The sequence below is a fragment of the Carassius auratus genome, unplaced genomic scaffold (assembly GCF_003368295.1).
Source record: "Carassius auratus strain Wakin unplaced genomic scaffold, ASM336829v1 scaf_tig00000272, whole genome shotgun sequence".
In the NCBI taxonomy this organism is placed as follows: Eukaryota; Metazoa; Chordata; class Actinopteri; order Cypriniformes; family Cyprinidae; genus Carassius; species Carassius auratus.
The window spans coordinates 334,805-465,705 of NW_020523288.1; the positions used below are offsets into that span (position 1 = coordinate 334,805).

At 36.3% G+C, this 130,901-nt stretch overlaps 1 protein-coding gene and 1 pseudogene across 2 annotated transcripts; one reads left to right on the forward strand and one right to left on the reverse strand.

Annotated features, from left to right (window-relative positions):
• Positions 1 to 28,577: 28,577 nt before the first annotated feature.
• On the reverse strand, positions 28,578 to 35,486 carry LOC113068972 (carbonic anhydrase-like). 2 transcript variants are annotated; one of them, XM_026241935.1, is made up of 8 exons: positions 35,438 to 35,486; positions 34,546 to 35,179; positions 32,944 to 33,141; positions 31,058 to 31,176; positions 30,701 to 30,793; positions 30,565 to 30,627; positions 30,284 to 30,439; positions 28,578 to 29,403 (listed from the first exon to the last, which is right to left on the reverse strand). In XM_026241935.1, the coding sequence occupies exons 2-8, from the start codon at positions 34,577 to 34,579 to the stop codon at positions 29,284 to 29,286; spliced, it is 783 nt and encodes a 260-aa protein (XP_026097720.1). In that variant the 5' UTR covers positions 34,580 to 35,179; positions 35,438 to 35,486; the 3' UTR covers positions 28,578 to 29,283. The 2 variants fall into 2 exon arrangements, with proteins under 2 accessions (XP_026097720.1, XP_026097719.1); XM_026241934.1 differs by lacking the exon at positions 35,438 to 35,486 and having other exon boundaries at positions 34,546 to 35,296.
• A 5,949-nt stretch (positions 35,487 to 41,435) lies between these two features.
• LOC113068968 (disks large-associated protein 1-like) lies at positions 41,436 to 118,079 on the forward strand (annotated as a pseudogene).
• Positions 118,080 to 130,901: the final 12,822 nt, after the last annotated feature.

Sequence of the window (130,901 nt, forward strand, 5' to 3'; positions counted from 1 at the left end):
AGACGCATTGCAGGCTACTGGTTCAGGAAATGTCCTCATCTTCCATAAAATGCGCAGCAAGCATCTGAATATTGTTGTAAATACAACTTAACCACTGATTTCTAGTTGTGTCCTCTTTTGGAAGGCAAAACAAAGTAGTTTCACTTTCACAATGAAACTCAGTTTTGAGACAGGAGCCTGAGAACAGCTCGGCCTGCAGATTCAATGAAGGAGTGGCCGGCAGGCTTTCAGCAACCACATGTGACAACCCCGGGCTGGACTCCGCTTGATCCACGGTGAAAGCCAATCTTGCCTTCTTCAGCTTGAAGTTAATGTATTTCCTCAGCGACCAGCACGAATCAGCACTAGGTATGACTAGGTGGATATCGTCCCCTTTTGGAAGGCCAAACGAAGTAGTTTTGCTTTAACAATGAAACACACAGCGTCTCCACGACATGGCGGCAGCAACAGCAAGAATAAAAGTTACACCTTCTTTCTTTGCGGGAACATTTGGGAGGTGTTATGCAAATCTTCCCACAAAGTGATGTAGACATGTGGGGACATGGACACCAGGCATTTTAGGAGGACATGGACAAGTCGTGGGAAGTCATGGCGTAATGGTTAGAGGGTTGGACTCCCAATCGAAGGGTTGTGAGTTCTAGTCTCGGGCAGGGCGTAATTGTGGGTGGGGGTAGTGCATGAACAGCTCTCTCTCTCCACCTTCAATACCACGACTTAGGTGCCCTTGAGCGGCAGCATAAATGGCTGCACACTGCTCCAGGTGTGTGCTCACAGTGTGTGTGTTCACTGCTCTGTGTGTGTGTGCATTTCGGATGGGTTAAATGCAGAGCACAAATTCTGAGTATGGGTCATCATACTTGGCTGAATGTCACTTTCACTTAATTTTTTAGAAAGAATATATCTTTGGATTTGAGACTTCAGTCTTTGCAACTTTACAGATCTTCTTTATGCACCAAGAGCTTGTAACACTCCAAAGAGAAAGGAAAAATTTGTCACATCATATGACCCCTTTAAAACATTCAGATTTTCTCTCCAACATGGTATGGTGCCTGAAGTTCAAGTCTACATTATAATTGCTAAATGTAGCGATAAATATATGGTTTTCTAATGCTGAGTGGACCACCTGTTGGAGCATTTGGAAGCTGACTGGAGTTTTAATGATGTCTGTTCCATACATGCTCTATGTTTGTGTGGCAGAAGGGAGGAGGAATTAAGTGAGGTATCATTCAGAGAGTTCAAGCTGTTGGCAGCTACTCAGGGGGTCAAAATAATGAAACATTAATTTCTTCAACATTAACTTTCAAAAGAGCTCGCAGTGTTTCAAATAAAAAAGGCAAAAAGAAGTTCATAACAGGTTCTTAATTATAGGAAGGCAATGAAGAGGGTGGCAATGACATTTCAGTGAGTGGACCACTTTTGTAGATGATTAACATTTCCGTTGGATCAAAACGTTTCCATTAACAGGAAGAATTTCAGCCATGACTGTATCAAATGCACATCGGGTGGGCTTTCAAGTGCCAGTTGTTCCAACCTAGTGTGCAGAAACCACCTAGAAATACTCTGCATGAAATCTGAAATGTAAAAAAAAAATGACTCCTTCTCTGTACCATCACTGTGCAAAATCATTTGGATTCGCATTTAATTCCCTTTGGCTTGATTCAATAGTCCTCTTTCAAGGACAACAGACTGATGGAAAGTATCATAGGACATTACAGATGATAAGATGCATACTGGAATAAAAGTTCCTAAGCCGTTGTTGGCTTACTTTCAGACAGATTTGGACACAAACTCGAAAAATTAGTTGTAACAAACTTGATGCAATGCATTGCAAACTTTACATTGTCAGTTTAGTTTTTGTGTCTAAAATTCTTGAGAATTTTTCTGACGTTAATAGAGGAGCATGTATCCAAAAAATGGGAGAACTGCTCGCTTACTGGGAATCTGGACTAAGCTAACCCTGCTGATTATCATTTAGGACATACTGTTATAGTCCTCACTCTAGCTTTAATCTTAGATGTATCCTGGAGGAAAATCAATCTGTAGCAGGCTTAGATGTGAATACAGGAATTTCTTTCAGGAATATTTTTTTGTAATGTTCAGATGAAATTCTGAGGCTGTCTGTGAGACAAGGCAGATGCACAAGAGCACAATCCACTTGTTATTTACGGCTGTTTGTGTGCCTGTTTCCCACAAAATAGCAGGGGAGTTTCACAGCTATTTCCAAGATTTGGCGAAAAGCTTTATGCCACTTTAGAATGGGTAAAATGGTATTACTGATAAGAGTATAGAGAAAATACAGATTAAGTTATTGCATAGGCATGTAGTTGTAGTTCATTCGAATGAGTCAGTCAGGTAGAAAATCACTTTTTTGAGTCTTTAAAAAAAAAAATTAAGTTATCTAGATTGATGTTATAGTGTAGTCCTAATGAGACTCTAACCTCTAAATGGTTAACCTCCCAGCTTTTTTAAAACATGTGAAAATGCACTAAACTTAAATAGTTATAATTCATGAATGCTTTGGAATTCAGACCTAAGGATAATCAGCAGGTTAGCGTTTAAAAAAAAAAAAAAGCTACAGAAGTTTGCATTTAATGTACAGGAAATGTGCTTTTGCTATATATATATATATATATATATATATATATATATATATATATATATATATATATATATATATATATATATATATATATATTAGGAAAATAAATATTTTACCAAATATTTTGGAATCTAAATTTATTTAAAAAATTCAAAGCCAAATGTCTAGTAAAATTGCAATTGATCACATCCAAACACCATTGATTCATCCATCCATTCTTAAGGTATTTGTCCTCTGTTTTAAAAACTTAAGGTGAATCACTGCTGTATTATTGTGCATACTGAATTGTGATTGGTGGGAAGAACGAAGAGGCATTAAATTCAAGGCCATTGGCTTTGTGCTGTTGTGTGTACATTATTTGATTGACTCCAGCAGCGCATGGACAGTGGGGGATTCAAAACACTTGGAGATGAGATGTAAGTGTTTTCTGTATGAAACAGTGGTAAATGCAAAATCACTCGAGATAACAGTTGATATCCATAACAGAATATATATAGATTATTTAAGTAAACCAAAGAAAATAATAAAAAAGGGAAAATTATAATGTACATAAACACAAACTATAATTTTATCCTCCTGTTTCAGTCAAATGTTAAACCTCTTTTAAAAGTTTGTAGTTCTTGTTAGTGAAGATATAATGGGCTTTAGATGATCTTTTCACCTTTTTTTTTTTTTTTTTTTTTTGGCTTTATTGATTAGAGCCCAATAGTCCTGGGGTGCTTCCCAAAATCAATTGGTCTCAAGTTCCTTTGTTACCAAAAGTGCAATGAAGCTTGCGAAGTGTTAAAATGTAAATTTGTTTATATTGGTAAAAACTTTTCAATGTCAATCTGAATATATGCTATATGTCCCAGAGCAGTCCTGGTATTTGGTGACAGCTGTGCTCCCGCTGCTGTTCTGACTGTTGTTTTCATTATTTAAATCTTTGATTAGCAAACTTTCTATATTTTCTTAATTTATCTTACATTAATATTTTTGTCCCATTATGTATATGGCAAAGTGTTCATGTGTCTAGTTCATGTGTATAGAAATGAGCTGTTTCACTTGACCATCATCCATCTGGTGGTTACAGATAGTCCTAAACTTGCACCCTTGGTTGAGACAGTTTTTCTGTTTTGAACTGGCTGGATTTCTTAGATAAACAGAGCAATATTTTGTCAGCGCCATAGTGTTTACACTTTTTTGGGGGGATCTGCCTACTAAAAATTTTTTTCTAATTGACTCTGCTGGGAGACAGTTTTAAATGCATAAATGGGCATTATGGGCATTATTATTTCTGTTGGAATTAGAACTATTTTGCTCTGTTTGCTCTCCATGTAATCTCACTTTGTTCTATGATTAACAATTGAGATATTAAAGGCTTCCTGTGATTTCTCATTTTGAGTGTATTCAAAGCCTCCCGAGTTGCCTGTTCAGCAGGTCTCCTTGAGCCACGTCATGTACACCATAGAGTTATTTAAACAAGCGTAAACAAGCGTAGACCATCTTCAAATATTCTTCAATTTGTAGCAATTTGAGGGAAGATCCATGGAGAGCTCCACTGTAATAAAGTCAGAAGGCTTCAGCCACTGTTCTTGTGGGAGAAAAACCTTCAATAACACTCACACCTGGCCAAACACTTCCCTTTTTAACACTCGTTTATTTTCATGTAGAGGGAGAGAGAGGATCATTTATTTCATTTGTAATGAAATGTGAGCACTGAGTCTGGGGGTCACTTCAGGCCCTTCCTTTGAATGGGAGATGTGCATGCTGGTGGAATCCCTAAGCAGATCTCCACAGCTGCCGTGTTAAATGGATAGAACTGACAGGCGGACGTGACTGACACATCTCTTAGGAAGGTGAAAACCTCACATTGTGAACCATCTCCTGCTAATGCAGGGCTTATTTTTAGTTATTTTGTAGACCATACTCATTAGAATGGGAAATGTGGCTTGTGTGTAATGGTCTAGGCAAGGGTTGAATTGCGAATGCAGTAGGATGCCATACACCTTGTTTTTCCAAAATGGAAATAGGGCCTGTCTCTCGTTAAATCAGAATATTTCATGTTTCCTGAAAAAGCTTCTGCAAAGCAGTTCATATCACAAACAGATTTGATAACAAGAATGCTGACATTTTATTCCTTTTCTTTAAAGCAAACATGAATTGGGGTTATGGTACGACAGTGGAATTAAATGGAGCCAACTTTTGTTTGATTTAAAAGTTTTAAATTATTTGAAATACACTTACAGTATATTATGTATTCCAAATGAATGTGTGTATTATGTGAGAGCCTGTAAAGTTGTTCTTGTTATCCTCATTGTTTTAGGGTTTATGCTGTCTGGCAGCAATGTTGTACAATTGGAAATAACTTTTTGAAGAAAAATAATTGTATTTGTTTCACTTTAAAAGCATGCAATATGGAAGTCGTGGCCTAATGGTTAGAGAGTCTGACTCCCAATCGAAAGGTTGTGAGTTTGAGTCCCGGGCCGGCAGGAATTGTGGGTGGGGGGAGTACATGTACAGTTCTCTCTCCACCTTCAATACCACGACTTAGGTGCCCTTGAGCAAGGCATCGAACCCCCAACTGCTCCCCGGGCGCCGCAGCATAAATGGCTGCCCACTGCTCTGGGTGTGTGTTCACAGTGGGTGTGTGTGCACTTTGGATGGGTTAAATGCAGAGCACAAATTCTGAGTATGGGTCACCATACTTGTCTGAATGTCACGTCACTTTATACTGTTTAAATCTTGTGACTATACTATTGAAACGGTGGGTATTTTAACACTCACTGGTTGGACCCTTCAGTGCCTCACTGTAAGCCATATTTTTGAAAAGGATTAAAATAATTTACATTAATTAAATTTACAAGAATTAACATAATACCACAAATGGTGTTGGTTGAGCTTAACTTGTACAGAACATGGAATATTTTCTGAAAGTATGTGAATTTACAAACTTCTAAAATGTTTTTCTACTTGCCCCATTTAGACTAAGTCAAAATAGTCATGTTAAAAAAGTGGGTGCATGAAGTATTAACATGATGTGTATTTATACCTACTTTACCCATGATAACATTTCTTTTTTTTTTCGGCCAGTGACATAATTGTGTGCTGATATTTTCTGAGCAGCATTGCATTGTGTAGATAAAAGCATTAAATGTCAGACCCTGCTTACAGAGAGACTGGTTGTGCACTGGGTCATCGCTGAATCCCAAATCTAAAAGGCGGATGCTTGAAAGTCACAGCTACAGCTCAGTGTCCTTAAGAAAACATGCTTCCATATCTGCTTCATTTCAAAGACGATGGTCAACAAACAGCCATTTTATCTGGTGGCCATCCTTCATGAGAGCACTAAACTCCCACACAGTTTAGCCAGTGCAGCTATGTAATCTTATGCTATATTTACTTTTAAAATCACGTTGTTGTTTTTTTTTTTGTTTTTTTTTTTTATTTTACTGTGACGCACACAATTCAGTCTTTTAAATCTCATTTCACACTTTCACTTGTCTTTGAATAAAGCAATGTAACAATTTTCGCTCTAGGGCAATGTTGCCAGCTTTCACATAAATGTGTCCTCTATAAGAATGAACAGTAGAAACCTCTAATAACATTGTCGCACTGCTGAACCTTTCATGACAGCAAACTTAACCAGAGGTGATGTGTGTTGTTGACACTGCATAAACAACAATGCCCATCACTGTGTCTTTTGAGATTTGAGGGGTGAACTGAGCTCTAAAGATGATGCTTCTATTGCCTCATAATATCCCTTTCAGGTATTTATGAATTATGTTCTATTTAACTGCTGTCACTCACATCACAAAACGAGATCCTGTAATAGAGAAGGAGAATAAGTGTCAAGCATTTGTCTTATAAGAGGATACGTGTGACACGCTTTTAACACCATTTTTAATTAAGCCCCTTCAGTCAATTATGGTGAGTGATTAAAGATTGTAACAATGAATTAGCAGAAGAGTAAACTCTAATGAGCTAATTTTAAAAATGTTACATGAGGGCAATTAAATGGCCCATATGCTCTCTTTGTTTTAAATGTTATGGAATGGGGCTGTTTTCTCAGACATGCCAGTCAAATGATTGGACACTACATATTATTTTACTACATTTTCTGTAAAGTAGTAACATAACTGATATTATAAAACAACACACATGGAAGTAGGGGAATGGGAAATAACATAAGGACAGAAATAAGAATGGTTTCTGCTTTCTTGTTTGGGCCAGTAGTTTGGATTTTACGGGGCATGGAAATGTTGTCATCAGCCAAGCCAACACGCACACATTTTCAAATGCATAATTTATGACTGTAATTTCAGGTTAATATTATATTTATGACTATAATTTGGGATTATAGATTTATTTCATAGTTATTATATGTAGTATTTAATATTTATCTACATTTCATTTGTAATTTATTATGCATTTTTTGATCATGGTAAGTTACTGAGTCCTGAATTTGGTAGGACAAAATAAATTAATGAATAAAAAATAATAATAAATAACCTTGGCTGCTTTTCCCCTTATGCAGTATTTATTTATTTATTAAAATTTCAGTTTTGCAAATAAATTCAAATTTAGGCACAATTTATTTGTTTACAAAAACTAATTCACTGAATTAAAGACCTTTTTTTATTTGTTATTATTTTATTTTTATTTTTTGCCTGAATGAAGACTGGAGTAATAGCTGCTGAAAATTCAGCAAATCATTTAAAACTATATAAAAAATAAATAAATAAAATGTTTTAAATTGTAATAATGTTTCAATCAAAATTCAGTCATGAGAATAAGAGACTTTAAAAGTATTAAACGACCTTACCGACCGTTACTAAACTTTTGAACAGTATTGTAAACTGAGTCAAGTGTGTCTAAACCTTCGACTGGTAATGTATTTGCACTCCTCTCCCTGTGATTCATTGGATCTATTTCAGATTCTTCTGCAATTCCACTCGCAATCCCTTCACTCTCTGTTTCATGTGAGAAATATCCACCGGAGCTTTGATCAGACGAGCAGATTGCTTCTCTCTCTGTCTCCCTCTGATTTCGCCAAAGGTCAGAGCTCCGCAGGAGAGCCGAACCGAACAGATCTGCGGATTGTGTCTCTGAGAATTTCAGAGAATGACTGAAACAGAGACAGCACCCCTTTAAGGAGATCCAGCCAGCTCTGATTCCCTCCGATCTGTTGGGAAATGCTTTTGTCAAATGTGGTAAACGTGAACAAAGGTGACCTTTCTGTGTATTTGAAGGGAGGTCTTCATTCTCCATCCATTTGTGCAGGCCTGGAAACCTGCTCACTGAATCTGAGGCTGAAGGAAGCTGTTCGCACTGTAGCCCTCATGATTCAAACCAGACCACCTTTTGCAGAATGCAGTTCCTGTGAATGGCAGCAGTGTGCTTGCTACTGAATTATAGTTTTTCTCTAAGATCAATATCTATTGCTCACAGATCCGAGGGCTGGTCTGATCCACAGTAACACATTATTACAAAGGCATTGAAATGCTACCATTAGGGCTGGATATTACAATAAAATATTACAATTCTGGCCAATAAGATAATTTATAAGATCATTTATGTGTTGATATTCAATATTAAAATATAATATATTTTTTTTTCTAAATTAATGAAAACCAATTCACTAAAACTGGTTAGTTACTTTGAGGTACCTCATTTATTACTTTGTAAAGTTGATTTTTTTGCATTTTTATTGTTATGAAATACCAGTTTATTTTGTAACACAATGACAGTGATGCCTTTTCTGCAGTGTTTGTATTTTCTGAATCCCTCACAGCACCAAACCATATTGTAACAGATAATTATGACTGTTTACAAACAAGTTTATCTCTCTTCTGTCTACCATGGTACAACAATTTCCTGCATCAAACTGACACAATTTTTTGAGCCAGTGTTAAGTCCGGCCCAGTCAGTTTAGATCTGCTGGTGTTGCAGATATGACACACTTTACCTTTTCATATCTGCCATATAATAGAGAATATTTTAGACAACCCCCACAAAGGATTCATAATGTTGTGAAAGTGAAATGTTTGCCTGAGAGACATGAAGAATGACTGAATACATCATACGGTTTGCTGACGACTGTCCTGTTTCTTTCTCAAATTTAACATTCTCTGCAATCAGCCGCCCTGCTTTTTTCATAAAATATTTTAAATTGGACCCGATATTCCGATTAAAATTTAAAGCATATCTCTGTCACATTTTAATTACTCTGAGCATGTGCTCAGACAGAAGCTCAATTAAAGCTCATGTATTAATAATTAAATTCCAGGGTAGACTTACAGATGGAGAAATGAGACCATCATTGCACTCACTTATCTATCTCATTCATAATTGCTAATTATGTGCCATGCTAGTCTTAATGATGACTGGGAGCTGGGCACAGCTTAAGGCACTTTCCGGAAGCAAATCCATATCGTGGGATAACATGGATTGTGTCAGCCACTTTGAAACAGATGATACCGTACAATGTCAAGCAGTCAAAAAGGGGTTTCAAAGAGCCACAACAAGTGTATTTAACTTTCAATCTACTCATGGAGCATTTCTTTCCACTGTTTTCTGTAAAGCTGCTTCTGTAAAGACTTCTTGGCATTTTCAGTATTAGAAGATCTTTAGAAGTGTCTACCTAAAAGTAACACTGATCCAGTTGAACTGATTCAATGTTTGTAGTCACACTTTATCAGGATCACTGATTTCAGTGCTTGGTGGTGGGCTCATAAGTTCTCAGTTACGGTTAACTCATGTTGGGTGTTGAAACACAGCTGACTGTTTTCCTTCATTCCAAAAGTAAGATGCTTGTATAAATGTGTGATGAAACAGTACAAAATGTGCACGAATGTGTGATGAATAGTAATTAATGACATCAACATGCCGTTCAAGGTTGGGGTCGATAATTGTTTATATATATATATATATATATATATATATATATATATATATATATATATATATATATATATATATATATATATATATATATATATAATTATTATTCATTTATTTATTTTTGAAAGAAGTCTCATGCTCACCAAGTCTGCATTTGATCACTAATACGGTAAAACAAATAAAAAATAAAAAAATATTATGTAATATTTGTGCAATTTGAAATAACTGTTTTCTATTTTAATTTATTTAAAATTTTATTTTATTGCTGATTTTACATTAGCAATGAATAGTCTTCAGTGTCACATGATCCTTCTATTAATAGCCTCTTATTATTAGCAATGTTTAAATTATTTGTGCCTAATATTTTGTGGAAACTGTTTCATTTTTCCAAGATTCTTTAATGAATAAAAGTAGAGAAAAGCAGCATTTTTTGGTTTGTTTTTCAGGTCTTTACTGTCACATTTTATCAATTTGAAGCAGAAATAAATCTTGCTAATCCCAAATCAGACAAAACCTGAACTATCCTGTTAAGTTCTTGTTTGTACATAACTGATGCATAAACTGATATATTTTTTGATATGAAATCAAATTTTAAAGGACATTTCTACAATCCTGAGTTATATTGTACTTTACAAACTGTGAAGTTACTTTCACAGTGGTGTGCACAGACTGACCTGGAGCTTTTTTCAATCTCCTCCTCGCTGCTTTTGTTCCAACGTGGGAAGTGTTCAACCTTCGCATATGTTACAGAAGAATCGATTTGTCAAGCATAAAGTTTTGTTTCATAAACTTTAACCTATATGATATTTTCTCTATGGTCACACTTTAGGCATAAAACCTCAAAGAATTTTACATGAAAATACCTCAAGGGTGTGTTACTCTTACAAATCAATAGGAAACTCTTAACGGTCACTCCGTTCCGCTTAATAATGCTGACTTGCTTTGAGAATTGTGATATGTGAATATATTCTTTAATGTGTTTATTGTGAGGACTGCAACAAGTCAGAAAACTAAAAGAAATGAACAAAGAGAAGTGTTGATCATTAAGAAAACTGATCAACAACAGCCCCAGCAGCTCGATCATTAGTTGGGTGTTTTCATAACATGTTGATATTGATTTAATTTTTCTTCTGTGCGACAATGGCTTTGAAGCATTCTCACTATTCATCTGAATATGATTAATGCGTCCTTAAACTAGCTCAGAATACTAGTGTTCAAGGTTGAAACACTTTCAAACAACATGTAATTGATGATGTTTTAGTGGAACAGTAGTTACCACAGTCAACAAGAAAGATGTATCTCTGTGTGGGCCTGTGTGACCTCCCCGCGGGACAGCCTACTTTTAGATGCTCCTCTAACTCTACATGATAATGATACCAGCCTCATTTTAGCCTGCCATAGTTACATATAAAAGAATCACAAATAGGATTAATAAGGGTTAATAGAGCTGAATGCTCTTATGGGTTTCCCTGTTCTAGAGAAAACTTTATAAATAACACTAAAGTGGCATAAGTAGTACATCCTTTTTTCCATCTGCATTGTTCCAGGACCAACAAGGATTTGCATTAAGCTACTGGAATGAAATAGTTATATAATGAACCACTATGCACTCTTAAAAATAAGTGTTCCAAAAGGGGATGTTCACAGCAATGCCAGAAGAAACTATTTTTGATTCTCCTAAGAACCTTTGAAAAAAATAAAAAATAAAAAATAAAAAATATTCTAACTATGAAGAACATTTTAACATGTTTCCATAGAGACCTTCCAAGGTTCTTCATGGAGCCTTCAATACTTCAAAGACATTAATGAATTTAAACCATTTAAATTCAATTGAAATTGTTTTAATGGAAAAACAAAAAGTGCAACAAAAAAATTATTGAATTGAAAATATGCTTCAAATTCCAGAGACCGATAGAGGGGCTACTAGTCTATAATATAAGAAAAAGAAAAAAGATTTTTACTTTTTATTTTTAGGGCTCTCTAATCAATCATGTTCACTTATGAATGAATTATGATTCAAATACATTTGCTTTTCCTCAATGGCAAGCAAAGCCGATTATGTAATTTAGTTGACTTTATAATATCTTACTAAATATTTGTCTCACAGTGGATTTTTTTTTATTAGTTTGAATGCATGGAAAATACATAGCTATTTATATTTTAGATAGTGAGTCCTCAAAAGTGAATCCCCTTTTTTGGGAGTATCAAATTGAGAAGTTTCAGCCTCTGCTTTAAGACAAAGATCAGTTACATAGTTATAAAAGTTAAAATAAAGATCAGTTTTAGTCTTTTGAAAACTGTTATTATAGAGACAACACAAAATGACCAATAAAGTGCCACTAAGTAATTGCAACAAACAGCAGGCAGATATATAGTAGAAAATGGTTTGAAATAACAGTACATTTCACTTGTAATGGTGTGATGACTCCAGTGATGTGTTTTCAACCATGAAACTGCCACCTTGAGCTAAAGTGGTAATGTTACAGCAATTGCGGTAACAGGATGTCAGAAATGGTCAGTTATTCCATCCAGACATAATTTATCTGTAAATTAGTGACTTGTGAAATACCTTGAACCATATACCTCACTTTTTATCCACCATAATCTCCACCAAAAGTTTAACAACGCTGCCCATAAAGGCTTTGGATGCTTTTCATACGAAAATAAGATATTAATAAATAAAAAAAATAATCAAATAAATTAATAAAAGATATTCTGTTGCAGACAAAGATAGCCATTTTATCTGAATTCCTTCAGATGAATCGCTTTCTGCTATTATTGGCCTCTGCTGCAATGTAAATAAGCTTAAGACTCATTAAACGCTACATTTTTCTTTGTGACGTGGAGGAGGCGATGTCCCCTTTGAGAGTATGGCTGTTCACAGTCTTTGCCTGTCCTTCTACCTGATTCAATCACTGAGATGGATAAGCATAGCTCTATTCAATCTGTCCCCCAAGTCCCTGCAAAATAAAGCTTATCTGCCTCCAGCAGTCCACTTTTTTATGCTTTATATGGAGAAATGAGATACTGTACCTGGCTGCCCTACACTAGGTGATCATTGCAATCTAGATTGCAAGTGGGCTCAGCAATATTCATAATCTTTTATTTCCCTTTCTTTTTAAGGGAATCTACACAATGTAAATGTGACATTATCGGTTTTTGACTCCCTTACAATGACAGCATGGAATCCTTAAAATCCTTAATATCCTTTTCTGCATATTGACAGAAAATGTGCCGTTTAGTAAGTGTCACAGATATATATGTGTGTATGTGTGTATTAATATATACTGTATATATAGCATCATACAACAACTCAAAACCAATTTAGTTATTACTTAAAATATAATGAAAACAATTATCATGTACATCCCAAGAATCTTTTTTGCTTGTTCAGTCTGCCCTCTGGTGGCATAAAATTCATTTTTGGACATTCCACAAGCTTGCTAAAATTCCTAAACAGATAAAGTTTTAATGCGGGCAGCAGAGAGCATTTAATCTACAGAAGAGAATATTCCAGTTGTCTTTGAAGTAAGTCTTGTATTCTGCTCACATGTGGTACCAAGTAGGAGTTGTATTAACCTCTCTTCCACTTTATGTCTCCTCTTTCATAAATATCAATGAATAATTTATGTTTTTTTAGCCAGAATAAAACTGTCCCGGTCAGAACATATGAAACCAGTTAAATCTATGCCAATGGCCCTATGGGTTTTGTTGGCCTTGCTGTACGTTGATTTCTTTAGCAAGAGATGATGAGTAGTTTTTATGTGCACTGGGCACTGCTCTCTATCTACAGAGGTCTTTTCACCAAAATTGCCCGGTTCTTCCGTCACAGCTGGAGGTCAGTAGCTGCTTTACAGAATAGATGGCTTCAGGGCACTGTAACTGCATCCCAGTTCCCCACAGGGTTTCCAGATAAACACACAAACACACACACACACACACACACACATATCTCAGCAGTGCAGCTGCTATCCACCTTCATAATGAACCCTGCCACCTGGAGCAGCTATAAATACAGCGGGATCCAAAAGTCTGAGACTGTGTTAAAGAAATAAAGGCTTTCTTTGACTCAAACTTGAAATGAACAAAGTAAAAAAAAAAAAAAAAAAAATTAAATTAAGAGGAAATGTTTAAGATTCTGCACTATTTCTATGTATGTTTCTCTATGGATTCTCTTTGGAATTCTGAAATTAATGTGTTGCATTTTTTTTATTCAATTTATACATTTAATTTTACTTTGAATTCAGATCAGTGTTCATGAAAAATGTTTAAGAAAATGTGCTTTTGTGCTATAATACTATACAAAGATGGTTATATATTTCATGTTGTTGTCATATCACCACACTTAATACTAAGAAAGTAATAAATGATGACATTTATGCATTGTATTTGTGGAAATCAATCTATTAATTAAATTTAAATGATCTTATTGCATCAATAGAAACAGACCATATTTATTAAATTATCCTATTACATCAGTAGAAGCAGACCATGGAATGAAATGAAAAACCTGAAAAATAGCAGTGATGTAGGAAATGAGGTGGCCAGGGTGCAGGAGTGCCAACGTTTCATTGGCCATTATACAATTTGAGCACAGAATGCTGAAACCTTTTATAAGCTTTTATTTTTATTTTATATGTATAAGATAAAAGCCATCATGTTACTGCAAATCTAAATTAAATACTGATATAAATTATGATGCTAACTGCCAAGAGAGATTCTGAAAGTTGGAAGCTATAACAATATAAGGCTTCCACCAGATGGTGGTGTTGAACGTTTATGGTGAAAATAACCATAGGAGAGATATGGGGTCAGATAAGTGAGCAACAAAGTTTATTCATTCAGGCTTAAAACTGAAATGCAAATTAAATTAAACAAAAGAGTCAGTTTAACTTATGTATATTTGCATCCTTTATTTCTCTCCTAAAGATGTTGCCTTTGGTTTAACTCTTAAATTGTCTTGAATTGTAACTGACCATTTCTGTTATTATGTTAGAAAGATTTAAAGCCTGATCGGATGTCAGTTTATAGTGGCATTATAATAATATTAGTTTAATTATTGTACCTTTACCTTACCTTTTGATTGTTTCATACATAATAGAGGGGAAAGATGCCGTAAAGTTTAGGTGGGCTTTTTTTTTTTTTAAGTCTGCAATTAATATGTATGCTGCTTTCAAGATTGCAAAATCATATCGATGTTAGTATTAAGTCACTGATTGCCAGTCATATACAATAATGTTTTTTTTTTTTCAAGGCTTTAGTATGATAGTTTAACCACTGGATCCGTTATAGCATTCCCTGTATCAATATCATCATTTATTTAGTCATAATTTGATGTCTGTGAATTTCAGTCATGTGAACTTGTTTCACATGCTAATCTTTTATTATGTCCGGCACCTGACAAGTCCCATATTACACAAATATTTTACCTGCAAACAGGATTTATTTCTTAAGTTCTGGCTGTGTCTATGACGTTATTCTTCATGACCTTTTTTGAATATGCTGCCATGTAAACTACTCCAAGCTCTCTGTCTTCGTTTGCACTATTCAAGCTGATTTTTATTCAGTCAGTGCTTTAAGGTGCACAAGCTCAAGGCCTCTTTACACAAGATCAAGGCTAACTTTATTCTTTCTGATTTATGCTGTAGTGCCTTTCAGATTTTTTTCAAAGAAGTTTATTCCACCTAACAAAGTATCTCTAACTGATTCCAGCTAATTTAAAAGCAATTCCAAAGGTTCCTGACAGGCTGTTATTCTTCTAACAAATAGACTACAGTTTGAGCTGTGTTCAGAACAAAACTTGTGCTCTGATCTGAATTTGTGTTAATGTATTTTATGGAACTACTGCATGGGAGCTGGGCTAGTGTAACTTAAAAAGGTTACATTTTATGAATCTTTTATATTCATATACCGTTGTTCAATATCATTATCTCATGATAATAAGATGAAATGTCTCCTGAGCACCAAATCAGCATATTAGAATAATTTCCTGAAGGATCTTGTGACACTGAAGACTTTGCCATCAAATAAATAAATAAAATGATAACGTATTAAAATACAAGATGTTTAATTTAAAATGCAATATATTACAATATGAATGTTCGTAATGTATTGTTGACCAAATAAATGCAGCCTTGTTGATCATGAGGCATCTTTCAAGAACATTAAAATAATAATAATAATAATAATAATAATAAGTATAATACTTTTTACTGACCCCATACTTTTGAATGGAATTCTAACATTTCTCCTTCCCAGGAAAACATTAAAAAAAAAAATACAAATGTTGAGTGTTTGTCTGCTATTGTGGACCTTCAACAAATTCACTTGGATAATATTTCTAATTTTCCTGTTTTGCATTATTATACCCAATAGTTTTTGTTTTGTTTATTGCACTTGTCTTGAAGTGTTGATTTTGCATCACAGCAGTGGCATCAATGGAAAGTGAAAGAGTTAAAGGGATTCAGGCCAACTTCATTCAACAACGGTGTGGGTGTCTGACGAATGATAGTTGCACAACAGTCTTGCCTCAGCAGACTGCAAGAAAGGCTAGTGTCAAACAAAGAGGGGGCAGAGAGAGACGGGAGACAAGGACTGGGGGATGGGTAATGCATACTGTAAGTCACAGATGCCACAGAAAGTGACCTTGTGGTCTTCAGGTGGATTACATCCTCAAATCCTGCCTAAACTGAAGTTTTTGCTTCCTACTTTAATGGATTTATTTTTTTTTTTTTTTATATTCAGTAGCATTATGTTGTCTGTCCTGAATTCCAGAATGGAACTGAATTTAATTCCTACTATAGAAGTTTTAATGATGCTGTTGAAGTAATGGAATTTCTCTTTCGCTCTCTCTCAACGTTTCTACTTCCTGGTTCCATTTCCTTAATCAGTTAACTGCCAAGTTTATCACTCCATGTCCTTTTTTCTGTAGATAGTTGATGTGCTTTTATGGAAAATATCTCTTTCATATCTCTCAAACACATCTTGCTAAATTGGGGCAGCTCCTCTATAAAAATTGAAATCTTTAATGCTCAAGTTTGGACTTGGATCACTATGGCCTGAATATGCTGAAAAACCATGATGTAGATTGTACACACTATACTGTCAAAAAAGTGCATTCACTTCTGTTCTTGTTTACATATCATTGTGGAACAAAGATAAATTCTGTAAAGCCCTCAGTGGAAAAGCTACGGTCACTGACAGGTTGTTTGCACAATATTACAGTCAGGGCATCTATCGGATTATCTTTTTCCAACAAATCATTCCCTAAAGAAAAGCTGGCGATCATAAGCATCATGAGGCAGCATAATTATATTTACTGACTGTTATGGGACTGCAACTTAATATGATTTGTTCTTTTCTTTTGTTCTTTTCTCTTTTTTGGCCTTAGTGCTGTGTATAATCATGGCCATTTTTTTTTTTTTTTTTTATTTAGCTATATATCTATTTGTACATAACATGATATCTGACATCATGAAACTTTCCATTCTTATTGTATGCAGTCACACCTACTGTACAAGCATCTTGCAATTATTTTGTAATTTTGACATTTTTGTATGCAATCTTTTTGTTTTTCAGAGTGAAATAACAAATAAATAATATAATACTTATTGTTTGCAGCAAACATGAAAAGAGATTTTTTTTTTTCATCAGTCAATTTCAGGTGACTGAAAAATTGCTGAAATATTGTTTAGCAATGCCTAATGTTGTTAATCTATGTTCTATGGGAATACTTCCTCTTTCAGGTGTAAAATGTCCTTTCAGGCCTCAGAGAAAGTTGTATATATTACATTTGTGCAGTAAGATGTTCTAGGTTGGCAGGTTTTCTGTTGCACTGTATTCATTGGTGGTCCAAACCAGTTAACAATGTCTTTTTACAAATGGAGAGTGAAAATTATCTTCAGTGTTGAAAAGAATCACTGTTCAGAATGAACACTGCTGATGAAATAAAACCTTGAGAACAGGTGTTTCCAAAAGGTGCAACCAGGCAGAAAGTCACATGACAATGACTCATCAAGCTACTCAATGTAAAGAAACCAATCTTGTGATTTTTGTCCGAAAGTTCATTGTTATATAAGCAAAGAAAATTCACATCTCTTGACCATAATTAATCACATCTTTTTATCATGTAAGAAATATATACTAGAAAGGCAAGAGTTTAAGAATCAGCTATGGGAAATAGGTATATTAGAATATAATTTAAAAAATATATATTTTTAAAAAAGTTGGTATTATCTCTTCTCAGGTGTTCTGGATCTAGACTGAAGCGTGTGTAGATCCTAGATGTCAATCCCGTGGCAGAAACGGAGAAGCAAACAGAGACATAATTAGCATAGCTGCTGTTCTAACCAAGCAAAATGTATTTGTCTAACCCAAGCTATAGAATAGTAATGTGCATTTGATCAAATATCAAATGCAGTACAAGATTATGAGATGCATTATTTGAATGCTTTGCCAAAGAGATGCGTTTTTAATCTAGATTTAAACAGAGAGAGTGTGTCTGAACCCCCAAACGTTATCAGGAAGGCTATTCCAGAGTTTGGGAGCCAAATGCAAAAAAAAAAAGCTTTCTACTGTACCTCTGTAAAAAAAAAAAAAAAAAAAAAAAAAATCATTTTTAGCTTCATTTGACCATAGAAGCCAGTCCCATTTGAAGTTCCAGTCATGTCTGATTACTGAATTCACTTTAGTGTATTTTTGGATGAGCTAGGAGAATTTCTCTTGTAACCCTCCCAAACAACATGTGATGTTGTCAGGGATCTGGAAGGAGGACCCAATTGCAATGCAAGGTAACAAGGTTTTATTGAGAAGACAGACTGATACAAGAGGGTAGTGGAGTGCACAAGAGATACCACAACTGGAACACAGTAAACAGACACAGCTAGGGAAGGCCACTAGGACAGCTTTAGAAAACAACTGGCAGAATGCTTTGGCAACAGAGGGGAGGCTGATGGAGAAGACCACACAAGAAACCATAGAGCAGAGCTCAGACACTTAGACCACCAACTCTGAAGCAGACCAAGTGCCAGGCAGGTAGAACCAGGGCAGGACACTCGGGAACGGGTCAGGAACTCAAAAATATAAGCCAAATAAAATAATAAAAAGTAAAGCAAAAATGTTTTTTACCAATTTAACCAACTTAATATCAAACAAAACCAAGAATCAGGACTAGAAAACAAAAAAATGAAAACTAAGTGAACTACAGTATTACAAATAAGAGATCAGGCAGGGACATATATTCAGCCACAGACAGTGACCAAGGGAGTGAAAATGACCACAAACCAGCAAATGAGTAAGGGACACTATAAATAGGGAGGAACACACATGAGGTACAGGTGAGCACAATTATACAAACAAGGCTAACAAGAGGGCGTGGTAAAGAGAAAACAAAGAGGAGGGGCTAAGGAACATTGCTGAAAAACAATTACCAAGGCCATGTGCTGACACAAGAAACAAAACAAACAGAGTGACAGTGCAAAACCCTGACAGATGTAGGTTCTGTTTGACAAATTTTTAAAAGGTTTTCTGAACCCGAGATTCAACTATTTATGCAATTCTCCAGCTGTGACCCTTGGAGAGTCTTTAGCCACTCAAACTCTCCTTCTCATCGCACATTAGGACGATATAGGCACACATCATCTTCCAGGCAGATTCGTAACATTTAATATTGATTGAAAATTCTTCATTATTGCCCTGATGGTGGAAATGGGAATTTTCACTGCTCTAGCTCTTTTCTTAAAGCCACTTCACCAATTCGTGAAGCTCAATTATCTGCTGCACATCAGAAATATATTCTTTGTTTTTCCTCATTGTGATGGATGATTAAGGGAATTTGGGCTTTGTTTTCCCTCCTCTTTATATTTTTGCGAAACAGGTAGCCATGGCTGGATAATTTCATGTTATAATCACGCTGGAGTGCTCAAAATTGTGTATATGAATGGGAATATATTTCAGAGATATTTTACTCATAAGAATTTCTAGGGGGGACCAATAATTGTGTCCTACAAGTATTTGAGAAAAACCTTTATTTTATAATGGTATCCCCCACCCCAACAAATAAATTCTTATTATCCAGTGAAAGGATACATAGTCTAGATTTTAACATTAGTAGCTACATCCCTATCTCTCTCTTTATCCACCAAGGGATCCTTGGCCTGGAAAAAGTATATGATCCCAGCTGGGATTTTAATAAGTTCCTCCTCATTTGCCTTAAAATTTTTGACAAAAAGGATTGCAGCTCTCTCTCTCTCTCTTGTTTTATTTTTATTTTTATTATTATTATTATATTAGTATAAAACAAAACTTGAGCACCACGTAAAATTTTCTTACAGTGTATGGGTGCCTGGAAAAGTTTGCATGGTAAAATATTCTGTTCAGGCATGATAAGTTATGTCTAAGCAGAGCTGTCTCTCAAAGTAATGTCATCCTTGACTTAATTCATAGTTATTGCTTACAGCAACGTAGTGTCCTCATTTCAGAGTGTGCATGCTGTGCAAAGCCTGTGCATTTGTGTATGTGTGTGTGTTTTGTCAACGTCACCCGTGTCCTCTGCTGTTGAAAACCCTTGTGGCAGATTTCCACTTGGGTGTACATTTGTTGCTAGGATACAGCAAACGCCTGTAGTTCACCCCAACCCTTCATGTGAATATGTAAAGGTTTTTGAATTAGCCTAAGATTTAGAGTTACCGAAACATTGAGTCAGTGTGAGGCACTTCAATTGCCAAATTACATTAGAGAAGATATGTATTACAGAGTGAGCCACTTTAGTCAATGTCAGTATGAAGAAAATTGATTGTGAATTGAATTGATTACTGAGCAATTCTACCTTAGCAGCTTTATGTGCCAATCATTTTCTAAGACAAGCTTTTGCTCTTTAAAATTAATTTAGTCTGTGGAGAATCTGTAATTTTTAAGTACAGAATAAAATAAAATAAAATGTATGTTTATGTGCGTTATATATATATATATATATATATATATATATATATATATATATATATATATATATATATATATATATATATATATATATATATATATATATATATATATATGCGTGTGTGTGATGTATATATATAAAATTATTTTCATATATTAATCAAACCACAGTAATTTTGCAAATTGATAAAGTATAACATGTTTGATTGCCAGGTGAATATGGCAATCTGCAAATTGCCCTCTTTCATTTTCATTTTGACTTCCATCTAATTGCATTTTTAATTAGTCTGATTGGAGCTCTTTAAAGTCTAAAACATGACGTGACAGGCTTGCTTCAGTCTCCACTGTGTCTCACTGTACCATATACTGTAGTACTTTCATCACTGTATGTGGGGGCTGGGACAGAGAGACAACACTGGCAAGCTGGTGGTGATATCCAGGTCACGTTCAGACCATTGGGAACGCTTGTCTTCTTCACGGGTCACCTCTAATCTAAAGAGCTACTGTTTCTCAGTAAAGATAACTTTTTAAATGCAGCATGTGAAAAATTTATAAAGCCCTGAATCATTCATGATGGCTTGATAAGTACTGCCAGCGTGGGAGGTGTATTAAAATGCAACATCTAAACTGCACCAAGGGATGCTATGGGGAAGAATGATGTTTAACCCCAAACCAAAATAAACGTAATCTACTTTGTCAGACAGGAAAGATAAGCACATGGCTTAAAGATGTTGTGTCAATCAAAAATGCTATGTTGACAAATTAAACAATGACCCCGTTATGCCAGACCCTTGCATTAAATCCCACTGTTTCTAGCTCATGATAAATGATGAACAGGCAGTTGCCATGACAACCATCTTCAGTCAAGCATCGGAAGAGCAAGAGGAAGAGATCCAGAAATGAAAGGGGGGTGGGGTGGATTGAGAGTCTTGGCTTGTGTCTGGAAGGCTTCTCTTGAGCGTGTGGGTGCTGAAGCTGCATCTGACCCGGAGCAGCCTGGGGAACAGGGCTAATGAAACACAATCAATCTGTCTTTATTCTGCTGATGAAGACACTAGTACAGGGTGCATGCATATACATGCTTTTTAATTAGAGATCCTTCTGCTGTTGGGTCTATGTAGAGGTGCAGTTGTGGAGGAGAGAATGTCCTGTGCAAACATGTTGGCCAAAAAAAGAAACAGCTTTCACTATGACCTACACAATGAGGTCAATTGGTTTCACTTGACAGGCATGCTATTATTGTTAGATGACCGTATTCTATTCTATTCTATTCTATTCTATTCTATTCTATTCTATTCTATTCTATACAATACTAAGAAATAAAATACAATAAAAGAAATTATTATATTTTCGATTAAGGGTACTTTTGTTTTTGTAAAAAAAAAAAAAAAAAACACCTTGACATGTCGCACCTACATGTTTACATTTTGTCATGTTTTTAATGTTTTTCAAGGTAAAGTGTTTTATTATTATTATTATTATGATTATTATTATTATTATTATTATTATTATTATTATTATTATTATTATATATAATATAATATATTTTTTTAATCCTCTGAACACATGACATTTTACAACCTGAACTAACCTTGCCTTGTCATAAAAGGTCAAATTATCTTATTTTAAAAAAGTCATTACATGTATGATTTACATTTTAAAGTGTTTGTAAAGTATATCTGCAGTCAGTAATTTTATCCCTTAAAATTCGTTGTTAATCAAACTGGCATATTTAACCCATTTTTCTAGTGAGAATATTGTCATAAAAATGGTTTTAATAAATAATGCCACACCATGAATATGCAAATTGGTTCCCGCCTCCACTCGGTCAAACCAGCTTGGACCGGCTCCACTTTCAGTTGTTTAACTGAATTATATTAGTAAATGCTACACATAGGCAAGTGGCAATATTGATTAAGTCATTGAATATCTGATTCCGAAAAAGAACAGAAGAACAGGTTTTATTCAATTATATGTACAGTATAGGATGTATACGTATAATTATTTGTAGAAAATGCTCAGCATTGTTGACTAAAGAATTCTGCACAAGTTTTCTTACTATATAATTGAAAATGCTTGAATAAACACTTGAGCATATTAGATTTCTCCAACAAAGGGGGAAAACAGATTAGCAGCAGTGTGTAAGGTTCAAAGTATTTTTCAAAGAAAAACAATTAGGGGTGTGTTCTGACCACAAGATGATCATTACACCGTTTGAGTGGCTGTAAAGTGGAACAATGAAACCTGACATCAAATTAATCTGAACAATTACACACACTATATGACATTACATGTGCTTTCATGAACACACAGACACACACACACAAAATGAGCGTTTTAAGTGAACTGTGTTGCACAAAGAAAGAGATAATTAACCATTTAGATGAGCATGTGCATGTGTGTTTTGAGCTGGTGTGTGAATGTGAGTGTATTAGTTTCGGTTTACCTTCACCCAGACATCGGCCTGTGCCTTTTGTCCTGTGGGAAGTCTTTGCCACAGCTGGGTTCATTGTACCTGCAAAATTATTATTATGATTAAAGACATGAATGCAACATGAGCAGAAGCTTTGCACTGAAAACACTCTTCACACAAACACAAACTCTATCAGTCCAGCTCTACAGATAAGCCACACATTTTCACAATTTATTCATCTCTGTTTTCTCACATTCTGTTTTAAAGACTAATTTAATTGCACAATAAAATACATAAGCATTTGTCGGGGGTAAAGCAGTTCCAAGTTAAGTTCACTTCTGTGTGCATGTGCTCTGCATGTCTCCTGTCACACTGTTTTCTGTGTGTTTAAATCCAGACATATCTCCTGTTAATTAGTTATACTCATTATATACATTATATGCTTTTATTATATTAGATTTTTTTCAGTGTTTATTTCTATTAAAGCCACTTTCAGTTTTGCTCTGCTAATAATCCTCCGGGATGAGGCCACATACTGTAACTAACATGTAGAATTCAACACACGTCTGTCTGACTAACTTTAAGTGAACAGGTGGTAATTTGCATAGTAATGCCATATAATTCCAGCTGTAAAGAGTTAAAAGCTGATCTTTAGTGGGAGGGGACAGTGTTTGGTGTGATGGTTTAAAATCATTTGTTTGGTATACTTTTAACTGCAATTTAATATTAAATATTATAACTGTACTTTTAACTGCTTGTTTTATTTTTTATTTGGTTAAAACGTAATTAGGTGCTTAAAATAGGAAATAGTGTATTATATTGTAAAAAAAAAATATTTATTTCTGGAGATAGGAGAGCTGATAACATTTTTTAGTTTGGAGTTGGTAAGTTTCTATTTTATTGTATCAGACATCTTAAGAATTCTCACTAAGGCGTGTCTTTACTGTTGCTTTTCATCAATTTAATATTCCTTGCTGAATAAAAGTATTAATTTCTTTTTTTTATAAAAACAAGAATGTATAAGTTTTGCAGTTACACACATGCAATAATACCAGAAGAATATTGTGACACCTCCCATATGAGCCTGCCCTGGACTGACCAGCCACGTTGCTAAATGATGCTGAGGGCTGCTTTTTCCATCTTCATAGTGACACACCATGTTCTTGCATAAGCTGCAGTGTTTGATGCCTTGGGAGAGATTATGTTTTGAATAATATCTAAGTTTATACTTGTTCAAAGCAATCACTTCCGCAAAGTCTGTGCTAATTTCTGTTTATTTTAATAAAATAAAATAAAATAAACCAATAAATATACCGTCATTGAATTGTGTTCATTTTAAAATGCAGAAACAATAATATTCTGAAAGCTTTTAAAGAGATTCCATAATAATTTAATACAGCTTTACAAAAGTAACAATTATTATCTGATATGATTCATATCATATTTTTTATTATGTTTCATTATAAATATTTTGATTATTATTATTTTTTTTTTTTTACTCTTTGTTTATTTGTACTGTATATGAATCACTATTAAACGTATTAAAATCCATGAAAGAGGCTTACACCATAAGAGTAAGTGCCCTGTACTATGAAATACGTTTTCAGGTGCTGGAGTCTGATTAAAGCAACAGTAAACCACACCCTTTTCCACCAACTTGAGGCAGCACACAGTCCAGACCTCCTCATACACCGTCAACACACTTCGTGGACAGAGCACGGGACACCTTTTAACAAAATTCTAAATGCCTCATCCACTCATTTCTTAGAATCAAAAAAAGGTAGTGAGAGCAACAGCAAAGTAATGAGTCATGCTTTGAGCGGGTCAGTAGGTCAGTGTTTTTACTAAAACTGGTGGATAAATATCTGGAGAAGGGGAGGGATCATCAATATGCATTAAGTAGTCCCTAATTTCAAAGCTTTCCAGGGAATAGTATTTCATTGCAGTACAAATACATCATGTAATACAAAGAAAGCTAGGCTCAAGGAGAGCAGAATGCAGAAAAAGATGTATTGTTCTCGGTCTAATTGCTGCAGCACATCAGTTTTCCCTCGTTCGTCTACAGTATACAACTGATGATTACTGATACCACTTAGCAGATGTCTTTGCAGTGCTTTGAGTTTTGTATTATTAATTGGCCAAGAATGAAATATTTAAATTATCTTGAGCCCTGCTATATCATGGTGACCACTGGAGCTTTAGAATATCACAAATATATAATGTCTTTTTTTTTAAAAGGACCTGCTTATAGGGGGCTTATGTACTGTTATGCCTTCAAATCCATGAAAGATGTTCTGTCAATGTACAGTATCTGATTAGATCATCCATATATAGACCAAATCCATTACTGCACTGTAATCACGCACTACAGCATGAACTTCTACTTTAATCTGCAAGTTACAACAGATGATTAGGCAATGCTGTTGAATCGTTATGCTTGTTTTGAATATATAAAACAAGCAGTTTTAATCTTAGAGCATATAAACCACCTTTTTTAAAATTGGAAGGGGACTGTATAGAAAGAGTAAATTGGCATAAATACTTGGACATATGGCTTGATGAAAGGCTGGGTTTTAATATGAAAATCTAAAGAAAATAAAAAAATAAAAAAATAAAACGTTCAGACCTTAATTGGGTTTTCTCTTTCATATAAAAATGCTTTTCTTTAGAAGCAAAAGGAGAAGTTACTTCCTCTCAGTGTTGGACTGTGGTGATGTGGTTTATATGAATGCAAACTTATCCATCGTGGACTTCTTTTGTGAGTGAGTAAATGAACATGCTTTCTCCATGTTGCATTTGTGCTCTCATTCCAGTCCTTCATTTATGAGTGGAAATATTCATATTTATTCCAGTTTTGCTGATTTTAAATGCCAATTTCTATAAAAATGTTTTTTATTGCTGTCCTTTTCAGTTCAGTTAGCTGCCGGTTATTAGTTGTGTATGCTGCTTGTGTTTTGAGTCATCTTGGGTTACTATTAAATGTTATTTGGATTACCTTCATCTTTGTTTGCTTCCCTTCATAAGCAGTAGCCCCTCACTGTGAAACACTAGATCCAGGGGGCATGTGGGTTTGTGGATACCATAAATTATGGATTACTCACAGGTTTCATACTGGCCAAACCAAGGCCAGTGCTTCTGAACAAACAGTCCCCAAACCTTTTAATTTGATGTCTTATTTACTGCAGAATATAAGCTGCATGTGAAAAGAAAAAGTGACTGTTCTGCTAGTCTTTTCTGATGGGCTATGGTGGAGTTCTAAGATAATGCTATATATAATGCTATATGCTATATATAAATATAGATAATGCTATATATAAATATATAAATTATAGTTTTCATTTAAATTTTTCAACTGATTTCATTTCTCATTTCATTGCAGCATCCCATGCTTTGGGGTTTTCATTCCTGTAAGTGAAAAAGTAGCACAGTAGCAGATCTTCTTAAGGGAGCACTATGTATTACACCACTGTGGCATGGCATTCTTTGTGGAGTGAAGCAAAACTACTTGTAAGAATTGTAAACCTGTTGCTGTGATATGTGCAACAACCCTGTATCTACAAAGCATTTCACGTTTTGTTTTGCTATATATCTAATTATGTGCTAGATGCTAATGCGTTCATGTATGGATTCATGTCCTCTTGTGGAGAATGTTGTATTCAGTTTGTGATCCAGTCATTCATCTGTCAGCAGTTTAACTTACATGGCAAAAAGCAGCTTTATATTATTTTGGCATGTGGTTCTTGCACATATCTGCAAATCTGTTGCTTTTCTGACTCTTTTTCCCTTCCTGTATCTGCTCTCTCTGTTCTCCTCTGTCTTTATCTCAGTAATTTTGTTGACTGTTTTGTTGTGCACTCATCTGTGCACTCATGCTTAATCTATTCATCTACTTTCCTACTCTCTTATGTCACTGCATGCCTCCTATGTTTCTTTTTTTACCGCAAGCCCAGACTTTTAGTAAGAACAGCCATTGGAATAACTGTACAAAGATGTAGATGAAACGTCATTAATAACAGGAAGTAATTTGGCACTCAAGCTCACATGAAGCTCTTATGTTTAGGGGTTTTCTGCAAGGCAGCAGCAGTGGGTTGTACTGCTAAATGTTGTCTGCTTTGTACTACCTTAGGTGATAACAACTCAGATTAAAGTCCGCCATAAGAATGTGTTCCTAGCAAAGCAAGGGTTGCGTAATTAAGGCTGGAAACTCACAAAGAGCATTAGCCATTTGTACTGTCCAGCATCCAAAACTGTGCTCATCTGTGGTGATGTGCCAGCTTCCAAGATAAAGGCCTCTCTCAGCTTGTATGACAGGATCTCTGGGTAATGATCTCATTATTTCTCCATGATAACAGAGCACAGAGTTGACATGGCCTGGAGAGTATTTGATAGATGTCACTTTTACTGCTGAAATTTCACAACAGAAGTTTTTGAAATATGACGTCAGAAAATGGTTGAAATGGTTCTTTAAAATTACAAACTTCATTTAGCAGAAACTAGCATGAGGAAGAGGTTCATTCTATATCTGTTTTTGTCAGACAGCCATGTGAAAAGGAGAAGCTGTTTTATTTGTGGGAAACCCTAAATATCTTTTAATTGTGGTCAGGAACACAGAAGTCTGAATTGTCTTGAATGTGTGATTTTAAGTGACAGTCTATCCTTCAGTAACAGTAAAGTTCAATATAGTAGCATTTGTAATTACAGAGCTAACAATAAATAATAGACAATATTTGTACAGTATTTATTAATGTAGTGTAATGTCAGTTTATAACAATGCCATTGTTCATTGTTAATTTATGTATGTTCATACGCTAATGTTAATTTATACGCATTTTAATTTATGTTAATTTAATAATTTCCACATATACACTATACCATTTATATTTTTCAATTCGATTACAGTATATGAACAGAAGTATTTATTTCTTTTAAAAAATCATTTTGAATGGTGTAGTGTACACATTTAATGTTTAGTTAAATTAATACATTTGCATAATTTAAGTATAAATTGACATTAATATATTATGATCAAGTAGTAATACAATTAAATGATATATTTATAAAGCAGGATTAAATTATGTAAATGTTGTACAAAATTTTTTCTGTTGTTAATTTACTACACCTAATATATTAAATACCAAGTTCTGTCATGAAACTCTGGATGGCTCAGACTAATGGGTCCTTAATGTAAACTGATGATTATACAACTTGTCACGAGCTGATTGATTAATGCTGCATACGCAGTCAATGAGCTTGCTGCTTTACATTTAAATGGCTGATTAGCAATTGCTTGAGCAGTGCAGCATTCTTTCAGAGTTCGTCTGAAACCCTCCACCTTCCCCAGCTCCACCTGTATCTGTTACAGGTTATTTTATATGCTATTTGTGCAGCAGCAGTATGTCTTAAATACTCGCAGCACCATATCGCCTTTTGTATTGGCAATAGGAAGTTCTTGTACTTGCCTGCAGCGGCAGAAATAATCTACAAATAATAATCAACAGCAGCAGCATGGCAAATCTATTCTGCTAGGACCAAATCCATTAACATTGTCATATACATTACTATGCTGAAATCCTCAGAGAGCTCTCATGATAGAACTAATGTTAATTAAGTTTGATCTTTTTGTAAAGTGTGAAAAACTAAGTTATGTATTACAGCTGATGTTAACATCAGTTTATGTGTATCACTAATGCGATTCATTGTGAAGTGGACAGAAAACAATCACAAGAAGTATAGTTAAAATATATTTTTAATTATTGCTGATAGAATACCTAATATATCACTGCTTTACAGTACTGCTCAATTTTATTCTGAAACAAATCTAAATCATACTACTGTATTAATGGCAGAGCATCTCTGAAACAATTTAAAAAAAAAATTCCCCTTGATGAATAATAAAACACTCTAACAATTAAATATTGCTGTTACTGTATAAACAGTAAGTGCTTTCCTGTAGGTATTTCAGCTTTAATACATAGACATTTGACTGACATTCACCCATTGCCATAAACACAAAAAAGAACCATGATGTATTTCCCATTAAATAACATGGAGTATAGTACAATTCTGTAAAGCTAGAAATAAAGCGCGAAATAGAGCAATCAAAGACAGACTGGGATGAAGAGGGAATTAAATATTCTCCCATTTGTCAAGTTTAGTTAACAAACCACTGTGCAGCTGGGACTGCCATTGTTATTAAGCACCATATATAAGCATCTTAAAAACTATTTCTCATGTTAAGTAATAATATTAGCATTTATGACAAAAACAGACAGTTTTAGAAGATCAGAATCAGGTTTCTTGTTATCAACACTGCAATGTAAGCAATCGCCAAGATTGAGAACAAACACTGTGTGATATTTCAGTAGCAGTTTCACTGGGAATGTTTTTCTGAACCAGTCAAAAGCACCATGATCAGAAGGCAGTGGGAGGGTTGTGGCATGCATACAGCTGTTTACTTGAAGGATGCACGGACTTTGCGTCCCTTGAGAGGTTGAGGAGGTCTGAAGTTGTCAACCATGCAGGAAGGTGCCTCTCCTTCAGATGTGAACAACAGGCTACGGAACTTAGCCATCTGAAGAACAGACAGACAGAGAGATTATTTTCTCTTGGATTGTGATGCTTAGTGTGTTATTGGCAGTCTTGCAGAGCTTATTTACACCCTTAATTTCCTATATTTAGGTTCATGCTCATTCATAGAGCACATGCCAGAATTCCCGTGCAGCCTTTAGACTGTTCTGACTAACCACTGGAGACTAAAATAAACTCTGCAGGCTAACAGCACTGTCTACATCAGGGGAAGTTAATGTTTTTTTTTTTTTTTAAAGCATAATATCACTCTCATGATTCTGCTAAAGCAGCATATTCAAAACAAGCTTCATAGCTTCTTAATAATTGTGTTACATTTCTCCAGTCTTCAGTGTCTTGAGATCCTTCACATATAAACAAGTCTAGACGGAAATGAGGCTAATTGATCAACAGTAATGAATATTATGGGTGTTGGTTTCCATCTTAAAGGCACAAGCCTGACTTAAATATAATATTAACTGTCAGGCAAGCACTTTATTTAAGATAAAGTAATCTTATAGAAGCAGAAAAATATAGGGCACTGACCCTCCCAGTTTAAAATTAGGAGTGATGTTAAATGCTGAGACACCATATGTGTTATCGTGCTAGCAAACCTACAAAGCAAAGCAAAACTCCAACTACAACTACAAAGCAAACCGTATTTGTTTTGGGTATTTATTAACTTATCAACTCAATAAGTAGCAAAAAATAAATAAATAAATAACATATTACCATAACAAATTAACAAAACATATGTGGACATAATCGAGTTATAATGACTCAAGATAACATAAGATTCTAAAAATATGGACTATAGGTGTCTGTATATAATTGTAACTGCACAAATGAAAATGTTAAATCATGCATAAAGTACGATGATGACGTACCTGAGCAGGACTAACACTGATTGGATCTTTCAGAACAATCCAGGTGACACTCTCCAGTAGAGGAGGTGTGGTCAGAGACCCCTCATAAGTCCAGAAATCCAGAGAGGCGGGCAGCAAGGTTTTAGGATCAAAGTTGGTAAATGTAGTCTGTCTGCCCTGGAGAAGAAACAGACACATTGTAAAACTGTATAAAAAATAAAATGAAATAAAACATCTGAGGGCAAGTGGTAGGAGTAAATATCCTACATGAAGATTATAATTAGCAGCTAGTATGTTAATACCTTTGATTTGATGTCATCAAGAGCATCTAACACTTTCTGAAGTCTTGGATTGGCGGGACCAATCTGGTAAACAAAAACCCCTTTTAGATCATTTAATCACTGCAAATCCTGAAATGCTTTTGGCTGAAATCCTGACCTTGAGAAAAACTCCAACCACAGCAAGGCCATCAGGCTTACTGGCAGCTTCTCCAAAGTTTGGGTACTTAGTGTTCCAGTGAACGAGATGAAGCTTTAGAAAGGAAGAGACGTGTTATGAAACATTCATTATATGCAAAAAAAACATACTGAATTAGCTAAATATCCCAAACATGTTTAAAAGAGAGGATTAACAAATTCATGAGAGAACGTCACCAGAGCATTCATAAGCAGTGGGTGAGCTATAATTAGTTTTAGGGGAGAGGCATTCAAAAAATTTGAATGACCTGAAGTACAACACAGTAGAATGAACGTTTCTTCAGTTGTAATGTGGTACTGGGAGTGATAGTCTCTTTACCTCACAGGGGAACTTGGTTCCAGCAACGGTGTGCTCTGAGCCCTTGTCATCACTGCTTCCCCAGTGGAAATGGAACTGTCTCAACCTGTATATTCCAGTGACGGGACCTCCAGCCAGAGCTACACACACAAACAATCATTTCAGTTGTTTCTTTAACAGCGCTAGTCATTATTTCAGATTCTATCTCATAAGTATTACTTAGCGATGTGAATAAAATATAAAGATAATGTAAGATATATACACTAATGCATTTTAAAACATATTCAAAATATATTTTAATTAAATATATAGGATATATTGCAAAAGTTTGGAATAATTATGATTATTTTAATGGATTTAAAAGAAGTCTCATATGCCTACCAATAAGGGCTGATTTTACTTGATCAAAAATATCGTAAAATAGTCATATTGTGAAGCATTATAACTACATTCTATTTTAATTACAATTTTAAATATACTAAAATACACAAGAGTTATTTTAAATGTTTTTTACTGTCGTTTTAACCAAATAAATGCAGACTTGGTGAGTATATGAGACTTCTTTAAAAAAATATTTTCCCTAACTTCTGTGTATTAATACTGGCCAATATTACAATTCTGTATTACCTTTTTGTATGTGCATAAACATCCAATGTCAACTGTAATGAATTAATACATTTAAATCTCAAATATCAGATCATTTGGTACAAATATAGATATTAGGCATCCTTAATGACATGGAACCTCTTCTTCTTTTTTGGTAGACTGACAGATTGCCTGTTAAAAAATGTTAATGTGAATGGACTACTTGAGATATTATTTGAGCAGTTCAGTATTCACTACCTAACATATTCAATAGCTACTTCTTTCTTTTTTCAGCAAGCATTCTGTGTGCAGAAACTGTTTAAGACTCATTTTCTATTTTCTCTATACAGTGGTGTTTCTGTATCACTGTTAAAATGTTTATTTTCAAAGCATATGTGTAAGTCTTGAAATTGCCATTAAAATTTAGCACATGTTGCTCTCATTGACCAACCATGGCATACAGCACTGATATGTGGCTCTATTTTTTTTCTTATAATAGAATACATTAGCACTTGAGTACACAGTGCTTTAAGTGTCTTATTTCCACTTTCAGAGGAAAAAACACATCCACATACACATCCACTGCCCACATAACAGTTTTACAGCATTTGTTGATTCGGTATAGATGAATTAAAGAGTAAACTGAAACAAATTTCAGTCAGAGATAAAGTTCTAGTGTAGGCTACAAGGACACAATAAGAGGAACACACAATGTTTTTATTGTTATCTTTGCTGCCTGAGATACAGATCTCAATCTTGAGTTTCGACAACTTGAGCAATAAAAACTACCCAGAAATACTGAATAAATTAAGTTAGTAATAAATGGATAGAAATATGGCAGGAGATGTGGTGATGGAAGAATTCAGTAGCTAAATATTTAGCTGTTTATATACCATCCATAATGATTGAAAGATTTAGATGCACCAGTTCTTTTTCATTTTACCACTCAATATGCAATTAACTTTATTTATTTATTTATTATTATTTTTTTGCAGTTTTCTTTTAAATACTTTAATTAGGTTCAAAGTCAAAAGAGGAATATGCTAAAAAGGTACATACATTTGCCCTGTGTAGCCAAAAAATGTCACTACCAAAATCTGCTGAATTTTGATGAAAACTGTATGAAAACAGGACTATGTAAAATACCAAATAAGTGGATCCTTTAACACAACAACAAGATCCACTTATTATTTTGTACATTTTGTTCATTTTCTGGAGCACCCATAGTTACGACTGTGAGTACCTGATGCCCCCTTGGTCAAGATTCTTTAAGAGGTTTAAAATAAGAAACAACAGCTATTGAAATGCAGTAATATACTAACTTGAGCTGTTGTTGTCATCAGTGAAATCCACTTGGAATGAATGGCCATTGTTGAGGATGCCCTTAGCGGTGGCAGGGTCATACTTCAGTTTGAGTTGCTTCAGAGAAGGGTCATTTTGTGCTTGGGTGGGTACGATATCAATCGGAGACTGCCTGGCTCCGTTTGCAATGGGAAAGCTTGCTGCCCACTTTTCTGGCCCTGATATGATAAAAAGATGAAACGCGGAACACAGTTAGATAAAAAGCTTGTACCTAGATAAACAACAAAAGTGTGTTTACATTCCTTGCAAGATTCAAGATCAACAAATATACACCTGAACCAGTGGATACATGCAGTTGCTACTTCAATAAGCTTTTTCAAGCTTTGACTTTTGTTGGTGCATTTGACCAGATTATTTTATTCATGTTACTGTCTCTTTCTTTCTTTTTTACTATATTTTACATTTAACAGACCAACAAAAAATTTTGTTTACAGTCTAGTCTGCAACAATTTATCTCACATTTATCTCACACACACACAAACACAAAAAGGACAAAAGCTGTTACGGGGACAGGACCCTTTAAGGTGAGACACTGCAGGCAAAAACATTGTTTTTTCAAGCACCTGTCAATTTTGAGATTTTGGGCTTTTTGGTTTTCCATAAAGTGCTTTTTCAAACTAGTGGAAGGAAAACATCCAAAAGACACTGTTAAGTGTTTCTTTTATAGCACTTTATCTGTTTGTGTCAATAGATTTCAATTACAATACATATTATTAAAGGCCGTTTTCTCAAAATGAGTTTTTTCTTCAACACTGAGCCATAAATCTCCACTTCAGTAGCACTTACACACACCAAACTTGACATTTTTATTCCTGTCTATATTCTGAAGGTTTTTACAGCGGGATTTGTTCATATATATTTTCCTTGATTATATACAACATTTTATTCCCCCAAAAATTGTGAAAATATATTGTTTTCTGGCTGTTCAAAGTATTTTCTGAATTATGGCGTGACAAAAAAAGATAACCAGAATTCCCTCTGTAAAAACATTTGACTTAAATATGTCAAAAAAAAAATTTAACAAAAATGTTGAACTGACTTCATCTAGTGTTCAGATTTTTGTACTAGACATTTATGCAAATTAGCACATATTTCATTAAATAATGCCTCATTTGCATATTTAAAACTTAACATTTTTGAAAACTTGTAATACAAAAAATCAACTGGGTAAGTAAGGTGATAACTTTAAGTTATTTTTTTTTTTTTTTTGCCCTATTCACCTGCAGTGTCTCGCCTTAAAATCGTATTTCCCCCTAAAGGGAACAAATTAGTACCTTAAATGTACATATTAGTATTTAAACTGTACATATTTATATGTAAATGGTGCACATGAGTATCTTTTGAATTGGTACTGCTCAAGTAAATTAATAAGAGTGCACTTTGCTTATATTTTATTTCTGTTTTAATAATCATTTCTCCCACAGAGTAACCTAATAAATCATAATGCATCAAGATATCTGTTCTTTGATAACTTTTTAGCAATGATCACATTAATTTAATTCTAATGAATTAGGCTACTAAAGACTAAACTATTCATTTAGTACCCTTAAAACTGCTCTTACCGTCATTTGATCCATAACCCCAAGCGTGAGACATGATTATTTGTGTCGTTCAGTGTGTTGCACTCCTCTATTTGTAAGACCTGGATGCTAAATACAACTGCTGGTTCTTCTAAACTATGTTAGCCACAGAGGTCCCCTGCTGGTTTTGGTACCTATTTCAACCCAGTGGGCTTGGCTACATCTCAGAGTACCACAGGAGGAGTCAGTCAGAGAGTACTTGGACAAATCAAAAAATCGCACCCCCCGTCGCTTTAATTCGCACGCTGAGCATCGCTTTGCTCCGTTTGCTGCTGCTGCACAGAGATGCTCGAGCGCCGGTGAACAGACGGGATGCGGACATTCCACGCGGCTGATCCTCTCTGTTTTGCATGCGTTTAAGTTGCTTTTGAAACCATCGAAGCCATCGAAGAGCAAACCTTTCCATTCGTGGTTTTCTCTGATGATTCAGAAACACACCCGTTATCTGGGCAGCGATACATGTTCTCTTGACCTTCTTCGTCCTTCTCCGATGCTGTGTGTAGATACGCTGGCTGTAGCGGGACGAACGTGCCCCGATGAACTCTGGATTTTAGTAGCTTAATGACTGATTTTGTAGCCAGTGGTGCTGTTTAGAACGTTGTTTCGATCCACATTTCTAAAGAAAACAAAAACAGCTGCAGTTTATTGTCTACATCTTTTGGTACCCATTCAGTAAAGTGCTCGGCGCTTATTTAAAGGGGCCACTACTGCGCCAACAACGTTTTGTGAGAGCTAAAGTAACTCTTGCTTAGCCTTTATGTGCTCGTTGCTTGTGTATTGTCTAATCAAGGTGTAATGTACATGATTTTTCTTAACAGATTCTAGTTACTTGTTGATTATAAAAACGTATGGACTTTATACATTGTTACTGCACCTGTGCCAATATAGGTTATCATGTTTGTTTGTTTTTGGTCTGTCAGGGATTTTTTTCCAGTAGCTATGGTAACGGGTTTAATAGCAATTTGTAACCGTCAAACCCAAGACATTTGCCAACACTCGCGAGATAAATAAGCAACATAGCTTCAAAACAAGCCCAATATATATATATATATACAATTTAAAATAATTGTTTTTAAATTTATTATACTTTAAATTATCATTTATTTCTGTGATGCAAAGCTGAATTTTTAGGATCATAATCACATGATCCTTTAGAAATCATTCTAATATGATGATTCATTATCAAAGTTGGAAACAGTTCTGCTGCTTAATATTTTTTCAGAACATGTGATACTTTTTTAGGATACTTTGATGAATAAAAAGTAAAAAAAAAAAAAAAAAGCTATGTTTTTAAAATATAAATATTTTGTAATAACAATATACACTAGGCTACCGGTCAGTAATTTGGGGTCAGTCATTTTTTTTTTTTTTTTTTTTATTCAATACTTTTATTCAGCAAGGATGTGTTAAATTGATAAAAATTGATAGTAAAGAAAATATATTATTATAATTATTATTATTTTTTTTAATAATGAGAAACTTTCTCACAGTAATGGCTTAATCCACACAACAACAACAAAGACTTGCACACACGGCAAAGCCAAGTAAGAACACCGCAAACATTGCTTGTTCTGTTATCTTAAGTAGTATATGATGCTATAATCTGTAATTAAATAACGATTTCAGATAAATTATCTGCATGTAGTTGTTCATTTGTAACACTGTTACTCTGCCAGATAGTTATGGCTTCAAACATTCCAGACTAATATTTCAGTTAAGAAATCCAGGCATTTTATGAAGAAATGAAAGCCATTACAAATATAAACTTAACTTATAGATGTTCATTTCGATGATTTATTAGTTTTATTAGCTGTCCCTTTCATACATCACATGCATACAATGTTTATACAGTAAGGAATCTCATTTCAAAAGCACAAAGCATCGTTGTTCGTTACCACAACAACCTGGTCTTTAGCATCCCATTTCTTGCAGGACAACTCTTTAACGTGAAAAATGCTTAACGTGGCTTGAAGTATAAAGATTGAACCAAATTCAGTTAATGAACATCCATATACAAGCATTCAGGTGGACCCAAAATATGAATGCAACACAAAACTGCAACGCTTGTGCATTTTCTATTATGGTTTTCTATAGGAAAACACTTAACGTGCAACTTTGGGTGTTGTGTTAAAATTCTGGGCTATTATTCTTGTCTGTACGCATGATCAATAATATTGTATCCTGAATTTGTCATTGTGCTTTAATCCACATTAATCATTTTTTTCACGTTCACATATCCTGCAAGAAGCGGTGTGGGACACTGAAGCAGATAGCCTGTATTCTTAAAATGTGTGTGATTTTTGTTGGAATGTATTGTTATATATCTGAAGCCATGGACTATCATGCCAGTAGAGTAACTTGTTGGTAAGTGCTACAAATTAACAAAAGACTACATACAGATAATCTAACTTAAATCGTTATTTAATGACAGATTATAGCGCCACAAAACTGCTTGTCCCCACAGCCATGTACAGAGTGTTTTTTTTTTTTTTTTTTTTTTTTTTTTGCAGTCAAAATCAGGGTTTTCTACCATTTAAATTACAAAAATGTATTCATAACTATCAAATATATTATATAAATGGCATAATAAAATAAAATGCTCAATAAATATTATAATGAAACAGTAGTCCCCAGGATTTATGTCACTGGTGTTACCATTTGACACAAATCTGTTATTTTGTAATAAAAATCACACTGATTACATCACTTGACCCATGTTAAGTCCACTGTTTCTTTTCAATTATCAGAATTTTCTCATTTAACTCACAATTTCATATGAAGATTTTAGATGATGTCACTGGTATGACCTATTTATTGTTAGGGAATTGTAAAAAAAAAAAAAAAAAATATATATATATATATATATATATATATATATATATATATATATATATATATATATATATATATATATATATATATATATATATAATAAAAAATGGATTAAACTAAGTTAGTGAGTATGCAATGATTGACAACATATGGTTCGATACCTTACAGCAGACATTTTGTAAAATGCTTTTTTCATGAAAATTGTCACTAGTGTTACTGTCACTGGTGTTACCTTCCTTATGGCTAACACCAGTGAAGATCAGTATATCAGGTCTTATATCACTGGTGACACATTAATTATAATGGTAACTGGTGGTACCATACTGTTTTTTTTTTTTTTTTTTTTTTTTTTTATAAATAAAACATAATCTCCTTATTTCTTGCATTTTCATATTTTTTCTGCAACTCTGACTACATGTGCTGAAAAAAAATATCAAGAAAACATATTTATTTATTGTATATATATATATATATATATATATATATATATATATATATATATATATATATATACATATATATATATATATATATATATATATACATATATATATATATATATATATATATATATATATATATATATATATATATATATATATATATATTGACAGAGAAGGTAACACCAGTGATTAATTTGGTCTTGAAATAATTGCACAAAAACGCTAAAGATAAAAAATAATTAAGCTGTCATTTATATGAATTCATAAAGTCAAATTAAATACATTTTAAGACATTTTGCCATACCAAAAGTGGACGTTTCTGTAGAATGACCCATTACGAGAAAAATTCTCATCGAGTTTCTCAATATAATGAGACACTAAGTCATTATTACGAGAAAGTTTCTCAATATAACGAGATATTAAGTAATAATTATGAGAAAGTTTCTCATTATTATGACTTACCGAATAATATTTTTCTCAACAGTGGCGGAAACGGGCTTCCATAAAAAAACGCAACTTTACAAAAAAATAAATAAAAAAAGAAGACGCCCAAAGTCGCGTATAATACCCGTACTTGGCAACTTTTACATCGTTTGACTTCTCTTCATTATTCAGTTGCTGTCATCTGGTGGCTGAAGTAGGAAAAGTAATTTGAAAGCTCTTTCTCAATTAATTGTATTGACCTAATTAACTTCATTTGCTCTGTTATATTTTGTTTGCTTTATTTTTATTTTGTACATTAAAACAAAATGAAAACATAAATAAGCAACCATTGGCGTTGGACTATATATATATTCTAATTCTAAAAAATATATATATTTTTGTGATAATTGCTTTTGATAATTTGTCACTAAGACTGTCTCTTAAGACGTTTCTCAACAGCAGTCCTGGAGACCTGCTGCTCTCCACATTTTGTATCTCTTATCATACCAATTGTGCAGAGCAGTGGGTTTCCAGGACTGCAGTTGAGAACCACCATCTTTAGAGCTAGTTTGACTAGTTAGCAGTTAACCAAGTGGTAATCCAGGGGTTCGCAACTCTAGCCCAGGTGAGATTAGCACTAACTCTAATCAAACACACTTGAACAAGCTAAAGTTCTTTAGGATTGCTAGAAAGATACAGACCGGCGAGTTTGATCAAGGTTTGGAGCTATACTCTGCAGGAAAGTGGATCTACACTTGAAATACTCTGTGGTAATGATCTTACTTTTCGGATTTAAATTAGACCTACATTTTTAAGTAAATGAAAAATGATGTTTAATAAAATGCACCCGGCCACTGATGCTTTAAATGTGTATTTGATTATTCAGACCACTAGGTGTCAGAGAAGAATCATATAACATATAACAGCACGTGGAGTTTATGGTGTGTGTGTGTGTGTGTGTGTGTGCGCGCGTGTGTGTATAGATATTTATAATCTCTCTCTAAATATAAATATAAGTGTATAAATAAACTCTGATACATCTGTTCATAATTAGTCGAATGATTAGTAAAGTTAGAGTTAGGTTAGTCAATCGTAATGGTAAATTAGTAATGGTGTATCTCAGTTATTTTCATTTGAGTTTTCTATCAATTTGATGCAGTACAACAATTCATGTGTTTTAAAGAAAGGGTTATACTATATAGATTTATGTAAATTATAAAATGATTAAAATTAAGTTAAATATTTTTTAACAGACAACAATAACTGATTAAAAAAAGATCAATAATAATAATAAGATTATGATTATTATAATAAGATATGTGATGCATTAATAAATATTCTGATTTCAAAAGATCACATGATTAAATAAAAGATATGTGATGCATTAATAAATATTCTCAGTTTAAAAGATCAAATGATTAAATAATATGATGGTTAATTCTTATACAGATGGATGATGGACTTGTCATTTGTGACATATTATACTATTACGTCAGTAGAAATTATATATTAATTTTTTTTAAAGCATTTTAAAGAGTGCTTTTGTGGCATGGGGCAGGGTTTTACCTTCAATGCGAGAAAGGAGAATGCTCATCAAGCTGCTATGTGAATGCTATGAATCAGCAATGAAAAGAAGGAAAATGAGCTCCTTTCATGCCAAGGATGTAAATTTGCATCCGCAGGATCAAATGCATGCTGAGTCTAACTACGAACAAGAATGGAAGCAGCAAAAAGAGTTTATGAAACCTATTATTTGGTGCTGGTAACTTCTATGGTTGGATGCAAGTGACTCTGTGAAAAGGCCAGATCATTTTCACCTTCTACAGACAAACTGTGCAGGGTTCCCCCCTTTCACAAGCAGCATCATGACCCCTGATATACGCTCCGTTCAGCCATTACTCTTTAAGAGGGAACATGTGACCTAATTGGATGGCTCCTTATAATTAATGTTATTTTGATGCCAAGTCTTGCATGTTTTACAGAGATTTTCTTTAGCAAAATATGTTGGTGTATTTTTCTTTATTTACTATTATTGTTGTTATTGTTTCAATTTCAAAGGGCAAGTTTAATGCATTTTTATTTTCATTTACAATGTTTTTGAATTTTTTGTATCTTAAAGGTTATTAACTATCTGCACTGTAAACTAAATATTACAGGCACAAAATCTGAAAACGGGCAAAACTCTACTATAATGTTATGGTAATCACCATTATTTAATTTATTAATATATTTAATTTATATCTCTATTAAATCAAAGACTATAATAATCCATATTATAGAATAGTAGTAGTAGTATTAGTAGTGCTAGTATTTTGCCTTGACTTTAATATATGCTAGGCTAACTGAATAATGGTGGTGATCAACCTCATGTCATCCTTTAGTTAGGCTATATATGATTTCACATTTTGCCAAATAAAATGCTAATTCAGGATTTAAAACATCTGGTCTGCATGTAACGTAATTGATGACAATAACTCTATTCTGAAACACAAGAAAAAAAAAAGAAAAAAAGATGAATGCTAAAATTATCAACTTGATTCTTGTAATTAAAGTTGGGCGCTGTGACTACGTAATACAACCATGGTTTGTGAAGGAGCGTATCCGGTTGGCAAAATCTAAAGCCTGGATTGGATTACCAATTGACTAGAGTACCAGAACAACGCCAGAGTATTATGATAATGGGTTTATGAACCAATATGTCAGGGGTTTAACAGCACTGTGCTCATATTATAATCCAAATGTCATTGCCAGGCCAGTGTATTTAGAATTTAATTAGCACTCTACCTATAACTAATGCAGACACTGATCAGAACGGGTATAATGAGGATATTGTCTCTTTTCAATCGAATGAGAAATGTACATATACATGCTAAAATTATTAGGCATTAGCGTATGCAATAATAATTGTGCATACACTGATGGCAGGTTTTTAGAACTGATCAGTCTTTCAAATGTTACTTCAAACCTTACATTAAATTTCAAATCTTGAGAAAAAATGACACTATTCTTTTATGATTTAACTGATGGGCTTCAGGGGTATGTGTTTTTTTATTATTATTATATTTTCCCCAGGCAGCCCAGAATCAGCCCACTGAAGTCCACTGGCCATACTCCAGGACGCGTTTTGCCGGTGCTCCGGTATCATCGACCAGCACACGTCCCTCCGCTGCAGAGGCTCCACGGCTCGCTGTCAGGTGCGGGTCAGACAGACTCCACTATCATATTCGGCGTCCACCCGTCCATACACTGACTGTATTTCAGTGTATGCCAAAGGATTTTTACCACTCTGTCTTTATGAATTGCGACTGATAAATCCTCTAAGGTAAGGTTTTGTTATTCTGATATGCTGTTTGTGGTTTGTTCATAATAATAATCATAATATTAATAATAGTGTGTTTGCAAATTGCACTGACTGAAACACGTCGCGTGTTTTCAGCTGGTATCCGTTTATTCACCACGCCACTGTGGTGCCGCTTCACAGACGCCGACAATTCTGTCTCGTTTGTCGTAACGTTGGCGTTTCAAATAGCTGTGCACTTCATTTCTGTCGCCTCTGATGCTCTACACACAGTATCTATGAATGTACTGTGAACAAAGACCGGGGACACGTGTATCAAGAAGAATCAAATTCGACTACATTAGATGTTTTAGATGAATTGTCTGTTTCGAATAAGCTAATTTATTGGCAATCACCTGCATCTAACATCTGTTGCAGGAGGGAGTGTTGCTGCTGTGAGATCATGCACAGCTGCTGAAATGACAGCTGATATGAGTCTTACTGGTTTCTCTCCTTAACTCGCCAAGTTATTGACCTGGTTATTGAGTAAGAAATTGCACCAGTTCCTAATTTTGTCATTTTATTATATACATACATACATACATATTTACTTTACTGTTTTGAATTAATTAGCCCACATATTTGCCTGAATTTGGTACAGTTTTTATTATAACCATGATTTGAATGCACTTAATTCTGTTCGAAGATTATAAGTAAATAATATTACACATAACAAATAAATAACATTTCATACATGATAACTGAAAGATCATCTAAAAATTCAAATTCAAATTTTGTTCCAAACCTATGACTCACTTGCTTCTGTGGAATGCAAAAAATATAGTATATTTAGAAAAATGTCTCAACGTGTTTGATTACCAACATTCTAATGCTTTTTTTGCAGAAGAAAGAGTCATACAGGATTGGAATCACATGCAGGGGATTAAACGCTGACAGAATTCCATTTTTGATTGTATTATCTATCTTCCTAATCTTGGTTTGGCTGTCTCATAATATATTTGAACCATCATGGAATTTTGCTATTGATCATGAGTTTTTATTGTTAAACTGAAGATCATGCAAAGAAGTTGGGTGTTCTAAATGAAAAGATAAAAATAACAACCAGTCCTTTAACCATAAAAATTTACTCTCAAATATACTTAAATGCACTCCCAAATCTGGCTGCATTAAAACTTCTTCAACTTGTAAACTTTGATCAATTGGTTGTTTATTGAACTACAAAGTCTATGCCTGTTTCCGTCTTACTGTCTGACATAAATGTAATTTAGTTTTGATGCCATGCTTAGGGGAGGACAGAAAGCTATATCCTGAAAGACAGTGAGGGAGGGAGAGAGAGACAAACTGCGGAGGTGGGTGCATATGAGATTTATTAGATCTGAGTCAGTCCACTGTGTCAAGTGCCCTAGCTGGAACAGTGTGATTTTATTTTTCAACAGCTTTTCTGGAAAGCTTGAAGTAGAGTCTGCTTCACTTTCGTTTAAAATATACCTGGATATATTCAGACCTATGTAAAGTAATACATTCAAAAAGCAATGAAACCATGAAGTTTGCAGTACTGTACATGGTTATCCATATTAGATTCCCATTTGGCTGTCTCTTCTCAGTTCTCCATCCCAGCAGGAAGAGTTGCAGTTGCTGAGCTGTATCACTGTCCAGACTAGCATCAGTGGTCATGCTTTAATGATGGCTTAGTTTGGTAATAGGAATTAAATAATCTAATTAGGAAGTGTTCCGTAAAGCTCAATTAAAAGCAGTGATCAGTGTAAAATAATACGCTCAAAAAGGTCACCTTGAATTTCAGACCACGATTTGCCTCATCGCTAAGGCCATGTTCATTTTATTAGCCATTAAACGGTTCCACCAAAATCCGTTCTGTGAAGTTTAGTCAGACACAACGGCACAGAATGATGTGCAAGTAGGCCAGTGTGTGAGAGGTGATCATTGTGACAGAATTTGTCTCTTGATTTGATCGTCTCATTTTACACAACCCAACTGAGCGGACACACACTTGTGCAGTTATTTTACATGGTTTAGAAACCCCACTCGCAGAACTCGATATGCACTGCTGTTCTAAATGCCCTGTGGTCTCTGATTGTTATAAATTGTTAATGTTTTAATCTTGTAATGCAGTTCACTTAGACATGAAACATTGACTTTTTTATTTTTATTTGAGTGGCTCTCTAATATGCACATTTAAAAGAAACAATATTTTAAATTACCCCCTGCTAATACACTTTAATCAAGAGCTACTGTTTTTTTTTTTTTGTTTTTTTTTTTGGATGGGGATAAAACTTATATCCTTCCAGCCGGAGGAGAGTTATGATCGGATTAATGTCAAATCATTGGAAACTATAAGCTTGTATTTCTTCAAAGAACTGTCCCTCATGATTTAGCAGAGGACAGTCTGAGTTCTCTTCTCTTGCATTTAGCAGTGCCTTAAATAATGCTAATAACACTGGATGTTGTGGAGGAAGGGTGTAAGTATATAGTGCAGAATTAGCTGCAAGACTGTGGGAGTTTGCATCTTAATGAGGATCGCTGTGTGATTTTCAGAGGTTTGCGGCCCTCTGCACTCTGAAACAGGTGGTATTTATGCTGTGGAGGTGGAAGGATGATTCACTGAAAAATGTTGTGCCTTGTATAGCACAGCTGTTACGTCACTCAAAGAAAGGATGTGAATCATTAAAACTCAATGATCCACGTGATTAGCATGTATGGATATTCTTATATATGTATGTCACATTCTGTAATATGTGAATATGTAGAATAGGCATGCACTGTTATAAAAATGTTCTTTTTGATTAAAATAATACAAATCATGTTAAATGCACATTGAGATTTGCTTTTAACAGTAGTCTAACAGTAGTCTAATAATATATATTAACAACTTCAGATTAATTTAATGCATCCTTGCTGAATAAAAGTATTAATTTATTAAAACAAAATTACTCAGCTGACCCAAATTTTGATCTTTTGTGTACGTATATTCAATATTGATACTGATAAATGAAAAAAGAAGAAAAAAGAAAAGAAACCTGTAATATTAGCCAGTAATTGATATGGCACAGATATATTATGCACTTGTTACCTAACCATTGATTATTTACTTTTCGGACTGATAAATTTATATATATATATATATATATATATATATATATATATATATATATATATATATATATACATATACACTTCATTTGCGCATTAGTTCAAACCAGTTCTTAAAAGCTGAAAGAAATCATGTGAACTCCGTTATTTTGACAGGAAAATACAACAGAGTATATAGTTTACATGTAATGCGTAAATTCTACATGTATGTAAGACTCTCTCACTTTCTGTGCTCTCACCAAAGTGACGGCGATTGCTGTGCCTTTACAGTAGAGATAGGTACGTCAAACACAGGTATGCTGTGCATCCATTGAGATGAACTGAAAAATATCAGAGGTCGCTTGAAGTAGAGAGAAACTCTGAAGTGTTCAGTCACAGAGTGTTCGGCGAGTGAACACATATCTGATATATATGTATTTATTAGCCATTGGCTAATATTAGACATCATTTAGTCGCCCAGAGTGAAGATTCAGTCGCATATGCGAGTGATTTACTCGCAGTGTAGAGGGTTGCTTTGCTGAAATTGATGCTGCTGATGAAATAAAGCACTTGGCTCAAATCCCCAACAGCGAGTTTCCCTATTCGAGTTTTACTAACACCTCTGCACGTTCTCACAGTCTAGCACATCAACCCTCTCTCCTTCTCTCATTGCTGTATTGTTGAAACGCACACATATACACATGCCACAGTCCTGCCCTACTGTGTACTCTTCTTGCAGGCCTCACAAGTCACTAATAGGTCACATGTTGGGCACTAGTCCCATTGCAGAAGAAGAAACAATATGCTGGTAACACTCAGTGTCCAGGACTATGTTTAAGTCTTTTGAAGCAGTAGGATGGGAAATGGATGGAGAGGTGCTAGCTTGTTTTACTTTGATTGCTTAGCAGCTGTCTTTCACACTCCCTCAGGCTGAATTGACTTGCCCAGAGAGATGCCTTTAAAGGGTCGATTAAAGAAGGCTATGTTCATAGAACACCGGTCTCTATAATTTACATCTCATTTTGAGATTTGCTATACATTTAACAATGTTATATTCAATTATTAGTATGTATATATATATATATATATATATATATATATATATATAGAAGAATAAGAAAGAAAAGAAGTCTGCGTTTGGATTTAAATAAGGAAATACTTAAGAGTTTAGGGTTAGATCATTATTGCAATTTATGAAATAGTGGTTCAGTGAGCATGACGCATGAATGCCAATAATTAAATGTAAAAAATTTAAATTATGGTGATAACTGATGTGGTACTAATAATATGTAATCAAATAAGGATATATATCATGGTGAAGCACTAGTCATTTTGTTAAAACTTGTGTATTATTTGAGCTGTTTAACTTTGAGATGTTTTACAGTAGATTTATAAAGTTGCGTTGCCATGCCATTGAAGCATTGTCCGCCCCCATTCTTTCTTCACAATATAATCATGTTGACACACATATTGTCACTAGTATTTTTGCTATAGCATTTAACGTTCCTTAATGTGTTTTTTTTTTTTTTTTTTTTTGGGGTGGGGGGGGGGTTAAATGGAAATGTGTTGTTGATTGAACTTACTGTAATTAATATTAAAGTGGTCATATGATGCGATTTTAAAATTTTTCCTTTCTCTTCAGAGTGTTACAAGCTCTTGGTGCATAAAGAAGATCTGTAAAGTTGCAAAGACTAAAGTCTCAACTCCAAAGAGATATTCTTTATAAAAGTTAAGACTTGTCCTAACCTCCCTAAAACGGGCTTGTTCTTACACGCCCCATATCTCTACATCACTATGTGGGAAGATTTGCATAACGCTGCACAGATGTTCACGCAAAGAAAGAAGATGTACCTTTTATTCTCTCTTTTGCTGCCATGTCGTGGAGATGCTGTGTGTTTCGTTGTGAAAGCGAAATTACTTGTTTGGTCTTCCAAAAGAGGACATGACTAGAAATCAGTGGTTCAGTTGTATTTCAACACTGTTCCAGAACAGTCCAACCCAAATATTCATATGTGTGCTGCGCATTTTATGGAGGATGAGGATGGTTTCCTGAACCAGTAGCCTGCTATGCGTCTGTGGCACAATGGCTGTTTCTATAAAGTGGGGAACTTCAAACATTGCAAGGACAGTTTGGCGCTTCTGACTCACAGCCTGTAAGTACATTATGCAGACATGGTTTCTTGTTTATGCAGTGCGATACCCAACGCAATGCATAAAAAGACAGTATGACTTTACAATTACAATCAGTGATTATGTCCCAAATGTATGCAACAAATGCCTACTTTGTAATGGGTTGTATTGGTTTTGTCTCGTCAAGTGATGTCCAAATAGCGAACAAATCTTTCTACTGGCCTTACACTCCCTCTGACGTGAAATAAACCAATATCCCGAGTTATTCTGTTACTCCTAACAGTACATTGACTGAACTGCTAAAAGAGAACCAATGATGGAATGTGCACAAGCAGAGCACCTGGCCTGGGAGACAGTATATGTTAAGGGGCGTAACATTTCCGTCACACGCTTGAGTCTTTCGACCAATCACAACGCACTGGATAGCTGGCCAGTCAGAGCACACCTCACTTTCAGACCGAAGAGCCTGGGAAAAATTGACAGGTCAGCCACAATTGAGCAGTGTTTTCTGCAGCTGGTACCCTGTCTGTTCCAGGTAACTGTTACTGCATACTAGACTGACATTTGGCCTGTAAGCATCGTGACAAGGAAAGACACAAGCGCAAGGACAGATTGGCATCGAGCATATAGTCTAAGCCCTTTACTGTGGTGTTTTGGTAGACATTCCAGAGAATTGTCTACTCTGAGGACTGGAGTGAACTCCTCCTGTTTAATGGATTTGTTACTTTGCAGATCAAGCTGCACTGCTAGAAATTAGCATCACCCCCTGTGGAGATATCCCTGTCAGCGGTGCACATCAAATGACATGGTTCATGTGGAAACATTGTGTTTTACTTTTAATGTAGGAGAGAATAATGCTCTCAAACACCCTTGTTGTTTGCAAAATGGTGGTTCATATAAGACGCTAGGTATATATTATAGACCTCTATGTGCTTTGAATGAGACCATATGTAAATGTATTCAGATGAAACAGCCATATCCTTTTCTTAGTTTTATCCCATCTGTTCACAGCAATATAAACATACACACCTGCCAGCCTGTAAGAATGTAGTGTTATGCCCAATTTATACTTCTGCTTCGAAAAAAAAGTAGCTACGCCGTAGACTATGTGTAGTATGGCATAGACTGACGTGAACCTCTTCTAAAATGTAACCACACATTAATTCAATGTGGACTGCAAGCGCTGTGATTGGTCTGCTAAAACCCTTCCCTCCGTATGTACTTGAGTTTTGTGTGCCTTTATTTGCACTTTAATATATTTTAATGTTACTAGGGGTGTAACGGTTCACAAAATTCACGGTTCGGTTCGATACGATACACTGATGTCACGGTTCGGTTCGGTTCGGTTCGGTACGTTTTAGATACAGCAAAATGTAAAAACATCTCAACTTTTCAGAATGCTGCAAGCGCACCGCGGGTCATGTGACAAGAACTAACCAATCAGCTTCATCCTTTCCCGTAACAACGTTGAAAACTCAGCCAAGATGAAGGAACAGCTGTTCACAGTTGTATATGGATTGCAATTTTGAAATAAATTTAGTAGCAGAGCTACTGCAAGCGATTTTTAGAGCTGCAAATCCATTTATCATTCGCTGAAATTTCCGTGTCTCATGGAGAGAGCACGTCATTGTTGCTTAGCAAAGACAGACGCCTCATGAGCGCTTCTGCCCGAGCGCTTTGGAAAGGAGGAGAAAGACGCGCTTAGCGTTTTCCACGCGTTTTTAGGCGCGATATGTGAACGGCCCCTAAGGCGCTCGCTCACTCAGCACGCGCTGAAGGCTCGTTGCAAAATGTCTAATGCATTTAACAGACCAGAAATATAAGATCCCAAAATAACCAACAGGTCTGGTGTGGGTGCACTTTGGATTCCCTGTAAGCTATAATACCGGTGTCTAAATGCTGCAGGGATAGTTTGTTGCGTGCTTGTTTCTCATTTTTTTAGTCTTTTCCCAGATACTGACACAATAAGGTGATGTCAGCGTAAATGAGTTGACATGTTTCAAGTATTCCCGCTGGTGTTTTTTTTTGTTTTTTTTTTTTTTTTTGTATTCCTGCTGGTGTACCCTGTCATGTTGCAGATGCGACATACCGTTGTTTTTTTATCCACCACTCTCTTGCCATCACCATTATAGCTTAAAGGGAATCCAAAGTGCACCCAAACACCAGACCTGTTGGTTACTGGAGGATCTTCTTTTTTCTGGTATGTTAAACACATTGGCCATTTTGCAACGAGCCTTCAGCGCGTACTGAGTGAGCGAGCGCCTGACTGAGTAGTACCCTAACATAAACATATAAGTTGGTGTTTTTTTCTTCTTCGGGAGTGTCAGGGGCGTTGCCTGTTACGTCGTTTGGGTTATTGGGCTACCTTGTTGAACGCATATCATTATATTTCTCTTTTTTTTTTTTTTTTTTTTTTTTTTTTAATATAATGAATTAGTCCAACGAACCGTTCGGTATACATAATGCGTACCGCGTACCGAACCGAAAGCGTCGTACCGAACGGTTCAATACGAATACGCGTATCGTTACACCCCTAAATGTTACATCTTCTTATATAAAATAAAAAAGCAAAGGACAAGTGTCTTATAATTTATTATACTACACAGCATTAAATATCACTAGTTGTCCGCGACCAACAATGTTGATCTGCCTTGGTACAAGTCCTTGTGGAGATTGAAAGAATGCCATCTTCTCTTTTTCCATTGTTGTCTCCTTTTTGTAGTTTTAAATAATGATTTAATGATTTGATATTTATTTGCCGCCGTCAAGGCTATAATGCTTCTCCGACGAGCTGCTTCTTCTTCTGCTTTTGTCGTGGTACTACGGGTTACACCAACAACATGCCCGTGGACACTGCAGACTAGCGGTCTGCATGTGTGCTGCACATTGACTTGGACAATGACGCAAAAGTATAAATCAAAACTGACGCATAGCCTACAGCGTCAAGGCTATGGCCTAGGTCCGATGCAGAAGTATAAATCAACCTTTATTGTTTCCAATGTTCATAGCTCTTTGAAGCACATAGTAAGTGATATCCTGCAGGTTTGCCTCAGAGAAAGATTATGCAAAAGATGCATGCTTTTTGTACCCAACATGCAGTTGCTACATTGCTAATGGTAGCATGTAGCAATAGAGCAATCGTATAGCTATGGGACATTCGAACCTTTGTTGCCTTTGAAATATGGTCAAATCATTAGATGTTGGCTTGCCTGGTTTCAGTGGAGACCTAGAGGTTGAATGAAACGATCAAAGATAAATGTGTTACAACCACAGAACTTACTGTTGAGCGGCACAGCAGTGTGTTGCCTGGAAACAGCCTATTATACAATGTTTCACTGACACGTTTCCTGAATAGGCTATATGTATACATTGCTAATCAGTTCTTTGGCTTTTTAATTATTTCTTTATAGACACAGACTCATTATTTTGTTCTTAATTGCTAATGAAGGTGCTAGCATAGAACTAGACTAGCTGCTTTAATGAGCTCTCCCAAGGAGTACTGTGACACAAGATGGAAATACTCTGTGGTCTTAAAATCAATGAGCTATTTTAGGATAACATGGTATGCCATGAATAATGTATGTAAGAAGTCATGAAGAAAGGTATGAAGTGCAGAATTGGGCCAAATGTCGTCAATTTTTGCGTTACCAAATGAATGGAATTGCTTGAGTAATGACTGTTTAAAGCAGGTTTCCTTTTCCTCGGTTGGACAACAAAGAGTCCTGCCCTATTGTCACACTATTGGTTGACCCGATCATTTTTGTTATTTCTGGTAACCCATAAATTAAGTATTCAAATCAAAGGGGTCCTATTTTGTTTTAGAATTTTTAAAATTTTAGTAAATGTGTAGTGTGTTGGGGCAATGTTTGGGCATAAAAACATCGGCTCAACATCATGATGTCTTTCAGCCATCGGCGATGGACTATGTCATCTTCTATCGGCCCAACTCTAGTTACCACTCTAATGACGGTTGTCTGAAGTTTAAAATCATTGGTTCCCCGTAAGCCAATCACATAACGTTCGGTTATGACGTGTGTTATTTGCCGGGTCAGCCGCCTCAAACTTCCACTGTAAACACAGGTATGCTGTGAGAAAAAAAAAACCATCAAGCGAGTTTCGCTGCCTTCTTAACCTGATCCTGCATGAGAGCAACCAAGGAGGATACAATCACAATTATCGCCCTGTCGGACTTTGGCCTCCCCAGTTTCTCGCTGACAATCGGTAACAGTTGATAAATTAAACTTTTCCCAAAACCTGTCGCGATTAGGGCCACAACATCACCTCCAATCAAAATGTAAAAGAAAATCTGCGAATAGCATCAAGTTTCTCCAGACCCCTTTCAGTAAAATAAAACAGAAATTGCAGGAAAAAAAAATACAATTATAAATATTTCAACATTATTAGTTTGATTTTCTTTTTGAGATTTTCTTAAGATTATATTTAACTTTTTTTTTTTTTGCAATGAACTGTTTTTTAAGTAAGTGAGTGTTAGATGACAACAAAGGTAATTTCTGTAAAAAATTTGAATGTACAATTAAAAATCCAATATTGATTGACTGATATAATTATTGTCTTTTCAGATTAAAGTCACAACATATCTTTTCTTCCATGTTTTCATGTACATTCAAGTGTAAAGGATTATCAAAAAAGATTTTTTTAAAATGTAGGTGTAGGGGTGGGTTCTGTCCATCAACTGGTTGGATTTTGAGATCTAAGTATTGCACTATACATTGAATACAAGCTTGCAGTCAATTTTAAGTGTAGCAACTCAGCTCAAAGGGGAAATATGAATAATTAATTATAACTAGTTAATTATACATATTTAGATCTGCTGTAAGTATTCACTTGACATCTCAGTGTCAATTGTCTGTAAATTCTAAGAACATTAATTTCTTAATTCTTCCTGTACAATACTACTCCGAGCATGTAGCAAAAATCTGCATGATAAGGGACTCCAGTTATAAGCAAACAATGAACAACCTTAAGTGTGATACAAGACTTTATTAACTACATAAACACTTGAAATAGTCGAACATACATGCACACATACATACAGTTGGCATAGGAATAGGGGTTTAAGGGGTTAGCAAAATTTTATGTAAATTAACAAATAGGAAATGGAAATTGGAGCTTATTGATGCCAAACACAGCATGTGTGTGATCTTGGTTAAATAAGTCATATTTAGAACATTCATTCAAGGTTTAATATACTGTATAGGCAGGATTGTATGTTTGATGTAAGAAATTGTCTGAATTTTGGAACCTGGGAGTAATTTGAAAATCTATGTAACTCCCAACATAGTTTTAAAAGCTCTTTTATTTAACTTCCCAATTCCTGCTCTGTTCCTGTCCCTCTCATTGCTCAGCACAGTTTAGGGTAATGGTTGCTCAAGTTATTTTATTAAAGCCAATCATTCTTTTATGTGTTGATGATTAATCTAATTCGGATGCCTCATGCAGCCATTGCTTTTGGTCATACATTTCTCCTGTTGAAGCAATTTTTTCTTAGCATTCCATTGTCCTGGACTGAGAAGCTAAAAACAGAGTTTTAAAAAGTAGGCACTGAATGCAATAATGTTAACAAGTCATTCCTATTTTGCTTTAGCGGTGAGCTGTATAAATAAGAACTGTAGAAAATTCAGTAGGACACTGTTCTTCACTGTTCCAAGCTCTAATAAAATCTATCTCTCATTTGTTCCTCAGTGATAACCTCTAAAGTCTTTTCAATTCCTTTCTTTATTTTTATTTTTCATTGGCTGTTTAATGAATATATGTTTTAAAAGAAGTGCTTTGGGCATATACTAAATATACCACAGGATGAATCTTAACCACATATAGTTTGTGTTTGTTTTCTTTTTCTTTTAGTCGTTACGATTGAGAGTCAAGATTAAATAGCAGGTCAGTACAGTTTAGAACAGAATTTGTGGATTGGTCGGATCCAAGGATTGCGAGTGGGATGCCACTGAGGATGTGATGAGGCCATGTATGCACAATGGCAGTGGAAGTCATGCCATTCACTATCAGATTTGAAACATCTGAAGCTGTGTGTAAATGTGTAGGATTACTATCAGCCTCAGTGGAACTGAAGGAATCTGTTATTTGCAACGCTAGTCTGCTGAGAGATGGAGCAGTCCGGTAGCCTGAGGGAAGGGAAAACCAGGGACTGGAGAAAATAAATTATAGAGCATAACAAAATATCCTGCTGAGTTTATTTCATTTTTCTTCCTCGCATCTTCCTTCCACTGTATCTGTTTTTGCTTTGCTTTACACCAACATGAAGAACTGTGGGAATTTCATTGGCTTATTCATTTCTAGGTGTACGACAGCTGATTTGGCTCTCTTTCGGAAGTCATAACTGAGATGGTAGACTATTTCAGGTGTGTACTAAGGTTGAATTAACATTTTCTAGCACATCTACTGCCTCGTTTACGAGTGTTTTAAAAGGCAGCGGGGGAAAAAGTTGAGAGCACCACAGCGCTTTCTTCCATAATCACTGCAGAAAGGTTGACTGCTTTAATGAGTCACAAGTCCCCTTTACACTCAGCACATACACATGCTTGCTTTAATTAGCCATAGACGGGTCAATTGAGCTGTTATTTTCTCTAGAGCTCTGAAACTGTTTATCACCATCACACTTCTCAACTGCTAAAGCATAAGAGTATTTGATTAATCTTTTTTTCTGACTCAGTTTTGTCAGATTATATCTAGCAGAGTCAGGATGATTGGATATCTGGTAGGTTCAATTTTATTTTGTATTCTATTAGATTTAGAGGATCTAAGGACTGTATTGGGAGGATGTAACATCAATTTAAATTTTTACATTTAAAATGTGATTTTTGACACAAATTAATGACAGAAAACTCCTGTACACTTCTGTACACTGGAGAAAGACATGGATTATTATATGAAAAATGTATTTTGAGAGAAGTATTACTTTTTTCTAGTTTTACCCAAAATAGGATGGATTGGCGATTGTTGAGTGCTATAAAAACATGTAATGTATGTTTCATTTATACTAGTGTTGTCAAAAGTACTGATTACAGTACCACTCGGTACTGAAAAAAAAAGAAGCAATTCACAACTGCGTATTGAACCATGAATGTTGTACCGAACAATTCAATATTATATTGAGAGTATATGTGGGGGGTGGAGGTTATTGCTATTGTGCTGTTGTTTCCTGCAGGTTTTGGAATAGCATTTGTAACATTTGTAAAATCTTATATGTTAGCGAAAGTGATAATGTAGTGGTTGCTGGAAAGGTTTCTGAACTAATATACCTGAGTGCAGTTCGCTATCAAGTGTTGTGTATAGACGAGTAGTGAATTTTGACAGCTAAACCTGTTTCTTGAAGTGACATTTCCAGCAGAGGGGAGGTGGAGAGATGGGTCATCTCACCAGATGGCCACAGCAGGAAAATGGGCTCAATGAGGGGCTCTTACTTTGACAAGACAATTAGAGCGGCAGTGAGTCTGAATTGAGTCACCTTTTTGCCTTTGATGCTGTTTCTCAAGACCCTCAGAAGTGATACTTTCTTGGTTATTGATTTTCAAAAGAACAAATTTAGTAATAATAATCAAATAAATGAAAAACTAAATTTGGCTATAAAGAAAACACTTTCAGCAGTTAAGTTTCACTCTTAAAGGGATAGTTCACCCAAAAAATGTATTTATTGACCTTCATGTTGTTCCAAACCCGTAAGACATCTGTTCATCTTCAGAACACAAATTAAGATATTTTTCATGGAATCTGAGAGTTCTCTGACCCTCCCATAGACAGCACGGATCCTACAAGATCAACGTCCAGAAACATAGCGAGGAGATCAGTAAAATAACCCACGTGACACCAGGGGTTCAGCCGTAATTTTACGACTCTACGAGAATACTTTTTGTTGGCAAAAAAAAAGACTTTATTCAACCTCGCAGAGGAGACACATTTTGAATAAAGTTGTTGTTGTTTTTTACTTTTGCACACAAAAAGTTTTCTCGTAGCATCGTAAAATTACGGTTTACCCTTGCTGTCCACTGGAGGGTCAGAGAACTCTTAGATTCCATGAAAAAATATCTTAATTTGTGTTTCAAAGGTGCATGGAGGTTTTACAGGTTTGGAATGACATGAAGATGAGTAATTAATGACATAATGTTCATTTTTGGGTGAACTATCCCTTTAAATTGTGGAATTATGACCAGATACCACCAGATGTGATGTTTATAATAAAATACTACGCACAAAAATACAGATTTCTTTGACAACTCCAAAATTAGTGTTGCTTGTCTTAACATTTAAATACAGAAATGTCTAACCAACATGTGTGATCCAGTCGGTTTTAATTTAAAATCTATTGTTTAGAGAGAAAGACCTAAGGTCTTGCTATGAGCCAAGGCTTTACTAGTTTATTTAAATTGTTTAACCTGACAGCCTTAAGAATGCATTAAAGATACATTTCCTTGAAATATTTAATCTTGATTGTATATGTTGGGTGGCTTAACAGATGTAATGGTGCAAGTTCTTTAATTTGAAAAAAATCTATATAATTTTTTTTTATTTTAAAGTGCTGTATGCCTTTCCAAATTTTTGTTATATACATTCAAATTATATGGATTTCTGCTTCAGAGTTCTGCTTCAACTCTACATGTATATGGATTTCTGCTATAGAGTTAATGAGACTTGTGTGATAATGAATGGCTGCTGCTTTAATCTTTGCTACATTGCCCCCTTTGTGAGACCTCTTCATGCAATTTCTAAAGACAGCACATCATTATGAATATGTATTTCTACATAAAAGAAAACTGGTCCTTGCCTTTATTCATTATCATCAAGCTTAATGGTTAATATCAGTGTTAAAGACCCTATAAAATGAGTTGTGTAAAGATGTCGTCTTATTATTTGAATTTACAAGTGTCTCTACACCGGAATAAACATGTCAGCTGATCTGTTTTCCCCATTATTTGAAATGAATTATTGCTTCTATCTGCATTATTTACATTGACAATTTAAATTTTTTGTGATTTTGAGTTTGGAAGACGTGCATTTATTTCACTGTAGTAGATAATTCATCCAAAAATGAAAATGTTCTGATTTATTCACCCTCAGGTGATCCAAGATGTACAGTAGATTCGTTTTTTTCTACGTCAGAACAGATTTGGATAAAAGTAAAAAAAAAAAAAAAAAAAAAAAGCTCGTCTTCACCTTGAAAGGCCTGTGTTGGCCACATGGTGAAAATTTAGCCGTGAAACAGGTTTAACTGGTTTTCATTGTTAAATGAATAAAATTCAGACACTAGAAGAGGATATTTAGAGCAGGGGTCCTCGACTCGGGCCCTCGAGGTCCTGCAGAGTTTAGCTCCAACCCTAATCAAGCACACATAAGCAAGCTAATCAAGATCTTCAGGATTGCTAGAAAGTTACAAGAAGATGAGTTTGATCTAGTTTGGATCTTGGAAAGTGGATCTCGAGGGCCAGAACTTCTGATTTAGAGGAAAGTGCAGCTCTGTCTCTACAGCACTCATACGATCATTCATTAAAAAAAAATGCAGATGTTGCCATGGTGGCTCTTACTATTGGCTTAATCTTGGGATGCCAGCGGTGCCTCCCTATCATTATAGATCTCATGCTAGCATTTGAGTTATGAGGGAGATGCAGGCTCTCTTATGAACCACAGCAAATTTCTCATGGAATTATTACACGGATTCTGTGTGTTCTGAGGAGTGCAGGAAAAGCCCGCTTTTGTTTTGCAAGGGCATCCAGAGGGCTGCACGCCCCTCAGCAGAGGTTTTCTGGCATCATGAAGGTGGAGAATAATGACAATGATAAAGACCCCTATCTTCATTTGAAATGTCAACAGAGTAATTGACTACACATTCTGACTGCCCAGTTCTCCTAGTCCTTGACTCACACCGTAAATGCTCGAGTGCTATTGTTGAAATTCAAGATATCCTTTATTAGAAATCAGTTGGGTTGCTCTTTCAGTAGACAGTAGACTTCAGAAAGCCCAAAAGCAGTACTATCATGTGAGACGCATTATTTTAAAATGCTTTTGCATTTTTCTCCTAATAGCAAACAAGAATCTGATCAAATATATGATATGAGTCTTTTGAAATGGTCATATGGTTCCAAGACATTTTGTGAAACTTGGTTCTGTGAGTTAGTGACAGTGTTAATCGTGACCAGAATGACACTGTCTGTACCCTTACCTCCTTCTAGTGGGTAAAAATATGATTGGTTGAAGAAGGCAGCGGCGCAGTGGGTCGTGGCAGGCCACTTGGGCAGATCCAGGAGGCTTAAATGTGCAGACGCAGATCAAGAGTGGCTGGGGTGGCACAAAAGACAGTGGGAGATGCAGAGAAATGTGATGATGTAAGCGGAATAATCTAGCACTAACTGGGCCACTGCAGATAGAAGCATGGTGGGGTGGGGGAGTCCGCACATTGGGAAAGACAAGATGCTGTCACAGTATCTGGAAGGAAAAGAGTGAGAAAAGAAGGTAAAATGAGAAAGGGATGAGAAGAAGTAGAGGATCCTCTGCTCCACGTGTGTGAAAAAGCTACAAACATGCAGTTCTTTATTGCATTCAAGCAAGATGGACCCTGACTGGTCTGTTTTATTTCTTAAATTTTGTTTCCTCTGCAGGGTGAGATGTGAAAATGCTAAAATGCCATCAGACAGTTCTGTGGATTTAGGAGGCTGTAAAGCCCAGACATTGTGAGCTGGCTGATCTCTCTCTGGAAGATCGGTTCAGGTCGTCACATACCTAGAAACCTTGGTTTGATTGGGTTTCCACTTAAGGTATATACTGTAAAACGGTGTCCCCATTTTTAAATATAATGTAAAGTGGAGTTAAGACGTCTGTAACTTGTCTGTTACATTATTCAAAATGTTGGGGTCAGCTTTCTTTCTTTCTTTTTTTTTTTTTTTTGAAAGAAATTAATATAATAGTTCACCTAACAATTAAAGAAGCTATTTAGAAGAATGTTGGTAACCAAACAGTTGCTGGTACCCATTTACTTCCATAGTATGGAAAAAATATATATACTATTGAGTCAAAGGCTACCTGTTTTGTTCCCAACATTCTTTAAAATATCATCTTTTGTTTTCTGCAGAAGAAATCAACGTATAAAGGTTTGGAAGAACATAAGGGTTTGTAAATGATGACACAATTGTCATTTTGGGTGATCTATTCCTTTAAAACTTTTATTTATCTAGGACACATTAGTGTGACAAAGACCTTTATAATGTTACAAAAGATTTCTGTTTCAAATAAATGCAAACAAATTATTTTATACTTTCAATTCATTAAAGAATCCTGAAAAACAAAAATCACATACTTTTTCATAAAATATGAAGCAAGACAACTGTTTTCAACATTGATAATAATAAGTGTTTCTTGAGACAAAAAATAAATAAAAATTCTATACTATTTTGAATAAATAAATGGAGAAACAAAACAAAAAAAATGTCATTTAAAATTGGCTAATTGTTATTGCCCTGGTTTTTCATTGTTGCCAAAATTGTCCGATTGGCATAATTATACTGTACCAATATGATATGTACCCCCATTAAATTTTATTTTAAATACTAGATATTCAGTTTCCAATGTACTTCTCTGCTGTATAGGATGAAAGAGTGTGTGTTTTTCTTGAAACATCTGCCAGCTTGATCAGCGTTAGTCCCAAACACAATTTATTCACAGCCAGAAGTGTTCCCATGAACCCTTCAGGGTTTTCCCGTACTAATCAGCGTCATCCCTGGTTCCCACTGTTATTGTGCAGCTCATGACGGCAGGAATCAAACTAGGAGACTATAGGAATGAGAGACATATCAAGCAGGAGATCCCTCAAGCATCAAATCACAGTACACCCAGGCCTACTCAGGGACGCTGGGTAATTGTATTGCCAGTAAAGCCAGCCATTGTGCAATGCGTTACGTAAACTTTGATGTTTTTACATTACCTAGACTGTGGATGGAACGGTCATGCTGTTACTGTAAATGTTGAATAAGGGACTGTTTAATGTTGTGGCTGGTTTAGACAAAGATTCGACAGACTTAATCCCTGTTAAAACACTAAAAGGTTAAAAAGCACAGCCATTGTTAGATTAATATCTGCTCTGCATTGCTGTTGTTGGAAGAGTCTTTTATTGGACAAAGATTTAGATGTATTAGATTGATCCAAGCACGCATGTCATATTCCCGCACTTATTATTCATAATCTGGGTCACATTGGGATTAAATACAGTCTATTCTGGGGTCATGTCTCCCAAGGAGCTTGAAGCAATCATTTTCAATCAATCACTGGAGATTTTTTTTTTTACTTATCTCTCTCTCAGAATCGCATGAGGCAGAACGCATCGCATTTTAATAATGATCAACTTTAAATCTCAAAATATAATTCTAGCTTTTTATTGAACAAGTATACATATTAATTGTCCTTGTAATGCTGATAGACACATTTTGACTGACTTTTTTCTGTGAGGCGTATGCTAGCATTTAGATGTGGACCCCATGCAAGCATGTAAGGGTTTCAGCAGAAGTCACATGACTGTGCAGTGGAATATCAAAGGCTGGATGACATTTGTGGGCTGTGAGCTGAAAGGTCAGACTGAATGCAACTCTTTTCCCCAGTGCTGTGATTTAGTGTGCTTGGAGAGCAACTGAGTGGATTGGGCCCTGGTTAGTGATGTGTCATTCTTGAACGATTTGTTCATTTTGAACGAGTCTTTAAAGTGACTCGGGAAGAACGAGTCGTCTCAGGGGGTGATTCGTTCAGTCGCGCATGCGCAATATTCTATAGGTTCTGTACTGCTAGTATTAGTTCACCTATGTCAGTAAATGCACTCTTGAGCCGGAAAGAGAATAGATTAATGATTAGTTCATCTTTGAGTCATTCCTTAATCACGTGACAGCCCCATACGCTAAACCAATGAAGTCTGAGCCGGAAAGAGAATTGATTAGTTCATCTTTCGGGTCTTCAGGTTGTTCGTTCTTTTGTCCTGTGACGTGACAACATTGGCTAGAGTAATTAGTTAATGTACAACCTTCCTTACAAATGGGTGCATAGTACTTATTATTAATTTTTATTATAATTATTATCTACTCTTACAGTTACGTGATGCATTTCTGGTTTCAAATTGTTGCACTTAATTTCTGTCATGATGGTACTTTTCCATAACACTGAATGTGGTAATAAAGAGTTGGTTGTGCTTTAAATTTTGTCCATATGATGGCGAAATCACTTTGATAAAGAAGAGATTTTCTTTCTGTTTGTTTGTTTGTTTGTTTGTTTGTTTTTTGTTTGTTTGTTTTTTACAGTGGATTCTAATCTTCAAAAACTTTTTTTGTATGAACTTGTTGTATGATTTATGTGTTTTACGTTCACCCTTCAGATTAGACTGTAGATCTGTAGTGTTACTTGTTTAGGGTTCAAAATGTTATTTGCTTTTAATTTATGTCATTATGTCCTTTTTGAGCAATCTTCTTATACATATTTTAGACCAATATGTCAAGTCTGCCTAGGAAAAGCAATTATTATAGCAGCAACTCTGTATTGTAGGCTTGGATTATTATATTATTATATAGCCTAGTATTTATTTACTGACAGTCAAAAAGAAAAATTAATCAATATTTTATTTATAACAGGGTTTTGTTTATTTATAAAATAATAACACACCACAGATCCTCAAGAAACGGTAACAAAAACACAGTGACAGAAATAGTGTATTACACGTGATTAAGGAACGACTCAAACTTGACCCGAAAGATGAACTAATACATTTTTTCAATAACGGTGATATGATTATTAAACTCATTTTCGATATTTCGATATAATAATATATATTATAATAATAAGCAGCCGTCAGAAAGAGCAGAACACCATTGGCTACTTTCGTGATGACGAGTCACGCACAGCAGTAGTAGGCTGATCTCCAACGCGGCAAATTTTAGCTACAAAATGAGCGCCCCTGACCGCAATACAAATGTGACTGAACGAGCTTCCACAAGTGAGGAGAAATCAGACGAAATAGTTGATAAGAGAGGAAAGACTAATTCAGTGGTAGGGATGGGTACCGAAACCAGGTATTAAACTGACCCCGGGGCTAAATTATGAAAGACCGTAGTATCAGTAAGATCTGACGGTATCGGTTCTGCTTTCGGTACTGGAGGGAAAAAAATAATGTACTATATATTTTTGCTTAATAATGTTGTAGTGCACATTTACTCTCGCCAAACATTTCTAATGTGCGATCATATTAAGACGTTTGTCCGTGAGATCTGCGTGAACTCGCATGCACGCCGCGGAAGCTGTCTGTCAGTCACACACACACCACAACGAGCGCACGCACATGCATTAACTGTACGTAAACTCCTGCTTAATAATAAAGAGTGACGATGGCGAAGAGATTTGCTTAATGTTATTGTGCACATTTTATCCCACCAAACATTTCTAATTTGTGATATTATTAAGACGTTTGTCTTTGAGATCTGCAAGAACTCGCATGCGTGCCGCCGAGGCTGTCTGTCAGTCACACACACACACACTCACACAACAAGAACGAGCGCGGTATGCGCATAACAGTACGAAAACTCCCCCTATTATTCCAAATAAGGAAAAATCAGTATGTAGATGTAAACATTTATTTGGCTAACTTAAATGCACAGCACCTCAAGTTAGTTTACAGAATAGCCAATTGCCACATTTTGCAACCTTTTTATTATTTATATATATATATATATATATATATATATATATATATATATATATATATATATATATATATATATATATATATATATATATAACAATAATAATAATAATAATAATAATAATAAAAATAATAATAATAAATAATAATAATAATAATTATTATTATTATTATTATATATATATATTTTTTTTCTATTTATTTTTTTTTAAACTGGAGCTACTATGAACCAACCAACTCCTCCTAATACCTCTGGTTCAAGACAAGCCCATTATTAATTTTACAAAAAAAAATAAAATAAAGAAATGTTAATTCTTGTTCTTAAAAGTTTTATAGGAGGAGGTTTCATAGACTTGGCAAATTAATTTTGATTTATTATTTATTTATAATTTTGTATTTAATTTAAAATGAATTAACCTCAGAAGATTGTCGGTACAGACATCCGTTGTGGGCGTTATTGGCAGTTTTTCTGAGGCTTTTATATTGTTGATATCGAAATTATATCGTATCGACCGAAATTAAGAAATATATCGTGATATAAAATTTGGCCATATCGTCCAGCCCTACTGTCACATGATTAAGGAATGACTTAAACCCAAAGACTTGTCAGACAAGAGGTGAGGTGAGCTAATCACAGACTGAAGACCCAGGTAAATAATCAATTAATCTTTTCTGTTTATTATAGCATTTTAGTTTTGTATTGTTTGTAGTGTGATCAACGTTTGCGTAAGTACTAGATGTGTTGGGGAAGTAACATGTAACATTTTAATTACATTTTGCTTAAATGAACGAAATGACTCGAAAAAAGACTCGTTCATTTTTGGAACGAGACTCAAAAGTCTGAGTCGGTAAAATGATCCGAACTTCCCATCACTAGAATGGGTATTACCAAAGATGGTATTACTTTTTTATGTTTTTATTTTTTTTTTGGCCATTAGGCACAAATTTTCTCCACTCTAATTTAATCCAATTTGTACGAAAATGTAAGATCTTGAGAAAAAAGTTAGCATGAAGGCCCATCCTTAACCCTGAATGAGATTGTACAAATGAATACAAATTAGCCACCAATTTGCCAAACTGTAGTTAAGAATGGGCATGAGACTGTGTTGGTAATGGTATCATTGTGGTTTTTGCTTAAAGAGATTAAATAGTAATCATGACATATATAAAAAAAAAACTGCATTCCTAACAAATATTTGGTACATTTTCTCCTCCACCAAACATTTAATTAGAAGTAAAACGCATGTAAACAAAGATCTTAGGATAAAAGGGCTCTGGTAAACATTTTTTATATTTTTTACAATGATAAATAGTTAGGATTTAAAATTGAAGTGTATTGTTATAGTGTTGAGCACATCTCATTGAAGCTTTGACCATGTGATCAGGCTGCAGTAATAGATGTTGCTTTTTCAAACTGTAGCTCAAAGGACTTTGTCTCCGATGTTTCTAGCTGATAGTTTAAGATATTAGTTAAAGTGAAAGTGAAAGTTGTAATATTTGCCAAGTGTGATAGGCCATACTCGGAATTGGTGCTCTGCATTTAACCCATCCAAGTGCACACACACAACAGAATGTGCTGACTTTCCTGTATGGCAACACATAGAAGAATGGCAAATTGAAGGTGTCCTCCTTGCTGCTGCATCATTTATTCCCCTGAGTTACTGAGTAGAAAACAACTGCCAATTCATTATTATTACTTGTTAGGTTTGGACCGATATCAAGAAAAATTTCAATTGTAAGCAAATTCTGTTTACACTAGATCTATCCCATTTGATTCTCACCGTACTCTGCACCTGCTCGTACAGATGGAATAGAACAAGTGCTTTGATCTCTTACCTACATGGAAAAAATGAACACTTTTATTATTTAGTTTTAGTTATTTAAAGGGATACTCCATCCCAAAATGAAAATTTTGTCATTAATCAATTAATTATTAATCATTTGTGAATTAATTAATCACTTACCCCAATGTCATTCCAAACCGGGAGGCTTGGGACTTTCCCACAGACTGCCAAGTTAGTTACACTGTCAAGGTCCAGAAAAGTATTAAAAGCATCATCAGAATAGTCCATCTGCCATCTGTAGTTCAACCGTAACGTTATGAAGCCACAAGAATACTGTTTGTAAGCGAAGAAAACAAAAATAACGACTTTGTCAACAGTCTCCTCTGTGTCTCTCCACATCACTCAAACTGCCACCGCTCTTCTGTGTAAGCTGCACCACAAGGATGCACTGTTTTCTTTCAAATCAAGGCATAAATACACATAGAAACAGCCCATCTTTGTTGCCTGGTTGACCTTTTTTTTTTCTTTTTTTTTTTACTCGTATTCATTTTGATTATTTATTTTTGTCCGTTGTTTGAAGTTAGATTTTTTTATTTATTTAGTCAGTTACTTCTTTAGTTTTTAATTGTCCTTCATTTTAATTATTCAGTTATTTATTTAAATTTAGTAAAAGTTTTTATTCTTTTACATTTTATGTTGCCAGTCAGTAATTTCTTTTTATTATTTACTTGTAATCTTTTGGTTCAAATGTTTTTGTTAGTTAGGGGGGCCTTGTTCCTGTATGTACTGTATGGGTGAGATGGCTCTTTTATGCCTCTATGTTTTGTAGATATGTTTTTCCATATTTGTGAAATATTAATATTTATAATGCTCCTAAAATAACAAGAGTAACATCCGAATGTGGATTTGCTGCCTTTTGTTGCGACCACAGAGATTACAACTCTGAAAGTGGCATCAAATTGCTTTGCAAAAATGGGAATCCATCAACAGGGCAACAAAACAACCCTGACAGCCCAGCTCAAACTGAAAACCTCTGTAGCATTTTCAATTAAAATCTTGAAGAGCAGCCAGCTTGCAATGATTCCATTAGCATCGGCTCTGGCATGGAAGTGCAGTGAATGTGGTCTGGCACGGTTGCATCGGTGGTGTTGTCTTAAGAATAGTTACATCACAGCGAGGCTATGGGGTACGTGAATCATTAAACGAAAGTTAGCATGTCTAGCGTGTTTCTAAAGAAAACTCTACAGCTTCCTGCTGTTTTCGTATTCGTCGTTGTCATTATGATGGAGTGTAATTGCTTGAGATAGAACAGGAGATTTGCTTGCTCCAGGCCCACACTTGCACACTGACTTTATGTGACTCACTCATGCGTCCTGAGGTGTGGAGAAGGTCTTGTGGGGTCAGAGGAAAAGCTCAGCGGGCATGCCACTGAGGGATTTAAGCATGACCCTGGGTTTGGGTCATTGCTGCTCTAAATGAAAGTCTTCTTATGTGTGTGCTTGGAGGGAGTGTCTTTTTACTTAATTAAAAACAATGTTTATGTGTTTGTCTTATACTTATTTGAGCTGTCGATTTGGGCTTTTGAGATGAGACTAGAGGGTTGAACTAGGGTCACAGGGCTTGTATGGTCACATGCTTCCTAATTAGAAAGAATAAAAGCCAAGCTGTGACTGGTGAGAGACTCATACTGAAGACAAAGTGTCTGTCTGACTTGTGGATAAGGTGAGGGGACATCTCAGAATCGTGGGACAAAACTGTGAGAGTGTGTGCAGTATTTCAATAGCTGTTTAGCAGTTTAACTATTTCTGATGTCTTCAACAAAACAACAGGTGATTCAAGCATCTTTTATATGTGTCTTTGATGTATTTTTATATCTTTATTTTTGTCACACTTGGGGCTGCTCAGTTTAGCCAACAATTCATATGCGATTATTCTTTCAATTCCAATTGTGATTTGTATTGTGTAAGTCTTTCAAATCTCATATTGCTGCTGCGTTGATTGATTTATATCAAAATAACAAAATGAGCTGTAATCACCCTGAAATGTGATGTGCAAATTTTTTATTAATTAAATGACAATTTTTAATTAATTAATACATTTTTTGTTTGTTTGTTTTGTTTGTTTTTCTTGCCAGTGCCAGTATCTTAGTGAGCAGGGTTGCTAATATGAAGCCAATATATAAAATATTGCACTATTTAATTTAAAGATAGTAAAAACTCATGCATAACAATTGCTGAAATTAAAATAATATTCATTTTAAATATTATTTACTATTAAAAATTATTTGTAAATGTTTAAATAATGAATATATATATATATATATATATATATATATATATTAAACATGACAAAAATGTGTAAAATAAAAAGATTTATTTAGTTAGCAACTGCTTCTGTCTGTAATTTAATATTACGTTTTTCACAAACATATTTTTTTTAAATATTAATAAAAAGGAAGTAAACACTCTAACCAAAGTGCATGAAGTAATCTAAGTCTGTCTTTGTCATGATAATGGACTTTCTGTTCCTTTTGTGTTTCCCTATTTTGGTCATGTTCCATTCTTTATTTTGTTAATTGATTAATCCTCACCTGTTTCCATTCCCCTGATTACTTTCCTTGTGTTTAAAAACCCTGTCTGTTTACTGTCTGTTAAGTGGATTTTGCCGCTTTTGTGGAGTGGGTGCTGGTGAATAATCGATCCCCATTCACCGTTGGTCCCACTGAAGCAGATATCTCCAGCCCCACTCCCGAACCAGAGACCAGCCAGCCATCAACAGGCTGCATGGAGCAACTGCCTGAGCCCACCGCAGACGGAGAGCCTGAGCCCACCACGATGGAGCCGATCGTCATCATGGAGCCTGAGCCTCTAGCAGTGTCTGTCCAGCCCTGAATCTCCTGTGTCTCTGCTGGTTCCGTCTAGCCCTGATCCTCCTGTGTCTCCGTTGATTCCGTCCAGCCCTAGATCTACTGTGTCTCCGCTGGTTCCGTCCAGCCCTGATCTTCCGGTGTTCCCTCCCAGCCTCCCTCTCCCGCCTCCTCTCAAACCAGCCAGTTCCTCAACCCCATCTCTGCTGGTGCCAGTCAGTCCCGCAGCTCACCCTCAGTCAGCGCCATCTGGACGTGATGTTTCGCCATGGGACTTCAAGTCTCCACCTTCGCTTTGGCGTGAGGATTCCCTGTCTCCACCTCCAGCCTCCGAGCCATGGACTCCACCTCAGTCCTTCGACTCATCGGCTCCGCCTTGGCACCTAGCTCCCTCGTCTCCACCATGGCCTGTCATCCCACCAGCTCCACTGGGCTCCTTCATCCCTCCGGCTCCGCCTTGGTCAGTCGTCGACCATCCGCCACCTTGGAACTCCACTCCTATGGCTTTGCCTAGTCACTCCATCACTCCGGCTCTTTCAGGTTCCTCACCTCTATCCTCAGTCACTCCTATTTCACAGCGGGCTTCTGGAGCATCGCCTCCACCTCAGCCTTCAGTGCTGCCTTGGACCTCCGGACCTTCAGTGTCACCCTGGCTCTCTCTCTGCTCTGCTCCAAACTGGGCTCCTCATCCACAGGCACAGTCTCTGTCAGTCGGCCCCCTGGTGTTGTCGGCTCCTCCTCTTCCATGGCTCCTCCCTCCATCCTCTCCACCCTGGTTCCATGCTCCCTCTCCATTGCCTTCCCCTTGCCTGCCCCACGCCCGCCTCCAGAACCCCCACCCTTCCTCCGCTGGAATATCTATTTCGGTGCGAGAACGCAGCATTCTGGGAGGGGGCGAACTGTCACGATCATGGACTTTCTTTTCCTTTTGTGTTTTCCTATTTTGGTCATGTTATGTTCCTCGTTTTGTTAATTGATTATTCCCCACCTGTTTCCATTCACCTTATTACTTTCCGTGTGTTTAAAAACCCTGTCTATTTAGTTCCTCCTTGTCCGCTATTAATGTGATAACCTATGTTTGCTGATCTGTGTTGAATGTGTCTTATTCTCCCGTAAACATTAAAATAACTATTTTGACATATCTTCATCGTGCGCGTTACTCTATACAACAAAACAAGTCTGACAGTCTACTGGGAATCTTTTTATTTTGTTTGTATTTATTTAAATAAAAATAATTGCAGCATAATTTGAAATCAAAGATTTAAAGTTTGAAGGACTTTTTAACATTGTGCATGTCCAGTAACAGAACCTTGCCCATTGTGACATCTCATTTGTCCAAAATCTAGCTTCACAAAACTGTGTAATAAAAATCTAATATGTTCTGATTGGCTGTTGTTGTGCCCAGTTATGCCATGTTTTAACTTACAATGTGAACAAATCGCAAATCACATGTCACTACAATCTTGCTACATTAAATTATTTGGACAAAGAGTATTTGTTCGATTGTAGTGAACATCCCACAGGCTTGACCTCCTCCTAAAGTAATAAAAGTAGTAATTCTTATGCAGAGGCTGTACACGAAGGTGTGTGCATCCCTTTGTCTGTGTGCACCAGCAGTGATGATGTCAGTGAGGTGCCAGTCTGCACGCCCACTCGGTGGCCAGGCAGAGCACAGTGTCGTGGGTGGTGCGCTCTCTTACTCATCTCTAACTGCTGCAAAACCAATCTCATTCAGCCTCTACATTTATTTATGTGGCCACAGTCTTACTTACCCAAGCATAGCATCCTGTAATGGAATTATCTGTGTATTAATGTGATAATACCATGGTAAAGTATAAGTACCATATTTATATATCATAATAATTAATATCCTTCAAGGAGTCGAGTTTTTGCTGGTTGTCACGGTCTAATTCACCCCTAAATATCAAAATGAATGTATAATTTAACTTTTCAAAAAATGCATGTATACTATCATTACTTCTATTCTTTTTTTTGTGCCTTTATTCAGCAAGAATGCAAACAATCAAAAATGACAGTAAAGACATTTGTAATGTTACAAAAGATTTCTTTCTCCAATAAATACATTTCTTTTTAACCTCTTTTCATCAAAGAATTATGAAAAAAATACAGGCTTGATGAGCATAAGAAACTTTCAAAAGTATCTTACATATCACAAATATTAAATTATATTATATGCATTTTTTGCAAGTGGTTTTTAAATGCACTTAAAACCATTGTTGCTTTTAAAAAGCATGCTGTTATCATGAAACCATATCCAAAAAGAAATATGATATCATGGTACTTTTCCCTCTGCTATGACTTTCAGCATTTTCCTTGTCAAAGAAACATTTTTAGAGGGCAGTTTTCCGTATTAAATCAGTTCAGTGCACACAGACTGAAGTAGTTTAAGTCTTTGGTTCTTTTAACTGTGATGATTTTGGCTCACATTTAACAACACGTTTAGTAACACGTTTACAAAGAAATTTTGGAGCACTCCATGCTTCCTTCGGCTGTCCAGCTTTTTGAAGATGTTGATTGTTGATTTCATTTTCAAGCTGGATTTGGCACCTGACACACTGCTAAAAGCACCAAAAGTTGGTTAAATGACCATGGTGTTGGTTTGCTTGACTGGCCAGCAAACTCACCAGACATGAACCCCATAAAGAATCTATGGGTTATTGCCAACAGGAAAATAAGAAACAAGAGACCAAAAAATGCAGATGAGCTGAAAGCCACTGTCAAAGAAACCTGGGCTTCCATACCACTTCAGCAGTGCCACAAACTGATCACCTCCATGCCACGTTGAACTGAGGCAATAATTAAAGCAAAAGGAGCCCCTACCTTACAGTAAATTAATATACTTTCTGGAAGGCCAGCGATTCACAAAAAATAAAATGTTTTATTGGTCTTATGAAGTATTCTAATTTGTTGAGATAGTGGATTGGTAGGTTTTTGTTAAATGTGAGCCAAAATCATCACAATTAAAACAACCAAAGTCTCACCATAGAGACTGGGTGTCGAATTGTTTTGAAGTCTTGACACATTTGCTTCAGCTGTTTCAATGTTTCATGAAGCCTCACTCTGCCAAACACTAATAATATGGGCTACATTCGGTCCAAAAAATAACAGGGCCAAAACACAGGCAAAGGGTAATCCAAATATAGGCGTGGAAACCAAACCAGGAATTACAGTACAGACACATTCAGGACTTAGCAATGAATGACAGAGTGAACCTTATTTAGGGTGAGCTAACAAGGCTAATGAGACACAGGTGAAAACAACGAGTGCTGATGAGACTGTTCTTGACCAGGGCTAGGCAAGTTAGGTCCTGGAGAGCCGCAATCCTGAAGAGTTCAGCTCCAACCCTGAAAAAAACCCTCACCTTCCTATAGCCTTGGTAATCCTGAAGACATCGATAAGCTTGCTCAGGTGTGTTTGATTAGTGTTGAAGCTGAACTCTGCAAGACTGCAGGTCTCTGTGGACCAAACTTGCCTACCCCGTTCTTGACAGAGTGGCCATCTGGTGACCATCAATGGCACTCCATTTGGTGATCGTGAAAAAAACTCAACTGAGGAATTTACTTAAATATGAAGTCAGTGGCATTGTTTTTGAGCTTGAGACTAGAGGCTGTAAGTCCTTGTGTAAAGATGATTGTGAGTTTTGTCTGACGGCTGTTGCAGCCAGCGCAGTGCTCTCTTGAGCAGCTCCAGTGACTGCTCTTCATGAGAGGCCTCATGCAGTTTTAGCTGAGAGGCCCATTGATCCTAAAATCACAGAGCACTTCACTCTGGAGAGGTCGTGGGCTGTGTCTCTTTACACCTGTCATTGGCGCGTTCAGACCATTTCACCATTAAAGTGATTGAACTTTTAATATTTAAATAAGCAGTTTTTATTACCTATTATATTATGCATAGAGCAAGCACTTCTGGTGGATTTATTTTATCCTGTAAATAAGAGTATTTTTCTGTTTTCTATGTGTCTTCTCTGATGTCCTTTTCCTTTCTGCTCTCCTCTTCTAACACCATCTCCTCTTGCTCTTTATTCAGCTCCTCCAATGCCCAGCCTTGCTTCTTTACCCCTTATTCCTATTTCCACTTTTCTTCTTCACCCTTGATAAACCCCACCTTTTCTCAGGCCTTGATCAATTTTTTTTTCTTCTTCTTATCTTTTTCCAGGGTCTCTAGGTTTTTACCCATGGCCCAGTTAAAGCACAGAATGTCGTTATGGTATTTGGTAAATTGCATTTCCTGACCTTACCTACACTCAAAAAAATATTTAACCCCAAAAGTTAAAACTTATTTAATTCAATTAGATGTCAATTTTCCATCCAATGTAATCACATAAATCCAACGCAAAAGATAATATTTGTTTAAGCTTCACCTTTTCATGTTCAGTTAACGTAAATGAATTAAATACATTTTATGAAAACTGATGAACTGTGATTTAAGCTTGTATAATACATAAACTTTACTCATTTTCAATAACTTATTGTTACTTGCTTTATATAAGCACCTTACATTTTCTTAATTCTATTGAATAAATGGACAAAACATGTTACATTTTCAAACCTTTATTGTTGTAATTGAAAGTGACAAAAGTGAAAGTGACGTGACATTCAGCCAAGTATGGTGACCCATACTCAGAATTTGTGCTCTGCATTTAACCCATCCGAAGTGCACACACACAGAGCAGTGAACACACACACACTGTGAACACACACTCGGAGCAGTGCGGTACCCGGGGTGGCAGTTGGGGGTTCGATGCCTTGCTCAAGGGCACCTAAGTCGTGGTATTGAAGGTGGAGAGAGAACTGTACATGCCCTCCCCCCACCCACAATTCCTGCAGGCCCGGGACTCGAACTCACAACTTTTCGATTGCCAGTTCGACTCTAACCATTGGGCCGCAACTTCCCTATTTTTATCATTTTAGCTAACTTGGCAGGTCCTCAACCCAACCACAAGCGCCACACTTCACCACAACGGTAACTCGCACAAAATACACCAATATAAAGTCTTTTAAAATGCCCATATAATAGAGCATTAGACATGAAAAAGTCTCCTTATTATCACATTTTACTAAAAACTGCTTAAAATAACACTTTATTTCAACATTTTCTCTCCCCATATCCAGTCCTGTGCAAAGCATGATGGGAAGTGTAAAACTTATTTTGAAGTACTTGATTGAAACATGTTCTTTCAAAATGAAAACTTTATGTTAAACCAACGAGTCACAGTTTTAAGTCAAAATGGCATTAATTCAACATGAATTGTTCAGGTAAAGTGAACAAATGTGAAAAATCATTTTTTTGAGTGTACATAGCTTTATCAATATTTGACAGCATTTCATGTGCTTTTGAGAATATAGTGTACCTCTTGTTTTATTTTAAGTTAGCCAGAACCTTGGATAAAAGACATAAGACATGAGTCACATGGTCCTTCAGAAATCATATAATATACAGTGTACTGTATGTGTGTGTGTCCAAATCCAGAATTGCAGCATTGCATTTAATGAAATAGCATTGAATATGTAATGAAATAGTGCTAATGAGCAACGAGAAGGCATAGAAAGATCCAGACCACCAAAGATCCAGCCATCTGACTCTCTGACCGACTGAACCAGCTCCTTTGCAAAGTATTCATTTAAAATGATTCTCTCTCCCACTCACACACACACACACACACACACACACACACACACACACAGACATACTGTAGTTAGCTACAGCCTGCTGAAAGGTGAAGAACAAAGCACATGCAACACTATCAGCAGTCCTCGGTGATATGCTGATTGTGTTGTGGTTTCAAATTAGGGTTCACACCAGTGTCACTGTGTCATTTAAAGCATGCTGTCTGTGCTGTTTGTTTCAAATCCCATTGTTCTAGCTCATTGTACATTATGCATTAAATATGAAAATCCAGATTCAGTACTATGCAAGTATCAGCACGAATATACAAGCATCAATACTGCATTTAGTAAATACAGTATATGAGCAAGTAGAGGTATTGCTGCTTTTCGTCTGTCATTCATCTGTGTCACATGATCAGGCTGGGTGTCAGATGAACAGTGCAGTGCTGTGGGATCTGAGCAGCTTTACTGCAGATGCCTGGAATGAGGTTCAGAAAACATGGGTGAGGCCTTACTCAAATTTCTCAAGAAGCCCAAGATTATATCTGGTACCATTAACATTTGTAAGGACATGAGGTTCACTGTGGTGTGGAGTTGCTTTGACTTACTATCAGTCTTGTTTTTCAGTAGCACTAGAATGAATTGGTTACCGGCATGACATAGCAACATTGGCTAAACCAGTGTAAGTTTGTGAGTGGGTTTGTGTTTTCTTGACCAATGGTTGACGGGGAGTATTCAGGGAAGCCTGGTTAAATTTGTTATATTTTAATATTCAGAGAAGCCTGTTTGAATATTTCATATTTTATTATTTAGAGGAAATTCCCAACTTGTAGGAGTTGGGGATTCCTAATAAATAGGTGTTAGGGGCGTCAATAGTGCTCTCTCTCTCTCATTCAGATTGTTCCTCTCGGTTGTCTCTCTCTTTGCTTCCCTGGAGTGATTCAGTCTCTTTTTCTATAGTTTAATTTGTGTTTGTGTGCATTTGTTGATTCTGAGTAATATGGCATTTAGTGTACTTTGTTGTTGTTGTTTTTTTCCTTTCTTTTTTTTCAAATAAGTAATGGGTAGTATACTTATTTACAGTATTTGCTCACGCTTTAGTTAATTAGTGAGCATTGTGAGGGAAGCAGAAAACCAGAAAACGTACCTGTTTCATTTTATTGGGAGTCAGGTAAGATCTGCTGGTGAGAACAGACTTAGGCAGGTGTTTTCTGTTTTTATAGCTGCCATACCTGTTAACTGTTATTGTAGATATTATATAGATATTTTGTTATTGCCTGTAAATATATGTGTGTGTGTGTGTGTGTGTGTGTGTGTGTGTGTGTGTGTGTGTATTTATGTATGTATATATGTATGTATGAATGTATATGGGAGGAAGGCACGTCAAAATAATTGAATGAATAAATCCTTACATACCTTACATACATACATAGCAGTGATATTTAAGTATCATTGACATACTAGATTCTCAAAATATTTTGATTTCAAAAAATATTATTATAACATCTATGTAGGTTTAATAACGTTTTAGTTTTTAGTTTATTTATTTTTGTTTATTTTAGTACTGCTTAAACTAAACAAAAATGAAGAATGTTGCCTTGGCACCAAGTGAAATAAAATAAGTAATGCTATGTGGTTTAGCAGTAATAGATTTTTATGGTTTTAATTTTAATTATAATGACCCGATACATAAATAAATGATTGAATGAATGAATGAATGAATGAATGAATGAATGACTACATGAACAAACAACAAGCTAATCTTATTAATTAATTAATTAATTTAATTTTAAATTTTTGCAGTGGTGTATGAGGAGACATTTCTATCGAGCTTTTTTTATAAGTATGTCTAATGTGTTTAATTCTCTGATTCCTAATTTCAACGTCAAACCCTCTTACTAGATACTGATAGCAGCTGTTTTTAGCAGTAAAATTTCAAACTAATTAGCCTGTGAGGGGAAAAAGACCTACTGATCTGTACAGATGATGCATGTTGCCAGAGTTCTGCTGCCTGTAAAGTGAGGCATGTTATAACTCCAATGAGCCCTGGCAGCTGTTTCTAATGCCGTTTCTCAGTTTCTCTTTCACTCTGCCTCTCTCTCTCTCTGACCTACTGTACACTCTTCTCCTTCCACTCAAGACAAATACAATTAAATGACAAACTGGGGCCATGTTCACACAGCAACAGAATACAACAGAGTCCTTAATATTGTTAAATTCACACAGTACTGTTATTTTCAGGCGTGACAGCTGCATTCTTTAATCAAACTCAAACCTGTAAATTTTCAGGACTCACTAGTGCATTCAAAATTGTCCTCATTTACTCACTCTTGTGTCTATCCAGAACTCAGTGACTTTATTCTGCAGAACACAAAAGACACAATGGAAGTCAATTGAAACCAGGGCAGTTTAGTCACCAACATTCCTCTTCTCTCGTGTTCCACTGGAGAAAGAAAGTAATTCAGGTTTCGAATTACATGATTGTGTGTAAATGATGACAGAATTTCATTTTTGGGTAAACTATCCCTTTAACGCTTCCAGTTTCGATCAGTGCGGGTTTTAAAACAACAGTAGATATCTTCACAATTCCCCCTCTGAATTTCTTAATTAGTTTGACTGCTGTGTGAAGAACAGCAATCTGAGCTGCTTTAAAAGTGAACATATTGCATTAGCATGGGTTAGTCAGTTGCCAGGTAGCCTGAGGCAGTGCCATATATCAGTGAGACTGGCTGCTCGGGCTCCTGGCCTCTCCAGCGCTCAGCGTTCCCACCACATCCCTGCTTTGATATTACTTCACACAGCAGCCCGCATCACGGTAATGGATGTAGACTCATTCATTATCTCCATCAATCACAGGCGCTTACACACAGGAGCTGGGTGTAAGAAGAGCTTCTAGTATGAGGACTGAGAATAGCAGACAATTGAATTCGGCTAAGCTCTATATGCGGCCTGTCAAGATAGTAATACTCCTGTATTAGTGAAGCAGGAGGTTGAAAGGTCAACTCTAGAAGATCTACTGCTAGTGAAGGTGTATTTTTTGGTGGTTTAGCATCAAAGTAATGAGATACTGGAAGAAGTTTAATTTGCTTTTCGGTCAAGGACATTATAAGAGCTTGTTTATGCATGATGTGAGTGCATTTCACTGTATACTGTACTGTATGCTAATAGATTCCTCCATAGTAAATTGTTTGTTTGTGCCTGAGGCGCTGGACTGCATAAGTGTGATCTGTATGCAAAGTTACATCAGCACTTTATTATTATGTACGAAAAGACTATAATCTCCTGTATAGTTCAAACACATTTTTTCACACCAGTTCAAACTATATTCAATTACTAAAACAAAGTTAATAAGAGTTCTTTATATTTATATTATACTTTATATTATTATAAAATAAAACAATTTAATTTTTTAATTGTATTATTATTATTATTTATTTCATTTCATTTTACTATTTTAGTGATGTCCAAATTGAAATGATCTTGAAATATCTTGACACATGAAATTATTTGTGATTGAGACTTTTCTCAGTGGATAAATTATGTGAAGTACACATCCGCACCTGCCACCATTAATATTTGTAACTCTTTATTATATTATTGTGACTGTAATTGTATACTGTAAAAATAAATTTCAAAGTTGTAAATAAAACAAGATTTTTGGAGTACATTCTACAAGAAAATACTATTTCATTCTGTAGTTCATCTTTTAAAAAAAATCTAATTTTATTGTGTGTTGCTTGCTGTTTCTATGTAAAATAAATGTGTGTGTTAATAAAAAGTATTTTTTTAGTATCAACATGGAATATATTATAGTTTTGTTGGCCATTCACACCAGTGTTTTTATTTAGTTTTTCCAGTCTGCGGAAGTCAGTAGTATTGTAGTCTCGCATAGCCAGACCTTCAGATTTACGGCTGAAGGTCTGGAATCTATGGCTGCTTTCATTGGCCAAGGCCCGCCCATTAGACTGTTTGACCGACATGTCGGACAACCAATCACAGTTCGTTTAGTTCAGCGTCACATTTCGAGATGGGGAAATGTCACCACTATAACAGACCAGCGTTTTAAACTCTCTAACGAATTTTAAAGATTCTTTGCCGTGAACTTTATTACAAAATTATTTCACATACTTTTGAATATCCAGCATTAAGATGATCCTGATAAGCGCTCATCTTCACAGTTGTAAACTCGATGGCTTTCTTCTTTCATGAGGGGGTTTGGCGCCACAGCATTGTTGTTTCCAGGCGGATTGTTAAAGAATGCAACACACACGTTTCCCTGAAATCCTGTATAATTCAACCAATCCAATGACAACTTCGACACTACTGAAGTGTTTCCACTTTAATGTCCCATATGCATCTGACGTTTAGTCAACAGTCTGTGGGCATGACGTCTGAGACTAGTAGTTTGTTTGCCATCATTTTTCAAAATAGCTTCTTTTGTATTTAGCAGCTGAAAGAAATTAGTTGCTTGAGGTTCAGCCCTGAAATTATCCAGTACACAGTGATAGTCGTTCATCGGAGAGGTTAATTTAAGGACTTAATCCATGTATGTATCACTTTAAAAAGAAATGTTCTCTGTGTAATAACTTTATAGACTCTATGGGATCTAAAGAGAGGCTACTGAACAGAAAACCTCCATAAATTCAGTTCAGCTGGGAAATCAACACAGCGCTTCCCACTCATTACGTTTCACACTCGGCCGACAGTTTACCCGTTTGTGTTACGGAGTTTCATCAAAGATAACATCTAATGATCAAAGCCAATGATGCTCGTCTGTGTGAATAATGATGCAGTGGAAACAGCTTGTCCTGAGCTGCATCCGGAGGCTCAGGAAGAGCCCGCTTAATCATACAAATGCTCATTTGATTGTGTGTGTGTGTTATCTCATTATACAACCATGGCTCTCTCTAATGCTTTGACGTCTGCAAGTGTGGAAGATCTCATAAAGATCATTCAATATGCATGTTGGAATGAAATCATAATATTGATCTGATATCTCCCAATGGAGCTTATAAAGGAGTCTTTGGAGTCTGTTAAATGACATGACAGAGTTCTGTCCTTGAAGTGCCGTGAAGAATTTTATTTTGTAGGCTGGTTTGATATAAATCATGCCAGAGATGAGAAGCGAAAGCCTTTGGCTTCTCCACGACAACCAAAATCTGTGGTTTAATTGTTTAGAATTTAGTGAAAAAAACATCACGTTCCATTACAGTTTTCAAAGCAGAATTGTATTGATATTCCTTTTTGAACATTTGGGTTAGATGCATTACCTCAACCCCAAAGTGTTTATTTTCCAAATTAATAATTCAGATCTTGTTTTGTAGATAGATTAAGCTTTTGTGCAGATTTTGTTAGCTGAAAATGTTTTAAAAACCCAATTGTTGCTTGATGGACCGTAGTCCACTGGAACTTCACTGCTCTTAAAAAAATTCTGGGGTCTGAAACATGATTAATCAATAGTTCACGTGCGTATTTCCAAGGTCAGCATCTACCGTTCTGTAAATCCACTTCATATTTGTTTAGTCATGTGTGTTTACAATCTTTTGTCTGAACACCTTTAAAGAGTGTGTCAGGAAGAATGCTCATGTGTTTGCCTTCATACCTCTCCTTTTGTCTTCATCTCAGATAATAAACACACATCTACTTCTAATAAGAACCATAAAGCCTCTCCCATGTTATTTTTGGCTTGCTCAAATTAGGTAGCAGTGCATTTTCTGGCTTTGTGAACGTCCCTGTTGGTGCTCTTGCTAAATTAAATAACCTCAGTTCTGTTTCTCTTTATCCCTGTCAGGTTGGTGTGGAGTTTTGTAACAAAAGAATTCCTGTGTGCACTGGAATATATCAGCCGAAAATGAGGATCTGTTGAGCGTGAGTATGATTTCATGTGTTCCCCAAATATTGTGTCATATTAGAGCTTTGTGGAAATCTGGCTGGTTTGCTAAGGCTGTTTGTTCGCTATCATTCAGATTAACCTCATTTTTGACCTGACTGTAATTTAGATGGGACATTGTTTAATATGCGACTCTCTGTTGGTTGGTGTGGTTTTGTGGACAACTTGAAAGGACTCAGAGTTGTCCGTAAGAAGCCACAGGCAGATGGGTTAGTACACACACCTACAGTACACTCACACACACTCTTCTCTTTTCAAGGAAACTACAGTCTGTTTAATAGATTAAGACAGGAGGATTAGGCTTTCACCTAGTTTTTGTTTGATGTTCTGCTGCCCTTAAACGTGTTAATTATTTTTTTTAAATCAGTCATTTTATTTTATTTTTCAGAAAATATTTCCAAACATCCTGAAAATTTACTTGTTATGAAAAATTGCATGAAATTGAGAATAGATCTTAAGTGAGTATCCAAAGTCTTTTAGAAATCTTTCCAGTTGGTTTCATACGGTCTTGAAAATATGTAGACCATTTTCAAGAACAGTTATTGACTTTCAGGAGTTTCAGTTTAAATCATCAAATAAAAAACATAAGAACATATTTTTCTTAGGGTGCTTTCACACTTGTTTCACTTGCCTGGTCCGAACCCGAGTTTGGTATCACCCCCCGCCCCCGCTGGACTGTGTTCATATTATAATATTTGAGTCCGAACCGCGGTTCGCTTGCATCATCAAGCCAGCAGCTTACCCGTTGCTTGGTAACGACTGTGCAGGAGAAGGCGGCAAATGTATAACTTTACTCTCTGCACTTTTATGTATTACGTTTTTGAACTGTTCGTTTTGTTGATAAAGCTTCGGTACATAACGGCAATTGCGTCTGTCTTACGAATGTACTGAAAATGCTCTAAAGAACGTTGAAGGCGAACATAAATGAGATGTACAGCTCTCAGCTTGCAGCGCGTCAGTCACGCTCATCAGGAAAGTGAGTGAAACACACACACAAACACAAATTTTTCATTAAATAATTTGTCATTAAAAGCGGTTCACTTCTGCGATTTGGTACGATTGTGTTCACATAAGCAGCGTACAAGAGTTCACATGAACCGTACCCCAGACCACCGTTTTTAAGCAGGCTCGGGTATGGTTCGCGGGTGCACATCCAAGTACGGAAGACAGCGTACACATCATCCAAACGAACCGAACTCTGACATCAATCGTACCCGGGTGCGCACCAAAAGTGCTAGTGTGAAAGCACCCTTAGAATGTTAGTTGCCCCATTTCAATCAGTATGTAGGGAAAAAAAAGTATAATTTTCAAGTTTTTACAAAAAAATAAATAAATAAATAAACATTTTTAATATTGCATTTAAAAGAACATTTAATAAGCAGTGAAGCCGTTTTTAAATATTTTTATTTGAAAAATTAAAAAAAGATAATCTCGAGAATTTCATTCTTTTATGAGCCTCCCAACCCATTCTCATATCAGGATGGTTTTAACTCCCTGACATTTTTTACTTGATGCCTGACAAAAATATGAAAATAATTTTAATGCAGAACTAAAAATAAAAAAACATGCACATCATCCAAGTCATTGTATTTACTATTTAATTAGTAGAAAAGGTGAGCCTTATGTCCTTGACACTTTACAGTTTTGCTACTCAAGTTAAATTGCATTTAAGGATGTTTAGATATTTTTACTGGAATTCGACAGCAACCTATTATGACAATCCAGATGTTCACAAATGACCTCCAGTTGTTGTAGCTTTAGGCTAGCAGCTAAACAGAGTGCTTTCAGACAAATAGCAGGTGCAGTTATATTGAGTATGGAGGAACCATGAGCCACCCTTGGGTTTTTTCCATGGCTGTGTCTCCTGTGAATCAGCAGTGTGTGTGGATTAACTGTCCTGCACAGGACTATCATCTGATACTGTGGCTCCAGCACTCCACACACAGTCTGCAGGTTCACTGGATGAGAGTCATGGCTGTTAAGTTATCTAGGGGTGCTCTGTAGTGGACTAATCTGACACACACTGATAAGGGCTTTTGGAGTGCTGCAGCCTGGCTGCCTTCATTAGGACAGAATTGTTTGCTACACAGGAACACCAGTTAAATAGAGGCAGTGACAAGGCCTACGCAATTTAATCACACTCATGTGCTGCATGAATGTTCAATCTACAGCTTCCATAATGCAAGCAAAACAATAATTCCACTGCATGGTGGGTCTGCAGTGTTTGATAAAATTTGATTTTAAACACATTAGTTTTCATTTCGTCTTTTCTAAAGTGTTTCTGAATTCTGTGGGAATAGATGTTGAAATATGGAAGAGGTATGAATCATTCCTTCTGAATTAGAATTTTCAGTGCAGTTGTAACAGCATGTACCCTTTGCTAAAATAGAACATTGGAAATAAGAGGTTGTTAAACTTAACTCCATCAATTGTCTAGATTATCCATATATTACAATAAACATTCTAATCCCACGCAGCGTGACACATAATGACAGGAGCACTTTGAAATTAATGTGGCATGTAAAAGAAAACATCATTCAGTCCACAACAATGTCTAAGTTGATCTGAAGAGCAGTACATGATGACTAATCTGGAATGACGTTCATTGACTGCGAGGTGACAGCCAAGAACCAAGAAAGATATGATGCCAATTTTAATTATTTTAATTGTTTTTAAAATGTATTAATTAAAGTAATTTTTTTCTAGCTGTGTTCTTGATCTGAAATCAATATCATTCTTTTCTTTTAGGTCATGACAGTATGAGTTATACAACCTAGTTAAACAGCTAGAAGCAAGGGCATAGGAATGTTCTCAAAAGTGGGTGGGGCATAGTGTTAACATTTTCAGTGTGACTCATGAATATTAATAAGGAGATGTAATGTATTCCTAGTCCTCCTAACTGATTTCCAGTATAAAGTTTTCCTGGTAACTATAGTAGGATTTAACTGATTATCGGCTTCTACGTCTCCTAAAAAAAAAATTCATCTGGCTAGAATAATGGCATAACTCTGTAATTTAGTTTAGTAAAGTTTGGGTGAAATTAAAGTTGTGATGAACAGAAGAGCATTTATTCTGTATTGTATTGTATTGTGACTGTACTGTGTATTGTTGCTATGTTTTTATTTTATACTGAACCTGGTAAAATAAATGGCAAAAGTTTGGAAAAAAGAACATGGCCACGCACAAAGGCAAAATACTCATTGAGAAAGAAAAGCTGATGCTTCATCTTAAAAATAGTTCTTTAACACAGCTTTTTTTTTCACATTTTCCAGAATGTTTTTTTTTATGTCATTTCTTTAGACTGTGATGTTTGATATGGACTTTGAAATGATGATAAACTCATAAAGGATGAAGAGAAAGGACTCCATAAATAAAGCATCCCTAAGTTCGGTGACAGAGATGCCAGAAGTTGCTGGAATTTTAAACAATAAAATAAAAATAGGCCATGTTTTGCCATTTATCTGTGCTGTTGCCTGTCTTCTGTGAGTGAGAGCGAAACAAGCCATTTTTGGCACCAGCGAGCATGTCACAGCAGAAGGTGAAACACGTGGTGGGAGATGCACTTTCTCAGAATGGTGGCTCTGTGTTGCCTGTGGCAAGAGCTCTGCTCATTAAATTTTCATTTGAGTATCTCCATATTTTCCCTCTTTTCCCATGTTCTGCTCCCCATTAAAAACCGCTTTATCTGATGAGAGCATGAGCTAAGCAAATTGAAGAAAATAAGGGGTTTTTTTTTAAGTCCAGTTTTTGTCAGTTTTTGTTAGTGATACTACCTGAATTACAAATTAGGAATAATGAAAGTGAGACACATTTGTGACCCTTATTTTTTAAACGGCAGCTATGCACTGGTGGTTGTATGATGCTCACGCTGAGTACAGATGACACATTGTAGTACAAATCCCACTACTACATCAAAATGACAGATGATTCAATCATTAATGATTCTCCTGAAGAAGAAAATCATTATATCCCCAAATATAGAAATAACATGTGCTGTCATTGGCTTACATCTTTTTTGTGTGTGTTTCTTTTTAACTTTTAAGTTTTGATCTACATTTTTCCCTGGAGTTTCATATGCATGGATGTCTTGCATGCAGAAGTTGATTAGCCTTTCTTGTTGGATAAGAGGACTTTATGTATAGCATGACATTATGAAGTGTACGTAGTGCATGTAACTCCAGGATATGCTGCTGAGACACTTAATGGTTATTATGGATATTTTCATGCTTACATTTCTCTTCAGGCAATAGTTATTCAACGCGCTCTCAGCACAGAATCACGGCAAAACCTAGTCAGCTGCCTCCAGTTAAGAAACTGAATTGTTATCCTTGCTTTGACCATGTTCAAAGGTAGCATTGCATGTACCCTAAATGGTGATGACAATCTCAGAATGCACTGAACAAAGCAGTTTAAGATGGTGGATATGAGAGAGAAAACACTGAAATAGTGATTAAAGTGAAAAAAAAATGAAAAAAATCTTATTTTGGGTATATGACACTGCCATTCCAAAGTTTGATGTGAGCAAGTTTTTTTTTATTATTATTATTTTATTTATTTATAAGAAATGAATACTTTTTTTAGGGATGCACCAATGCTATTTTTTTCATATCCGATCTGATTCGATACCAAAAATTCTGAGCATCAGCCGGTGCAGATGCCGATACCTATCCGATACATTTACATTTACATATGCAAAATACCAGCAGTTTTTTTTTTTAAATCAGTGTAAAATTTCTATACCTCCGTGTGTTGACCTGATCATCACTCTTTTGTGTGTTGATCACAATCTACTAAATGTAGAAAACTTTTTAAAGAAAAATAACAAATGAAAAAAGATATAATCATAATTACTATTTTAAACTAGGTTAGTGGATAACTCGGGAGCAAAAGTTACTTTAGAAAAATCATGAGTGCACAATAAAAAAAATATCAAAACATTTAGTGAAAAAAAACATTATTTTGTGGGGAACAAATCAGAGTGAATAAGTGTAGGACTAAATCTGGTAAAATGTTACACATTCATGAAAAACAATTAAACATATTAATATGTAAATATATACTATACATTAAAATTAAAAGACATTTCTTTTAAGTGTATAGTAGGGCTCTGCAAAAAATCCAATATTGATGTGTAGTGTATTATATCTGTATGATAGTTTATTGAGCCTTTTATTTTTAAAGTTTTAAATTTGAGGTACTGTGCCTGTGAGGTACAGTTTATTCATAGTGCTCTCTACTCCACTGTTGTCTATATAACAGACACCCGGTAGAAAGTAACATTATTTAGAAATAGTTTTAAACTCCAGCAAGATAAAGTCTTTATCTACAGATGAAGTATAATTATAGGAGCATTTAATCATCTTGGAGAGAGTTTTATATTCAACTGTTGGTGCAAGTTACATTAAAGTGATTATTACGTTTTGAATATGGATATTTTTCATACAAAAATGCATTGATTGGCTACAGGAGGCCTTTGTCCATCCCCTAGAGCCATGTGATACACATTTTTAATGGATGGGTGCTTTTTATTTCACTTCTTTTGGACTGATGCCCTGCAACACCCGCTTTTAATATAACTCAGACTGTATTCTTCTGAAAGAAGAAAGTCATATACACCTAGGATACCTCAAGGTTGAGTAATTTATGGGCTAGTTTCATTTTTGGGTGAACTAACCCTTTAATATTCGTCTGTACCTCACATTAAACTATGGATTCAGACCATTTGAAATATAGTGCACGAAAACTGTATGGTGCTTAATAATGTTTTTGTGCCTTTCGTGGGGCTTAAAAATAACACAATAGTATATGTATAATATCGGATTTGCATCTGTCTTGTCTGACCGATACCCAATCCGGCAGAGAATGGCAGTATCGGAGCCGATACCAATACTGAGTATCAGATTAGTGCATCCCTACTTTTTTTTTAGGAAGCACACATTAAATTGATCAAAAGTGATAGTAAAGAGACTTATAATGTCTTAAAAAAATTTACTTTCTATTTATGAAAATTTAAATTTCAACATTGGTAATAATAATAAATGTTTTTTGAGGACCAAATAAGAATATTAGAATGAAGAATCATTAAGTAATGGCTGCTGAAAATTCAGCCTTATAGGATTAATAAATTTAAATGTGATAAATACATTTTTTATATATATTAAAGTAAAAACCTTTACATCTTACATTTTATTAATATTTCCCAATATTACTGTTTTACTGTACTTTTGATAAATGCAGCCTTGGTGATCATAATAGACTTCTTTTAAAAAACTTTTTTACTGACCACAAACTTTGAATTGTAGTGTATGTATATTTTTGTGTGTTGTTCCTCTGTCATCACCCGTATTTTAATCAAATGTGATTGAAATCTCTCTTGCGCTTTACATGAGGAGCACTACATGTATGACGCACATTTATGAGTTGCTGCCTATGTAGAATGTTCCAAATCAGTCACTTAGGAAGATCTATTTCAGTTTGGATTCTGTCATAGACGGCAGCTGTGTATGTAGGCGTGCGAGGCGGCTCACTAGGTTTTGTAACAGACCTAATGTATTTCCTTCCTGCCATAAGCATCTAAATGGAAAATTTTGCCTTGTGATGATTCACACTCATTGTTATATTTTTAATTGCACGTGTTGACTTCATATTGACATGGTACTGTCTTATTGAGCATATCCTGTGTCTTAGCATCTCATGTCAGATCCTTTGCTACATGGCACCAGAAATATCTCCTTGGAAGAAAAATGGTTGTGCATTCCATGAAACCCCAATGTCTCGCAGCAAAATAATTCCTTTCCCCACCATTACCTTTGACCTACAAACACACGTGTGAGTCAAGCTAGTAGTTACTAGCATCACTGATTCAGTGCTCACGTGTGAGACACGAGTGCTGTGAGCACATCCTCTTTCTCAGAAACAGAAGCTTTATTTGACAAGTATAGGCTTAAGTTTTTTGTTTTACTTCACGTACAGAGAAAACCTCTAGACACAGTATTGAAATTTCACTTTAGATTATGGAACACATTCACTACTAACTAAGAGTTCTTACCTCAATAAATTCCTAATTACAGCTTATTGGTAGTAAGTTAGTTGTTTTACTTTAGGTTTTGGGTGAGGTTAAGGAATCTAGAATATGCTCATGCAGAATAAGGCATTATATATACTAAAAATTGGCCAATATTCTAGTAATACGCATGCTAATGAGAAATGTATAGTGAATAATGTTCCCTAATCTAAAGTGTTACCAAATATTATACACTATTGCATATTACAATTAACTGTATTTTACTACTTTGAGAACCAAATCAGCATATTAGAATTTAAGAATGATTGGTAACACTTTAGTATAGGAACCAATTCTTACTATTATCTAGTTGCTTATTAGCATTCCTATTATTAACATATCGGATGCTTATTAAAGCACATACTCTGAATGACCATATTCTTCATCCCTATTATTACCCAATACCTAAACTTAACAACTACCTTACTAATTATGAATAAGCAGTAATTAGGAGTTTACCGAGGCAGGAGTTGCAGGTAATGGTTTGTTAAAAGCAAGAACTGGACCTTAAAATAAATTGTGACTGAATGATTTGTAAATATATTAGAATGGTTTGAGATCATTTTACACTGAACACTCAACTTTGCATCACATGAATAAATGAGATTTTATCGTACAAAAGAAGTCATTTTGCATTTTTTATAAAATTTCACAGTTTTGCTGAGGGGCACCAGTAATCATCTTGATGGTCTGTTGTAGCCTTTTCATGTCCATTTTTTAGAAATCGATTGGACGGATGTAATGACAGCTGAACAGAACAGTATTAACAGCTCTGGTTGTATACACCTTATTTTCAATATAAGTAGGGGCTTTCCAGTTATTTTTGCGGTTCAAAAACAGTTTGTTAAACTGTTTGATGTTGCAAACTGGTCTTTGTTATCATATTGTAAAAATTTATTGTAATCATAAAAATACTGGTATGTACCAAAAATATGTATTTTATTTAGTCTTTCTTTTCTTTTATTCTATTCTAACCTATTCACGGGTTTGTAGCCCAGATAGTTTCAGCATTTAGTGCACTTTGTTATTCCTCTAGTTATTTACCTAAATTGGCTAATGAATGCAAAGTCTCACACATTTACAGAAAAAATTGCTCCTGCATTTAAAAATATTATAGCAGGGGTGTTTGTGTGTTTATAATGTTTGTAAGCCTCTGTAAAAATGTTGATAGTGTCAACTTTACAGCTCAAATAATAAAAGGGCTCGTGCTGAATTGTTCATGTAAGTGATTTAGCAAAATATCAGTCTCACATTTTTACTTTTAAACTGTTCATAACACAGTTCCAGTGTAAAATAAAAACACTTTGAAAACCTAATGAGGTTTTTCCTCTTTTCCATCATTCAGAAGAACCTACAGTTATGTCTCCACGCAAAACAAAGCTCTTCCAAATGGTGATTAGAATTATTCCCAGTTCAAAGGCTTCATTGGCATAAGATTTGAAAGCACTGCTGAATCACACATTCGAGAGACAAATAAGAAAATACAAAACATGTTAAAACAGCAGTTCCTCCCCAAAGACAAGAGAGCAGAGACTTTTTGTAAGTGTGAAAGTGCAAATTGATGGGAGTGTTTCACAACGCTGTTACTGTTGGATTCAACAGAGGGTGTCATTTTAGCCCCCTGTGAAGGAAATTGTGCTAAACATGGGCTGATGGGGTGCCGAGCTACAGTAGTCCAGAACAGGCAACCCCGTGTACTGTATATTAGGGGAGCTGTCCAGGGTGCTGAAGTTAGAGTCTGGTGTCTTTATGAATGTGGGAGCTGTCCATGGTAGCAAGGACTGTTAGAGATGCAATATGCAGTATGAATTTCTTTGGTGACTGTGTCTCATCATAAATTTACATTTGTGTAACATAGATGACATAGAAGTAGAATTAGCTAAACAAACTTCAAATGTCATTCTCAGTAAAATTCACAACATTTTACTAAATTTTAAGACGCTCATCTACATCTCATTCCATCAGTTTTATGTTAGATTTTGCTAGATGACTTTACAGTTTTATAGTGTAGTTTGCATCTGTTAATGCAAACTGCATTAACATTTATGTTCCCCCAAGTCATCCAACTCAAGGAACTAAACATTAACAGAAGACATTTGCATCAGAAAAATGTGAAGAGTGCATTTGTTTGATTTTTGTTTGCTTGTTTCTCTTTTCACTTATTTGTCTGTGTGTGTGTGTGTGTGTGTGTGTGTGTGTGTGATAGAGAGAGAGAGAGAGAGAGAGAGAGATGCACATTTTAATGAGAACGTCATTCAATTCAATTCAATTCAAGTTTATTTGTATAGCGCTTTTTACAATACAAATCATTACAAAGCAACTTTACAGAAAATTATGTTTCTACAATATTTAGTAGTAGCTTATAAGTGGTGACTGTCAGTTTGTGGACGTTTGACAGGATTTTTTGAAAAATTAATACAAGACGTATTCAGCCAGGCGTTGAACATTATTAATATTATTAATTAATAATTATTATATGATGTAGTCACATTTGTAGCAATATTTGTTAGTTCTGTTTGTTGATTCAGGGTTACCATCATCATGAAGCTTGGTTTAAAATAAACCAGTCATAGCCTGAAGAATGCATTTCATGTAAAATGCAAGTGGCTAATGCTAGCTACATGTGCAAGACATTTCCCCAGCTGACCTGTGGAAAAGAAAAAACCTGTGGTTTACACCAGTATGTACTGTCCTTGAACTGTGAGAGTCTGATTTTAATTATTTGCAATTATGGCAGGATTACAAACAAGGCATGTGTGGCAAATTCTCCAATTTTATTTTATTAATCTTGCTGTCAGGATAGAATTAAAAAAAAAGGCATATGGTGTACATTTTTTTTTTTTTTTGGTTTGGTAAAAACAGTGAACACCAGACTATCTTAAAAACCTAAAATTACATTATGTAGAAGTTCCTAATAACATATAAATATATTAGGGGTGTATGATAAATTATAAACATCGGCCAATAATTAATGTACATCTCGTCAGTAAACCCAGTTCTCTAATCAGTGGGAAATTCCATCAGGTGTGTGATTTCACATTGAGCAGCTGTTACTACATTATTACTTTGTTATCAGCGTGGATTTGCGCAGCTGGTCAGTTAACAACAGCTCTGTGTAGCAACAACTGTGTGGTGTTATGTGGCATCATTGTGGGTTAGGTGTCATTTGTGCCACAGGGGCCAATAATCCTTTGATCCAGACCTTTTTGCATTGATTGACAAAAAGATGTGAAGAGTAGTGATCTTACAGTGATCTATGGGGACACCTGACTAGGACTGATGTTAAACCAGTAGTATATCCGAAAGAGACCTGTCTTCCTGTCATCTTGTGCTCTTGCAAATCTGTTAAACAACATGGATTTTAGTGTAATTTCAATAGGCCCACACTTGAATAACTGAATCAGTCTGGTTTCCTCAATCATTGCACATATTTCTTGTTTTAAGATATTTGTTTTGATTTAAAGGAATATTCCAGGTTTAATAAAAGTTCTAAAGCTGTTCGAATCACCATTTAAAACTAGCAATATTGTGGAATATAATTTCAGTTTAAAATAAATATATCACTATAAAATGAATGTACGGTAAAATGCTATTTATATAATTTATTCACTTCCATTGTAAGTACCTCAGTTAAACCCAGATTTGGGAAAGAAAAGCATTGACAAGTGGAAATAAGACATGTCCTGACGAGCTGGAAGCCTCAGGAGCAAAAACAGCTCAAACCTACACAACTCGCCCTATACTCGGCCCAGCAGCCTTTATCGTCAAAACATCGCCTGAACACCAGCTGAAAGGAACATTGCAACATAGTGGTGAGGAGTGGATAAAGAAACACTCTCTCACTCTCATTGCAACGCCTATGCTTGCTTCTCACTCTTCTGCATGTCTCTCCTCTCTTCCTTTCTCTGAAAGAGAACTCTTTCTCTGTCATCTCGCTCTCAAGCCCACGCCTGGTGCAGGCTCGGTTGAATCATGGGATTGAGTGGGTGGGAATGTGCTTCTTTTCTCCCAAAGACACACAGACATAAATACACACTCGCTCACACAAACTTGCACACTCTGACGTATCACAGGCAGACTGGAGGATGCAGCCTGTGGCTCAGCTTTCTGACATTTCTCCTTCCTTAACTCTTCTTTTCCTTTACATTTCCTCGTTTTCATGTGCTGATACATAATGGATTTCTGCATACTGCCCGATGTGTGACATAATGAGCCAGTGCTTGCTAACCTTTTGATCCCATTAAAACTGCGTTACAGATGCCTTTCCTTCCCCCTCTCTGTGATTTATTGTGCACAGCAGCTGAAAAAATTGATGTGAGATTGAGATTGATGTGAGAGTATAAACAGCATTACTCAACATAGTTTCCTCAGGAAATCCACCATAAGCAGTTATGCAGACTCTATGGAATGGTGATTTTGATCGGACAATTGTCAGATATTTGTGTATAATGTCGCTAAACTGTAGACTTGCCTGTTGTCCCTGGCAACAAATTTCCTACGCTGTATCACTCCATAGACTTTCTTCTAACACACTAATATGTTTTCAAGTCAAATCAATAAATCATGCCCATTTTATTTATATAAGTTGCAGTGTACATGAACATGGGCAGTCAGCCAGCTTTTATTTTAAAATGAACCCCTTAAGGATCATAAAAGACCCGTCTGCTTTGCATTTGGATCCTGATGATCTTGTCTGGTTTATTTTGCAATAATGACCATCACTATGTATTAGATGCAAATTAAAATTAAGCTTATCTTGTGGTGCATTCAAATTATCATTCAAATCCAGTTCATATTTACAAGTTGGGAAGTCATAATTGTGACATCAGGTGCATTCAGATAATTTTGACAGAGTAAGATGGAGATGTAAATAAAATTACACAATATCTTTTACTAGCATGTTTGCAAATGCAATGGAGTTGTATTGCAAATTGGAGAAGAAAAAATTTAATAATATATACAAAATAATAAATACTGTTAATACAGATCCATTTCCAGCTGTCATGGTTTCTCACTACAAGCTCTCAACAAAGAAACTGATCTTCCCAGCATAGTCTTGAATGATTTGAGATGAAAATTAAGTGTCTTATAATGAAAGACACTTCTCATTATGGGGTCAGAATTTGGCTAGTTAGCATGGTCAGGTTAGTCCCTGCTAGTAGATGTATTGTACACCATCTGGGCCCAAAAAGCATCCTTTTCAGTCAGTCAGTAGCCATGCGTTTTGTCTAAAGAGTCTGTCAGACTTAAGCATTAAAAGACCTTAGTATGAATTTCATTGCTGGTCCAGGCTTGTTTATACTAGTTTAATGCTAGTCTAACTCATGGACTGACATTCCTTCTGGTGAAGCTATTTGACTAAATGTCTTGCTGGATAAATTAGATTAGCTAAATAAGCTTGGGACACAATGCTGGTTTGTGTATATACATTAAAAGTAGCAGACTGGCATTTAGCCTAGAGTTGTTTCCTTTGTTTATGTGTGTTTGTGAATTGTATAGCTGCCAAAGCATGGGTGAATCCCACTGTTTGATCAGCCTGCACAAAAATAGCCCTTATATCAATACTTATCTGCTTGCTGACTGAACACCTGAGACTTCCTTTTTGAGTAGGGGAGTTATAACATGCAACAACATGCTATTGAGATCTGTCTGAATTTAGGGACGGTATTTAAACAATTAAATGTGACATTTCTTTTTCTATGAATATCTACTTGAATTACTTGAAATATTTATGTGTATTTGCGGCCACCTTTACACCTGTGTTTCTGTTGACATGTCTTTCTTTACTTGAGAAAACTCAAACTTGAGTTTTCTGTTGATTGGCTAGAGAGAGGTCTTTGTGGTCTGTAGTTCCCAGTCTGCAATCACAGCTTGATTGAAAGAAAAAAGGAGTAGTGTAACGTATGCTGGGCCTAGAGAAAATTCTTAAGCCCTGTGAGGGCTTTTTTTTTTTCAGATAAAATAGCAGTTAATATGATAAAATAGATTGAAGACCATTTTTTTTTTTTTTTTGGCGGTATTAGTGAGACCTGTGCTAGTGTCTTTGAAACATTCATGCACTCTCTTCCTTTTCTTGATGGTTGCCTATGCTATTTGCTTGCTCAGCATGAAGGGAAGGATGAGAGGAAAGTGGCTAAAGACGTATTTCAGGATGAAATGGAAAAAAAATGGAGAAGATATGACAAGCCTGCACACATGAAACCAGGCAGCTTAAATGCCCGTGTTAAACCTCTGTGGTAATACATTTAAAATATTTGAATTTGGTCTCCTCTTCATTCAAAAATCTCGAAAAAATCTAGCCTCCTGAGACCCAGAAAAAAAAGTTTTGAGAATGTAGTATTTTTTCATGTCATTACATTGATTAGAGAATTAATAATAATAATAATAATAAATATATTTAATTCATATGTTATGCTATGTTCTCTGTAAGGGACACCAGGACTCAAATTTAAAGAAAAAAATAATAAAAAGACATGAATGAACATGAACAGGCAAAAACAATGAATCATCAACACATTTTTAGGTTTCAGGAATTTTGTTTTATACCAAACTTTGTATAAAGATGATTCTCAACTGTGTAATGAAAGAAATAACAAGATGATTTGATATACCATTTTGATTTATGCAGAATGTGAGCAAAATGGCCATTTTCCCATTATATACAATGTAAATAATGTGACTAATTTGCATATTTATGTGTTCTTGGGGCAAAATGTTATGAAAAGAATAAGTGTAATAATGGGAGTAATAATTGGTAAGATTTTGATGATAATATATAATATTTCATTGGAATATTGAAAGATAATGTATTTCCCTATTTTATTTCTCGTGTCTCCCAAAATGCATAATAAACATGCTTTGAATCCTGGTGTCCTCTATAGAGGGCCTGAAATCGATGTCCTGTTTTGTAACAGAAAGTAATATTTTTCTGAGATGTAAATTTTTGACAAACAGTTTAAAAGATTTAAATAATGTTATCATATTTCCATAAAAGTGTTAAATTTTATCACCAAATTAATGTCAGCCATTTTTAAAAACCTAGGAGAGGGAGTGATCATGGTGAAACTCTCAAACATTTGGTATCTCTGAAAATTCCTGAAAGTGCTCTCTATGGGACACCAAGACTTAAAACTGTGACATGTACTGTAAGTCATTCACTAAAATATAAAATATAATGTTGTCTACTGAAGACAGAAGGTCTCAGGAGGGTAGAATTAAGGCTTTTTTTGTCTCTTTTTTTGTGTCTTTATACATCATTGTATCATCACGAGCCACATGCATGTTTTAGCTGTGATTCCCATCCACTTACATTATAAGACTGATAGACTGCAATGGTTTGAGCTGAAAATCTTGGTTTGTGTTCTACTGAAGAAACAAAGTCAACTACATCTTGGATGCCCTGGGGTAAGCAGATAACTATCAAATTCATTTTTGGGTGAACTGTCCCTTTAATAGAAGCATGTTCTATTAATTTAGTACATGCAGAACAGCATGTACAACGGTTATCCTGGATGGCTTCACAAGTGCTTGCATTTAAATGATGAAACCCACTCGACAAATACCTACCATACCACTGGGGGTTTTGTCCTGATTTAGCAACATAATCTCCTTTATCACTCCACATAGTTGCTTAGAAATCCAATCCAATAGCTTTTTAATTATCTTCATTCAAATGCTTGCTCTGTCATTAAAAGGTCATTTGGCAGTCTGAAAACCCAGTGGTGTGCCCTTTCCTTTAGTACATTCACACTGCTTAGGAGAGCTCATAGCTTACTACACTAAACAAAAGGTGACGTTATGGAGCCATATGAAACAATTAAAGCCAGATGACCATAATGACCTGCAATTCAGAGAACGTACAATAGAAAACCTGTTGCAGATTACTCTGTATCTCACACTGCACTGTGATATAAAAGCCTCGTAGTTAGGGCTGTGAATCTTTGGGAAGCCAACGATTCGATTCGATTCGCGATTCATAGGTTTTCGATTCGATTCAAGAATGATTTTTGCAAATTTAGAACAATTCAATTTGATTCGATTCGGTTATAATGATTCGATTCTGCATTCTTTAAGTGCATACATTTTGTCACACCGGGGGCATAGCCATCATTTCAAAAGTTACAGAAATGTCAAATAAAGTAATTTTATGTATGTAGCCTATGTATTATCATAACTATTATAATTTATATTTTTATTTAAATTTTTTACTAGGAATTCTCTTTTTATAACTTTTAATTATAGCTGTAATAAATCAAATACACTGCTCGACAATAATCAATCATTTGTAATCGATATTTTTTCCTAATGGCAATTTTATGATTGTTTTATATACTAAGCTACATTTAAATTAGCAATTTTCTGCACAGAATAAGGTAGAAAATATACTTTATAGTTTCTGTACTGTAATAAATGATATGTCAATTAGCACTGCGTCCATCATCAGTTTTATTAATTGTGTTTTTTTTCTTAACGTTTCTTCAGTTCGTTCTGATTCTTTTCAGTTAAGCTGCAGATATAGCCTGGCACATCTATGAGAGCAAGAGCACTTCTCTTTCTGTGTGAACTTCTTTATCTCATTTTCACAAAATAAAATGCTATAGTAGCTATTTAACTTTTCCTCTTCATCAGCGAATGATGATTCTGAGAGAAAACGCACCAGATGTCTGTTTGCTAAAGCTACAAATGCTACTTTCATGCTTCTGATTATCAGATAAACCTTGAACTCTTATTTCAAGGTTGTTGGTAATGCTGTGGTTATATTAACAGTTTCCTTCGTACATTCAGTTCAACAGCATTGATAAAACACGTTTATCATTCAGTGGAACTGTGCGTATGATTTAGAAACTTACATTTCTGCTCCGTCCATGCAGTAAATACAGCTTTCGACTGCTCTGGTAATGCCGTCGGTAAGATGCAGAGACCCATTGACAAACTACAGAAAAGTAAAGCTACTTCACTTTTAGTAATACTGGCCATGAGTCCTATAGATCGCATGTCATCTGCGTCAGAGACGAATGGAGCGTGAGCGCAATCCTGTTACATTATCGGGTGTTACATTCTGTTACAACACTCTTCAAGGTTTCCATTCATTTGTGCGTGTAGTAATTTGTATTAATATTGTGTATGTATTTTGAAAGCATTGAATCGCTACAGAAATCGCAAATTCATTCGATTCTTAGCGTTTTGAATCGATTACTGTCCAAGGTCGGCGATTCATGATTCAAAAATCATGTTTCAACATTGATGCATATGAATCGTCAGGGTTTGTAATCGATGCATTGAGAAAACGAGTGAATCGTTACACTCCTACTTGTAATACATATTATACATATCATATTACAAACTATGCTGTTCTTTGTCAGTTTATATCATCACAAGTTAGGTCAATTAATAAATAGCTAAGTAAACATTTAAGTTACCCCTGTCAGAATTGGACTGGATTGAATGAGCACATAATTATCAAATAATAAAGTATTAAACACAATCTGTGAATTAAAGGGGTAGGCTGTGAATTACAGCACTGTGAACTTGGTACAGTAATTGAAGGGTTATTCTATGAGATATGTGTCTTTTCCAGTTTGATAAATTACATTTGTATACTGTAAATTAGAAATAAAGTGTTTTTATGTAAAAAACAATTATATATCAAGCAAAATTTGGAATAGAATTATCACTTCATAAAAGTCACAGGGATGACGGCTTTATTGTTGTGCTGTGAAACTATGATTTTCTTATTTCTATAAGCACGTACTGTATGTATTGCACCCAAAGTCTTTATCTGTCTGTTGCTCATGGCAGCTGCACTATAAATATATGGACTGTACATTATGTTAGAGCTCTAATTACCCAACCCAGTCATGTAAAAAAAATTGTGCTTGGCAGCATCTACATTGCAAATTATTATTATTATTTTGTTGTGCATATCAATTGTTTGCTATAGCTCAAAGTACATTGTTAATATTAAATTGTTAACAATATAGATAATTAAATTGTTCAATAGAAATTAAAAAAGCTACCAAATTAATTAGAAATATAGTTCTATAAGGAATCGTGGACATACTCGGACATGACTTAAAACAACATGTCAAAACCTTTTTTTTTTTTTGCATTTACATTTAAAACATTCTAGAAGTGCTTTTCTTCGTCACTGTGTAGTAAATGCAAAAAAAAAAAGGATACAAAAAAAAATGTATATAAAAATCCATCCATCCGTCTTTAAAATGCCCCATTATGCCTTTTGAATATTAAATTTCATGCAGTGTATCATGTAGCTGTATGTGAACAAAAACTGTCTGCAAAGTTGTGAAGCCAACTAAAGTTATTGTCTATCAGAAAAAAGAGTTGGCTCACAATCGCCTAAATGAGTCATCAGAAATATTTTGGCTCTGCGTCACAAAGTAACACATTACATGATGTCCGCCCATGTTCTACGTCACCTACTTGCCCGCCCACAAACAGTAACATTTCTGTGTGGTTAACATCATGTCGAGAAGACACTGTATCCTACGCTGTCATAGTAAATTTGTTTTCACATCTTATAATTACCATAAACGTGTTAACACTTGTTGCTTACCACTGAGAAACTTCCTGCTTCAGTAGTGCCTGAGAATTACAGTAGTCTCTTGCCGATCATTCAGTTGAACCATTTCATCATCAGACTCCAGCTCGAATTGCTAAGGTAAAATCAATACCATCTTTTCTATGTATTGAAAAGTCTCCAGGACTTGCACTGCACGTGGTTGACCAATCCAGAGCCAATCTCTCTATGGCTCTGGACCAATCACAAAGAACTGCGCCATCTGACCAATAACAGCAGTGAGCACTCACGGAAAGGAGGGGTTTAGAGAGACAGAGTCTTTGAACTGCTTTGCGCAAGTCGTTTACGAATCATTTAGAAATTAGGTAAAACTAAATCTAACTTGAAATCTAGAAACTAACATGTTTTTTGACCTTGCATGCATGTAACCCTGTTTTAGGAGACTCCTAAAATATTAGCAACCTTAAAAATGGTATAATGGGGTGCTTTAACTAGATTGACAGTTCATTGATTCCAAACTATTTACGGAAGAATATATTTTTTATTATACTAATCTGGTAATTCTAGCCCCCTCAAAATATTAAAGAAGTACACTACAAAATAAAGATGAAAACTGATCTGAAGCCATCAACCTGATCCCAGCGTTGCTTTCTATATACCCTCTAAATACAAGCCCTTATTTCCCACAGCTGCTACTGTTCTTGTGATGGAATCCTTGCAATGCAATTTTCCGGATAACTTGTTTTAATCAGCTAATGCCAATGTTTTGCAGACATGACATTGAAACCATTCAGCTATAAATGAAAGGACTCTTATTTATAACTAACATTTTTACATAATTACCTCTACATACTTTCTTTTTCACTGCAGTTTCATTCAATACTTGGGAAAGATTTCCTTTAGAACTGCTGATCATTTTTACATACATAATCATTTGCATGTTCTGTATAATAATTTGTTGTTATGTGTGTGCCTTTATTTCTGCTACAGTTGTCTCAGATTTATCAGTCCTTTAGAGGTCAAGTTAGGTTAAACTCAATTTAATTTTAATATTAAATGTTATTTTGCTAGTTCATTGGAGTTTTCCCAGAGGCCAGTGCCTGGTACATTTCATGGAGCCATGCCCAAGTTTTTTTTTAAAGAAGCTAAATGTTTTGTAGAAGGACTGCAGCAATTTATATTAAAACCAGCTGTTACCATGGTGACATTCACCCCTCATCTTTTGAGATATTTCTGGAACAGAATGTATTTGTGCACATACACACTGAATTCAGAACTAAAGACAACCACATGTTGTATTACTGAACTGTATGGAATCTTTTGATATTTTTCTGTGCCTATTTAAGTTTAGAAATCTGACCTGTGAACATAAAAGGGTCAAGTCCTGCACTTATCTGGGTTTATTTGAGGCCACATGGAGCAGTGAGAGTCAGTATGAAAGGCTCAAAATGCCCACATGATGCAGTAAACCCTAACCAGATTATAAACAAGGTCTAAAATGTAATGTACACTTTAAAAATAATTTGTAAGATAACCTTAAAATTTGTTTCATGTGGTAACTGTCAGGATTGGACTGTTTGTCATGTGTTTCAGTTCCAGTTTTGCCTTATTTTGTCTGTTTTCTGTCCTTGTTTGATTATTAATTGATTCCCCAGACCTGTCTGTTCCTGACCATACCTGGTGAGAAACAGGTCGCCTTTTACCATCTGCCCCGTGGAGGATCTCGTCAGATCCACTCTCAACCCAGAGCCCAGCTCACCATCTCCCCACCTCCCCACGGTACAAAGCATTAGCCCGAGCCCACCGATGACGAAGAGCCAGAGCCCAACCGTCACAACAGGTGCGAGAACCGTTGACAGTGGACGTGTGAGCGTGGAGTGGAGCTTTGTCCCCTGCACCACGGCTGAGGTAAGCAGACTATGGAACACCAAAAGGGCCAAAATGCGGAGGAGGATCCTATTGATTGGGGATTGGAATTGGAAGGTTGAACTGCCCCCTCCCCTCTCTTTGTCTTCTCCGCTGCTCCCTTCCAGCCCTCCTTTGTCCTTGGTTTCCTCATCCAGTCCTGAGGCGGCTTCCGATCCTCCAGTGCCCATTCCTAGAATGTTTCCTCCAGTGCCTGCTCCTTGAATGTGTCCTCCAGTGCCAGCTCCCAGAATGTTCCCTCCAGTGGTCGCTCCTCCAAAATGCCTGTCCTCCCACCCTCTCCTGCTTATTCCACCGCTGTCATCTGGCAGCCCCTCTGCTTGCCCTCAGCCTACCATCTATGCAGTGCGAGCCCCGCAGGACTGCCATCCTCCAGCGTCGCTGTGGTCGGAGTCTCCCTCACCTCCATCTCCAAGCGACTCCACCTCAGCTCTTTGCTCCCTTGCCTCCACCATCAACCATTTATCCATCAGCTCCACCACACTTCCATGTCCCTTTGGCTCTGCCTTGGTCAGCCACTGACCTGCCATTGCATCTGGACTCCTCTCTACTGGCTGTGCCTAGTTGCTCCGTCCCACCAGCTCTGTTGGACTCTTTCCTGCCACCATCTATCCCTTGGATGCTCAGTCGCTCTGGCTCCGCCATGTATCTCTGGATCTCCACTCCACCCTGGCCCCCCGGATCCTCAGCATCCCTCAGGCTTGTTGGCTCTCTGCCTCCACCTGCTCTGCCACCTCCCACCGTCGACTCCACCTTGGGCCATCATTATGGCTGTGGCCTGGGTCCAGCTAAACTTCTCCTGCTCTAAGCTTCTACTGTCTCCTCCCTGGCTCCTTCCTCCATCATCTCCTCCCTGGCTCCTTCCTCCGTTGGCTCCTCCCTCCATCATCTCTGTCTGCCAGCCCTCTCTCGGGGGTCTGTCCTCCACCGGAGCCTCCTCCTCCCCTCCTCCCTTCTATGCCTCCTCCTGTTGTTGCCTATAGTGAAAGAACGCACCTTGTCAGGATTGTCAGGATTGGACCGGTTGTCATGTGTGTCCCTTCCTGTTTTGCCTTATTTGGTCTGTTTCCTGTGCTTTATTAGTTTGATTATTAATTGATTCCCCACACCTGTCTGTTCCTCATTATCCTGCCCGTGTCCCATGTCCCTTCCGGCAGCGTAGTTTGACAGTAACATCTCAATTAATTGTTTTTAAGTCAAAAATATTGTTTGATATTTAGTGAATCAAATAAGGTAGAAATAGCTCCTTAAAGCAAGGGAATTTCAGCCATGATATACAACTATCATGTTGTTTCAACCCTGTGTTATTTCTCCTGAGGAACACAGAAAACATTTTCTACAGTATACTGGTCACTCTATTTTCATGAAATCTCAATGAATGAAGACTGGAGCTTTTAAACTTTAAAAAGGATGCAGAAGCACCATAAAAGTATCAAAAGTCAACAATATGACTTGTGCACCGTATTCCAATTATAGCTATACAGTAGCTTTGGCAGCTTGACATGTAAAGGGATAGATCACAAAATCATTTACTGACCCTCATGTTGTTCCATATCTGTATGACTTTCTCTTTCTTCTGTGGACAATTAAGTTTTATTTTGAGAAGTGTCTTAATAATGGAAGTCAGTTGTCACCAAAACTTTTTGACTACCATCATTCTTCAAAATATCATATTTTATGTTCTGCATACAGGTTTAGAACGACACGAGAATTTACGTTTTTGGGTTAACTATACCTCAGATACTTTTGGATTATTTTTACTGATAATCATCTTCTTCAGTGGATAATTTGAGTCAGTGATTATTAGTAGTTTAATTATTATTTAGATTCATTAAAAATATAATCATTGAGGGGGGAAACAAAAAGAACCCTGCAGCTTTTCTTATGACTTCTAAGTGATTTTTAGTCAGTTCGAAATTATTGCATGGCTTCAGAGCGCTTGAAATATAATACCAATAATTTTGAAGCTTGACTGTTAAATTCCTCATTGACTTTCATTACATAGAAAGGAGTGACCAAAATAGATGTGTGTGTGTCTTGGTGTGTATACAGGTATGTACAGGTATGTTGCTTGCAAAAAATAAGTTATTCCATCAGAATACATGACTACTTTTGAATAAGTGTATTCACTATAAGGTATAGTTATGCTATCTGACAGCGGGGGCTAAGAACGCATTGCTAACCTGACCTCTCAATGCATCTGAGTTCTTCGAGGATCCATTAAACATGATTCTAAAAATAACTTGTACAATACAAATGACCCACAATTGAATCCATAGTCTACAGAGTCATATCCAGTAATGACACATGACCTATACCATCATAAGAAATGCAGGCCCATGAAAATAAGATCCTCTTGACAGCTAATGAACATTACACCCCTTCTCTTCTCTCTCCTCAATCTCATTCCCTCTGCTACTCTGATTCCTGCGTGGGAAGAGAGGAAATCTATTCAAGTTGGGTTTATTTTTGGCTTGCAGGAAGTCTGCAAACAGAGGCTCTTAAATCACCAAAATGCACAATAGGCCGTTGCATCGATTCAGTAGCCCCGCCATCCTCACTCCAGCTAAAGCTGTGCCAACTAATTACACAAGTCTTGATACAACTACAGCCACTTCTAAAACCCTTTTCTCTCGACACAATAACTCAGACAAAACCTCAGGATAGCCCAGACATATAATGCAATTTCTCAGAAGGTTCATAGATTATGAACCTTTTTTTTCTTGCATTATCATTGATCATAACTAACGCGTTTGTTCTCATAGGCTCATCCATTTTCTTTAAACAATGTATAAATGTCTGATGGATATTGTGTTATGAACTAATCAAATTCAGTGTATTATTGTGGTCCTTGGTAGGCTATCAATCACGTGGTATACCGCCGGACTGGGATCAATATCGCTCTGACTTCTCAAGATCGCTCTTTATCGGCTCATCATTCTCTGCATGGGCATGTGAGTGTGTGTGACTGTAGTCAGTTTGTGTGAGCATGTACTGTACATTCAAGTTGGTCATCTTTATTTTGGTATGTGCACCTCCATCTATCTGTAAGTGATAAATGAACAATTGATGACAGTCAAGGCTCTAATTCCCTGCTGAAAGCACTGTAAGATTGGGGCTTTTGAAGACCATAGTCGTCCAAGTCTTTCAGCTGAACAGAGTAGGATAGGAAGCAATAGCTTGGTAGAGAGATGGATGGATGGAGACAAAAGTAGCTGGTAAGGAGCAGATGGGGGTCATGGATATTTCTGTGGTTTGACTCAAGAAGTCAGGAGAGAAGTGGTGATGGATCACATTTCCTGAAGCGGAACAGAGAGAAAGATATTAACACTGTGCTTTCAGTCATAATTTTCAACAGAGATTTGACCTATTGTACAGTACATCTATGTACAGCACTTACTTGTGTCAAGAAGGATTAAATGTTATGAATGCTGGTCTGAATGTTTTATGCAATTATTCCCTCACTGGTAAGTGGTTTGGAAACTGGAGAAAAAACGTGTTGGCTGTCCATATGCTTGTAGATGTCCACAACCACAGCATTAAATCGGGGGAAAACCCTCCCAATTCATCATAGTAATCCCATTCTGTCACAGCTGCTGTCTGTAAGAGAGCTCAGAGTCAGCTGTGATTTCAAGCATCACTAAGATACAAGAAACTGTTTGGAGTAACAGTTCAGAACTGTAGTTTTGTCTTATTCTATGATCAGGATATGTGTAAATGTATCAAAATGCAATTTTTTAAATTAATGGGTACATCACAAAGTCTGCAGATCCCAGATGATATAATATTAGTAATAGTACATTGTGCGTATTATATATATATATATATATATATATATATATATATATATATATATATCTCAAATGTATGACTCAAATGTATGAATGTGGTCATAACTGTATGGGTAATAACAGTTTATCTTGCTTAAATTTTCCAGTATGTATATATATATTGTTTTTTGTTTTCCATCTGTTCAGCCACTGTGTGGTGACCCTTTTCCCTCAGAGATTAATTACTCATGTTGTGCAACATCTCTTATTAATACTTACAAAACAGACAGATGAAATTACCCATGCAAGACTGCAGTAATGAAATATAGTTTGTCACCCATAAAAATATGGCCCACCTGACATTCCAGCGCAAGTTCTGTGCTTATGCTTGACCAGCATATAGAAGAAAGTAGATTAAGGTTTCCATGATAGAGTAGTATTGTGATTCCGTTAATTCAATAAACTCCTAATTTGCTTCTTATTGATAGTTAGTAAGGTAGTTGTTATGTATGGGGTATGATTAAGGCATCTGATATATGTTCATGAAGAATAAGGCATGAGTGTGTTTCATAATTAATGATAAATAGCCAATATGCTTTTAATATGCATGGTAATAAGCAAGTAGTTAATCATTAGAATTGGTCTCTAAGCTAAAGTGTTACCATGATGTTATCACCATCATGAAATTGTATTGAACATGATTATTATATGAAGCACATTATTTTTTAAAAGCTGAAAGCCAGCCAATTTTGATCTGGTAAAGTACACTCATGCCAAATATTATCTAGTCACATATGTGCAATACTTGTCATATGTTTATTGAATAAATTATTGCATCATTTAATATGTTAGTAAGATAATTATTAATATGTAATCTTCAAAACTCTGTAATGTTCATCTATAAAGCCAGTGATGCAGACAGATAAAAAAAAAAGAACACTTGATACTGTAGAGATAAATATAATGACATAGTACTGGGACACAATCTATTCTCAAGTAATCTTTTCAAAATTTTTGAACGATTTCGTATTTTAATTATTATTATTATTATTATTATTATTTTTTTTTACATTGCAAGACATTTTTTTTTTTTTTTTTTACATTGCACTGGCAATCACTGGCGTCACAGTAGAGGATTCACCAGCATTAGGGGAACGTAGGTGTTAGGTGTTAGTCTCCATTAGAAAGCTTTTACAGGGAATCTCATCATGGCCAATCCACACTCCACCTTTCACAATGACCTATTTCCCTTGCAGACGGAATACAATTCCAGGAAGTGAGCCGCAGGAGCTGTTAAGTTTGTCTAATTTGGCATCTCTCCAGAGACGACTGATGGGAATGGCTTTATCAAGATGCATATGACATTAATATGTCAGTTTTATATGCACTTTAAAATATGGGCACATTTAATGGGATGTTCAACAAAGTGCTTTCCTATAATCTATGAATGTTTACGGCAGAAGTAATACATTAGTTTGCTATTGTTTGGGTTAATATTAAATCGTACTAATTAATAACTGCCAGTTGGAGAACTGTTTCTCATCGGGACTAACATGTGCACACTTGCACTGATCTAGTATCACCCTAAAATAGTTTTTTTACTGAGCACCATATGCACTAGTTCCATTATCGATATCAAGCTCAGAACTGAATGCTGAATGCAGTGTTTCTGAGTTAAGCTGGCCTTTAGCAAATCAAACTCAAAGACATTTGGGACAAGCAGAATACAGTATTAAATCACCTTTTTTGCTGATCTCTTCTGTTTTTGGCTGTTCTCTTTTCTTGCTTGTTGAGTAAAATTCTGGTGTTCACACACTTAGAAATTTCAGTGCTGGTAAAACATATTGCAAAGTACTACTGTAAAAATGTGAGCCAGACATGAATGTTATGAACACTTTTAGTCATCAGTGGTGCATTAACCTGATCAAAAGTAATGTCAAGTCATTTATAATGCTACAAATTATAAATGGCAGTTATTTCAATATTTGTTTTACTTTTTTTTTTACTTATTTAATTTCTTACAAAAATATTAAGCATTGATAATATGTCTCTCGAGCACTGAATCAGCATATTAGAATGATTTCTGAACGATCATCCTGACATTGGAGACTGTAGTAATGATGCTGAAATAAATCTTAAAACACATTAAAATACAAAAACGTTATTTTAAATTGTATTGCCATTTTACAATATTACTACTTTAAACTGTATTTTTGGTCAAATAAATGTTGTTTATTTATTTATTTTTATAAAAATTTTTATCATGAGCTATGGATGATGTGTATCTGGTTAATTCCTGTTGTTATGAATAAGTGGATGACGATGACACAACAGGACATTCACGCCGCCAGTGTAAAACCCCAGTCATGTGTGAATCAGTGGCTTTGCAATTGGCTGTCTAAAGATTTGCTGTACATGAGCTCCTCTCTTCCTGTTTGTGTGTGTGTGATATGGGTGTGTGGCATGTACGTGTTTGAGATCTGTGGCTTTGCACTCCAAGCTGCAACAGTCCCCTCCCATTAGACTGTCACAAGGCCCAATAATAACCTCTCTAATAACAGGGTTGGCTCTCTCTCACTCTCTGCTGCTCTCTCTCTTTCTCTCTTTCTTGGAACAAATGTTCTTCTTCATATCCAACATCAGGCAATTAGTGTGGCTGAATGAGGATATGCTCACCATCTGCAGTTAGCCACATTTGGCTGGATGCCTTGCAAAAAGCCCAAAATTGGGATGACGAAGATGTGAGTGATTCAGTCACATCACATACCTGATGAAGGGGTTTATCACAGCTCATTTTTGCTTACAGTAGATAGCCTGACTGATAAATAGGACAATCAGTCTTGATTTTTGTGAACATAGTTCAGGCAATTACTGGGTGTGAGCTTTCCAAGAAGAGTCTAGATGAAAGCATGGGCTCTGACAACATCTGAAAAGACATCTGTATGAAAAGGAAATTGAAATTTTCTCAAATCAGAGGCTGTAGGAGTAGTGCCCCAGTAGACGTGGCGCTGCCTTGTGTCCCATCAGGCTCAACTTGCACTGATCTTAATGACTCTGACAGAGAGCAGCTGAAAGTAGTTGTGATTGGAATTGTATAGACAACTTGACTAGTTTGATTTCGTCATTAGTGAACATGTTGGGTCTTTGTCGAAAAAGTATTTTAAAATCACTTGAATTGCTTGGGTTACATTTTTTTATGTATCTGTGTGTGCATGTGTGTGTATCAATTTAAATTAAAATTCAAAACGTTGAAATCTTTGGCAACATTGCGAAATAATAATAATATCAATAATAATGAAACTTTAAATAAGTAATATGTTAACTCTGAGCACTCCAAAGGACCTAGGTACTCTTGAATACTTCATTGTGAATCTCAATACTACTTTCCTTTCTACATCATCTGTGTATCATCTGAATCATAGCTTTCTTCCCCCTCTGAAAAGAACAGAAAAGTATGTCAAGGTTTCTCAGCCTTAAATAATCCTTTCAAGTACTGTCAGACAAAAAAGCATTTTGAAAGCCTGACTGTTGCTGGGTAATGTCAGACACGTATGTTCATTGAACTAACAGGGTATTTGATCAGCTCTGCTTGGTTAGGTTTGAGTACATATTGTTTTGTGCAAAGTGGTTGTGGTTCCACTTTGCAAAGAACAAGGCCTTTTATTGAACTGTTTGTTGCTGGTGAAGGGGTTAATGAATAATAAGAATATCCAAGATAAAGTGTCTAAAAACATGTAAACAATATGTTAATGTTGATTTCGTATGATTTTAACTTTTTACTTCATTTAATATTATTATGTTTCGGGGGAATATATATATATATATATATATATATATATATATATATATATATATATATAAAACCACAGTGTGCTCATGGTCATTTATGTTTTTCTATGTGTTCCCTGCAGAACATACTGTGCGTGGATGCCTTCGACCCTTGCTGGATGATTCCGTCTCTGTGATGAAAGGCTTATCCAGCAGCCGCAGCCACCACCACATGGTGACCTGTGACCCCTCTTTAGACTCCATGGGTCACCACTTGGACCACAAGCCCTACCTCATCAACCAGATCGACAGCCCCCATCCGGTCGACCACTCTTACTACTCCCAGAGAAGCCCTTACCAGCCTGACTGTGTGGTGCCTTACGGGACCTTCCCTCGCCGACACTATAGCTCTCAGCATGAGCTGAAGGACGAGACTGCTGTGGTTCCCTACACCGGGGGAGGGGTTCCAGCCAGCAAGAGCCAACAGCGTCTCCCCATTGCTCTGTTGGATCAGTTCGACCGACAACTCCCTGTGCCTCGGGATGGCTATCACACGTTACAGTACAAGCGTGCCGCTGCAGCCTTGGAGCAACGGAGCGACAGCCCTGGCCGAATCCGGCACCTGGTGCACTCTGTTCAGAAGTTATTCACCAAGTCCCATTCACTAGAGGGCCCACACCATGGTCACGGCCACGGCAAAGGCAGCATCAATGGAGGCAAGGCCAGCCCCGACGGAGAACCCCCTGCTATTCGGCACCGCAAGCGCAGCAAGAGCCGGGAGCGCTGCAAATCAGCTGAACCTAAGAACAGGACGCCACCTTCTGGCTACTGGAGCTCAGATGAATTGGAACGCGAGGCCTGCCTATTTCATCATGGACCACCGGGCGTCATGACCATGGGCCGTCACCCAGACAAGTCGCAGTCACAATACTTCTTGGAAGCCTACAACACCATCAATGACCAGGCACTTAAAAACTCCCGCAGCAGCAATGATTTGGGCAAGTGCTCGACGTGCACAAGCATCCCGCTGAGTATGGATGCTTCACAGCTCATGAAGAAGAGCTCGTGGTCGTCCTCTCTCACGGTGAGCAGAGCACGTCAAGTCTACCAGAAGGCCTCGGTAAATGTAGATAAGGCTCTAATGAAAGCAGAGGCTTGTCAGCAGGAGCGATCATGCCAATTCTTGCAGGTATGCAAAAAGCCTTTTGATTCTCCCCTACACCCACATGCTCACCTAACCCACCTCCACCTTTCCACCACCCCTCCTCTTCCTCCTCCACCACTGGAGAGAGCCTCCAGTTTTGATTTGAGTTCTGCTGAGAAGTAAGTGCAACCCACTAGCTGCCTTACTTTCTGTTTAGCTGACAAGCATCTGTTTGGATCCATTTGATCTCTGGCTGGTATTATTTCCCTCTCTAAACCTGAAATACACTTCTGTTTTTTGCCAATGTTTTTACCAAGTTCTTATTTGTTGGACTCTCTGTGTGTTTGCATGTGTGTGTCTGTATGTAGGGGGATTGGATGGAGCAAACAGGATGAGTGGTTTCATGTGGCTGTGTATGAAGAGGATAAAACTCAGTTGCTGAGTTTTTATAACTCACAATTTTATGTTTCAAACAGAGATGGCGATAGAGAGGCAAAAATGATGTTCAAATGTAGAAATATATAATGACCCTTAAAGGTACAATTTGTAAGATATTTGCAGTAAAATATCCAAAAACCACAAGGCTAGTGTTATATATTTTGTCCAGCTGATTACTAACAATATCTCTAATGTTTTCAACCTACTGTAATCATGAGAAAATTCCCATTCTAAACAGTGACACAGGGAGTGTAGTCGCCTGTCAATGATGTTAGTTGCCCTTTGTTACCGCCTTTACTGACGTAGAAACCACATGAAAACACTGTCATGGACAAATGCTGAAGTAGCTTCGCAACAAACTTGAACTAGAAAGAGATGCCGATCTTGCTTGTGTTTTACTCAACAGGTGAGTTGTTTTGATTTGTATCTTTACAGAAAATGTATGCTATTATAACAATCAACAATATTAGTATTACGAGGCATACATGCCAAACGCGGGGCATCGCGTCTCTAAACCCGCCCAAAGACATGTCTGATCCATAGTCTGATCGTGTCTTTGAATTGACTTTGTATGTAATCTACTCGCGCAAATCGTTGAACTCGTGTTAAATCCATGATTTATCTTTCTGTCTGAATGATGGCCGTCAGCAGTTGGGTAGAAGACAACAAATCCCATCATTCCATGCTCCTTCTTAGCGTCATCAAACCACGCGATTGTTATTGTTTTTGTGTTGCGCCCTCTAGTGGCAGCTCCTACAACCTGTACTTTTAAATGGGCGAACTAAAGAACCACCACAACTTTAGACCACCTGCAGTGGACTGTGAATCAGAGTTTGCACGTGGGCAGCCACACACTAATTCAGAGTCTAAATTGAGCTGGCAGGATGTCTCACATGTTCTCTATCATGCTCTGTCAATACAAAGCATAATTGGCATCTTTCTTCAGGGCTAAATCTGGACGCCAGTTGCCATAGTAACCGTGAGTGACAGGGCATTGCACTGTGCGGTTCTTGTTCTAAAGGTTTGTGGAAAAATTCTTTAGACTTTCAGCAAGTTGTGATTTGCTGTTGATATCAAGTTATGTTGATGTAGACATTATACATGGTTTTACACTTATTCATTTGAGAGTTTGAACATCTGTGTGTGTGCACTGAGGGGGTTCACAAAAGTGATTGATCAGTATAGGGTTTTCAGTGATTCTTACCATTTTAGAATAGGTCACATCCTTAGATTAAAAATCTAAGCTACTTTTGTAGAATGGCACCTGTTTCGTGACAGCTCTCCACAGTCAGATTCTTGGGCTTGCCAGTCAGAACACTTTGAGGCCCTTTTTGCCTGTCAGTCATTTTATGCATTCACAGGGAAGGCCATATATGGTCAACGGGAATCTGAGTGCATGGTAGATTAAGCTTCTTTCTTTCTTTTTTTAAATGCAACTTCGGGTTTGCTTGCTCCTAGAGCTGCGCAATGTGACAAAAAATGTTGTAGTTTATATTTCAATATACCATTAAATAATTATATTATTATTAGTAGTATATAAAATATTAAATAAAATACTAATAATAAAATAATAAAATATACTAATAACTAATATATGTTTTAGATTTTTTTTATAATATTGTATAAAATTAAAAGTGTATTAAAAGTTTTCTACACATACGGAGAAGGTGTTTGTGAAGAGACATTTACGGGGCTAGAATAAGCACCTAAAGATATAAACTGAAAACTGGAATGGGGAAGAAAATGGAAGCTCTCATGTGGGACACTGTCTTTCATCCCTTGAAATGATCAAGTGAGGCCCAATCTGCTGTCAGGACTCTGAACCTTGTACCCAGGTCTGCTCAACAAGATTTATTCCCATTTTCTGCTCAACACTTGACTAAAGGCTTGTGTGGGTGTTTGTGGTATGTTTGAAGGAAGTTTTTGTGTTTGTCGGGTCTGTGAGCGTGGATTTGTGTGGGCAAAGAACCAAATGTTACTGGAGTCATTCTTCCTCTGACTGCCTTTTAAACACTTCCTGACGTCAAGGCCAGCCGTTTCCCCAGTAACACAAGCTCTGCGGTGATTCATATAATCACAGTGAAATTCTTTAAAGTGGGATTTTCTCTCGATGCCAGCCGAGAATCTCTTTTCAAACCTTATACTGAACCTCCATGCAGAGTGATGCATACAGCATACCGGCCTGACACACAGCTGTGCTCTCTGTTAGCATGAGTTTTGCTTGGCCTTTGGTAATTTGCATACTGTAATGTATCACATTCAGACATTTATTGAATAAATATTAGATTTTTGCTATGAAGCAGCATTTGAACTGAGGGGAGATGTGTGTTCCCAGACCCACATAATAGTTAAAAAAATAAGTTTGTGAGGGATTTAAACAATGAAACTAATACTGTGGATCGTTGTTTTTATATGGTAACAATACCACCAAGTATTACAGATATTTGTGAATGTACAGTACATTATCCTAAAACCAGGTGGTTAAAAATATGAGCTTTTCCCTTTTGTTATTCCGAGTCGTTCCTCTCTCTTAAAACCACTGTCCAACTTTCTACATTCAGAAAGTCCTATTGATGAGAGTTTGCCCTGGGAGAGCTGCACTGAGACAGATGCTTAACTATCCAGGGAGGCGTCGTTAGTGTAATCATGCAAGCTCACACCGGCAGCCTCATTAATTATCTCTGCCAGCTCAAAAAAAGAGGAAATGGAGATCAGAATGTGTGTGTGTGTGTATGTATGTACGGGTGATTTGTGGAGCGCATGGGAGGCAGTTTGGAAGGTGACATGCACCTTTCAGATGAGGTTCATGACACAGTGTCACCTCTGACGCCGCAGGTCCCTCAAGACGAGTGGGGAGGCTTTCCACTGGGGAAAGATGAGGATATCCCATGTAGACGCATGCGCAGCGGGAGTTACGTCAAAGCCATGGCAGAGGATGACAGCGGAGACTCAGACGGCAGCCCTAAACCCTCACCCAAAATGCAGGCACGACGGGCCAGCTACCTCAAAGCCACCCAGCCATCACTGACAGAGATGACCACTCTGAAGTAAGCTCTAAGATTTAGATTGTGTAAATTGTGTACACTTGTTTTTATTTTGAAAGTTAACTTAATTAACTAAAACTGCAACCATTTAAAGAAAAAAAATTCTAATAAAATCTAAAAAACTTCCTTTATTTCAGCTACCTGGTGAGGTAATATTTCTATTTAATTTTAAACTTAAATTTTAAATTAAAAAAAAAAAAAATTACAAAGAGCTAAGTACTAAAAAACAAAAAATTAAAAAGAAGTATATAGATAAAAAAGGATACACAATGACAGAAATTGCAAAAACAAACAGCAAAATTACTAAACCTTTAACTAAAATTTAAATAAATAGTTTTAAAAAATCTAAATTCAAAATATTGATATTAACTTAACAGTATATCAGTAATACTAAAATAAATGTTTTGAACGCTTGCCATGTACGGAATCATGTATCGTGCAGGCCCATTTGTGCAAATTAATTGTTCAATTGATATGCCAAGTGTTTATTGCTCCTGGAAACTGCTAGAAATATGTATTAGCAAAAATATAATTTAAATAAATTTTTCATCATTCTCATAATGATTGTTTACTGTAGGAAAGATTAAACATGGTCTTGGCCAGTATGGAATAGCCATTTTTTATCAGTACAAACACAAATGAAAATTGCTGTAAAAACGAGCAAAAATGAAAAGAGTCATGTAAGTAATAGCCAATACTTTAAACTGGTGGATAATCTATGTAATTGCCCAACTGTTTTCTTTAAAAAGGCAGCTCAGTCCTGACACCCAGCTTAGACCTTCTGTTCTCAACTGCACTTCTTTGCGAAGCTGTGACAAATTGGATATTTCCTGATAATGAACTACTAAATTGATCAGTGACCATTTGCTGCAATTTCATCTAGTGATGTCTGATTCAAGAGTGGCTTTCTACTGATTCATTTTATCCAGTTCGGAAGTCAAGCTAAATTTCTCTCTTGGGTTATTGATTGAACTCAATCTTTAGAATGAGTTGAGTTGATTAGCTGAGTGAATGATTTGAGTCAGTAGACACCATGCTGGGTGATGTTCCACCTGGAAGCATATACTGTAACATGTACAAAAGATTTATGATGGAAATAGGAAAAAAATGTTAATAGTAAATATAATTCAACAATAACCAATAAGCAAAAGATGTATGATATCATATTGTGTTGATTTCTGGATTTTTTTTTTTTTTCTTTTTTTTTTTTTGATGGCAGCTTTTTACATTATTTGAACTGATTCAGTAATGGATAATTGATTTGAAGTTTAAATTACAGATTTTTTTATTAGTTCCATTGAGTTCCACAATTAAGGGCCCTTATAATATGTCTTGTGTGTTACTTAAATTACATATAACATTAAGTAAAAGTAAGAATGAAAGTGTTTGAAGTTGGGGACAGCTATAAGCATGTTATTCTGCATTGGTATCCAAAACTTGGCATCTCTTGAAGAATGACTGTGCTTTAGCCACGTAATAGTCATCCAGCTGAACATCTAACAGCACAAAAAAATCCCATTTTAAAGTGCACCAGTGCTATAGTCAACACTTCTAACATCTGCCAAGCATGCAGATCTGTAGAGAGTGACGAGTTTATTAACTTTCTGCAGTGCTGCACTCATCTCCCTACAGAGAGGTGCAGGGAAAGTCTGTTTTTCTAGTCAAGGTATTAATTTGTCTGCGATTTGGATCTCTGTTGTTTTGTTTTCTCATTTATTTCAGCAGTTTTAATGATAAGATGTATATTTTATTCAGGTTTTTGTCATTTTCCTGTGCTCCTCTTAAAAAATAATCACACACACTCATATACAGTGGGTATAGAAAAGATTCACCCCTCTTAAAAAAAAATAAATAAATTGTTGCTTTGCAGCCAAAAATCATAGGATATCGAGTAAAGATCATGTTCCATGAATATTTTTTGTAAATTTCCTGCCATAAATATATCAAAACTTATTATTAAGCATTACTAAGAATTACATTTGGACAACTTTAAAGGTGATTTCCTCAGTATTGTTTTGCACCCTCAGATTACAGATTTTCAAAGAGTTGTATCCTGGCCAAATATTGTCCTATTCTAACAAACAATACATCAATGCTTATCAAAGCTTATTTATCCATCTTTCAGACTATTTATAAATCTCAGTTTTGAAAAATTGACCCTTAAGACTGGTTTTGTGGTCCAGTGTCACACACACACATATATATATATATATTTAAGTAGAGTAAAAAAGGTTCCATAAAGATGGTGTTTTTTTCTTCTTCTCACTGTTCTCACTCTTTGAGCGAACAACATATGCTTGAAGCAAATTAATAGAGTCCAATCATTTTTTCTATTTTGCTATTTTTATAGTTTTTTTTTATGTATTAATATTTTTGCAGTAAACTGCATTGTTTGGAAAGCATTTTCTAAGAACATTAATGTGATATACAAAAGCTTTTACCTTCTAGGTTGGTTCTCAATTCAAATTAATCATGTTTTTGCGATTCAAATTGAAAATCCATTAGTAGCCTATCCAGAGGGGCATCAGAGACTCGCTGTTGTATAAATGAAATAATATCAAATGACAGCCGTTGGATTTGAGAGATTTTACACTAAATTTTCAAAGTTTAAGCAAAACATTATCTTCAAACTGGGTGTTTGTGCCCTTTGACTTTCATTCTGTACTGTTTTCTTTTGTGTTCTTCCTTTGGTTTAGTCAAGCTCTGAGCTCAGATTGATTGAGTTCGACTGTTGTCCCTCCATGCCCTGCTTCCCCATGGGCACCTGACTCCTGTTAATGTAGGTCACCAGGCTTTTCTGTTTCTGCTGAGTAATGAATGACTAATCAGCCAGAGTTCAGCGCTGTGCTAATTACCAACCGGCCGTTTGACCTGGGGCTCCTAGCACAGCTTGACGGGCAGAACCGCAGCTGATATTCCCATAAAGGATCCACACGGAAACATAGAGGGGTGCAAGATTAGATGGTCAGACAGACATGCTTCCCTCTCTGAGATATCAGCAAGCATCTCCACAGTAACACAACACCATTATTCCTGCCGGTCAGGAGCCGAGTGTGGATTTAATTAAGGAAGCACAATATGCCATGCCACTGCAGTGGCAAAGGTACAAGTAATTAATCTAATTAGCCCAGAGACTTCCTTAAAAGCTCTTGCATTGTAAAACACCCTCCCATGTTAGTTGACTTGAGATATTGTAAGCAGCAGGAGCGCGTCACTTATTCTGAGCATTAATTGACTTTACAGGTTCTCCACAGGTGCATTTAGTAGGCTTAATTGCAATATGACTGCATCACTGTGGTTTTAAATAGAGGTGGGACTAAATATATATATGGCTATATATCATCCTTCTCTGTGCAATATGAGAATCTATACGCTGGTGCCAAATAAAAATATTTGAATGAATGAAAAAGGTGCTCTGAATAGGTTTCACTGCTCGCAGCGTCACTACTTCATGGCCCCTCGAGGTGGCGCTCAACACATGAAAGAAGGAAACATGCTAGCCTAAGAAAAAGAGGTTTTTAATGGGATGGTGGACAGTAGTGTGAGTAAATAATAGATGCCCCAGCCACGTTAAAGTCCAAAGTCTGGACACACCTCGGCTTATATACCAGGGGTCGGCAAGTAAGTTTGCCATCAGGCCAAAAAAAAAGAATTGCCATTAGATTGCAGCCCAGAACATTGTCAAAGGATAATTTCAGAAATGTACTGCAGAAAGATGCAACTGGAATTGCCTGTGACAGACTGTTACAGTGTCTTTTGTGACTGATGGTGAGCTGTTACTCTGTGTAAAATCCTGCTGGAGGACATTCATTAACAAACAGCAACATTTGTGCAGAGTATGTTTGCGGAGTGGAGCGTCCCAAACATTTCATAATCACTCCCCCTCCGGTTTAACCATTTCCTGCTCCCACTCCTCGCTCACTGATATCAGAAACACCACTCCGCCTTCACTCCACTCCGGTTAAGCATTTCATTTGCATGCTTTTCTTCTGACACTGAAAAGCCTGTCAAACAGCACCTGATAACTGGACTAAAGTATCTTTCACATTTGATTGTGCTAATACTGTTGAAAACACACAAGGTTTACATCTGAACCAAGTTGGTTATGTCTAAAGTGAAAGTAAACAGTTTAGAGAAAAAAACAATTGTATGCCTGTATAATATACACCTAAAAAATAAGATTAATTTATTATTTTATTCCAAACCTGTATTAATTTATTTAATGTGCTGAACACAATTGCTGGTCCCCATTAACTTACAAAAAAAAAAATACTATGAAAGTCCCTTAGGACCACTAACTATTTGGTTACCCACATTCTTCATAATAACTTTTATGTTCAACAGAAAAAAAAAAACTAATTCAGAGTTAAAACAACTTGAGAGTGAGTAAATGACGACAAAATTTAACTTGAATGAAGAGAGGGAACCTGCTATTAACCTTTTCACAGGCATTTTGTTTTCATAGTTTGACAGATATTGAGATTTACAGTATATAGGATAGTATAGCAATAAATCAATTATCTCAGAACTGCTTTATTGTGTATTGTGAGGTAGCCTGTGAAGTCCAGCACATTATGGCACACTTGAGTACAGCGTGTGTGTTTGCGAGCGGGGGTTGGTCTACGTTGTGGGGTTGCCATAGTAACAGATCTGTGCTGTAATCGAGGGCCAACCTCCCGCTCTCTCTCGTGAAGCTCATACAGAAGTGTCTAAAACTGCAATTTATCGACTGGCCGCTTGAGGCTGCCTGCAAAAGGGAGTCAGTCCCATAGACTCCCCATGTTGAAATGCCCAACTTTACAGCAGAAAAAAATGTTTACAGCCTGGTGCAAAAAATGAGTTTGGTCTGTGTAGCTAAATCATGACAACTGTGAGGGGGGTGATTTTTTTTTTATAACTCATTCATTTAAATTATATTAAGCCTTAAAGTTCTGCATAATTAAGGAGAGAGAGAGAGAGAGAGAGAGAGAGAAAGAGAGCGCGGTGACAGCAACGGAAATCCACCGATTTATTTATTTATATACAGTATATATATATATATATATATATGTGTGTGTGTGTGTGTGTGTGTGTGTGTGTGTGTGTGTGTGTGTGTGTGTGTGTGTGTGTGTGTGTGGTGTGTGTGTGTGTAATTTGTCAACTATTTTTTTCTTCAAAATCTAATACTATGGTTGCACTTTATTTTACAGTACGTGTACTTACATGTATGTATAGTGTACTTACAGTGTATTAATCGATGTCTATACTGTTCTATAGTTTTATCAATTTCATCAAGTGGTGAAACCAACAATTCTTTGTTAATATTTCCTTCAATAATTCCATTGGTGAGATTAACAGCGTCTGAAATGTAGGATTGACAAGACAGCAGTGTACAGTAATTTCTTTGCTTCAGTGTCAGCTTCATATCTGCTCAAGCTCACGAAAGTGCTCTGAGATTCCACCCTAAGCGCACTGGAAAGCCCAGACAAGGATTGTAGGATTTGCAGATTTGTAATACTGTTCTGGCATTATGAATGCTCATATATATTTCATCTTGTGGAATTTCCTCAATCCCGCATTTTGATGGTCTTATCTGTTTATTGACGAAGAAAAGCTTCAAATGCCAGTGTTACATCTGCATGTGCAAGGGAGGTTTGTTTGATTTAGAGTAGAGTCACAATCCTCCCAACCAACTAAAGCTCCGATTATATGCCAGGGGACAGTGCTTTGACCTTTAACATTGTCTGTTTAATGTTTAATCATCCTAAGTGAGTGTTTGATGTCTATATTTATCAAGCTTGTTCTTTACATTAAGTAGGAGTAGGGCTGCTTATTTTATAGCTCAGAAGACCGAATAACTCACATGTACATTAGTCAGATATAACTCGGTATCTTTGTGAAGCATGAAAATAGACAGTCTTAGATGCCTCGGGGAGCTGCCACTGCAGCAGAAAGTACGTGAGGCACAGCGCTGCATTGTGAATGGCTGACGTAATTAACAACCGCACAGCGACCAATCCGTTGAGACGACCGAGACAGTGAGGCGGAAACTTATCAACTTATTCCGCAAAGATGACATCATGCATGACCAGTTCACTCAAATCCAGGTCCACCATGGGGGATTCAGCCCCCCTGAGTGCTTCTTGTGAAGTTTAGCCATTCCGTTCTCCAGCAGTGTAGAGAAATGCCCTGGGGCATTTTGGACTGTACCATACCGCTCCTTGAGGACTTACTGTGTTCACTTATTATGTATGTGTGAAGCAATGCAAATGGAGGGTGGGAGATCTACACCAATGCTGGAGCTTCCACTAATTCCCATACTGCTGATGCGGATGCAAGGTGTCTGCTTGTCAGCAAAGTGTCAGCGTGATTGTCGGGCATGTGTGCTGGGCTGCGTGGGCAGCTTTAAGTGAGTTTAGCTGTTTCTCTCCTTGCCCGTGTGCTGCACTCGCCCGAGCTGCTTTATGCCTGAGTGACCTGATGGAGCCACCCCTTTATCTATTTAAACAGTCACATCCATAATGCAGGCTGCTGTGCACTGGACACATGCAGAGGTCTTGCATGAGCATTTGATTTGCTCATAGCCCCCCAACGTGCCTTGATGAAGGAACCTTGACGAGGAGCGTGGCATCCAAATGCTTTTAATGCTCATGACGTCAAAGAACGTGCTACCCATTTGATTGCAGGAAATAATATGTGGCTCTCAGTTTGCATCATGCTATCTAGAAAAGAATGACCAGAGCGTCTTCATTTAAAAGTGTGTTTTTGACATCTAAAATATGCTGCACAAAATATAAAATATATTATTATTTCTATTACTATTGATTTTGATATAACAGATATGACAAATATAAATTAATAGAATGTGCCTACACAAACTTTTTAGGGGTACCATAAATGTACAACATGAATAATATATTAATTCAATCCATTTGTAAAAATATTAATCAATTTATTATTATTATTATTATTATTATTCTTTTTATGTCAGTATTACAAAGTATTTAAAATATAATGACTGGACTCATTGTTAATGTTTTTAATGTAATATTTTAAAGTTATATTAATATTACATATTCCTAAAGTAAAAAATACTAAAGTAAAAATTATTTGAAAATTGTAATCATAATTGTATATAGTAACGTAATATAAGAACTAATAAAAATATTTGTATATATTATATAATTATATTTATTTATCTATTTAATTAGATGTGTGTGTGAAGGAGTGTGTGTGTGTGTGTATATATATATATACAGGGAAGTACTAAAATGCTCCCTTTCAGCAAATCCCTAAAAATCCCTTGTTTTCTCCTACATTCACAGTATCTCCACAGAACACTCTCCAAAGCTGCAGATCCGGAGTCACAGTTACTTGCGGGCAGTGAGTGAAGTTTCCATCAATAGGAGCATGGACACCCTGGACCCCAAATCTCTGCTAGCCTCTCCACAATACCGCTCACGCAACGAGAGCTACATGAGGGCCATGAGCACCATCAGCCAGGTTTGTGCTCACCCCCAAACACGCGGTCATAGTGGGGGTGCAAGGGGAGGAAGGTCAAAATCAGGCCAGAAGAGTCCAACAAATCCAGTGAAAACCATGAAACTGACCTGCGATTCATCCACCGGTGAAATGATTTCGGGCCATAACCTTAAACATTGTTCAGTCACAGATGTATACTGTATGTCTAACCAACTAATATGCTCCATGTTTCATAGAACTGGGATAACATTCATCAGACCATTACTCATCTGTCTCAGGCACGCTTAGTCCCTAAGCACTGATTTGTCATGCTAATTACAAAATGGCAAGCATTACATCATTGTCATTTGGCACCAACATTGACTTTGAAATGGCACGTGCTATCTGCTGGAAGACCAAAAAAACTTAATATACTAGGAATGTATTGAAATATTAGCATTTCAAATGCTTTAGACCTTCCTATATAGATTTTGTAGATGATTTGAGATTCTTAACTTCTCAGTGAGTAAATAGAAGAATATGCCCATCTAGCTCTCATGGGTGACTGGTACAGAGCTCCAAGCTGTAGACACATCTTTCCACACTTCTACTTTATCACATCTTCATTAACCGCCAGCTCTCGTCCACCCTCGGCTTCTATTTTGGACAACTCTAATAAACATGTTGATCCTGGCACTGTCTCAATGTCTTCCACCGTGTCAATAAACTCCACTTGAGGAGTTCCTCCCTGCTGGTGTGGCGTGCACCTTCATTTACCCTGTAAAGCTGTCCTTCAAGCCTCACTGCGTTTCTCTTTTGGACTCTTCCTCCTCTTTGCCACTGCCTTCTGTGTTTCTTACCTGCTCCTAATGACATCTCTGCAGTCTCTGGCTCTGTTTTTCCCCCTTCCTTTTGGTTCAGCACCCCATGCTAAGTAGGTCTCGGAGCTCATTGGACGGAGGGTACCCCCCTCTTTTCCCTAAGCTCTGGCCTGTCTGTTGCTCCTGGCTGTTTCTTTTCAATTTTCATTTCTTGTCATTTCTTTCTCTCTGTGTGTCTCCCCTCTGTCTGCAGATGAGTGAGGTTGAGGTTAACGGGCAGATCGAGGCAATGTGTGAGAGTCTGTTCAGTGAAATGGAGTCACAGGGAGTGGACACCCTGGACCTTCCCATGCCCGGGTGCTTCCGCATGAGGAGTCACAGTTACGTGCGTGCCATGGACCAGGGCTGCTCACAGGACGACGACGAAGGGCCTTTGCTCCCAGCTTCCCCCCGAGAACCACCACTACTGTCAGAACCATCCAGAGCAGCACAGGTCAGCCTTCAAATACCTTATATATCCGTCTGTTCATCTGTCTATCTATCTATCTATCTATCTATCTATCTATCTATCTATCTATCTATCTATCTATCTATCTATCATCTTGCAGCTCACTCTAACAGTACATACATCTCTCTATCATGTATCAAGGAGATTGCCAGAGAAAGAATCAATATTAATTTGTCGTTTTTTTGTGGATCACAACATGTTTATCCTCAGAAGCCCTGACAGGATGTGTCTGATTTGCTTTTTATTAGCACCGTGAGGCAGAAACAGCGGTAATGGGAACTGAATGATTGAGTGGATGTGATTGATGTAATCTGGTGTACACAGGACGAGTTAATCAATGCATGTGCTCTGAAAGTAGCCTACATATGAAATGGAAAATTGAGTTTCTTAATACAAAATGGATAAATTTTTTGAGTATCTTAAAAAATGTATCCAAGCTGAGATTTGAAAATATATCGCAAACAAGTGTTTATTGTGATATTGCGAGTGACCAACAGTGATCCAGATGTCAGGCAGACATTTTTTTTCATCTGAACCCCAGTGATCAGTAATCCACTCCTAGCATCATACCCTAGTTTGATTTCATCATAGTTGATATTTCTATAAAATATGCCCACTGTGTCTCGAAACTGCAAGGCTTTTGTTTACTGTTAAACCTGTTGGTGAAGCCTGTCTGTTCTTAAAATATTTTGCCCTAGTTTAACTATGATTGTAAAGACCCGTTTGCACTGAGAGTCATGCTGTGGGTCGCTAATATGTGTTTCTGTTGTTTCTGGATGTTATTGGTGGACTGCATAGCTGCTGTTGAAACGCTAGTAACTAATGTATTGCTGTTAAAACAAGATGTCAGTCTGTTTCGACAAGGAATCAGATTTATTTCTGCAGGGGGAAGCATCTGAATATTTGCAGTGCTGCATAATACATCATATCATGAATAAGATGAACGATTATCAATGCATGAATCTAACTCCGAATGCAGGCAATTTCAGGCATGGTTTTCCACAATTTATATTTTATTATATCGATGTACAGTGTGTAGGTAGAAATAATCATATGTGAAGTGCTTTACCATTCTGAGTTGCATGTCACAGAGCTGTTTATGGAAAGATGCTGATAAAATGATTTGTGAATGTTTAATGTTTGAAACAAAGTCTCAGCATTCAAATGATATTATATTATATTATATTATATTATATTATCTAGTATAACTAACCAAAATGCATCATCTGTCATATAATCACACATTCAGTGTTTCGACTGTAGGAAAACCCTATATTATATACACAATATGGACAAAAGGATTGGGACACCTGACCATTAGACCAACAGTGAATGACATTCTGAATGTGGAGACATTTAATATGGAGTTGGTTCCCCCTTTACAGCTTCCACTCCTCTGGGAATGCTTTACACAAGATTTTGGAGCATTTCTGTAGGAATTGTTCTGTGTTTTATAAAGTATCAAATCGTCATACTTCAGTAAAGGTACAGATACCTTGGAAATTGACTCAAGTCAATTAAAAGTTAAAGTTCTTATAAAAGGTAAATTGTATAAACAATGGCACAGCCGACTGTATCAATGGCAACCCAACCTAGAGTCTGGAAATACATTATATATTTTTAGGTGATATATGTATAGGAGATATATAAATAAAAGTATATTTCAATATAAAGTATAATTGAATAAAGAATTCATAAATATAAAGTATAAAGTACTCTTCAAAAATATAGTTTTTTGCAGGACAGTAGGAAAAAAGTGAGGCATTACAGGCAGAACTATATGTAGCCATTAAGAATTAGAGGCAACCACAGCATTTTAATCAAGATCCAAACAAAACTGTAGATTGAGCAATTTCTGATTTAAATTAAGTTGTTTTATTTCAAAATATGAATTTTGTTTTGACTTTGACTTTGTGGAATTAGCCTACATAAAACATCTATACCTCTCTGCACGAAACAAAAACAGCAGATGGACAAAATGAGAATGCAACAATTTACACCTCTTCGTGAACCAGTTTGACAAATTCAGAGGAAGTGAATTGAATCAAAAGACATTCACAAACTGGATATCATTCATGGCACTTTGCAGTCACAATTGTAATGAAAGGGTCAGGAGAAATGTATCATAGTAAAAATAATGTAACGATCGATCACAGGAAACGAGAGATCCAGAAGCAGTGTGTTTAATGGGTAATCCAAAATACAGTATCCAAACAGGCAAGAGGTCATAACCAAGAAATCACTCCGGAAACAAAACAAACAAGAAACTAGAAAACACAAGGAATGCAAGAAAACCGGGTGACGGAAAATAAGGACTCCATGAAAACAGAAAGAGAAAGAGTGGTATATATAGACAGGATAACAAAGGAAGTGGAGACAGCTGAGTGCAATAACAGGTGTGCAATTAACTGTGATGAAGGGAGAAAGCTATGTGGGAAATGTAGTGCCTGCGGTGAAGAGCCTATGGGGAAGTGAGACCACTAGTGGACACCCAGGGAAACACAGACCAGACACTTTTTCCTTTTAATATGTTGTAAAGTAGAAGAAAAGTCAAGAAAAAAATATTTACACTGGAGTAAAGCACAGATATCCAAAACTGTACTTAAGTACCTCAACTAAGTATTTGTATTTCATATATACATCACTTAAAATTTTTCCAGTTCATCCAAAAGAGTATTTGTTAGGTCAGGCACTGATGTTGGATGAGAAGGCCTGGCTCGCAGTCTCCATTCCAGTTCATGCTAAAGGTGTTCAGTGGGGTTGGGATCAGGGCTTTTTGAAGGCTAGTCAAGTTCTTCCACACCAAACTCATCCAATCGTGTCTCATCCAATCAAAATGTCTTGGTAGGCTCAGGCTTGGGAAGGTTAATTAAAATTTGTATTCCATTACAGGTACAAATTACTTATCCAAGTAATGTAATCTGATTACTTTTGGATTCCTACAAGGTCTATATATATAAGTCAATATAATGCACAACATAAATTATTTAAGAAAGGCCATTTAGTTGTAACTATGCTGAAACACAAATATAGACAATAAAAATTTGCATTTTTTTCTCCAGCAAATATATATGAACAGATGCACTGAAGAGAACTTACTCCAAGCTGTCATCTGACATTCTACTTCGACATAGTGTTAGTACATCCATCTCACTTTATGATTTCCATTCATTTCATAGGTCCTTATACACTGACCATGACCAAGCAAATAAATATATTAAACAATAGGATTAAAAAATATATTTCCATCTTTTTGCCAATACTTTTGTCTATATGGTGTATACAGGACACAAAATATTTTTAGTTCATTCTTATCAATTTTTATCACATAATTTTGCGGCCTTATACAAAAATGTTTTTAAAATTTCCACCCAATAAATAACAAAGCAAAAACTATTTAATTTTAACATTAGGTTGCAACATAACAAAATGATATAAAACTATGAAATTCTTTCAAAAGGCAGGTTGTGTGTCTTTGTATGTACAGTCTTGTTCAAAATAATAGCAGTACAATGTGACTAACCAGAATAATCAAGGTTTTTAGTATATTTTTTATTGCTACGTGGCAAACAAGTTACCAGTAGGTTCAGTAGATTGTCAGAAAACAAACAAGACCCAGCATTCATGATATGCACGCTCTTAAGGCTGTGCAATTGGGCAATTAGTTGAAAGGGGTGTGTTCAAAAAAATAGCAGTGTCTACCTTTGACTGTACAAACTCAAAACTATTTTGTACAAACATTTTTTTTTTCTGGGATTTAGCAATCCTGTGAATCACTAAACTAATATTTAGTTGTATGACCACAGTTTTTTAAAACTGCTTGACATCTGTGTGGCATGGAGTCAACCAACTTGTGGCACCTCTCAGCTGTTATTCCACTCCATGATTCTTTAACAACATTCCACAATTCATTCACTTTTCTTGGTTTTGCTTCAGAAACAGCATTTTTGATATCACCCCACAAGTTCTCAATTGGATTAAGGTCTGGAGATTGGGCTGGCCACTCCATAACATTAATTTTGTTGGTTTGGAACCAAGACTTTGCCCGTTTACTAGTGTGTTTTGGGTCATTGTCTTGTTGAAACAACCATTTCAAGGGCATGTCCTCTTCAGCATAGGGCAACATGACCTCTTCAAGTATTTTAACATATGCAAACTGATCCATGATCCCTGGTATGCGATAAATAGGCCCAACACCATAGTAGGAGAAACATGCCCATATCATGATGCTTGCACCTCCATGCTTCACTGTCTTCACTGTGTACTGTGGCTTGAATTCAGAGTTTGGGGGTCGTCTCACAAACTGCCTGTGGCCCTTGGACCCAAAAAGAACAATTTTACTCTCATCAGTCCACAAAATGTTCCTCCATTTCTCTTTAGGCCAGTTGATGTGTTCTTTGGCAAATTGTAACCTCTTCTGCACATGCCTTTTTTTTAACAGAGGGACTTTGCGGGGGATTCTTGAAAATAGATTAGCTTCACACAGACGTCTTCTAACTGTCACAGTACTTACAGGTAACTCCAGACTGTCTTTGATCATCCTGGAGGTGATCATTGGCTGAGCCTTTGCCATTCTGGTTATTCTTCTATCCATTTTGATGGTTGTCTTCCGTTTTCTTCCACGTCTCTCTGGTTTTGCTCTCCATTTTAAGGCATTGGAGATCATTTTAGCTGAACAGCCTATCATTTTTTGCACCTCTTTATAGGTTTTCCCCTCTCTGATCAACTTTTTAATCAAAGTACGCTGTTCTTCTGAACAATGTCTTGAACGACCCATTTTCCTCAGCTTTCAAATGCATGTTCAACAAGTGTTGGCTTCATCCTTAAATAGGGGCCACCTGATTCACACCTGTTTCTTCACAAAATTGATGACCTCAGTGATTGAATGCCACACTGCTATTTTTTTGAACACACCCCTTTCAACTAATTCAACTAATTGCCCAATTGCACAGCCTTAAGAGTGTGCATATCATGAATGCTGGGTCTCATTTGTTTTCTGAGAATCTACTGAACCTACTGGTAACTTGTTTGCCACGTAGCAATAAAAAAATATACGAAAAACCTTGATTATTCTGGTTAGTCACATTGTACTGCTATTATTTTGAACAAGACTGTATATAACTAGAGATGTTCCGATACCCTTTTTCTCTTCCCGATACCGATTCCGATACCTGGGCTCAGGGTATCGGCCGATACCGAGTACTGATCCGATACCTGGGTGTATATCTGTATATACAGCTGTATATACTACTAGCCCTGTGTAAATTGCTAGAATTTTTTTATGGTGTGCTTCAGACAGATCCCTCAATAAAACATGAACAAATACATGGTGAACTACTGTATTTATTACAGTATTTTTATTATCTAACATGAATTTGACAGTATTATTTATTTTCTTATGCAAAAAAGAACTTCAAATGCAGCCAAAAATCTAACACCGCAAACTAAAAAAGGTATTTAAGTTTTACAATATAACTGTATAAAAAAACTGCAACAAATAAGTCTAGGAATATAAAAAAAGATCTATTAATCAGATAATCTCTAACAAGTAAAAAACAAGTAAAAAACAAGCAACCATCTAGGCATAATTATTATTATTATAGAGATGTATTATTATTACTGTAGGCTACAACAGTAGCTTTATATATTGTCAATTTACTCATGTAAACCAAACATTTATTTTAATGGGCTGCCATGAAGATCTTTGAGTGTCTGTGTTTATGATATGACAGTATTCTCAAATGAAACGGTAAATTCTCATGAAGTGACGGTTTATGCGTTCGTGTCCTCATGACACACAGCAGAGACTACAAAACAGCGAGCTCTCGCGCATCTGTGCCAGTCACCCACAGAGATGTAGATTTTGCGGGAGTAATATTTAAATAGTATTTTGCAGTTTAATATTCACAGACACTAGTATATATTCGGCTACTGTCTGGAGCCCTGCGTTTTGACTTACACGGAAGCGACTGAACGCAGTTGCCGGTACTGAATATACTCGAGAGTCTGTAACTACCGGTACTACAGAGACATACTGCTAACCACTGATCTATAATATAGTAGCGGCTTCACTGTCTTTTGGCAGTTTAGAATGTGATGAGTGATCCAGTCATATATAGATAAGGGCTGCTAACGCGTTTTCATTTCTTCTTCGCTGCTCTAAACAGGGGTTGCTTGTGGCAACACAGCACAACTTCCTGTGTTTTCAATGCATTTTGAGCAGCGAAGAAGAACCGTGCAGCGGTTAGGCAAAGCTTGCGGTCATAACTAGGTCTTTTTTAAGAAAATGGTATCGGATCGGTATATGGGTTCATGTACTCGCCGATGCCGATGCCAGAATTTGTTGTGGTATCGGAGATATTTCCGATACTAGTATCGGAATCGGAACAACTCTATATATAACATAAACATACACATACTACACACAAAGTGCCTTTTGAAAGTATTTCATTGTTTCATTCACTGTTCTATACCTGACCTGCATTATACAAAATGCAGGTCAGGTATAGAACAGTGAATTGTTGACAGTAGGATCTGTGTTCCTGACACTCGACTACACAAGAAACCAATCCTCAAAGCTCCACTGAGAGTCACTGGACAGTAGTCGCTGAAATCACCAGTTTCTGACTGAAAATGAATGACGTCTGGTTGCTGTGTGTGCAGGTTGCTGTCCCTGTGAACAGGGTTTAAGTTTGACAGTGTTTGCAGTTTGATTGGAAAAACCCAAGTATGTAATACTTGTCAGTAAAAACATAGAATGAGAGATTATCCACAACACTGCAGACTTTGACGTTGAATTTTAATAAATCAGTACGCTCAGAGAACTGTTTGATGTCGTAATCCTTCAATGGAGTTTGCGTTCACTCTATATGGTGCTGTTGAGCCAGTGCTGCAATCTCTCTCTGCACTAGTAATGCAGATTTCAGTGCTGTGTTCTCCACTCATCTTCCTACTGTTCTCCAAATGCCTGGGGCTAGTCAGAGAGCCAACATATGGCCACCAGCCTCAGTGCATTTATGGAGAGAAGACAGCTGGCTGAGGGGGAGGAAAGAGAAGAAATGTGAAAAGTTTCTTGAAATCTTATAGGATAACCTTTAGGGGTCTCACATTAGTGCTCACTTCACCTGTGGGCCGTTCAATCAAGTGAAAGTGCAGGCCTCTGTACCGCATCTTTGAGTCACAGCTTCGGTTCTGCTCATTATCATGCTGCTCCTATTGGATTGGATCAAAACACCAGGGAATACAGCCTGTCAGAACTGACAAACTGGTATTTGAGAGCTTTCATTTTCATGCCACCCCTCTTGATAAGCAACCAGACCTTGTTTATGGGGAATTCTTTTGTATTTATTTGATTTAGCATGGTCTAAAGGGTTTGGCCCTTATATCAGTATGGGGGCAGTGATGTCAAAAAGCAACAGCAAAAAAAAAAAATCAAGTAAACATTTCATTAAGTTTTTCGGCTTGTATAATATTTACTCTTATGTAAATTGGCATTAGTATTAATGATTATTTTTTTTTTTTTGCATCTGTTTACATTCATTGTGGACATGCATTATGTTTGCATTAATACCTAATGCATTAATGTAATTTATTTGGTACTGAAGTATCACTACATTTGACATCCATAATTTAAAGCAGACTGAGCAAACAATGAAAAATAAGTGATTTGAATATATAGTGGTGAGGTTATAAAACCATATATATATTTTTTTCCAGCTGCTGAAGATGATGTGGATAATTAGAGATTGTGTGTTGCTCTACATGGGCTGCACCTGTCGGCAAGTGGCAGATGTAGTTTGGCAGGGTTATGGAATCAATAGTTGCCATTTGTTTAAACTTCACATGCTGACAAAAATCAGAAGGGAGCAGGAGCCTGATGTGACGCCTTGGCTGGGGTGATTCTGCCAAGAGATGTGACAGACATGACCTGACCTTCTATCTGTGCCTGACATTGATTTGAGTATGAGAATTGCAATGTGTTTGAGTGGTGTTTGTCTGGGTCAAAGTCAGTATGTACCAAACACCAACTGTGTTTGTGTGGTCTTGAATTGCCTTTTGCCTTTAGCGTTCACAGGACATAACTGTCCATAACTGTGCAGTCGCGTTAAAGTGCCCCAATTATGGAGTTTACATTTCATGTAGTCTGTAATGTAGCTGTATGTGAATGTAAACAGTCTGTAAAGTTGTAAAGCTGAAAGTGCACCATTAATAAAGTCATTGGGCCCAATTATACACCCGGCACAATGCGACACAAGGCACAGCGCAAGTGTCTTTGCTAGTTTCAGTCTGGCGCCGTTCGCATTTTCCCGTCCAGCACCACGTCATTTAATAAGCAAATGCATTTGCACCTATTTGTGCGCCCATGGACATGCTAGTCTAAAAAAGAGGTGTGTTCAGGCGAATCACTGGTGCATTGCAATTTTAAAGAGGTGGAAATAGACTGCGCCATAGACCAACTCAAACCTGGTCTAAAGTCTGCCGCAATGTTTTTTCTTTGTTATTTAAAGAACGTACATGCTGCTTATTAAACACAGGGACGCACAGCAGCATACAGACATGCCAAATATATATATATGTATATGTATGTATATATAAATGCCTACATGTCATAATGGATAGTCATCGCATGTATCAGAATGAGGCTATCTATTTGCTAGGACACGAGCAGCTCTGTTTCATCTCGGAGACGCGTTCTGTCTTTGCGTTTGCCAAATTCCGCCTTGTAAATAGCAAATCCGTCATGGCATGAGCGCCACTGGCTCTTAAAGGGAATGAAAGATGAGAAGAAAAAAAAACCACAGACACTTTTACAAAAGTACAAGTTCCACAATGTAAAGGAAGTCATACAGGATTGAAACAACATGTGGGTGAGTGAATGATCCTGTATCACTGAGCTGTAGATACCGTGTCCAGTCACCCCCATTCAATGTGGACCCTTCCAGATGTCCTCACCACAGAGACCCCACCAGACAAATTATGAGATGGCTAATTGAGGGAGCTGTCAGGGTTGACATTGAGAGGGCACCTACCTTCCCTTCATCCCCTTCAGAACGCCAGTGTGCATTCAGACGAACGGAGCGGCACCATCTGCCTGGTACGCAGCAGGCCCTTATCACATTCCGCAACACTGCCTTTGGGGTAGTGCGCAAAGTCTTTGAAGTGGAGTGTAGCGAAGTTTAGGATTTTACACTTTGTTTATGTTCAAGATGTTCCACTGAAGCTGTTTTTCATGTTTATTTTATCATAACAACATGCAGCTTTTGATAAAATGTTAATGGCTTGGCTTTGCTCCATATTCGTCTTTTAGTACAATTAATTAGCAAACCATTAGCATGTAATATCTCATCCTCACCACAGGGGGCAGACAATGAGTCAGAAAACATAATGAGTCTTGTTCTCAGGAACACCCTTACACATTAAATGAGTCATGAATGAATGTGATGGGCAATTTCTTCCATTAATGTCACCCGTTCCCCAGTATTACTTTAATAAAAATTACACTCTCGTGACTGAATGAGCAACCTTTAATTCCTCTGTCTGGAATAGGGTGGCCATTCTATAATGTCAAAAATAGGACATTTGGAGGATTCGTGAAGCCAGGACAAAGGAGAATGAACCCAAATCAGTGACAAAAAACATTTCCAATAAGGGAATTTAACTTCCTCTTAAATAGATTTCAAGTGACAATATTTTATAAGGGCACATTTTATGTAAAGCATTATCTTTCATGTAAATTCATGTTTGTTACATTAATCCATTGAGAAACAAAATACCACTGGGTTGATCGACATTAAATGGTTAGCTAAATAGAGAAATTTTTTATTATTTACATCACTTAATATTGAATTAAACATAACATTTGTATATCATTGAATTAAGTATAAAATAGTGATCTTGCAAAGAGAACAGTTGAGCATCTGTCTCAATTGTGCGTCGGCAGATTAACACCGTGTTTCAAAACTGGACTGTCCAACCTAAAACCGGACGGATGGCCACAATAGTGCGAACACGGATTCAGCTTAACTTGTTGCTCTATATCAGTAAGGTTAAAACATTCAAACCTGGAGCATGTATGTGTATTTACACATTGGTGTGTGGTTATTAAATATTAAAGTGAGCCTGAGCTGTACAACACCATCAGAGGTTTCTGACCCCCAACAGGCAGAGATTAAATGAGAGAGGTGGTGAAGTTAAAGGCAGGAAGCTTATAGAAGCAGCCAGGGGTTAGATGTTAACAGGTGGACAGTTGCAGTGTGTAGTATTTGTTTGCACAATGTTGTACCGTTTTGTAATGCTGACTGCACAGAGCGCGCCGATGACACTTTAGCTGTGACGTCCCTCAGGCTGCAACTGCGAAATCCTCCCACTGTCTCTAAAACTGTGTTCCTGGCCCAGCAGCAGCTATCATTTAGACTCATAGTCAAAGGATGGGAGCTATTTTAGAGCTGTCTTCAGCTTTCCTGTGTGTGGCAGGAAAATGCCACAGCTGCCATCTCTGGGACTGATGATCAATCTTCACTTTAAGCTTTACAAGTGTGTCGCCTCGCAGCTCTCATGCAAAGAGAGGGAAAAATATTAGACAAAAAATGTGTGAAAAACAGCCAGCTATATTCTAAATAAAAGCTAAATAAATGGCCACTGTTCATCTGTAGTTCATCCGCATGTCATCATTGATTTTCAATATGGAAGTGAAGCTGTAGGAAAACTTTGTACTGAAAATTTCACAAGGACTGAATACTGAAACAAGCTCATAGCAGTGTTTTTTATAATGTTGACATTATTTGGACTATTTGTGACTGTATACAGTATACAGTTTACAGTTTAAATGTATGTCTCAAAATGTGACTTTAAATATTACAATTGTGACAGTGTTCCACTGTGGGATCATTTCTTATTTCATTTATTTTCAACTCAATGCGCTGAACATATTTATATAACGCATTTTTTTATTTAGTCCGCGGACCTGCGGACCACTTATGTGCACCCCTGCTTTATATATATATATATATATATATATATATATATATATATATATATATATATATATATATATTTACTTGATGATTACTCTGGCCCGTTTCTATTCTGATTCACATTTGGTGAACAAGCGGTCAATGTTCCACTAATTCAGAGTGAGCAGGAAAGGAAGTGAATGCAAAGGATATGGACAGTATCCATTTTGATTATAATCTGTGTGATCCGTGTGTTTTGTTACAAAATAGTGAATTTTGAATCAATTGTTTTGTGTGCGTTTTTCTTAAAACGGTTACCACAGTGTTCATGTGATCTCATTGTGGCTGCAAGTATTCATCTTTTGTGACTGTTTGAACATATTTGACATCCGTTTGCATGCATTTTTGACTTCCTATGGAAGTAGTCTAATGTGGCAAGCTTAAAAATCTTAGATCCTGTTTACAACTGTATTTGTGAAATACCAGATTTAAACTGGCCCTTTTTTTTTTTTTTTTTTTATATATAGATATATATATTTTTTAGTGATGTTAACATAATACTTTTTTTGTTATCTTTTAGTTACTAGTTATCAAATTATCTTAAATAATAAAATGCCTCTGTTCTCAGCAATACAGTATAACTGTCATTCTGGTACAGTTAACCTGTTTATATTTTCTAACCTATATTAACTTCATTTTTTCTAAATACCCGCTAAAAGAGCGTCTGCCAAAATGTGAATAAATGGTTCTTCCTAAACAAATTACATAGCTGAGACAATAGATAAGTGAACTGTTCTGTATTAGTTCTGTATTATATATATAATAGAATTTATTTGTGGAAAAAAATGGCACAGTGAACACTTCACAATTCAGGTTCAGGTGCCAGTGGGTTTCTGCACAATTTTCTTACCATGAACAGAAATTGGAAGAAGCACTGCTGATTATATGCTTGCCTGTTATTCCAAAACTTCTTTTTCTCTGGTTGAGTTGAGCATGGAATCTGGCAAAGTGTGTGTGGGGATGTGTGTGAGGGGTGAAGTGTGATTGTACATGACGTGCATGAAATACTGGTGCGGGCTGAGCTCGAGGCTGAGATATGGATGGGATAATACTGCTCCTGGAGAAGAAGGCCCGTCACAGTCACTCTTAGTGGATGACTGACTCACACACAAAAACACACACACACACACACTCTCACTAAACACTTTCACAAGTACAGCAGTGGGAAGCAAGCATTTATCAGTGGAAGCTGTGGCGACGCTCTGCCACATTATTCCACATTTTCAGTCTAGAGAGTCGCTGCTTGGATGGCTTTGTCAGCTTCTTGTTATCTGCCTTGGTTGAGGAAATTATTCTCCATTCTTTTCCTTCGTTCTTTTGTCATTACTTATGAGATATTTTATTTTATTGCTGACAAAGTGATTGAGTGAGGATTTGGAGAAACAAATACCTTTGCATATAATGTAATATAATTTAATATAATTCTTTGACTTTAGTGCAATGATAATCTAATACAGTGCCATTTTGGAAACATATTTATTATTTATGTTATCTTTATTATTAATATAATATAATGTGTTTTATATTAATATTGTATATTATTACAATATACATTTATATTATGTACCAATATACACTGAACAAATTTATAAATGTAACACTTTTGTTTTTGCCCCCATTTTTCATGAGCTCAACTCAAAGATCTAAGACTTTTTCTATGTACACAAAAGGCCTTTCTCTCAGATGTTGTTCACAAATCTGTCTAAATCTGTGTTGGTGAGCACTTCTCCTTTGCTGAGATAATCCATGCACCTCACAGGTGTGGCATATCAAGATGTTAGATTAGACAGCATGA

What these genes read in the sequence shown, in the direction of transcription:
- LOC113068972 (XM_026241935.1), bottom strand. Translation starts at nt 34,579, where the DNA reads ATGTCTCACGCTTGGGGTTATGGATCAAATGACG. An exon ending in GAACCAAGTTCCCCTGTGAG is followed by an intron (nt 30,794 to 31,057) that starts GTAAAGAGACTA and finishes TCCTTTCTAAAG; the next exon opens with CTTCATCTCGTTCACTGGAA. An exon ending in TGGTTGGAGTTTTTCTCAAG is followed by an intron (nt 30,628 to 30,700) that starts GTCAGGATTTCA and finishes TTTGTTTACCAG; the next exon opens with ATTGGTCCCGCCAATCCAAG.